General features: G+C 45.3%; 2 protein-coding genes across 7 annotated transcripts; both read right to left on the bottom strand.

Annotated features, from left to right (window-relative positions):
* Positions 1 to 24,346: 24,346 nt before the first annotated feature.
* Positions 24,347 to 83,217, bottom strand: LOC142579503 (fatty acyl-CoA reductase 1-like). Of its 6 annotated transcripts, XM_075689771.1 has the most exons (14): positions 83,063 to 83,217; positions 74,898 to 74,924; positions 52,107 to 52,267; positions 49,992 to 50,105; positions 48,425 to 48,600; positions 47,913 to 47,985; positions 47,118 to 47,224; positions 46,126 to 46,300; positions 45,847 to 45,891; positions 45,607 to 45,725; positions 35,130 to 35,369; positions 33,988 to 34,117; positions 31,753 to 31,880; positions 24,347 to 24,527 (listed from the first exon to the last, which is right to left on the bottom strand). In XM_075689771.1, exons 2-14 carry the CDS (start codon positions 74,911 to 74,913, stop codon positions 24,377 to 24,379), a joined length of 1,635 nt encoding a protein of 544 aa, XP_075545886.1. In that variant the 5' UTR covers positions 74,914 to 74,924; positions 83,063 to 83,217; the 3' UTR covers positions 24,347 to 24,376. The 6 variants fall into 6 exon arrangements, with proteins under 6 accessions (XP_075545886.1, XP_075545889.1, XP_075545890.1 ...); XM_075689774.1 differs by lacking the exon at positions 74,898 to 74,924; XM_075689775.1 differs by lacking the exon at positions 74,898 to 74,924 and having other exon boundaries at positions 52,107 to 52,264.
* LOC142578277 (fatty acyl-CoA reductase 1-like) lies at positions 82,354 to 137,381 on the bottom strand. Its single transcript, XM_075687678.1, has 8 exons — positions 137,247 to 137,381; positions 123,762 to 123,875; positions 115,678 to 115,853; positions 114,400 to 114,472; positions 113,661 to 113,767; positions 96,205 to 96,270; positions 93,755 to 93,884; positions 82,354 to 82,440 (listed from the first exon to the last, which is right to left on the bottom strand). The coding sequence occupies exons 1-8, from the start codon at positions 137,379 to 137,381 to the stop codon at positions 82,354 to 82,356; spliced, it is 888 nt and encodes a 295-aa protein (XP_075543793.1).
* Positions 137,382 to 144,179: the final 6,798 nt, after the last annotated feature.

Genomic DNA, 144,179 nt, shown 5'->3' with positions numbered 1-144,179 from the left:
CTGCAGGCGCTATAAAATATTTGTGATGCGCCGGCATCGTTCTCGCGCATTTCAAGTCTAGTAGGCTTCAAATTACCACATGTCTACGCTAGCCTTCCTGCATGAAGCTGATGGCGCTGCTCAGCACAGCGATCACTGCGGTTGGTGAACCAGCACGATACATATGTAAGCTGTGCGCTTCGGCATTGCCTTTTTGGCCTGCATACAGCCATAATATATGAGAGGGATCGCATAAAAAGAATGCTATGCCTATTTTTGAGGACAAAATTTCCGTAATACGTCTAAGTGAGTCGTAGAGAACGGAACGAACACAACGGAAAAAAAAAATTCGGTTATCATCATCTTTCAAGAGCAAGAGAAAACGGGCTAACGCCGCAATAGGACCTCGCATAGTCACGCCGCACAACGTTTATATATATATAACCGCTGATGCCATATGCTTGGACCATGCGGTATATAGAACAAAGGATATGTAATCCAGCACCTATCACTGCTTAGGACGCTCGCGCAGTTCGTAAACAGTCACTTTGCTGGACAAGTCTAATTCAGACTGTAAGGTATGCTGCTATTACTTGCCAAAACTGTTTTATTCAGGGGCAAAAATCTCATCCATCGAACCAAGTAGCCACGCAATGTAACCTGCAGCGAACAGTTTGAACGCTTGTCAAAGTATAACATCACAGCTCCTATCGTAGCAGAACGGTACCCACGCTGTTGCGATCGTCGCGTATGTTTCATGGCTCCTAAACCGCAGCTTAGAATTAGAGGATAATACTGCAATAAGGTCACATTAATGACTAGAACATTCAGAAATACACAATTGATCTCCGAGGCTGATTGTAGGCTCAAATATGCGCGCACACATCGCGCGGCGTGTTCCGTCCACCTCAACGCCAGCAGAAATTCCGGCCATAACGCCTTAAACCACTTCAGCACGTCTTACAGAACCGTTTACCACGTAGAAGACGCACGTCATACTAAACAGAGCGCACGACCGCGAAAACAAACGCCAGAACTGACCGCCGAGCGTATACCTGCCATGCAAAAGACCGCTTTCACCCAAGCCAGTATGGCGCTGCTCATAGGCGGCGCCACTGAGCTCACAACATGGCGGCGCCTACGAAAAAACGGTCTATAGAATTTTCTAGGAATGGCCACCAGCGCGGCGTGCAATTTTTCAATGGAGGACGAGACAGTACAGCACTTTCTGTGCCACTTCTACAGTCAATGCTGTGCTCCGTCAGCTACTATTACGCTCTTCGACGGCAGACCACTCTCGGCGCAAAATATTCTGGGAACTTGGCCTAAGCATTATTCGATGCACAAGGCCACAAAAGACCAACTGTGCTTCTTGAAAGTAGCTGCACCACTATGTGCACTGCCGGGTTCACTCTCGCTACCTCTTTATTATTTTCTTATCTGCATTTGTCCTTATCTGTCTGTTTTTCTTTTAATGTATAGCTTTAGGATTGTCAAAGTAAAAAAAAATGGCAATGTGAACTTTGGCAAGCTGGTCATGTGGGAGAGGTAGACAAGGGACGAGACTGCTTAGAAAAGCATATATATATATATATATATATATATATATATATATATATATATATATATATGACATGTGGTGTTTAGTGGCGCAAGGACCAGGTATGGCCACAGAGCGCCATGAAAGTAGTGATGTGCCAATGGTTTGTGAATGAGATCGATAGGTGAATTGCGATAGGTAGATGTTACTTGGCTGTAAAAGGGCCTAAAGCTCAGTCGGTGGAAAATGCGTAGAATGTAGAAGTGGTAAAACATTGGCAATGAACAATGGTGTATGCTATGATCATAAAAGCTCTATCACTAAAGAATGATCTACTAAGCATGGGGACACTAGTGGCACTTGTACCTCACCAGTGAGCCCTTGAAAACAAGGGCTGGGAGGTTCGTGCTTTACAAAAACGTTATCGAAGCAGCAACTTCTAATGGGACGATGTCAAGCGGATAGGCTTTCGACCTATAAGGATATCTTTATTGAAATTTAATTCCTTAACAAAGAGTGCAAACTAATAAGCATTTAGGCTTTCTTTATTCTTAAAACTTCTGTTAATATAAGGTTGCTGTCTTTTACAACTTGCTAATTTACAAAGTAAGCTATGGAAAATAAATTGTTGTGTTAAATGTGCAAACGCACACGCCAACAAAAGTCCTAGTCCATTTCCCAGTATTCACATAATGAAGATGTAGCACGTCTATACGGTCAAGTTGTAGTGACATGAAGAACAAGGCAGTTCCAAAAGAGTGTGTCACGAATCTAACTCATTATAAGGAGAGCTTGCTTAAAAAAAAAAAAAAAACCCGCCGTGGTTGCTCAGTGGCTGTGGTGTTGGGCTGCTGAACACGAGGTCGCGGGATCGAATCCCGGCCACGGCGGCCGCATTTCGATGGGGGCGAAATGCGAAAACACCCGTGTGCTTAGATTTAGGTGCACGTTAAAGAACCCCAGGTGGTCCAAATTTCCGGAGTCCTCCACTACGGCATGCCTCATAATCAGAAAGTGGTTTTGGCACGTAAAACCCCAAATATTATATTATTAAAAATAAAATAACACTCAAAGCACAACGATGGCTGCGCGCAAAGTAGTGCTTCCTCTGAATCTGATCTACAGATCAAAGCATCGGTTCATTAGATTGGAATGCTCGCACATTGCAGCCAAACTCAGGCACTCATATGTGATCGAGAATGTACGCCAGTATTCGGGTCACGCGCGCAATCTTATTAGATAATCCTCTTTCGCTGTTGAATCCGTGACAACATTATAGATACTTGAAGTACGTGCAGGCGCGTCTTGAGCCAAGCGATAACCTTGGTACAGTGGTTAGACGCCAAAGAAAGCTCACCCAAATAATAAAGAAATAGTGTACAGTTGCTTTAAATATTAGCTGAAATATAGTGTTCGGGTTAAAAAGATCCCTCAAGACTGCACAGCGGCGCCGACATACCAAAAATTCAAGAGCTACACACTTTCCGACTACTGGTATTTATCAAACCAGCATTTCGTGGTTAAATGTAGCCCTGTAGTCCAAGGGCCATTTCCACCACGCGCAATAGTGTCAGAGCCCATATTTGACGTGACTGTACGTATGTCAGCATTACTTGTCACAATATTACAGTATTTTCTTCTTTAAGTGTTAACATTATACAGCCAAATGAAACACAGCAAAACCTTCATCCTAATACCTCAGTACTTTTCGTTATATCGTACATGTCCGCGCTGCTCCATATGTTACAAAGTACTGAAAATGTATCCAATGCTTTCCTCCATGCAGCTGTTTTAAAGCGAAAGCTTTACTCGCCGCCAACTTGCGATTTCGCCGTGGCGGTGCTCCGAGGAAGCACATGACGTCACAACGCGCGCCTCTCCGCGGATATTTCTATCGCTCTCTCGCCCCCTAGTCACTACTGCGCATGCGCCAATAGTAGCACCGAGCCACAGGTATTCCGCCGCTGCGCATCTCCGCGCCTCTCCGCCGCCGCCGTTTGGTATCACGTCACACCGCGTTCTTCGTCGTTGCGCTCGCCTCCGCTCGCTCGCCAGCTGCGTCGCATGCCTGATAACATGTTGAAGGATTGAAAAGGAGAGCTCGCGTGCGCCGCAACCATAGCTGAGGTGGCAGCATGGACGGCGACAATTCTGATAAGCAGGAGGAGGCCTGGAATCGACATCGGAAAGAGATGAAGAGGAAATGAATCGGCCAGGAAACAAACGAACAGCGCGCCGAACGACTGGCTCAACGCCGCAACATAGCTAGACAACCAGACTAACATGTACTTGCAATCAAGATTAACCAAGGCTAACCATGCTATACCTTAGCTTTCGCTACGTATATCCTGGCATAGCCGAGCTAAGCCACTGCTAATTTTTTATTCCTGATGATGCCAAGAAACCGGGCCCGATGGTAACAACGCCCAGAAATCTAAACGGGAGCGAGCACAATGTTCTCGCGCACCTTGTGTGATGTACTTCAACTGGGCGCGAAACTATTTTCTCTGTCTCTCATCTCTCTCTTTTCATCCCGATACCCCTTCCCCAGTGTAGGGTAGCAAACCGGACGTGCGTCTGGTTAACCTCCCTGTATTTGTGGTCTTATGTTTCTCTTTCTCTCTCTCTCTGCAATGCTGATGTGCTTCTTGTATGATGTACGAGAAACGGTTGTAAAAGCAGAAGCGCATGGTTGGGAACATGAGTTTAAGCTCATGAACTTGATTAGCGCCAACCTGTCCAAACTTTCGCACTTGCTTTATAAGAAGCCTACTTCACCATCAATATGCCGGCTGCGTTTAACTGCACCAAACAAAACTATTAAACCAATACAAATATTGGTGACCTAATTTTATCATTTGAGTGTTCAGATTGGTAATCTCTAGATGCGGAGTAAGTTGAGAAGTTGTGTGCGTAATTAACTAAGTCACGTTAATCAAATTGTCAGTAATTGATCTTAGGTGGCTAGAGAAAATGAGTAATTTGGAGCCTGTCCAAAATATTATCTAGCCGAGCGAAGAAATCTTGATTAAACAGGCAATTGTAGGAGGCCGTCAGGGCATGCGGATCTCACAGTACAGAGAGCCGGATGGTAAGGAAGATCATGGCACTGACGACTGTGCTGCAAACATGTAGACATTTACTTACTTTACTCTAGATTCCTGGCGAAGCCGGGATTCCAGGAAACCAGTGGACTCATGAGGCTACGCAGGAGAAGTTATTTGATACTCCCGTACAAGGCTGTAACTGCGAAGAAAAGTACAGGTACATTGACCAAGTACCGAAGATAGCGCCAACACAACGAAAGGCTGCGCCTAAATGTCTGCTGCCGATATAACTAGACCCCATTCCTCACGAATACGGACGAACGGCCAAAGTCTGCCTGCGTAGAGTGAGAATGGGCATGGCTCTTACGCAAGCGAGATTAGCGCTCTTCCGCACAAGAAGAAGAAAAAATTCTGTGAACGTTCGCGCAGACTGTTACGGACTGCCGTTTAAGACGCATCAGCCAAGCACGAACCGACAGTTCCCACCTCGTATGGGAGTGCTCGCGGCTTACGGGGAAATCGCCAGAAAAGCATTCAAAAGCTTCCGGGATTGATACTGTCTGCAAATCTGCAGCAGTGGATAAGGCCAAGCTAGGAACCAAAGCACGAGAACGAATTTTCAACTCCTTCACAGACTATCTCCAAGGAACACAGCTGCTCATGTGCATTTAGCTACACCCCCTCCGTGTAACTTCATCCGCACCCCTTACTATCTGGGTGGTAACTACGGAAAAGGAAAATTGTGCTGGTGTATAAGAAATAAAACGGTTTAACGACCACCACTTAAGGCAGTGGAGTACATTCTTGTTGCTTGCCCTCAGTGTGACTGCCTTGTTGGTTGTTTCATACGAAAGTACATGTTTTTTATAGAATCAAGCTTTTCAAAAGGTCGCATCATGGTGAAAAAAATTGGTTAAAACACGTTGGCGGGCTGGTTGGTTAGAATGCATCATAGTGTGTATAAGCGCCACTGAACCTACACCTACACATACACCTACACCAGTCATACACCAGACCTACACCCACACCAGACATAACGCCCTGTCGTGGGTCAGTCTCGCTGCAGCCGACCTTGTTCATCCATCGCACGCTTGAAAGCAGCACAATAACAGTGCGCAATCGCGCTGTCACTTAGTATATTTTCATATTTCGCGGGCTTTCTTTGGAACGCGGAAGAAAGGAGCACGTGAGATATATCGTGTTGGAAACAATTTATTGAGAGGTTTCTCAAGGTGCTCTACAACTTTGCGTATCACACTTCGGGTCTGCAGAAAATACTTAAAAATTGAAGAATTAAACATAACTAATTCGTTAGTTAAGGGGAAAATAAAATATTGCCTGAGTAACTCTAGGCCAGTGCCAACACTATGCATTCGATTCGACTCGCGTCCGGAGTGCCTTTCATTTTTAAAACTTTGATTCAAGTTATGTGGGATAACCTTTATATCTTCCATGATACACTTTGTTGTTACGTTTTTCTTTTGTCAGCCAATTTAGCATTGCGACACCACGTACCCGAGCACATGGGGGTTGGACCCTCCCGCGTCTAACCGTGCGCGGCTTAGCCGTGTCCGGGGAAAAGGGGATCCTGCGGATTGAGCCGATGCTGAGTGTCAGGACCTTTAAGGCCTCTCGGCGGAGGCAACACATCCCTTAAATTTGGCCTCGGCTTCACGTAGACGGCACCCCCGGATTGACCCACCCGGGGTAAATCGGTAGTTGCCTCTTCCTGTCCCCTTCCCCAATATTCGTCTTTCTCTCCCACTTTTACATCTTTCCTGTCTTCTCTTCACTTCTTATTACTTGCGTATTTCCTGGCGGCAAGGGTTAACCGTGTGTAATATATCCTGCCTTGGGTATATATCTATATATATATACATATATATATATATATGTATATATATATATATATATATACACATTAGGTTATAGCGGCGATGCATGGCGGGCGTGTGCAGGTATTCTTCCAACCTTGTAGCGTCCCCTTGTTGGGCTCGGTGGTGGGTGGCCACCATCGCCGCCGAATTTTCCTGTTCTATATGGCAAATAACTTTCCTCCGCTACCTGATCGCTCCCTGAAGAGGGGGCACACCGATGAAACATTCACTTTCTTCATGCAGCCAAAACAATCTTTTCCAAAGCACCACGTTGTACATAGTCAACACGATAAGAAAACAGTCAGAATGATCTCACCAGTCGTTGTAGCGAAATCTCTCACTGAAGTAATTGGCCCAGGCTATAAGGTAACGAAGATGGGAAGTGGCGACCTTCTTCTCGAACTCCGCGACAAAGTGCAGTATGACAAACTGCCGAAAGTTGTAGCATTTGGGGAAATTCCCGTCTCAGTGGGCCCACATAGATCAATGAACACAGTGCATGGGGTCGTCTCAGAAGATGACCTCCTCGAACTGAGCGAAAGAGAACTGCTTGAAGAATGGCAAGACCAGAACGTAGTCAATAGTCAAAGTTCAAAGAATAACATTGAGGCGAGATGACAAGCAAATAGCTACCAAACACATAATCATTACTTTCGGAATCTGCAATATACCTGAAAGAACAGAAACCGGCTACTGTAAGCTTCGCGTCAGACCGTATATCCCAAATCCACGTCGATGCTTCAAGTGTCAGCGCTTTGGGCATGAGTCGCAGAACTGCAGAGGACGTGCTACTTGTGCCAAGTGTAGTTCTTCTGAACACGGTTCTGACATCTGTACATCAACAAACCACTGTGCCAACTGTGAAGGAGACCACCCCGCCTACTCGCGATCGCGCCCTACTTGGAAAAAAGAGAAACAAATCATAGAACTGAAAGTAAAGCTCAACCTATCATTTCCAGAGGCACGTAAGCGTTTCTCACTCCAAAATCAGTCCAGTCCTTCCTACACCGATGTGGCGCGCCGGGGGGCAGCGCTACATCTTCAGGCGGCCGCGCAAGTCACACGGAGTGTGACGGCGGTTACGCCATCAGCCCCCCCCCCCCCCCTACCACGAAGGGCCAGCAGACCTCCGAGCCTGCCGGTCCCAGGGCCACTACTCGTGCAGACAGGCCCGAAAAACCCCCGCGCGTGCCCGCTGAGCGGGCGTCATGCAGCGCCTCTTACGAGGCGATGGATGTAAAAAAAACTTCTCCGGCGTCTCAGACGCCGAAGGAACGGCGTTGCTCCCTGGAGCGCGCCAACAAAAAAGAAATACCCCGCATCAAGGGGCCTGGAAAGCCCCCTTGAGCCAACCTAAGTGTTTTCTCTTGACGCACAGCTCACAAACACAAACAATATGAATATACAAATATTACACTGGAACGTGAGAGGTCTGATCCACAACCTCGATGATATCAAAGAACTCTTACACAAATACAATCCAAAGGTGCTGTGTGTTCAGCAGACACATCTTAAATCTACGCAAACAAACTTTCTTAGGCAATACGCTATTTTCCGGAAGGGCCGAGATGATGCTGTTGCATCGTCCGGCGGGGTAGCAATAATAGTAGACAGAGGCGTTGCTTGTCGGCAACTGCAACTCCGGACCCCTCTTGAGGCAGTTGCTATCCAAGCAGTACTATTCAATAAACTAGTTACTATGGCGTCCTTATACATCCCCCCCCCCCCAAGTTATCAACTCTCTAGCACAACATTTCAAAGCTTTATTGATGAGCTGCATTACCCTTACATAGTCGTCGGTGATCTAAACGCGCATAGCCCACTGTGGGGAGACTCTCGCTGTGATGCGAGAGGACGGCTTGTAGAAAACATCCTGTTCTCTTCAAGTTCCTGGTTGCTGAACAAGAAAAAGCCAACATTTTACAGCTCTACACGCAAAACATTTTCTTCGATAGATCTAAGCATAGCGTCTAGTACAATTGTGCCATATCTGGAGTGGGATGTCATTAATAACCCTTATGGAAGTGATCACTTCCCCATCGTTCTAAACCTTAAAAAAGAAAGTGAGTGTCATGCACATCTTCCTCGATGGAAAGTTGACTCAGCCGACTGTACAAAGTTTCGCGAACTAACACAGCTGCCCTGGAATGATATCTCTGAATTTGGCTTAGACGACGCAGTAGCATACATAACAGCGTTCATTATTGAGGCTGCATCAGTACGCATTCCCCAAACAAATTGGTCGCCCTCGAAACGACGTATTCCATGGTGGAATGAGGAGTGTATGAAAGCCAGGAAAAAGCAAAACAAGGCTTGGAATGTCCTCCGTAACTCCCCAACCACAGAGAATCTGATTAATTTCAAGGCGATCAAGTCGCAAGGTAGAAGAACGCGCCGCCGCGCTAAACGCGAAAGTTGGAAAAGCTGCATAAGCAGCATCAATTCATATACAGACGAACGAAAAGCCTGGAACAGGGTGAACAAAATAAAAGCCCGCGAAACTCATCCCTTACCTTTATTAAATACACAAGGAGACACTCTTGAGGATCAGGCAGATTGTCTAGGATCACATTTTGAGCACATTTCCAGTACATCTCATTACACAGACACATTTCTAAAATGCCAGCGACTTGCAGAACAGATGAAACTGGGTCGGAACAGCTCATCCAATGAAGCATACAATCGTCCATTTGGAATGGCTGAGTTCCAAGCCTCACTGAGCTGTTGCAACAAGTCCGCCCCAGGAAGTGACAGAATAATGTACGAGATGATCAGACACCTACACCCTGAAACCCAAGAAACACTACTGTCACTCTTCAATTCTATGTTCTCCGCAGGCTACATTCCGTTTGTCTGGAAAGACGCTATCGTAATCCCTATTCTCAAAGAGGGCAAGGACCCTTCCTCACCCAACAGTTATAGGCCTATAGCTCTGACAAGTTGTATATGCAAATTATTTGAGAAAATGATGAACCGTCGCCTGATCCATTTTCTTGAAAGCAACAAGATACTCGATCCCTTACAGTGCGGTTTTAGAGAGGGTAGATCCACAACAGATCACCTTGTCCGCATCGATACAAATATCCGGGATGCTTTTGTCCACGAAGAGTTTTTCCTGTCCGTATTTTTAGATATGGAGAAGGCATACGACACAACCTGGCGCTTTGGAATCCTCCGTGATCTGTCTGAAATGGGGGTTCGAGGCAACTTCCTATGCGTCATTCAGAGTTACCTCTCCGATCACACGTTGCGTGTTAAAGTTGGTAACGTTCTGTCTCGTCCATTTACGCAAGAGGCTGGTGTTCCACAAGGAGGTGTGCTGAGCTGCACTCTTTTTATTGTCAAAATGAACTCGATCCAGACTGCCATACCACGTAGTATGTTTTATTCTGTATACGTAGATGACATCCAGATAGGTTTTAAATCATGTAATCTAAGTATCTGTGAGCGACATGTACAGCTTTGCATAAATAAACTGTCTAAGTGGGCGGACGAAAATGGTTTTAAGCTAAATCCGAAAAAAAGTACGTGCGTCCTGTTATCTAATAAGAAAGGTATACTGGCGGAACCCGCAATCAATCTCAATGAAGAACGGTTATCTGTGAGCTGTGAACACAAATTTTTAGGGATCCTTCTAGGCAGTAAGCCAACTTTTGTCCCACACCTGAAGTATCTTAAGGCAAAGTGCCTCAAGACTTTGAATCTGCTGAAGCTGTTGTCACGCAGAGCTTGGGGAAGCGACAGGAGATGGCTAATAAAGTTGTACAAAAGTCTAATATTAACACGCCTTGACTATGGTGCCATAGTCTATAATTCTGCTGGACCTAGTACTGTAAACATTTTAGATCCTGTCCACCACTTAGGCATCCACCTTGCAACAGGCGCCTTTAGAACTAGTCCTGTGCAAAGCCTTTACGTCGAATCTAATGAATGGTCCCTATACTACCAAAGGACATATCTAAGTCTTTCGTATGCCTTGAAGGTAAAATCAGCAGTGGATAATCCATGTCATTCAATTATTCACGACACCTCCACGGCCAGGCTGTTCCGTAACCGCCCAGGTGTCCGGCCTCCTGTCCCTCCGGTTGGAAGCACTCTCAGAAAAAACAGGGGTCTCTCTTTTAGAGAATGTCTTAATGGCGCCCTCTCGGCTTCCACCGCCTTGGGAGTGGCAAACTATACTATGTGACATCTCTTTCTTAGAATTATCGAAACAAGCACCTGAGGCTCACATACAATCACATTTTATTGAACTTAAAGAGAAGTATTCCTGTGACGAATATTACACAGATGCTTCGAAGTCTCCTGCTGGTGTTGCTTACGCAGCTCTCGGACCCTCATTTTCAACATCTGGGCTGCTAAACCCACACACCAGAATCTTTACGGCAAAAGCATACGGTATACTTCCGGCTATTAAACACATAAGGCGCAGAAATGTCGCTAAGGCTGTTGTCTTTACAGACTCATTAAGTCTCGTGAGAGCCCTGATTAGCTTACGAAAGCATAAGAATCCCGTTTTGAATGAGCTGTATAGCTTGTTGTGCTCCGCATATATGTGCAACCAAACGATTATCCCCTGCTGGGTACCTGGTCATAAAAGTATAAAAGGCAACGTAGCTGCTGACGAAAACGCTACGTCAGTGAGTTTTAGCGACACAGATGGAAATATCCCCATTCCTGCCACAGACCTAAAGCCCTTTCTGCGCCGTAAATTGGGGAAACATTGGCAAGCATAGTGGGATACACAAACATTGAATAAGTTACACATCATAAAACCAAAACTGCGGCATTGGATAAGTGAGAAAACAGCACGGTACAAAGAAGTACTTCTTTGCCGATTAAGAATAGGACACACTTACAGAACTCACTCCTACCTCTTGACTGGCGGGGATTCTCCTACTTGTAGGAGGTGCGGCGATAGCTTGACAGTGCTCCATGTTCTTATCCAGTGCCCTGCAATAGAAACAGAGAGGAAAAAGTATTTCCCTTCTGCATATCGGGAAAATATACCACTTCACCCTGCATTTTTTCTTAGTGATGAACCGCTTTTTTAACTGCAAATAGTCTTATTTGCAGTTTAACCGACATTCTGAAAATAATTTGGCGAGGAAATTTTAACACGTGATTACCAGCCCTTGTATTCGAGGGCCGTCTTGATGTTCTAGTCTAACTGTTGCTTCGTTTTCGTATGTTATTTTATCAAAACACAACTGCCATCGTCCACGTCCATAACTAATCAGTGTCATTATTTTAATAGCTATATTTACGTCATTTACGGTGAAAGTTTTTAGGCCCTTATACAGCTATGTCACACCTACCATAATAAATTCACTGTCCACGCCATTCAGAATAAATCCTTTAAACTACCATTTGTCATGGCGCTCTTCGGCCATAACTGGCCCTTGCGCCATTAAAAACCACATATCATCAGCCAATTTAGCAGCCCCCCCCCCCCGAATCATGTATCATTCATTTCCCACCACTGATTGTAGTACTTATAAATAATAAAAAAAATGTTTCTCAGTGAGGTTTACGAGTACAATAGAACAACCATCTGCGTGGTTTCTTGCCCTACGCATGCTACAGTTCAACAATAACCAAGTATTCAGGAACACTGGACATAAAATTACTGAACCCAAACAAATGGATTAAGAAGAAAGATTTGACTTGTATTCTGAATTCGAGTGTTCAAATACCTCAAAGAAGAGTTTTTAGAGAGCCGGAAGCAAGACATAAAAAAAAAAGAAATTGCATAAATGACGAAAGAAGACCAATGTTTGACAATGAAATTCAGCTCAGAGATTACATTGTACATTTTGTATATATAAGTGGCGTTATATTCGAACAGTGTCAACAGTGCTTTAGGAGTTTGCCTGCGATAGAGAAGCCACATTTTATTAGTACGATGCGTGTTGGCAATTTCATTATTGTTTATGCCAGGCCGCTTACAAAGCAGCCAACGAAAATTGACAAAATTTTGTTATTTGGCAATTAACGTGGAATGATTAAGCAACTGGGAATGATAGCCGGGCATTATAGACACATCAATCAATCAATCAATCAATCAATCAATCAATCAATCAATCAATCAATCAATAAACATTTATTTCAACATACAACCGATGCTGAGCACCGTGGACAAAAAGCCAGCAAGGCTTGACGAGGTCCACGGCCCCGTTTTGCAGGCAGCAACAAATACAACAAAGGATGACCACACTTAGATACAAGAGAAATTGGAAAAATAGGACTTCCACACTAATAACTGTCAAACATTTTTCATGATAACTATGAACAAGTAAAATAAAAGTAAAGCATATATGATGAGTAATCCTCATAAATACAGCTAGTCATGAATACATCACAAACTACACAAGAAATAATAAAAAAATGCAGCACTATGTACATGTCTAGTACAAGACACAATATACGGAAATATTTCATACAGTAACGTATACAGAAGGATTTGATACGCACAGTAGAAAAAATCATTATACAAGAATTGCACCTTTTCAAAAAACCTTCGAGCGTCTATATACATATTTGCATCTAGATATATGTTTATTCTAGCACAGAAATAAGCATTATTTTATGTTTGCCTTCTTTAAATGGTAGGGTAGTCGAAAACGTACCATTTTATATCAAAGTATAATTTGTTCTAGGCCTTGGTAGTTCCCATATTTCAGAACTCCTTGTACTGAACTCCTTATGTTTTGCTATTAAGTTCGAAAGGTCTTTAAGGGTGTCGTTGTTTTTTCAATACTGGTCATATAATTTCGTATTAATATATTTTTTAAATGTTAGGTATCGACAGCAAATTGAGCTTTTCAACTTGAGTACTAGTATGCGTTAAGGGGCCTCTAGTATACAACATACGGCCTTTTTCTGTATTCTATGCAGTGCGTTGATGTTAGAAAGCGTTGTAGTGCCGCAGACAAGATGACAATAGTTTATATATTGTAATAACAGTGATTTGTACAAAAGAAGTTTAACACTTTCTGGAAGAAAAGCAGGCAACTTACATAGTATTCTAGTCACTCGAGAGAGCTTACCCATTACCATTTCCACGTGAGCATTCCACGACAAATGTTTTCAAATATAACTCTCAGACACTTAATGGAAGGAAGAATAGGCAAAATGGAGTTGTTGACACCTAGGCACATAGCCGTTATGGCGCATAGCCGAGTTGACAGTACAAACCCACACGGTCAATGCAAAGATAAAGCACATTTGCATGCGTGCGGGTACATCAAGGACCTCACGTACTGAGAAGGGAAATTCAGTTACGTGTCCCGAATCTCATCATAGGTAAGCACGTGTTTCAAGCTACGTACCGCTTCATAGAGATTAAGAGTGGACATGCAATCACAGTGTTATGGACAAGACTCGCAAATTGTGACGCGGTCGTATTTCTGGAAAGCTTCTGAAGTCAAGGAACAGAGATTTAGCTCTGCAGGTAAATGCTAAATATTTGCGTAAGCTCCAGCGTGTCTTTCTTCATTTCATAGTTTCTGTACAGAATATTTCACGCATTTCGCCCCCTTTTTTGTTCCGCCAAGGTGTGTCGAGCCCATTAGGTGGGAAAGTGTTTTCTTTAGAGTTTGTTTTGTTTGATTGCTGCTGCTTCTAATTGCTCCAGCCTCTGGCGTTTCTTCTAGGCTGCTTGGCATGCCACCTGATGGTGGAGTCTCGTGCAACTGCAATGAAACTTGTGCACGTATGAACGCTACGCGGCGTACATCTCATATGGTGTCGCTTTTCGCGCGCTAGGACGCGTGTATAGGGCATTGTTCCGCTACCAATTAACAGACGTTGGCGTGGCTCAGTGGTATAGAGTAGCTGACTCTCGCGTAGTGGGTCCAGATTCGATCCCCGCGGAAAGTGGGCATTTTTTTTTTCTGAATCCCGGAGATTGCTGCGACGGACGCCGGTGTCGGTGGCGGACACCATCGCCAACCGAAACGATTTCCGGAGTCCTCCACTACGGCGTGTCTCATAATCAGAAAGTGGTTTTGGCAGGTAAAGCCTCATAATTTAACTTTTTTTGTTGGCTGATTTGCTGCGAGACCGCGGAAACGTACAGTAGCAAGCTATAGGTCTTCGGCGGGCCGGCTTCCCTCTGACGCATTCGCGAGAGCCCTCTACGATCACGTAAACCGACTAATGGTTGGTGACGGGGATAAAAGTAACTACAGGCATTCTTAAAGTGAATAGCTTTCATACTTGACCCACAGCAGCGCTAACACCTGCGAGGACAAAGAAACAAGATTCACAACAAATGCGCTGATGCCCAAGTAAATGTTCTTTCTTTTTCGGGAAATAAGATGAGGATATATAGCGTTCTTTTTTGTTAGCTACACCAACTTTTTAAAGATCACTTGTGACAGATAGTACAATTCTATCCGTCAAACTGAATTACTCTATGAGGTGCTCATTACTACCACTAATAAATCAGGTGCGTAATTGAGCAATGAAAACAATTTCGCTAAATATTTTTTTAACTTATTCATTTGCAGTACATATTGCAATTCACGAATTGTAACTACAGAATTTGCGAGGCATACCGACTTGAAACGAATCCTCGGGATGGCACCGGTGAAACTTTCGGTAAAAATTTATTTTAGTGCCACCTAAAAAATTAAAAGAAGAAACGCTGTTTTATGCATTGAAACTCAAAAGTAACTGGAATACCAATGTATTTCGTCGTACACATTGAAAATGAGAACCTCGGAACTAGCGCCAGTTTCATCACGATAACTCGTTCGGAATGGGTATGCCTTGCGAAGTCATGGGCTACAATTTGCAAATTGCAATATGGGCCGTAAAATAATGCAGTAAAGTGTTCATTAGTGCAACTGTGTTAAATCGTCTATTAAGCGATTTGATTTATTGTAGAAGTAATGCCCACTTCATCGAGTAATTTAGTTCAAGGGTTAGGATAGTGCTCTACGCCATGAGTGAGTTTTAAAAATGGGGTGCAGCTAAAGGGGAAATACTAACAAATAATTAAAAATAATAAAGAACACTTGATATAGACTAATTGCCTGTTTGACAACAACAGAAAGCCATGCATGCAGTCGGGAGCCACAATATCACTGTGACGTAGAATAAACACGTGTGTAAAAAAAGAAGAAGAGAAAGAAAGAGAAATGAACGCAAGGAAAACAACCTATTTTCCCAGAAGGCCGAATACAATCCAACGTGAAATTGTCCCTTTTAGGAACCGCAATTCATTCTCACTCAGGACAACAGACGCTGCCAAGCTGGCGTTTGTTCTGTACATGCTTGCCTTGTTTTTTTCCCTGAATAAAGATTCAGTAGCGAGTCAGGGCCCGTGTTGCGAAGTTTAATTCTTCGTGCTCGCCTATGGCTGCTGCATATGTCAGGTACGAAGTTCTACGAACTCACCCAAGTTTCACCCAACTTTCCCCGACGACACCAAAAGCGCGTGCTATCTTGCAACTATGCTGCGCGAGGGCATAGCTCTTTTAGACGCGTTATCGCGCGAGACCACTGGGTCATTTGAAGGTTTACGATTGGCTTCTACGCTGGCGCTTGTGCTGTGGGAGATAACACACATATGACGAATCGACTTGCGCGTACAGCCATCTATGCGCTACCACTACGTATTTACAGGTTAACGACAGTGTTGTCTAGGGAATTACGCAATAAAAAAAAGCCACCTAAATATTCTCACTGCAGCAAATATATGCCTCTAGGCGCATCATTCCTTCAACCAAGTGAATAACCTTCAAGAAGCGTTCCACTATTCGCCTACATTGACAATCATCGCTGTTGGCTCCTGCACAAAGTTAATGTTTTCTTGTTGTAGATTATATGTAACGAGGTAAGATGCCTCTCAGCCTACAGGCCCCCTCAAAACAACGCACTTACAATCTAATGTCACCTAAAATCGCTCATCGGGCGCATTGGAAACGGCGTTGCTTTGCCGGTACCTGCTGACGAGAAATCACGCGCCTGCTGTTCGGAGAGGCAGCCACCTTTGTTTTTATCATCTTTTATTGCTTGGGGGTAGACACGCCGATGTCGATTGGTCATATTTATTACATAACTACTGCATGGACATCGTTTCGACGTGCTTGATGTTTGAGGTTCTCAGGTGTTGCGTAACGTGCAAAGAGGGCCACATAAATATACATCCTACTAGGTAAGAGCGCTCAGATATGTTGAATGCACATTGGGCAAACGATGACGGATGCGGCATTTTAGAGACGACGAAGTATAAGCTTGGCCTCGGCGGTCGTTGTAAGCCGGCTATGATGATCACTGCAATATGCCGCTGCCCATCCCTCCGCTGCGGCTTGCAGAGTGGGCTCGTTAGTAGAAACTCCTAGTACTGTTCCTAATTATTTGCTTAAAGTCGTCTCTCATTTACAGCTTTGCGACCCGACGACTGGTTGAGAGGGTCAAGGGGGCACATGATGCGAGACCTAATACCATGGATTTAGTGTTTTCTTAGTGTGAGTGACTGTTAGGTCCTTAGCGCTGCTTCGCGATTCCTAATTGCACGCCATGAATTTCGTTTATGGTTTTCGCTTACGGTTTTCGCTAACATTATGGTTCTCATTTCCCGTAGTATGACTAAGACCACAATCTGAACGACTGCGCTTGGATGTATAGTGGGAAGGAGGGTTACATTAAGAGGGATGAGGTTGGTGTGTATAGATTTTTATCTTTTGCTGTTATTAGCAACTATCAAGTTCTCCAATTTTTTTGCAGAGTAGGATGCGTCCAATACTGAGAACTCACTGGTTAATAACATTTACCGATAGTTGCAAAGCGCGATCGTGCTCTTCTATGCGGCTCCCAATGCCCGAAAGGCCCTCGTGTATGCGTATATAGCCTGCTGAATATGTCAGTAGGATAGGATAGGATAGGATAGGATAGGATAGGCTAGGACAGGATAGGCTAGGACAGAATAGGATAGGATAGGATAGGATACGCTTTATTGCTCTAATTTACAGATTCATTCAGCGGTCAGACCGAGTACTTCCATCTTCTTCTTGTCGATGGTGACTCACATCTTGCAGGGTTAGCGCCCCTATTCCAGGGCACCACTGAGCGTGGCTGCTCGTCGGGCATGGTGTACCAGCCCCCGTTGGAGGCATGGGTTGCCGCAGGAGAGCACACTCTCCAACTGCTCTGCACTCGAATTTTCTATATTGTGGAATGTTTTGTTTTTGCTGCATTCTCCCGTGATATGATAACGAGTGGGTTTTGCGCCACACCATGGGCATATGTCCCTGCATTGGTTTGGGAACATTTTTGTTAGTATGTGTAGATTTGGGAAGGTTCCTGTTTGCAGCTTCCGCCAGCAAACTGCCTCTTGTTGATTAAGCATGTTATGGGGCGGGGAGTATTTGACCCTCGTTCCTCTATGATATGAACATGTCAAAGTCTGTTGAATTCGTTTAATGAGAGCGAAGATAAACTAATTTGTTGCACGTAGTACTTGAAGTAATTAGGTATTCAGGAGTCGACTTATCAGCTTTTCATGTTAAGCCTGGGCAAAAAGAAGAGCCACAGTGAGACTGCAATGAGAGAAGTATGGAGCCTCACGGGAACTTCGAGTTGGTCACATTCGTCTGTTCCTGCTGCCGCAGAAAGCGACCCGTTAAAGCTAACGTGCCAATGATGACAAGGCCGCCTTTGACGAAGATAGGTCCTTCTATCGAAGCGCTGGCCAGCCTTTCTGAGGCACCTTATCCCTGTTTATAACCTTTATACCACAGTGTGCTACTCCATCTGTGAACCCCATTCTTAATTTAACATTTAAGGCAGTATTCGTCTGTTCAGGAATGCTTCTGCCGCATTGGTCTGGTAGAAAAAACCAACTGAGATGCATCAATCTTAATGTCACCTGCTCAGACCTTGGAACAAAAGTTTATTTGTGCTAGTTTCGTTCTTTTTTCAGTTGTTAGTGCTTCGGCTTTATTTAACAGTTGTGTTGGCGAATATTTTGCTTATTATGAGGAAACCAAGCGACGATGGCGTATTCTAGGTTATTATCGGCGCGGAACAGAGCCGAAGTCTAAATATTTTTTTTCCATACAATTGACGTGTTGTTATTTACGTTACTTTAAGCTAGAGATCACGTGATAGTGTCAGTTTCAAATCTTTGTCTTGATTAACGCTTGAAATAACGATGCTTGGGAAACATGTCGTAGTAATCAGTTTTTTACTTTTACAGCGAAGTCGTTGAGGGCTGCTTTCCCCACTATCGTGTCCGCATGAAGAAAAAGAAATGCCGAACATAGTGCAATGCTGGGCCGACCCGCGGCGGAAGTGAAGCAGGCGTTAAACACTTCCCATACGTGAGGCGATCGCAAAGATAGTGCAATACAGGGCCCACCCACGGAGGAGGTGCAGTTCGCCAGTAAGGGGCCCACATACACAGCTTCGCTGGTCATCCGAATTCCCAGAGTGGAAGGGCACTGAGTTTTTTTCTAGTAATCGTAATCGCTGCAGATTTTCCGATATTAATTTTTGTTTTCCATTCATATACCACATATGACTGGAATTCAAAGCTTTAATAAGTGTCTCCTAATCTGTAGGTGAGTTATTCAGTCTGTACAGAATGCAGTCGTCGACAAAAACAACATATCAACATATTCATCTAAGCGACAGAACGTATTGATATGTAAAAGAAATAACTGTGACCTGGAGACACTTCCCTGAGGTACTGGTGCAAAAGATGCTAATAAATAGACTGCGTCGGGATTTTCTACAAACTGTAACTGGTTAGATGGATAATATTGAATCCACTGAACAATGAGACTGTCACCTAACTGAGCACGAAGTTCCTTGGTTAACATTTTGTTGTGCACACTGTCAGTTAATCAGAAAATATTTCTTATTACAGATATCTGGTCTATTTGTTAATAGTTGCGAATTGTTAGCGATACGTTGTGCACTAGTTCTGCTAGTTTGGTTGCTGTCGAGCGCACTCTACAAAGCACATGTTGGCATGTAGATGTAATGTTTTTTGAGGTGTGTGGTTATACGTTTTAATTTGATATGCTCTAAGAGCTTGCATATGGTACACGTTAGAGAAACATGCCTATAGGTTGAAACGCGAGACTTCTAATTAATACACGGGAACGACTTTAACTCTCTTCCACTCCGGGAGAATAAAGCGGGGTTTTAATAACTTGCTAGATATTGAGGACCAGTATTGTGACATCCATACCGCTTCACCTTGAACATATTGTATACGTTACCTTGTCCCACATCCGATCTCGTAAAGATTCAGGAGCATGATTCTGTTAAAATATGAATCTGTGACTTATTTTTTTGTACGGTGGAATCAGGTGATCTTTCATATTTGATTACCACTGCCCAACGAAGGCTGTGACAATAGAGCTCGCCAACACTGTTTAGCGTACACGGCCTCCAAGGAGACGTACGATTCCTATTTGGCAGACTTGTTTACAGTGCCACTTCGTTTTGCTATACTGACCATGCATCCCGACCAGTCCCCGACTAACGGGGTAGACATGGCAGTCTCGAACCGAGGGGCGTGTTGGGAGGCGTCCCTGCTCAGCCACGACCTCGCCGATCAACTGTAGGCCGTCCGGCACGCCGACGAAGCCGCCCGTGTCCAAGGACTCGAGGCCGTCACCTAGGCTGGGGTGCTTATTGCCCCACCTCAGCCAAATTACCGGATATTTAGAATAAAGTTTTCCCTCACTCACTCCTAACTGGCGGTATCAAGCTGTGGTGGCGAGGATGCTAAGTGCTTGTTTTGAAAATACAGTATACCGTGTACGTCACCAGACATGTCCGGGTATGACGGAAATACTAGGCTTAACATTCGCGGTATATGACAAACTAGCTCTGCGGAAATACACTGGGTGGGGCAATGGAAGAAAAAAAATTGTCAGCCCCCTGACAACAGCACCAAACTGCACATGAAGGAAACACATTCAGGTTTCTCTGAAAGAAAACTTCGCTTTACCGCTCGCTGTCTTCATCACTTAAAGAATTTTGTGTAGTATTGTCAGCAATGTTAGAGAAAATTTCCCGAGAAAGCAAGAATGCGCTTATTTAGATGATTTTACCATTACTTTATTAGACAATAATTATATTGGCTAGATGGACTTCACCCGCTGCTTTGTGGGTGCTTTGTGGCTTTGAAGGATTGATTAATGTCCCAACTCGATGTTCAACGCAAAGTTCTAAATCATTAATAGACAGCATGCTTTCCAATCCTGATATACGCCCACGTACAGGAGTTATACAAGTAGATGTTGCCGATCATTACCCAATATTTCTTTATTTTGATTTACCCAACAGTCTTCACAAAAAAACATTAGGCAGGACGAAATTCAATCTGTCCGATTTCGTTGAGAAAATAGAGCTCACCGACTTTTCTAACATTCTGTCTTTTTCTGATCCGGAACTAGCGTTATGTTAATTTTTCTTTGCAATTACAATGGTGGTTAAAGCTTCGATGAAAGATGAATTTTCTATCAAGAAATATGATGCACCACATTGCCCGTGGGTATCTATAAGTGTCATAGATTCACTGATCAAGAAGGATAATCTGCATCGAAAAGCGAAACGGCAACCTTTCAACAAGCGACTTAATATGTGTTACGAGACCATTCCTGCCAGTTAGACAGTGCTTCGACACACACACACACACACACACACACACACACACACACACACACACACACACACACACACACACACACGCGCACACACACACACACACACACACACACACACACACACACACACACACACACACACACACACACACACACACACACACACACACACACACACACACACACACACACACACACACACACACACACACACACACACACACACACACACACACACACACACACACACACACACACACACACACAAACACACACACACACGTGTATGTGTGCGTGTCACACGTCACAGTCACTGCCGATGGTAATGTGTTAGCATTGCATCAGTATGGCGGCACAACGTATTGCCACCGCCGAAACGAGATATGTAACACTGGGTGCCATCTAGAGTCAATGCCGTGAAGTCTGCGCATGACTTCCGAGATGGACGGCGCGCCGGTGCGTGCGGACGTTGAGAAAGCGTCTATTTATTTATTTACTTAATTACTTGTTTATTTTAGTAATCCCCTCCCGGTCAAAGGCATTATGGAGGGGAGTGCATGGTTACATCATTTTATTTAGTAACACATGGAATGTCAGCTAACTACAATACTATTAAACAGGGATACGTCTACAAAATGCATTTATAAGATGCAGTTTAGTTGCCGCCGCACGGCAACCGGCCGCCTCTCTCGCGCTTCTTTCTGAACACGCTGCGCCACCCAGTGGCGCTGCCGAGAAGTCCGCGCGTGACTTCTGAGACGAGAAGCGGGGCACGCCGGCGATCACCAACGCTGAGAATCGTTCTCTCGCTTGACCGCACACTCAGTGGCACATTCTCAGTGACTGAAGTTGGCGAGCGGTTCATTGAATAGCAGAACATACCTGGTGCATTTGTGGCACCGGCTACTAATGCGTCGCGCAGCTGTCCTTGAGGAACCTTTGGGACGTGGGCTTGCTTCCGCTCAGCATCGGAGGAATTCAGGTACCTTTTTCGTCATTGTAGAGTGGCAGTTTCATAATGGCACATACCTAGTTGCCCAAGTTGGTGTGAAAGACGTACATTGAACAGCGGCGCACACCTATTGGCCCATACCTAGTGACCAAACTTTGCATCGAAGAGGTTCATAGAGACGAGCATAGACCGATTGGGCAATAACCAGTACTCCAAGTCGGCGTCAAAGAGTTTCTTCGAACAGTGTTACCTACCCAATCCCGCGTCTACAGTGCTCCATGTCGGCGTGAAGGGTCCGTTGAATAACGGCACGTATGTACACGTCACCACATACTCAGTGGCCCAAGTTGGTCCGATGGTTGGTTTCGAACTCTCTTACTTCAGCACAGCAGCCCGCTGCGCTACCCATTCGACCACTGACTACCCAGTGATCAAGGTAGGTGGCAAAATGGTTAGATACAAAGATACAAACACATATACATACTTAGCCCTTGGAAAGTTCGCAAAGTACCCAAATAATAGCAACGCTTTAAGTTATGGGAGGCGCTTGCGTCAGTCTGCCACTTATTTTGTAAACACGAAGAAAATCCGCGTATCTTTGCCGCACGTGTCGTGGGATAGACTGATAGCATAAGCCAGCCGGTGCATATGCGCAGTGTTCAGATTACACCTTGTGTTCATGAGGCTAGTTTCACCACCAAGTGACGCTTGTAAGTTCAGTATGAATATTGTTCCTTCAACAAAAAGATCAGTTGAAACATTGCGCTCGGTGTCGTCTAGCGTTTTCTTTCGGCTGTGTGTATCGTGGCTAACCCAAAGTTTGAATAGGTGCAAACGCGCCCAACTTGCAGCTCTTCTGCTGAGTCGAAATGATATCATTCTACTAGATCTGTCCAGAGAAGTCGATTGCGTATTCAAGAACAAATTAATTCCGAAAGTATCGGGTGCCTTAGGAAGCGGACCACTATCCTGTTGAATTTAAGCTTTTCGGTAAAATTGAAAACATTTTGCTTGTTCTAATTACATTAGACGGCGAAAATACTTTATTTCATTTCCGGTACCACAGGGATGGGTGCTTGGGCCGTTATTGTTCCACACATCATATCACACGGCAATGATAACGCTTCACATTTAGCAAAAAATGCTCCCTTTGACGAAAGTTGATATGAGTTTACCAGATAAGTTTGTCCCAATAAGCTCATAACTCTGGAAATAATAATATTTGGGGTTTTACGTGCCAAAACCACTTTCTGATTATGAGGCACGCCGTAGTGGAGGACTCCGGAAATTTTGACCACCTGGGGTTCTTTAACGTGCACCTATATCTAAGCACACGGGTGTTTTCGCATTTCGCCCCTATCGAAATGCGGCCGCCGTGGCCGGGATTCGATCCCGCGACCTCGTGCTCAGCAGCCCAACACCATAGCCACTGAGCAACCACGGCGGGTCATAACTCTGGAAACAAGCGTAAGTAAACATCCCGACTTCGCAGAAGAAAAAGAAACACTACCAAGCGAACCCTTTCACCAGAAGGATTTAATTTATAATATATTTTGATCGAATTAGTAATGAAACAAAAGCGCTTTGTACATTGCACTTTCATGCAGCTGTTGCGAGAAGGCTGAATTTGTTAGAAGTATTGAGGAGGGGGAAAAAAAAAAGCTCCGAGCAGCTAGATATCGTTTCTTGTAACTTGCGCTCAACATTATTTTGAATTATTTTGATAGCCGTTGTGGGACTCTTCGCTCCCAATTAGACCTACAGATCCCAATGACTGCTAAGGCCCACACCGCCAGGAAGTTTGATCATGAAAAGTTACCTATGGATGCCGGAATTTTTATTAAATTATCGTATTTATGATAATGAACATAGAATTGAGCACCACGGTAAGCCGAAACGATGTTTTACAGAATATATTTTACTAAACTTTGAGAAGTGGGCAAGGCTAAGCTCGTTTGTATTAAGCGGAACTACTACTCTGTTTTCAAAGTCGTTGCGACGATGATCGGTTTAGTTTTTCTAGCTCTGCAGTAGTTTCGCATGCGAAACTCTTGAGATGAGGGACGGAGTCTTCCTTACTTCATGAACTTTAGAGCAGCAGAGGTCATAAGAAGCGCCCGCCACAGAGCCTGGCGTGATACTGTGGGGCTCACTTAGTGACCTGCGAAATCTTTGGTAGAAAGTGCGCGGAAGCGTAACTAAGCTAGCGAATTCACCACCGTATGAAACCGGCGTCGTGCTACTTCGTAACCTTCGTCTTGAAAACATATGTGCTTCGCTTTGCCCACAGTGCCCCGCTGTCCGTGTTTTCTTTAATCTTCTTTTTTTTGTGTGTGTGATGGCGAGAATCACAACAACTGCGGGAACACAATCATGTCGCTGAGTCCCGCGGCAAGGACACGTACTGAGCTGCAGATGTTCCAAGCCTTCGGCGTTACTGCAAGTCGCCACGCAAGAACGGCCAGTGCCAAGTACCAGAACCAGCGCACGGCGTCGAGCCTGCGAAAAAAAAAAGTAAAATTGCATGCATATCGTTCGTATATAAGCTTAAATTTTCTACCCTGACCTGTCATATGTTGTTTCCACAATTATCCTCTTTACGGGTGTGTAGCTGACTGCGTTGTTTCGACAATATTAATAAAGCCTAGCCTCTCCCGTGACAGAAATGAAGCGTGACAGCACGATTCGGCTCAGCAGGCAGATGGTTCGCCGCCAGCATTTTTCCTTTGCGTATTATTGTCCCTCTTACGGTTGTCCCTCTTATTGTCCCTCTTACGCACTGTGTGGTATGCTTCCTCAACTGTGTTATGCTGAAGTCCCTATGGGTAAGGTTTCTGGACAGAGAAACACACACACACACACGCACACACGCACGCACGCACGCACGCGCACGCGCACGCGCACACGCACACGCACGCACACACACACACACACACACACACACACACACACACACACACACACACACACACACACACACACACACACACACACACACACACACACACACACACACACACACACACACACACACACACACACGCACGCACGCACGCACGCACGCACGCGCTCGCACGCACAGGCTACGAGGAACATTAGAGGAGGAAAATATAAGGAATTGAAAAGTGCCAGACCGTGCGATCGATTTAGCTTAACGTGTCTGTGTCTTTTCCCGATTTCCGTCCATATGTCACGTAAGATTTAATATATCGCTACGGAACGCCTCCCTAGATACGAACAAGGCCTAGCTTACTTTTTAATTGGGCTTATCCCACATAATACTAAAGCTCTAAATTTCCCAGTGCACGATGAACAATTGTCACGCGCACTGCAGCTCCTCTGCAAGGTGAAAGAAAATTCAGTTAGTGGCTTATATTAGCAAACCTTGCTCGTACCTTTTCGTATATGGTATTAGCAAAGGAAGGTCCAAATGCTAAAGCCGACAAAGAAATTCTTTACCCCTGTTGTAGGTACACCGCCATTCTAACAATTCGAGAAATACTTCAAAACAATTCTATAAGAAAAATGGAGAGCAGCCGATGGGTAAAAGGATTACCTTCTGGATTTCTAGCAAGAAATACTGCCTATATTATTGGCACACCTGACTTAAGTCTTTCATTCGAAAGTAAATATGCAACAGTAGACAAAACTGACTGTCGCTTTCAAACGTCCCTACGCCATTAGGTCTGATCACTCCGTTATTGGTGTTATGGCACTTCTGCATAAATCTTTGCTCCCACTACTGTTGAAAGCTTGGTCGAAAAACCCCTTCCATGCAGTGCTGCGTTTTACCGGGAATTCCTTACCTGGGTCTCTTCGCTCATGGCCATCCCAAAGTTTCCTATCTGCCATCCAAGGTGAATGATCGTAGCACATCCCCCTCATCGTTTTATTGTATATTGCGGTGCATAATTTCCCTTTGTTAACCCATTTCTACATATTTAAATTATGAGGTTTTACGTGCCAAAACCACTTTCTGATTATGAGGCACGCCGTAGTAGAGGAATCCGGAAATTTCGGCCACCTGGGGTTCTTTAACGTGCACCTAAATCTAAGCACACGGGTGTTTTCGCATTTCGCTCCCATCGAAATGCGGTCGCCGTGGCCGGGATTCGATCCCGCGACTTCGTGCTCAGCAGGCCAACACCATAGCCACTGAGCAACCATGGCGAGTTGTTAATTCATGCCTGATAGAGCGCTGATTGCGCTGCAGTATGTGTAAATAAATAAATAAATAAATAAATAAATAAATAAATAATGAAAGAAGAGCGACAATGTAGCATACCATTCTGTCATGCTTTATTTAAAAGAAATATGTTGTGCCTCTCTTCAATTGGCATATAGACAGACATGCATAATAAAAGATATAAGGTGGAAATTAATTTGTTGAGCATTCACACCTTCTGGCACACTTCTTTTAACGAAGCCTTTGGTATGACTCTCCTTTTTCCTTCCCACGACGCATCGGTCACGCCGCACCACATAGCCAGCAACGAGCACCAGGTGAACGCCTAAGAATTCGCACGTCGGTCCCGCTCCACGGTCGGGCAACCCGCAGCCTACGCCTCTTTATTTCATACCACGTTTCCTTGATGATTGCTTTACAGAGATAGGTATCCCATAGGCACCTTCCCTTTAGAGCGAAACTGTATAGCTCTATCTCCCAATGGGTCTGTCGTCTCCGTAGGTAAACACTCGGGAAGCGCACGCCGCCTGCGCCGATGGGTTCCTTGTAGCACCAGCAGATGGCGCTCGCTTAGGCGCATCAGCGGGAACAGTGGTAAAGCAAACATGTCCATAATAGGCATTAGTAAGAGGCGATTGGAGGATTGGTGGAAGAAAAGTAGGGAAACGCGAAAGACGGAGACGTAGAAAAGCACAGTTTGCAATAGGGGATCAGAAAATTTGGGCGTGGTAGTTGATAGTTTTTTTTTCTTTTTTCATTGTTTAACCTAGGTAGGACATTAGGCAGTATAATAGCAAGAGCTTGGTGGCGCAGCCTACCGCCCCGTTCCAAAGGGGACGCTCATAACATCCATCCATCCATCCATCCTGGATAAGGAGCGAGGAGATGATGATGAATCAACATTAATGGGCCCGAAATAAATCAGCGCTGCATGCAGGCACCAGATGCCGTGGTTTCCTAGTTACGGGACCCATATGTTCCCAGCAGCTCCTGGCCCCTGTCCGTCATTGCGAGCTGAATCGGTAGGGCGGGGCTGGATAACAGGGTCTCCCATCTCTCAAGGGGTTGGGGATTGGGGGTGTTGGTGGGAAGGGGAGGAGGGCGGGGGCCTTGAGTTCTGTGCACTCTGCCAAGACGTGCAGTAGGGTGCCCTTTTTTCTTTTGCAAAAAGGACGGAGCATGTTGTGTTCCGCAGGGTACATGCGGTTCATCAAAACGGTATGCGCAAGCGATCCCGCCTGCGCTCGACGCAGGATCGTCTGTTGTTGCCTGGTGAGTTTGGGGTGCGGTTTTGGCAGTCTGCACCTTTCCTCACGGTGCATTCGGGTAATGTCCCGAAAGCTGGTAACCGGGTGCGGTACTTCTCCCGCTCCGTGCTCGGCCCGGACTGACATTTCTCGGGCATGGTAGTCGACGATGGTGTTGCCTGCTACCTGCGGGTGAGCCGGCACCCACACCAGCTCTATGGCTCTTCTCGGAGGCTTGCGCTTGGATAGAATGGCTCAGGCCGCGGAGGAGATCACCCCCCTGCAGAAGATTCCGTAGGCTGTCTTTGAGTCGGTGACCACGGTGTCTACGAGCGGCTGCGCGAGTGCGAGGGCCACGGCCGCTTGTTGTTATCAACAAGGAACAGAAGCAGGGGTGCCCTTTATCTCCTGTGCAGTTTATAATATACGTGGTGAGGATGGAGAGAGCGCTAGAGGGAAGTAATATCGGGTTTAATCTCTCATGCAGACAGGCGGGTACAGTAGTAGAGCAACAGCTTCCAGGTTTATTTTATGTGGATGACATTGTGTTGCTAGCTAACAAGCAAAGTGATTTGCAACGCCTGGCTAATATCTGTGGACAGGAAGCCAAGAATTTAGGTTTGAAATTTAGTGTTAGAAAATCAGGTGTTATGTTATTCAATGAAAACAGTGAACAGACAGTGGAAATACAGGGCCAGGAAATACCTCGGGTAAGATAATATAAATACCTTGGTATATGCACAAACGAAGGCAACAGATATATGCAAACACAAGAAAAAACGACAACAGTAAAGGGGAACAGAAAGGCAGCCATAATGAAGCGCAGAGCGCTATGGGGACGCAGTAGGTGCGAGGTGCTCCGGGGTGTGTGGAAAGGTGTAATGGTTCCAGGATTTGCTTTTGGAAATGCGGTTGTTTGCTTTAAATCAGGGCTACAATCAGGACTTGGTGCGAAACAAAGGTCAGTGAGTGGGTCGCCTCGCATTAGGCGCTCACGGGAAGACTACAAATGAAGCTATGCAGGGTGATATGGGCTGGACCAGTTTTGAAGTGAGGGAAGCTCACAGTAAAATTGATTATGAAGAACGACTGAGGAATATGGAAGAAAGTAAATGGGCTGGGAGAGTGTTGAGGTATCTGTACAGGAAGAACACTGATTCACAGTGGAGGAAAAGAACTAGGAAGCTTACCAGCAAGTATGAGCCCTGTAGGGTGGGCAACAAAGCAACATAGAGCGTCAAGCGGAAAGTCAGAGAAGCTGAGATAATCTCATGGGTGGAGGCCATGGAAAAGAAACCTGCCATGAGTAACTACTTAAGAGGAAAAACGAAATCAGGAAAGAAACAATTTATGATAACTCAAAAGGAAGCTCATTCCTTTTCAATGCGAAATGAGGATGCCTTAGAACACGCACCTATAAATTGTGATCTAAGAAGGAAGAAGAAGCATGTGCTTGCTGTGGTAAAGCTAGGGAAACGACTGAGTATATTTTATCAGAATTCGAAGATATCTGCCCAGCGGTATATTTAGGCCCCACTTGCCTCCTTGAAGCCCTTGGATTCAGCGAGAGCAGGGGGAAATTAAACATTTCCACAATATAGATTAGTAGGAGGTGATGTTAAGATTGGTGGAAGTAGGGAAATGACAAAAACCAGAGACGTACAAAAGCACAGTTCACAATAGGGGGTCAGAAATTTTGGTTAAGGGAACTCATCATGTGTTTTTTTTCCTTTTTCTATTTTTTCTTTCTTTAACCTAGGTAGGACATTAGGCAGCATAGTAGAAAGAGCTTGGTGGCGCAACCCACCACCCCGTTCCAAAAGGGACGCTCATAACATCCATCCATACATCCATCCATCCGTCCATCCATCCATCCGTGGCAGCGGCGACGCTGGCTGTGCGGAAAAAAACAACAACAAAAGAACCAGACAGCTCGCCTTCACGCATAGCGTTCGCAGCAAGCATTTCCTGGTTAAGATTACGGTTGCATATCTGCAGTTGCCGGAAGTGGCAACTGTAGCATACGAAGGAAGGAGTGACGTAGCTACACTTTCGTATGTAAAAGAACCTGCCTAGCAACTGATTTGTGTTGTGACAGTGCTATTGGAAGGTCACGTGTAGTGAGGACTCCTAAAGAGCAGCGCGCATACGAGACGCGGCGAAAGTGCGGTTAAGTGCACATATCTTCTCTCTCGTGCACTTTTTGTAGGCGCACGAACTATTGGTGCAAACCAAGTCGCAGGTTTCGCAGGCTAATCGTCAAGTAAATTCATGTGGATGCCTCGATGTGGACAACTTCAAGCTAGGTTGGACTGGGTAATCGTTCTAATTGTCGTTTACAGCTTCGCTGTCCAACCACCTTCACAGCGTGCATTGCAGACCAATTTCTTTTCTTTTTTGTCGGCTTAGGCGTCACTGCGACTAGAAATAGCGCAATAGGCAATTATGATGATGATGAGCTGTGACCATTCCCTTCGTTGCGGGCGGGCGAACTGAATAGAAAAATAAAAGTAATAAAAACAAATAAAAATTAAATGCGCTAACGTAGCGCGCACTGGCACGTCACCTATATATGGTTCACAGTACGGTCTATCGAAGCACGAGCGTCCAACACTCCGCTTGGCTTCGTTTAGTCCCTCCCACAGTCACTGCCAGGCCCGCGGTGCCCTCCCCATCTGCACGAAAACGTAGCGCTGTCGGGAGCGCTGCCTCTCCGTGAGGGGTGTTTGCAGATTCGTACGTCGCCTGACGATGTGTCCTACGTCCTCATCTACCCTGCCGCATGCCCTGCACAGTGTTCATTCGACAGTGGTGTCGAAGCGCCCGCGGCAAGTTGGGGTCCTAGGTGCTCCTTCCCGCGCCTCGAACAGGCTGCCACCCGTGCCATTGTCGTATATTGGCTCCGGAAAGATGTCCGGCTTCCAGCCTCTGTATTGCTGCAGCGTTGAATTTGACTCCAGCGTTAGGCGCCTTGCTCCCGTCTCCCGTTGGCGCACCCGTTTGTCCATCGCTCTGGCTCACTTTAGCGCAGTGTCCTCTCACATGGGGTCACCGAAAAAGCTGAATTTCCCGCGTAGGTATTGAAGCCGCTTCATTCAGTGTGTGCAGACGCAGTTTGTACTAATGTAATCTAACAGTTTACGTGAGAGGCGTTCTATAGCCATCAGCCGGCGTCTTCTTGCTACGCTATTGTTACGCTATTCAAAATGTCAAGCGCCATCTGTCGACTTGCAGCAAAGCTCCATCCGCTATGTTGCCGAAAGCACAGTAAAACGAAACTGCCCATTCGACAGCAGAGGTACACACATAACTGCTGCTTTCACCGCTTCTCTGGTTGGTGTTTCTCTGTTGTTATTCGCTGCTATATATGAAGCACGAGGGTTTGTGGCAACGCCAGGAAAAAGCGGCCAATGCAAACGACGTTTTCCATCCACTTTGCATCGTGTCTATTTGTTTGCAGCCACGTCTATGAACGTCATACCAGACTGTTAGCTCTTGAAATAATTAACTCCCGGAACAAATTGTCTCCCTACCCTCGACTTGCCGATCACGTTTGTCCTCCGTCATCACGGGACATACGTGTGCGAATTGACTCACACTCCTTGAAGCCAGAATACAACACGAACGGAGCTACCACAACACACATTACTACCTGCACAGAGCTTTCTAAGCTTCGACAAACCTCACTAGTATCGGAGCTTCGTTTTTTCACTTGAGAACGCGCTTACTTGCGGGCGCAACGAATCTGCAGGGTTGTAACGCAACGCAAGGTTATCTAAGAGAGTTCAGTCGCAAGTCCCAGGACGCATAAGCAATTGTTTAGATTACTTAACTAAGATTTTGAAGTGCTTGTCACCGTGAAAAGAGGCTCGGCAAAGGTTTCGGTTTCAAAGCAGTACGCGTCTTGGGAATGCCGTCTGAGCGGATATCCAAATGTGCAACAACTACTGGGCTTGGCTTCGTTGATTCGCGGGCCGCTGTGAAGTTCGCTCCTCATGAATTGGTGGACAATGAAGGCTACTTTTGCATTTCTAGACTCCTGAATAGCTGCACGGTGACCATTGCGGAGACGCATCTGAGCGCATGAGATACAGGCGCTTTACAACTGAGACTCGGGGAAGATGGTGGACGTGGCCAGTACTAGCACATCGGTATGCATTTTCAAAACCGTATTCACTCAAAAAAAATTTTCTTTCGCATGAGACTTGCCACTGTATCACGCGCTAGAAATCGCTCCGCGACTTAGGCTGCCGGTTACGATGTCATTGTTCGCTGAAAAATCAGTTCTTACCGCCCAAAGTGCTTTCGTGCAGTTGGAAGTTCTGCATCGCCGGTCTTGAAGATGAACTTGCGGATTCCTTGTATGTACTGATCCCAGTAATGGCACCACTCCAACTTCCGAACGTCAATGTTGAACAACTGCAGTGACAGCGGGTTATATATGACTTACAGAATACCTACGCGCCATTATTTTATTTTTATTTGCACAAGAAAGTGCTCATATACGTACAATACCATGCATGGCAGGTGGAACTGACATTTCTGCGACTGTCAGACTTATCACGAAGCATCTTACGTGTAAATCTCATGGCTTCATTGTCACTTGGCTCTATGGTCATGAATAACACACACACACACACACACACACACACACACACACACACACACACACACACACACACACACACCCACACACACACACACACACATATATATATATATATATATATATATATATATGCAACCGTTCCCTGCAGAACACATATGATTAATAACAAACATTCTCTATCAAACCAAGCATGCTGCGTCTATAGTTGCTGTTGATTTTATAATATCTACATTGTTACCTCGTCTAATTTTCTTTTTCTTCTATTGCTACAATATCGCGATTGCGGGCTCTTAAGCTGCCAAACTTTCCATTCTGCCACAGTTAACAAGCAACAACATACAACAATACATGCAACAGAGAATTTTCGCCATCAGTGAATAATCAGGTGCACTAAACAGCGGCATACCGAAGTTAAAAACGGGGCTATGTGCGATCATAGCTAAGAAACCGTAACTCGTTTTTTTTTTATAAAGCAATCGAAGGACTGCTTACATAGACAGTGTCTTGTAGTTCAACCTCTCTGGCCTCAATATTTTCTCGTTTGATCCTCGTGTAAAGGACAAGTTAAGGGAGCGGGACTGTAATGAGCGTGTGCACGAAGGTCACTCTGATCCCATTGCAGAATGTGTGAGCGCCTACCTTTGTTAAGGGAATGCATGCTATTCCCAACATATACTAACGGCGTATTCCTTAGGCTGGATAGCCTAACGCGAGAAATTTTTCAGGCGATGATTGCACGCTCAGGTACTATCTGTGTCCTCAGACCTTCGACTGCTTTAAAACAGGACGAGTCGCGATTTCATAGGCGTGGACGTATATAGGCATTGTCCTAACTTTCGTAAGGATACCATTGCGCATGACCATTACTTGTTGGCCATAATGGTTCGCTGTATGCATTTCGCGTGCTTTCCCGAGTAAGACTTCTTAGAAGACATCACTATGTAGTGTCCGTTCTGCCGGGTAATCCTTTGTTGTCTGTGCTGCGACGGGGTTATGCCGTACCATAAATTCAAAGTTACAACGCTCGTAACCACCCCAAAGTGTAAGTGTTAACTCTCGCGATGGCATTGGGGGGGAGCTAACAAAAACTCGACGATGTAGCTGTTGTGCGAGAAAAGACCACTGCAGATGATCAGCGCACAGCTACTAGACGCGTCGTAAATGCACTATAACCTGTAGGACTTGGTTTATTCTTTAACAAAACAAACTGATGGACAATAGCGTTTCAAGCATTCTAGAAATATTTAAGAGGGACTAGCGTTACTATTTGAATTGTAGCCGATCCAGAGAATTTTTTTTTCAGCCTTTACTACTGTGCTGTCTAAAGACATGATGTAGCCTTTTCAACTGCGGGATCTTGCAGGATCTCCCGCCAAAGGCGTCACAGTGACTACGTCAGGGCACAAGGTCACTACATATTTTCATTCCCGGACGCAGTAGCCGTATTACGATGGGTGCTGAATTCAAAAACTCTCGTGTACTAGGTGTGCATTAAAGAATCCATGGGAGTCGAACTTTATCGAGAGGCCAAACTCTACAGCGTCTCTTCATTTCCCGTGAGCTGCTTTGTGCCGTGAAACCCGATAATTTGATTTGAAGATTGGCCTTGCAGAACCATGTTATGTATTGCGAAATATCAGCATGCTGAGCGAGCTCGTCTGCTTTCACTTTTTGTATACTGTAAATCAACAAATGGCGTTCGTGTAAGCAAGGTTGCTAAGTTAACCTGAAAGTTCCTGAACAGAAGGCACAGACTCTTCCTCGATTGCTTTTCGTATGTCGCTCGCTGTGTTTTTCACTGACTGTGTTTTATTCTTTTTCTTTTTATTACATGTAGAAGCATGGCCGTACCAACCACTGCTCGCCATCGTGATGATGGTGTTTTTGAGCTAAAGCTATGCGGAACGGCCAACACACCTGCTTGTCCGTAGGGGAGAGGTCGTTGATCAGCCCCACGACGTTGTTTGATCGAAACAGCCAGCTGTTTGTGGTGTGGAACTGCAGGGATTTCATGGCGTTTATGGCCTTGTCACAACGAGCAGCAAAACTAGATGGAGAATCAGCAAAAGGAGAAATGCATTGCAGTTATTTATTCAAGCGCTTTTTTGAATACGGAGGTTTTGTTACCAGCCACGTTTAATTTTTTTTAATGTCCAATAACCTCCACTGGCATGCACAAACGCTCACAAACACTTTGTTTTTCTTTCTTCTGGTGGCCGGAAAGACATTCAAATGACTCTTTGTTTCCGCTTAGAAATTTGTTCCCTTTAAAACGATAATTTGGTATATATAGCAGTATCGGTGCATTGCCACTCTGAAACTTTATTCCTTTTTATTGCGTATTGGCAAATTGGTAAATTACGTTCCTGCTTTGATGTTGCCCTTATTCATTCTCCAAATTAGATACTGCTTGGTGAATCCACAGTCAGCCAAAACATGAAAAGTAAGCAGCGTGGTGTGCGATGATTCGCAAGCACGTAAAAGTGTAACGTCGCCTTGAAGAAGACAAGTCCACTTGTCGAAACGTTGGCTCCTGCATTCACCTTGTTCACGTTTTGCTCATCACCATATCTTGGTATGTTAAGAAATCAAGAAACACGTGTATCTGCTGATCAAGACGTGGTCCTTGGAAGTTGTAACCCAGCCCGAAGCACTCCAATAATTGTATCGATGACAGATATATTGCGTAGGTAGGGATATTGGCCCCATGGGTATTTATTTGGCAGAGTTTCACTTATGACCCATCGTTCCCTAAGTGGATAAAGCTACGTTCGCAAAATGGGGCGGGTTGCTAATTCACTTGATAGATGATCACGACGTAGCTGACGTGCTACTAATCGCGCTGTTACAATCTCGTGTGTGGCCTTATACGGTTGGCCTGAGGTACGTTATGTTCGCCCGCCGACTGAATAAGTGAACTGTCCCGTCGTACGAATCCAGCTTTAATAGCTTTGATTTTAGGCGGGAGTACTCGCAGACAAAACAGTTTACAGACATACGCATTAAATGCAGGCATTTGTATAAGCAGTTCAGGCGCTTTAAAAGACTGAAGAACCAACCTGGGTTGCCGTCCAGTTATCCGCAAGGCCACGTCTCCTAGGAACGCAGGCACCAAACAAAGGCCGTACAGAGTGAGACGATGCAAGGCTGCGCTACTGGTCACCATGAAGCTGGGGAAGCCACAGCTGCTCGACAGAGGGTTACGCATCATCGTTCTCCGTAATTCCTTGATCACCTCGCCCCACGTATGTGGTTGTAATGCACCGCTAGTACAGTTGTACACTCTCAGGTATGTTGGCCTGCGAAACGAAGAAAAAGAAAAGTTTGTGCAGGAGCACTTAAGAAAATGTTCAGTTCCAGTGTGAGTCTATCATGAGTGGGAGTGGATCCCAATTAAATAGGAAGCACAAAATCTGCCGCAATAGATTTAAGGCTGACATACATCACGTGACGTAAACAACGTGAACCATGTGATCAGTAATACTACCGTGGTCTCATTTGTAATACTGTAGTCGCACCACAGGCACCCGCTCTTTACGCATAGAATTGCCACCCACGTACAAGTCGCTTTGCCTAATAATTTGGTCATATATTATGTAATGAGTAGCACATGTGTATGAACATTACGGTGACATGGTCAACCACGGCCTCCGAGTTTTGCACGCGCTGGCAGGTATTGCTCCAGCCGTTTCATTCGCACTGAGAAAACATTAATTTCAGCAGTGGGCGTGGCCGGCTCCTTCGTCGCACCGTGGTGCTCGCACACGACGGATTTTCCCGCGTCCAGGAGGCCTTCGCGCGCTCCGGCACTGTTGATGCGTCTCGGATGAGGCGAGAAAAACAGGATTTTTTCACTGGCTTCTATACGATCCCTTACTGACTAGGAAATGACAGCTGAAGGTTGTGGGGATCTCACCCGTGCTCGTGGGACAAAGGAACGACGACACAGTAGCGCAGACAATCACAAGAGAATTTATTGCACCTTTCGTAGACTAATGCCTGATACCCGAGTTGCTATCCACAACACATGCCGATGGGCGCGCGACAAATGGAGGAAGTCCGACTCACTGGATAACGAGCGAGTGTGTTCGCCCCATACTGGAAAACCAACGCCTGGTCATTCGCGCGTACGGTCACGCGAACGGTGGCACCTTCGAACGATCGTGTTCGTCCATTCCGGCGTAAGCCTCGTGAGAGGGTCTCGCAGAAGCATGGTTCGGCGCACGCGCGGAACGTCCCCGCCCCTTGCGGACCCCGAACCCAAGAGGAGGAGACTACTCCCTGTCACACCCGACCAACCCTGCCGTGTATGGATGGATGTTATCAGCGTCTCCTTTGAAACGAGGCGGTTGATTGCGCCACGAAGCTCTTGCTATTATACTGCCTAATGTCATACCTAGGTTAAAAAAGAAAAAAAAAGCACTATGAACTCCCACAACAAAATTTTCTGACCCCCTATTGCGAACTTTGCTTTTGTAAGTCTGCGTTTTTTGTCGTTTCGCTACTTTTCTTCCACCAATCTTCCAATCGCCTCTTACTAATCTCTATTGTGGACATATTTACTATACCGCAAGAGGGTGGTATCCTTGATGTCGACATAACAGACCGTTACCCTATCTTTGTTTTCCTCAACTCAGAGCTGCAGTCACCCACTATTGCATACTTCAGCTACGTAGTAAACAAAGATGCCTTTTTGGAATCTGTGACTAAAACTGACTGGTCTGCTGTCCTTGAAAATAATGATCTGCAAAAAGCCTTTTCCCAGTTCTCCGCAATTTTGTTATCATTAATCGATTCGCATACCGTCAAGAAAAAACGCAAGAAAATCCTCCCCCTTCCTCAAAACACTTGGTTAAATGCTAGCATACTAGCCAATATGCGGAAACGTGACAACCCATATAAAAACCTAAAAGGCAAACTTTTAATGTCGCCCTCTCTGCACGAGACAACAAATTTTGCAACGCGCTCAACAGCAAAATAAAGAATGCTAGGAAGAACTACTACGAGCCCAAACTTGGTCAGTCTGGGAGCAACTCAAAACAAAAGTGGCAAGTTTTAAATTCCTTTTTGCGCAGAAATGAACAGCTCTCATTTATCGATACCGTCACAAACGATCACATTATATATGATCAACCATTTCAGATAGCAAGAGCGTTCAGTGATGCTTTTTTTTCCGGACAAACCAGTTATCAGTAGCCATCCTTTGTCACTGAATGGTGTACTGCATTCATTTTTTTCTTTACCCTACAACACCACATGAGGTTCTTGATGTCATTCGCAACCTGAAAATAACCAGTGCCGGTCTTGATAATATTCATCCTAGTAACATAAAACTAGTTGCTCATGTCATATGTGATGTTTTATGCATTATTATCAATTTAATATTCAGGACCGGCATTTTGCCATCTGAGCTGAAACTAGCAAAGGTAATTCCAGTTTGTAAGAGAGGCGATCGTTCGTTACTAACAAATTACCGCCCAATATGTATACTGCCATTCTTAATTAAAGTGATGGAAAAGTTGACTGTTACTCGATTAACTAATTGCTTGTCTAAATTTAATATTCTTTCCGATTCTCAGTATGGTTTTCGTCCTGGCTATTCGACCGACCTTGCTCTTATCTCCCTAACGGATCGCATAAAGGAAGCTATTGATAAGGGGTATTTTGCTGGTTCAGTTTTTATTGATCTTACGAAACCTTTTGACACTATTAACCATCACATTTTGTTTTTAAAGTTGAAAGCTCTAGGCATAACTGGGGCCAGCACTAACGTTACTACGAACCTATCTGTAGGATAGACATAACATAGTTAAAATTTCTAATGTTTTTTCCGAAGCTAAGGTTACTAACCTAGGGGTACCACAGGGTTCTATTCTCGGACCTTTATTATTTTTAATTTACAATAATGATCTGCCTGACTGTCTAACATCCTTACACTATGTATTGTACGCCGACGACACAACCATTAACTACGATAAAAATATTTCGTCCTTGGTTACTAAACTCAATAATGACTTGGCTATGGTTACAAACTGGTGTATAAATAACAATCTTGTTATTAATCCTTCTAAAACCAAGTTTAATTTGTTTAATTCTCCTCAGAAACCATCTTGTTCAGTTCCATTGCTGATTCTTGGTTCCCATTTAATCCCTTCTAGCACTCATTGCTCATTCTTAGGGGTAGAACTAGACTCTAACTTCAAGTTTCATTATCATGTGTCGAAAATTAAAAAGAAAATTGCTTACAGCATTCGGTTACTGATTAGAGCCCATCAATTCTTTAACTGTTCTACACTTGTCTCGCTATATTACGCTGTTATACGCTCACATATTAACTACTCGTTAATATGTTTAGGAAATACATATAATACTCACCTCAGTTCACTTCAAACTTTGCAAAACCAAGCAATTAGAACAGTCACCTCCAGTCCCTATAATACTAGCCCTCTCCCATTGCTACGCTCTAACATTCGGTCTGTTATAGAAACTGTCTTGTATAATCTGGGTGTATTTATTTTTAAGTTATTAAATAATGAAGGTCATGCATGTATAATTCCTAAAACGTGCCTGATAAATACTAATGTCACTAGATTTGCTTTACACAAAAATCTCATTTTACCTCAGTTGCGCACCAACTATGGCAAACAATCAGTTCATTTTGCAGCTTTTTCATTTCGGAATTCCATAGCACTTTGCGTCAAAACTTCGCGTTCAACATCCATATTTAAAAAATGTCTTAAGAATTTTCTTCTAACAGAAAATAATTAACATTAACTTATTTCTTTTCTTTTTTTCTATTTTTTCTTCACCCTTATTACTTCAAAAATTCCGCTGTTCTGATACATTTCGTTTTTATTAACAGTCAGTTGTATTTCGAAGTTTTTTGTTGTTGTTTCTATTGTTTCATTTATGGTCATGTATATTTTAAATTTTTGTTGTTGTTTGTACTGCATGTTTAGGTAAAATGTTTTGCCCGTCACTGTTAAATTCGTTTAGTTCACTTAGTTTTGCTGCATTTGCTCCTTGAAATTGTATAATTTCCTTTGTTAGATTTATTGTAACTCCTAATCTTGTTTTGCATTCTCCAGTACTTACTTTCGTCCATGTTTGCTTATATATGATTTTAATGTAGTTCTATTTGTTGCTTTAGAAAACCCATATTTACAAATAACAGGAGGTCCGGATACAGTCTTTGAATATGGGACCTCTTTCTGTATATTATTCTTTTTTATAACCTGTAATCTATAATGAATAAAATCAATTTCAATTCCAATTCCACTGCTTTCGCTGAACCCAATGGCTTCAAGGAGGCCAGTGGTGCCTAAATCAACCGCTGAACAGACGTCTTCACATGCTACTAAAACATGCTTCATCGTTTCCCTAGCTTTACCGCAGCAAGCACATGCTTCTTCTTTCCCCTTATATCTCGCTTTGTAGGTGCGTGTTCTAAGGCATTCTGATCTCACTACGAAATGTTATAAGCTTCCCTTTGAGTTATCATAAATGGTTCCTTTCCTGATTTCGTTTCTTCCTCTTAAGTAGTTACTCATGGCAGGTTTCTTTTCCATTGCCGCCACTCATGAGATTATTTAAGCCTCTCTAACTTTCCGCTTGACGTTCTTTGTTCCTGTGTTGCCAATCCTACAGGCCGCATACTTGCTGATAAGCTTCCCAGTTGTTTTCCTCCACTGTGAATCAATGTTTTTTCCTGCACAGATACCTCAATACTCTCCCAGCCCATTTACTTTCTTCCATATTCCTCAGTCGTTCTTCATGATCAATTTTACGATGAGCCTCCCTCACTTCAAAACTAGGCCAGCCCATATCACCCTGCATAGCTTCATTTGTAGTCTTGCCATGAGCGCCTAATGCGAGGCGTCCCGCTCACCGTTGGTTCCCATCGAGTCTTGGTTGTACCCCTCATTTAAAGCAAAGAACCGCATTTACAAAAGTAAGTCCTGGAAATATTGCACCTTTCCACGTACCCCGGAGCACCTCTTATATACCTATTGTATCCCCACAGCGCTCTGTGCTTCATTATGGCTGCATTTCTCTCCCCTTTCACTGTTTTTGTTTTTTCCTGTGTTTCCATATATCTATTGCCTTCGTTTATCTATATACCAAGGGATTTATATTCTTTAACCCGAGGTATTTCCTGGCCCTGTATTGCCACTGTCTGTTCACTGTTTGCATTGAATACCATAACACCTGATTTTATAACACTGAAGATCAAACCTAGATTCTCGCCTTCCTGGCCAGACGTTGCAAATCACTTTGCTTGTTATCTAGCAACACAATGTCGTCCGCATAAAATAAACCTGGAAGCTGCTGCTCTACTACTGCACCCCGTTAGGTGGTGCTCGCAGCGCCACACTCGCGCCATATGTCGTAATGCGCTGCAACCAAACCGACCGCCACCGGCACCAAGCCACGCGGAGAAGCCAGATTACAGGAGACGCGAGACATGTGGGGAAAATAACGTATCAGGGGACGCATGAGAGTCGAACATCCCCACAAGGTGTACTAGGGGGCAATGCGCGTGCTAGCGGTTTTTCCATTCTCAAATTCGTTCATTTTTCTGCACACATACTCTCATTACATTCACGTGGGTATGTAGAAGCGGTATATCTCTGCAAGAGTTCGCCATGAGAACGGCAGAAAGTATGAACAACCACCAACTAGCCCCTTTCATGGACTTTTTGTAAAAATAGGTATCTAGTGTTGGCTTTGTTAGCGAACGAACAAACCTAACTAGCAGGACTCAGTAGTACCAATTCAAAGGCAAGTATTCAAAGTGAAGGGTCCCTGGAAACGCGAACACACAATGAATGTTGTGTGTTTGCAGCAAGCAAACACACAGCAAGCAAACACACTTTAAAGCAGCAAGCTTTAAGAAAAGTTTCATTGCCGGCTAAAGAAAATTCATGTGTTTTTGTGTGTGGGTTAGCGTGCCATTGCCTGCTGCGTGCAGTAGGAAGGAGCGAGAAATTGTGCGAGAAGCGCGAAATGAGAAAATATGCAATTGTTCGCTCGTTTGTAAGTGTATTATAATGGCTGCCCAAGCAGTAATTATCGTTATGATAAGTATGATTTAAGTATGTTAATTACACGGAAGAAAATACCCGCATATCTCTCATCCAGGTGTCTGCTTATGGTACTTTTATTTATTTTAAGAACATGCATTTAGTTTATATCTTACAGGCCTTCAGCAAGGCATTGGATAAGGAGAAATAAACGATTACGTCAACGTAGAAGCAGCAGTTATTCAACAAAGGCATGAAAAAAAAGGCATGAACCTAACAAAAGCTTTATTTGCACAACATAATCGTGTGCAAGATCAATGCAGTCACTAGAAAGTACACTTGAAATGAAGAATAAAACAGGAAAAAATACGCACGGTAAGATACTAGCAAATATTACACGAAGGTCATTGCACTACATAGTACGCGCACAATGTGGCAGTTGCCATATCGATTGCTGAATCATCGCAATGCAAAGTGCAAAAAAAGAAAATACAGAACAACAAACAAAGTGAGACAAGCCAACAACAATTAAACTCTGTCATTCACGACAAACTACAAGTCCAGAGAAAGTGAATGGTGTGTGAACCCACGCGATTTGTTTGGAAAAATAATTTACTAAATATGAGAACCAGAAAAATCATTGGATAAGAATATATAAATGTACTGGAAAAAATTAACGCACTAGAGAATGAGTTGGTTGAGACGGCAAAATGTTCGAGGCAAAGCTGAACACTTAGTTGGGATAGATTATGTGAAAGTCTTCCGCAACACTTTAAGAAATAAGCAATGCGCACGTTGAGATCTCGCTCTGTCTGCCTTCTACGGGCCGCCTCCGGGCGCACCAGAGCTCTCGGCTAATAGCGCCATCGAGGCGCGGCCGGGTGCGCCGCAGCATTATATATATATATATATATATATATATATATATATATATATATATATATATATATATATAATACAAATCCTTTGTCCCACATAGCTTGAGCCAAAGTTTTAAAAATGAAAGGCACTCCGGAGTCGCGTTGAACCGAATGTATAATGCTGGCACTGGCCTAGAGTTACCCAGGCTGTTTATTATTTTCCCTTTAATTAAGGTTTAGGTATGTTTAATTATTCAACTTCTTAAGTATTGGCTGCAGACCCCAAATGGGATACGCGAAGTTCTAGAGCACCTTGAGAAACCTCTCAATAAAGTGCTTCCAACACGATATATCTCACGTGGTCCTTTCTTCCGTGTTCCAAAGAATGCCCGGGAGATCCGAAAAAATACCACGGGACGGAGCGATTGCGCACTGTTATTGTGCTTCAGGGCGTTATATCTGGTGCAGGTATCTGGACATGCGGCTTTTGTCGCATGACGGCGCAAATGCGTGCTGCTGGCCGAGCGGTGCCGAAGCGATAAAGCCTCTAAGGAGACGAGAGAGAACGAGAACATAGCTTTATTTTTTATGCTTGAAATTAGCAAGAGCTGGCAGCCTGCCCAGGAGTGTAATGGGGTTGGGTAGGGAGGCGGCGTTAGGGCCGGAATGATTTTCCAGTGACCTTCAATCCAAAATGCGCCCTTTGATTATAATGCGTGTTCGATGAGGTCACCATCTGCTGCAATGCACATTTGGCATCTCATAGGCACATTTTCCGAGGCGTTCTTGATCATGGTATCAGGGATGGAGTTGCAGACTTGTCCTAATTTTTCTTTTAGGTTCTCTGATGTTGTGGTTTGTGTCCGGTTTACTTAAACCTTGACGTAGCCCCAGAGAAAGAAACAGAGGGGAGTTAAATCTAGTGACCGTGCCGGCCAAGCAATGGGCCCGTGCCGTCCAATGCACTGCTGCGGGAATACTTCATGCAGGCCGACAGCTTTGGTGCTGCCGTGCGCGGGAGCACCATCATGCTGGTACCAAATATACTTGATCCTAATCAATGGAACTTCGTAAAGAAAATCCTCAAGCGCCCCATCATGAATGTCGTTGACGTATCTTTCGCCTGTAAGCGTGTTATCGAAAAAACACAGGGCCAATGATAGTGCACCACACCACACATTAACCGACTTCTGATATTGGTGATGCGTCTTCAAAACCCAGTGAGGGTGTTCGTCGCTCCAATATTGAGCGTTGTGGATGTTCACTTGGCCATTACGTGAGAAGGTAGCTTCATCGGTCCACAGTATATTATTGGCAAAGCCTGGGTCCTCTTCCGTCTTTATTATAATCCAGTTTGAAAAGTCCTTTCGATTTTGAAAATCGCGGGGCTCCAACATTTGGTGCAATTGCACATCGTATGAATGAATTTGCCTCTTCTTAAGTGCTATCCGCACTGAAGACTTTGACACTTCAGCTTCAGCACCCACACTACGAACACTTGCATGTGGGCCTGAAGAGAACTTTGACAGAATATCTATCTGCACGTCCTCGCCCTGTATTCAAGATTTATGTCCTTTCTTCGTGAAAGTCCCAGTCTGTCTCAGCGTTTCATATGCACGCACAGTCGTCATTCAGCTCGGACGCGTACATGGATGCCAGCGTTGAAATAGCTCAACTAGGCGCCTTCTATGTCCACTTGACGCACCTAGAGCCAAAACCACATACGCTCTTTCCTCATTGGAGTAAGCCATATCTGCTGCTCATCGTTGGTCACAGCCAAATAGCGTTGCTGTGGAAACACGCAGGGATACGGGCGCCTGAGGAGCACTGGATATATTTCAGTTCGCTGGGATTGGTTCAAACGAGGTACTACGTAGACAAGGTATGATCTACACCCGGGAAACCGGAACAGACTGCGGGTGCACTCTCTGAGGGACTGACGCATCGGTCACGGTGCACAAGTGTGAAGCCAGACGCGGCCACCCGATTCTGCGACCACGAAGCGATGCGCACGTACAGGGGGCGAGATCAAAAAATAACGTCTGGTAGACAGTAAGTGGGAGAAGGAGAGCAGGCGGGGCCAGTGCGAAAATAGTCATCGTCTGAAGAAGACATGCGTAATCTTCCTTGAATATAGCCAAAGTTTTTTTGCCATTACTCTTGTCCCCGTGTAGTTTATTCGCTGTTATTCGAGCCCTAAGGTTTAAAGTTGTAGCAACATCGTTCAATTCGAAAACTACTACAAGGTCTTGTGTACAAAGGCAAAATTGTAGTAGCCGTCATCGCCTTCCGTCGTTCCCACGCTCTTCGCCCTTTCCTTCTTTCAAGCAGAATCGAAATGCTGTTTCGTCTTTTCTTTTTCGTGGCCTTAGACGCTTTATCGCGTCGGCAACGCTCGGTCAGTAGCGTGCATTTGCACCGTCATTCGATAAGAGCCGCATGCCCAAATACCTAACCAGGCATAACGCCCTGTCGCGGGCCAGTCTCGCTGCAGCAGACCTTGTTCATCCATCGCACGCTTGAGAGCAGCCCAATAACAGTGCGCAAGCACCCCGTCGCGTGGTATTTTTTCATGTTTCGCGGGCTTTCTTTGGAACGCGGAAGAAAGGACCACGGGAGGTATATCGCGTTGGAAACAATTTATTGCGAGGTTTCTCAAGGTGCTCTACAACCTTGCGTATTACACTTGGGGTCTGCAGCCACTACTTAAATAGTTGATTAATTAAACATAACTAAGCTGTCAATTAAGGGGAAAATAAAAAAAATATAGCCTGAGTAACTCTAGGCCAGTGCCAACATTATGCATTCGGTTCAACTCGCGTCCGGAGTGCCTTTTATTTTTAAAACTGTGGCTCAAGGTTTATATATATATATATATATATATATATATATATATATTTATATATATATATATATATATATATATATATATATATATATATATATATATATATATATATATATATATATATATATATATATATATATATATATATATATTGCTGGTGACATTGCTCGCGCCGAATGGGACAACCGGATCAATAAAACCTGGCTAAATTCAAAGCGCGAACTATTGGGACACAAGCTAAGGCACAAGAATAAAGAGGACACGGCGCTAATTTGGAAGGTTAGAGATTATATAAACACGACATGGGGGGGTCCTATGTCATCAAGCGTCATCAAATGGCATAAAAGCAAAAGAAAAATGTAGTTCAGTAGTTCGGGTTCGGTGTTTAGCCATGCTTCCATATCAACTCGACCATTTTTCCCTTTTGAGCAAAACCTGTCCACGCACGATCTCGGAGGCTGTGGTCTAGTGCAAGAAACCACGAGCAGTATGGCACAGAATAAATTTTCAGAACGCATTCCTGGTAACGGCGTGCCTTTTCTTTGGCTTTGCAGCTTGAACTCTGACTACATATAACCTATCGCGCGAAGGTAATCTGCCTGATTGTATGATCGCCAGACAGTAGCCTCCGAGATTGCATGACGCGTCTTTCGAGCCACGTAATCTGGTGCTATCTCGGAGGCCACGGCCAGACAATGAAGTCAAGATGCTAAACAGTTTGCTCTTTAACACCCAACCAGTGATTGAGGCAACAAATAGAAGTGGCTTACACTTTCTACGCGCAAAGGTTTGGTGTAGCCCTTACCTAGTAGTGGCGATCTGCCAGGCAACGCATATGAGCGTATCGGCTACAACGTCAACCGGAATGAGGTCTGCGACGCCGTTTTTTCTCAGTAATACCGACGGTAGCAAACCAAATCCTAGCTGAAAAAAGAAAGAAAAGGAGTGAGTATCCGCACGGCACAAAAGTGGTGCCAGAACATGCTTAGTGTTTACACGCAGCATCACAAGTTTGGACCTCATGAAGCATGTAATTCGTACTTACCGACACGATGACATCGGTGCAGCTGTTACAATTGTCAATCCACCCCTTTGAAAAAGAACGATGAACAAAGCGAGTTATCATACTAATTCAGCGGATTGTGTTTGGGATTAACTTGAAGTATAGCTTAGGGAATGTGCTGTAATTACTATTTGCTGCTACAGCTGCATGCCCAACACGTAAATTGCGACAATTTGGTTAAAGCATCCCGGTCGTCCGGCATACCAAGATCCTTGACCACTTGACTAAAAAAAGATATTTCTGCATGTGTTGGCGTCTCACCGGGAAGGGATCTTTCCACGATGCAGTGACAATGGAGGGGCGCACTACAGCAAGAGGCAGCTGTCCGCGCTCGTCCAGCAGTAGTGATTCAGTTACAGGACTTGTCAGAGTGCAATTATTTTGCTGCCCAAATAGAAATTTATTCGCAAGCCTAGTTGTCTTCTCGTCGGCACACCTGCATAAAGAGTGTTATACGCTCGAATGCGCCGTTTATAGTTTAAGGAACCGGCGGAATCCTTAAGTAATACCAAAGATGTGTAATGGAAATTAAATTGAAATTGAAATTGATTTATTCCTAATAGATTACAGGTTATAAAGAACAATACTGTACAGACAGTTACCAAATGATGCAAGCATCGTGTTCGTTGGACCTTTTCTTCTCTAGATAGCCTTATTGATAACTATGTTGACGAAAAGAAAAGTGAAATTACAACCATAATTGATACCTTTACCCAAAAAAAATCGATCCAGAAATATTTGGTCAGTTAATTAATTGAACACTGGGATTTGAAACTTTAACGACTGGGGACTTTAAGCTGCTCTTGGGCTTTTTCTGGTTTGCGACAAGGGCTATGTTCTCGATGTATAACTTTAGGGATAACACTTTCAATGCCTGATGATTGTCTAAGCCATTGACACTGAGCATAAAGCTCGCTCCACTGAGACGGTGCGCTGGAAATAACGCCGCACAAAACTGGAAGTATCCCTCAAGGTTATCGACCGAGAATACATGACGAGGGAGAGGAAATTTAAATACATTGCTGGGTGTGCGGTCTTTATCATATTCCACTTTCTACTACCCACTACCAACGCACGTGACAGTAGGCAAGGCTATAGTATCTGCAATCCAATAAACTAAAAGTACGGCAATATGTGCACTTTTTTCGAGTAACTATACGAATAACTGTCTGAATCAGAAGAACGGTCTGATCCCAAGGGCAGCAATTTAATTAGCCACACTACGAGATAGAAACTATGACCAGATTACTTACTGAGCTGCTTCGATAACCTTGTTTGCTTCTACTGGTGTTTGGTAGACCATCTCGTGAATCTCCCTCTTGCCCCAGTTGCTATATGCTGTTGACACATGAACAAGTGCCTACGAAAGAGTGAGCAAAGAATTCATGCATACATAGGGGGGAGTACAGAAGAGCACCCTTGATACTTGTATTCAGGTCCGTTTTAATGGGCAGATCTGTAGATAAATACGAGAAAGATATTCGCCAAAGATAATACAGAAGGCCAAGTTATGATTAGATGTTTTCGTCCTCAGGAAATAGGGGAGGTTGTGGCCCATTGAGAGACGTCCTCAGAAAGTGAATTGATGTCCTTAAAATGTCTCTGCGAAGAGAATCCACGTTCTATTCTGTTATCTTGCAGCGCTAAGCTCAGCGCCTAGAGAAAGAAAAATACGTGCGTTCAGAAAGACTTATTCTGCACTCTAGACAGTGTGAATGAATTGTTTGTCTTTATTTTCTGAGCAACAATGGTGTAAATTACTGAATCTCAAAGCATTTCACTTAGAAGGCCTTTTTTAAGATTCTTTTATTGAGAGCATTGCCAACGACCACACCCACACTGCCACCAACTACCAATATTATGGTGCTTTCTTCGTATCACCATTTTTCTTTCGGTACATCTTGGCTCAGGTAATAATCTTACGTGCGTGTAATAGCCCAAAAAGTTGAACTGGGACTATGCATTGCATTTTGATGAAAATTTAGTCAAGTTGCATATCTAAAGCTCTCTAATACACAAAAGTCTGTAAAGAATTTGGGGTAACTCACGCAGAGGTTTCGCATTTGTTTACAGATGTCCACCGTACGCCGTGTTCCCAAAACATTCAGCTGGACCGCCTGTCTGAAATATAGAAAAGAGATACTCTAGATGCTCTATACCAGTCTTGACGCTGCGGTCAAAACGATTTGTAGAATACACATTAGAAACGTATAGTCACTTCGTCTCATGAAATCTTAACTTATAGCAGGTAGAGCTGTATTCACGTCATGCGGCATGACATCGAAAATGCTTCATTTTATCTCAACTTATATATAACTGAAAAGCTTAGTTTGATTCGGCAAAAGCAGATAAGCTTCATTTACTTCCACAACGCTTCTCCCCCCATTCAAGAAAAATTCAATGAAGCAGCAAGCTCAAAATGTATATCGCTGCTCCAGGGTGCCTGTATCACTTAGTTACACAAATTATTCCTTACACGAAATTATCTGCAATCGTATAACAGAATATTGGCACTGAGTGGAAGCTCTGTGTTGCAGGTCACAGAGCTCTCTTTACTCACTTCAACGTTTCATTGGGCTTGGCTGTGGCTGCCAAGTGGAAGACGACCGACACTTCATCCACTAGTGTGTGCATGCTAGTTTCACTTAATCCCAGGTCTGGCAGGGCCAGATCACCAGCGACTGCCTTCACTTTCCCGAGAGCATCGGGCACTTCTAGTCTGATTCGCTGAAATATCTAGACAAATAAAAAGAAAGCGAGTGAAATGCATACGTGTCCAGGCGATCGATGACAAAGCATTATTGTACTCGTACTACGGGCCTGCTTCTGGCTTTGAAAAACGAGGGTAGTCACACGCCGAAGCAATATTGTTACCGCGTCGAAAATGCTTTCAATATATCTATTTCTATATTTTCATAGTTTCCTAACGTAATTTTATAGTCACAGTTACGAATATTGTGAGTCAAACCCCTGCATGTGGACCGCAAGCTTATGCTACCAGCGTAATGTCCGATTCAACCTTTACCTAATTTTAGTTTAAAATGGACACTAGAGTCTTACGTACTTACTAAACTTTAGAGATCTTGTGCGTGAAGCTGGTCTAAGGACGTACAGATGTGTAACCTTCCAATTACGTTCTAATATGTAAACACGTTATCTAATACTGCTGCTATGATGCATGTAGTTGCCACAAGTGAATTGTGCAGAGCCGTAACCGTATGCACGCAATTTTCGAGCGACGGCGACAATCGACAGTTTTGGCCGTCGCGGAGAGCGTCACCATGGCTTGTCGCGTTGCCGCGGTTTCTGGTCAGCCAGAAGACTTCGCTTGTGGCCGTGGGGTCCACGCTTCGATCTGATTTAGCACTTGCTACTTCCTCTCCGACGTGACAGCAAAAGACAACGGTAAAATCAGCCTTCTTTTAGTCTCCTTTCACGATTAGTACAGCGATCTTGTGTTGTTTCATCGTTATTCTTTTAGACGAGATGCTTGTTTTGATGTTGCGGGCCCAAGAGGCCAGCGAAAAACCGCCCACGTGTTTTGATTTCTACCTACCAGGTGGCTCCACAACATTTAACGCTGGAGACGTGAAAAGTTTCTTTTTTCTGGCCATGACGGCGTATTCAAACTATAGATATAGAGTGATCTGATTACAACGTTTGCTTTGTGGTGCGTTTGCATTTGTTACGGGCCTACCATTGTATTTGATCAGAAAACAATAGAAACGTCTTCGCGATACTGCGTTCATGTGGTTGCACCACACCACTACACGACCGTGCGTCAGGGTCCTCCCGTCGATTGTCGCTCACTCGCTCGCTAGCTCGCTCGCTCACTCACTCACTCACTCACTCACTCACTCACTCACTCACTCACTCACTCACTCACTCACTCACTCACTCACTCACTCACTCACTCACTCACTCACTCACTCACTCACTCACTCACTCACTCTTTTTTTTCTCATCTTACGTGTCTCATCGGGCTCATGGCCGCGGTGTATTCAGATTCAGCCTGTAGCTTCACATTTTCTCGTTCTGTAGACGTTAGCTGTACTAAGTGAAGAGTAGATTGCTAAAAACACCTTTGCTATTATTTTAAACAAAAACAGTCGGCATTCGGAACTTACTTCAGAACGGAGCATAGCTTCCAGCCTCGCGTCTGGTTCCACGCCATGCTTGCTGCGTATCAAAAGGTAGATCCGCTTAACAGGGCAAGATCGCAGCAATTTCTCGAGCAGAACCTGAAACATAAGAGCACTTGTGAGCCACTGTCGCAGAGCGACATTTGAGTCAGATAACAGCCCTTCCACAGATTGAAATGTCTGGAAATGTCAGAAACATTGAAATTATTTCGTATTTTGTGTACCTTTGAGGGCGCTCAGATTGGCAGCAACTTTCATGACACTCCGCGTAAGGCTCCGTAAGATTTTTTTTACGCAAGAATTATGACTGATGATTTGTAAAGAGACAATAAGGTTGTAGACTAAACAGGCCGCACTAATTGTGAACATAAAGGAATATACATAACTTTGTTGATAATTGAAATTAATTGCCATAAGTCATAATTTGACCTATATTGCACTGCTGAACGCATAGACCTAATTTAGGACTTGAGTAATTCACAATATTTTTAATGCGCACTACCACAGGCAAATATATCGACCATATAACCATCATCATCATCATCATTAGCCTGGATACGCCCACTGCAGGGCAAAGGCCTCTCCCATACTTTTCCAACTGCCCCGGTCATGTTCTAATTATGGCCATGTTGTCCCTGCAAACTTCTTAATCTCATCCGCCCACCTAACTTTCTGCCGCCTCCTGCTACGCTTCCCTTGTAATCCAGTCTGTAACCCTTAATGACCGTCGCTCATCTTCCCTCCTCAGTACATGCCCTGCGCATGCCCGTTTCTTTTCTTAATTTCAATTAAGATGTCATTAACTCGCCGTTTATACCCTCAACCAATCTGTTCATGTAGCGTATAGCTATACCTATATAGCATGACCATATAGCTATACCTTAGATTTGTATTGACCATGCATAGACACCAGTCGCGCGCCTACTCGAAGGAGCACATCAACGACTGGTGCTGTTCTCCCGTTTCTTTCCCTCTTTTCATCCCTCTATTCACGCAGGGTAGCCAACTGGATGTGCGTCTGGCTAACTTCGCTGCCTTTCTTTACAACTAAATAAATAAATAAATTAATTAATAAATAATTGACAAGCGCACTAGTTAGTTCACTTAGTCATAAAATTGAAAGCTCAGTTGCTATGTGAAAGTTCTTCGATGCTTTAACGAACTCGTTGAGCTATCTTTTAGCTGATGGATTGATACTTGCTTCTGCACATGTGGCAGATTGCGCAAGCGCTGCAACATTCCCGCCCTGTGCTTCATGCCAACTTAACATTTGTAAACACACCCAAGCGATAAACTTGCAGCCCTTTTGATGCGCCAGAGCGGTCCGTATTTGACAGCAGACCTTTTAGGACAGCACAGTGTTTAAAGAAGCATGAACATCACCTGGATTTTGATGATCGCTAGCTTCAACGGCGCAACACGAAAGGTTTCAGTAGGAATTGATTTCTCTCATGAGACGAATGCCGGATAATCGACGTTCCCTCGTTGTGTATCAAGGATTTCTTTTTTTTTCAACTATAAATTTCAGGCTCCAAGGACATTATCTGGTTATGAGGAACGCTGCGTGGTGGAGAAGGCGGCGTTCTACATTAATATTGGCCACTTAGGGATGTCTACGCGCAAGCACTTGTACTCCGCTTTCGCAGTTTATGTTAGCAACAATAGGCAGACATAATGTGCAATGGCAAGAATTCAATATGCTTACAGTCAGCACCTTACTGAAATAATAATAATAATAATAATAATAATAATAATAATAATAATAATAATAATAATAATAATAATAATAATAATAATAATAATAATAATAATAATAATAATAATAATAATAATAATAATAAACCCAATCAATAGACTGGAAGATCTGAGACCTCCAGCATAGATATCTGATTACCGATGTCCTGTATCCAAGAATTATTACATCGATTGGAATTCAGTTTTAATTTCAAAACAATCTCTTCTATACCAAGCCTTATTCTGGCTATGACCTCATGGTACTTTTTGACAAAGCCATCTTCGCAGACGATATCAATATTTATATATAATATACTGCAGCTATGAGTGCAACACACCCTTTCACTAGTACGAAAACAGGCGCACCTTTCCGATAAAACTGGTTGCTCCTGTGATAAATACCACTTGATCTTGATAAAAGTGGGCAATCTGCGATACCCCATTGTCTCCGGCTGTCTCCTGCGGCTCCAGGATGTGTTGGGGGCGGCTTTCCCTTCCCACCATGTCTCTTTGACGTCCGCAGTCTGCTGCAGATAAGAAGCAAGTCATTTGCATGTGGAAGGAACTATATAGATAGACTGTTGATTCTCGCACAGAGTCAGATTACTTATTTTCACAGTCATGTGCCGGACGTCATCTAACAACATCAAATGGGCTTTAGACTTCATGCGCCTGCTGGGAACTTGTTTTCTACTCGCGCACTTTTCAATAATACTTCGCATATACTCTCTTTCGCTGCTCGGTAGACAACCAAACAAGAAAGAAAAGAAGCACGAGAACCCTACAATTTAAAAAAAAAACAGTTGTCCTTCTCCTTTTTTTTCTTGATTTACTGCTGCTCAGTAGTCTTTCTGATCGAACTGACCCATATTTTCAGGCGTTCACCGTGCTCGCTACTCAGTCAACGTCGCCGCACTACACACGCACGAATCCTTGCAAAAACTGTAACATTTACAACATCCGCTGCAAAAAACCGGCCTGCAAAGTCAGCTACCTACCCAGTCATCGACGCGCCACCAAGCGGTCGCAAGCGACCGACCGCTGCCTTGCTTGACTGCTTGCTTTCTTGCTTAACATGTTTACTCTGCTATCCTTGCATTGCGCGAACTGTGGCGGGATAGTCTGGATTGCCTCACGCTTACTTATGAATACCGTGCCGCGTCGAGAAAAAATCTGAAGGCGGCGCCGAGACGTTCAGACGAGGAATTCGAAAGAGGAACTGCACGTACCCAAATCAACTTACCACTATTCCGATACCTTGTCTGACTCATCGCAGGATGAAGGTCGTAGTCAACGGCGAGACTATCAGGGACCACCTTCAGTGACGGGCCATTGTTTGGGCTGTTGGTATGTTACTGTGCAGCCTTACATTTACACAAAAGCCGAAAACATCGTGTGCAGTGACCACCGGGAAAACGAGCGAGAAAGAGAGAGAGAAAGAGAGAGAGAGAAAGCTAATTTGTTTCGAGCGCATGCTGTGGTCGCGTTGAGGAGATTTCGTTGTGTTCGTCCTCTGACAGGCTGACGGCGGCTCCAACTTCAACGGTGCGGCGTCAGTGTGACAAAACTGCGTAGGTGAATCGGCTGCTCGAAGGTCGTCGATACGGTGGAAGCTAATCCAGCCACAAAGCAACAGTTGCCTGATTGCTTGCAGCTAGCAGTACACGTGTCTCTCTCGCTCCACTTTTTCCAGAGCAAGGGGACCAGAGTTGAACGCCCCGCCACGCTGAAGGCAGCATATATATATATATATATATATAATATAAACTCACTTGTTAACTCTTCCCTGCAAAAGTGGATGTCCAGTGAAGCTGTTCAAAACCACCGCTACAACTGCTCAGGCGGATATACAATGCTTTATTGCTTTACAGTAGGTAGTAATGAGAGCAATGGTTGCATAGGGCAGCACGCGGCAGCTGGTCGTCTTGCCGTTTTTTTTTCCTTTGCCGCTCCTCGTATTCACGCTGCTCCGCGGGAGTCCTAACTATGCGTTGCCTACCAACAACGGTGCTTCAGCAACAATGCAGTCAGTTGCTAGGCTGGTTGTTCTATTTATTTATTTATTTATTTATCTATCTATATTTATTTATTCATTTATTTGTTTATTTATTTATTTATTTATTTATTTATTTATTTATTTATTTATTTATTATACCTAAAAGGCCCCAGAGATGGGGTATTACATGAGGGATGGGCTTAGTTTAACAAAACAGGGATTCGAGAGCAGCCTTGAAGTGATGAGCGTCGGAGTGGTGCGCGACGTCGACAGACAGACCGTTCCAGTCCCTGGCGGTTTTCACAAAAAATGATCGTAGATGAGAGGTAGTCTGCGCCGGATGAGGATACACGGCTTTGCTGTGGTTAATGCGGCTGGACTGAAGATGAGCTGGTAATATAGCTGAAATGTGGAGTGGTGAATGATAGAATTTATGAAAGAGACACAGTCTAGAAATAAGACGCCGTGATTCTAGATTAGTAAGACCGGCACGGGTTTTTAGTTCAGACACGCTTGCATGATAAGAATATTCAGAGTTAATAGACCGGGCTGGACGGTTTTGAATTGATTCCAGTGTATTAGATAGGTTACGTTGATCAGGATCCCAGATAGAGCATGCATATTCTAACTTAGGCGGACATTTGTAACATAAGCTAACAATTTTACTGATGGGGAAGCAAGTCTTAGGTTCCGACGGAAAAACCGAGGGGTCGATTCGCGGCATTGGATAAGTTAATGACATGATGTGACCAAGTTAGGGTAGTTGAAAAGGTTATACTGAGGTATTTATGTGAGTCTACGGATGAGATTTCGGCGCCGCATATGGTGTATTTTCCTGATTGGTGATCCTGTCTGCGATGGAAAGAACCTAGCGACATTTTCTTAGTATTTAAAGACATCAACCAGTCGTTACACCATAATTCAATGCGTTTTAGGTCATTTTGAAGCAAATCTATATCTGAAGTGTTAGTAATGCGTCGATAAACTACACCATCGTCTGCGAACAATCGAATGTCAGAAGAGATCTCAATAGGAAGATCATTAATGTGAATTAGAAAGAGTAGTAGTCCGAGAACTGTGCCTTGTGGTACGCCCGAAAGGACAGAAGATCGTTTAGATGACTGCGTGTTAGCAAATACAAACTGCTGTCGGTTAGTGAGAAAGCTACGTATCCAGTCTAGTACAAATGAATTAATGTTGAGACGGGAAAGCTTTAGGAGTAGCCGTTGATGTGGAACTTTGTTCTAAGGGAATCTAATCTAGGTCTAAGAAAATCGCATCTACAGGTACGTTCAAGTCGAGGCTAGAGCTTAGATCATGAAGAAATAAAGCTAGTTGGGTGTCACATGAAAGACCTTTACGGAAGCCATGTTCGGCAGGGTGAAATAAGTTATTGGATACTAAATAGTTTATGATCTGAGAGTAAATAACATGCTCCAGTAGGTTGCAACAAACACTGGTGAGTGAAATTTATCGAAGACTAGTGACGTCACTCCACGCGTCGTCCTTGCGCAGCAGCAAACTTTTGCCAGGAAACGTATGCGGGGAGCGCTACGTGCTTCGCATTGTTATTAGGAGCGCCGTATTGTCAATTATGCGCGGTTCGGATGCTTCCTTTGTGCTTGTTCTTTATTGAATCGAATGCTGTGCTCGATATTGTATGCCGGATATCAAAGAATCTATGCACCTTTTGCTTCAATCGCTGACGTTTCTTTTTTTTTTTGTCGCTGATGGTACTTTTTTTTTTCCGTGAGGACGCGCTGCCGAAAATCCCGATCAACTAGGGACCAAGAGCTTCGCAGTGAAAGTGCATCGTAGATGCCGCACTTTGGGCAAAGGTGTCCAAGCGCGGCAGCGTGGCGTTTTCCTCCCATTTCTTGTTTCGCAAACGTTTCTCGTTTTCTCACTATTCCGAGTGCACTTATTAATTTACCGACAGAGAAAACTTGTTGAAAACTCTTCGCTACAGTGTATTGACACGATTGCTCATGATTGCGCAAACTCACTTCGATCGCTGATCGTTGATCATAGTGAGCCGTTGTGAAGTGCAGACCTCATATGCTATGCCAGCAAAGGGTGACGAAGGCACTGGTAAAAACTGTTTTTATAAACAACAAGCCTGAACAAACTGTTTTAGCCTGTGCTGGTGCACGTTATCGTGTGCTGCGATTGGCTTCGGGGATCCCGACCGACTGTGGTCGTGTGTGGGTATTCTCTACTTCTCGCTCTACATTTTAATAATATTTCAACTGCTTAACTTCTACTCCGTTCCGTAGTGTAGTGTAACAAACTCAATTTTCCGTTCTAGTTATAAGCGTCCCATTTTTCCCCTGTGCATCTTCCATCAATATTTTTACGCACACCATGACCAGGATGCAATAGCGATTTTCTCCGTTCCGCCGCAGTAGCTGACCACGAACAACACTCTTCAGCCTACACGACCTCTGAAGAAGCACACTGTCGCACGCGAAGTGATGGATTACGTCACTTTGCGTACGACACTTGCTGCGTAGACACTTGCTGTGCTTATGTCTTTGTACCGTCTTACAGTATTTCACAGGTTAGCAAGGATGCAAACAAAAAAAATAAGAAATCGCGTTTTTCACCCGAGGAAAGCGTTCTGTGTAATGGCGCATTGTAGAGCGCACTAGTGGCGCTCTTTTGTCTCTTCAAAGGGTAAAAATTCGGCAGAGATCTGTCTGGTTGGGAACAACTGAAATAAAGACTGAAGAAGCTCCAACAAAATTTATTTTAAGAAATCACACATTCGACGCGAACGCGGGTGGGCTCGATTACATATACAGCACCTCGCAGCCCAGTTCCTCACTAACTGAGCGGGCCAAGAACCCTACCTAAAGATGTGGGTCGACGGTTCTCTTAAAGCACCGATGCATTACATTTGAACCAGAAGAAAAGCAGATAGAAAATAGAGACTATTAGAAGCTCATTGCATGTGTTTGACGACAAGGGTGGAGTCAGTCGCGCGCAAGAGGTTTTGTTTTAGCAAGGTTATGGCCAACGCTACGTACACAACAGCACCAAGCCAGACAAGCTACGACTGCGAACACTTATACCTGATTCGCACTTTGCCAGGAGTCATGCAGAGTGGACTTGCCTCACCTCATTTGGAGCGGCGTAGCTTTTTCACAAGGATTGGATTGGATTGGAGCAAACTTTATTACATACGTTGCCTGCAGTTGGGCGCTCGCGCGCCCCGACGAGGGTCTACGTCATCTACGAAGCCGCCGTTACTCGGCGCGGGTACCCGCTCGCCGTTGCCGGCTCGCTGGGTCCCTGCCTTTCGAGCGCCCCGAGGACCTGCTGGACGGCCCAGAGCTGTTCGTCTTTGTCGTAGCTCTTCGCGGCTGCCTCGAGCTGTGGTGGGATCGTTCTTGACCTTGCTTCTTTTGGATGTTTACTCCAGTCCCACAAGATGTGCGTGTAATCTGTCGTCTCCTTCCGGCATACTCAGCACTTATCGGTCGGGTATGTATCTGGGTATATGCGATGCATCAGTCCCGGGCTCCGTAGCGATCCTGTCTGAAGCTGTCTCAGTAGTACCGCCTCTGCTCGACTCAGCCTGGGGTGCGGGGGTGGGAGTGTCCTGCGAGCCAAGCGGTAGGCCTTCGTGATGTAGTTGTAGTCCATCATGCGGTCCTTGGTTCCGAACCACGTCGGATGGTCTGTCGCCGTAGCAATGTTGGTTAGCAGTTACGCCGCTGCGTGTGCGGTCTCATTGTGGTTCTCATTGCGTCCCGACGCGTCGCCCGCGTGCGCCGGGAACCACTTGAGTCTTACTTTTCTGTCTTGCAGTTGGGCCGCTCGCAGTACGCGTTCGGCCTCCCTGCAGATTTGGCCTTTGGCGAAGTTTCACACCGCGTGCTCCGAGTCACTCAGCACCGTGTGGCAGTCTGCGTCGGCGATGGCCAAGTCGATGGCTACCTCCTCCGCTTGTTCCGCTCCGGCGCTTTCCACGTTCGCTGCCGTCCTCGTGGCGCCGGTTGAAGCCTCTATGACGACCGCTGCGAAAACCTTCCGTTAGTATTTGGCCGGGTCCACGTACCGCGCGTGCTCGTCGTTGGCGTGCTGGTCGATGAGAGCCTTGGCCCTCGCCGCTCTTCTTCCCTTGTTGAACTCGGGATTCATATTCTTGGGTATGGGGTAGATTCTGGTCTGGCGTCGGACCTCTTCGGGAACGGGGAGTTTCATCTCTGCCTCGTTCGAGCGTCCTATTCCCAGGTCGTCCAGTGTCTTCTTCCCGGCTTTGGTCGTGGACAGCCGCTGCAGTTGAGAGGTCCGTTACGCTTTGGCTATTTCTTCGAGCGTTGTATCCCGAGTTGTAGAAAGCGGGTCGTGCTCGTGGACTCTAACAGGCCCAGCGCCGTCTTGTACGCCCTTCTGAAGATCACGTTGATTTTGTTACTCTCATGTTGCAGCCATCTGTGGTAGGCTGCAACGCACGTGACGTGGCTCATGATGAAGGATTTGACGAGCCTAATTAGCCTCTCCGCATTCATGCCAGCCTTCCGGGAAGTGACTAGTTTGAGGAGTAGAATCGCGTTGACCCATTTTGCCGTGAGACTGATGATTGTTTCGCGTTTTTTCTGTGTTTGTTGATGACCATGCTTAGAATCCTAATTTTACCGACCTCGGGGATCGCCGGAATTGGTTACGATCCTGATTTTTTCGTGTTCGCGTTATCTATAGTCTTGCCTCTGCCGTTGTTGGTAGGTGGGAGTATGAGAAGCTCCGATATGCTCTGCGGACATCTGAGTCCGGTGCCTTCTAGCTGGTCTTCTATTGCGTCGACGGCGGCTTGCAGCGTGCCCTCGATGTGGGCGCCACTGCCACCGGTCATCCGCAGCGTGATATCGTCCGCGTGAATGGTGTGCCTGGCGTCTTCGATGTCCGCGAGCTTCTCGGCCACTCCGATCATTACCAGGTTGAACAGCATTGGCGAAATGACCAATCCCTGCGGTGTGCCGGTGCTCCGGAGCTTCTTTTCTTGCGTCTGTAGGCCGTCTGCTCTTAGCTCGGTGGTCCTGTCCGTGAGGAAGCCCTTTATGTAGTTGTAGGATCTTTCGCCCATGTTGGGCTTGGAGACTTGGGACAGAATCTCCGAGTGTTTCACCTTATCGAAGGCGCTCTGCAGGTCGAGCCCTAGGATTACCTTGTTGTCGCGGGCGCTGCCGCCATCGTCCATGATTTGGTATCTGAGCAGCAGCATCGCGTCCTGCGTGCTTAGGTGCTGTCTGAAGCCGATCACCGTGGCCGGGTACAGCCCTCGTCGTTCCAGGCAGTCTTGCCACCTGTTGAACAGGATGGCAAGCTATGGCGGCATATCTCGCTCATGCAAGACGTGAGCGATATATGCCGGAGGTTGTCCGTGTCCGGCTACTTCCCCGGCTTGGGGATCAGGATGGTCTTGGCTGTCTTCCACAGCTTTGACAGATCGCCCGCTCTCCAGCTCTTCTTGAAGTATTTTGCGAGGTTCTGAATCGAGCCGTCGTCGAGGTTCTTGAGCGCCTTGTTCGTGACGAGGTCCGGACCGGCTGCCGACCGGCTGTGGAGGTCGTGCAGGGCCGCGCGTGGCTCCTCGACGTCGATGTCACGATCGAGCTTCGCGTTAGGCAGGCAGCCGTATGGCGCATGTTGTTCGGTGGGTGTAGTCGGCAGGTATTTGTCGTTAATGCGCCTGGTGACTTCGTCGGTGCCGTGTACCGACCGCCAGACGTATGAGCCTGGCGAGTCTGTCCCTTTGGTGCGACTTGGTCTTGATTTCGTCGAGCAGGTGCCGCAGCAGATTCCACGTCTTCCCACTGCGCATCTGCCCGTCTGCCGCGCTGCAGATCGCGTTCCACTGTTGCGTGCAGAGCGAGCTGCTGTGCTCCTCGATCGCTCGGTTGAGCTCCGCCACCTTCTTTCTGAGTCTGCGGTTAAGCCGTTGTTTCTTACAGCGATTGAGTATCGACTGTTTGGCTTCGATGAAATGCGCAAGCCGGCTCTCTACTTTGTCGATCTCCGCGCCCTTTTCAATTTATTTGGTCGCGTCGGCTACGCTCTTTGTGATTTCGGCCGTCTACGAGTCTATGTCTTCGATCTCGTCGTCACCGTCTCTCTCCTGACTTCTGACTTGTCGGAAGGCATCCCAATATATCCATCTGTGTGTTTTGATGCTGGTGTCCTTGTGTTCCGGTATGCCGATTTCCACGATGGTGTGGTCGCAGCCGAGGTTGGTCCCCGTGTTTCTCCAGGTGATCGCGCCCCGGATGTCGTTCTTTATGAACGTGAGGTCCGGAGTGGCGTCCCGGGACACTGAGTTGCCGATTCTCGTCGGATGCGTCGGCTCCGTGATGAAGGTGAAGTCGAGTTACGTGGTGTTTTGGTACAGGTAGCGGCCCTTTGCTGTGTACTTGATGTAGCCCCAGGCAGAGTTCATCGCGTTGAAGTCTCCGCACGTGATCAGCGTGTTGCGCCTCGCTGCGGTGCTGACTCTGTGCAGTAATGTCTTGAATCTGTTTTCTCTGCGATGGCTTGCTGTAAACGTTGAGCAGAAATATACCTCCTTTTATCTTCTTGTCCGGGATGATTTCGGTGAATGTGTGCTCGATCTTGATATTGCTTTACAGCTTGTGTTCGAAGAACGTGAGTCCCTTCCTGACCAAGGTGCACAGGCCTTTCCCGTCGGGTGGTCCCTTGTGCACTCTGTAGCCGGGGAGGGATGGTGCGTCGGTTAGCGTTTCTTGTAATAGTGTAACGTTCGGCTTGCGCGCGGCATGTGCGTTGTGCTGTTGGATGACTGCCTTCTTCCTTCCAAGGCGGCGACAGTTCCACTGCCATGCTGTTACACCTGCTGCTGCTGGTGTTGCGTTGGCGGCCATGATTGCATTGGCGTGTACGGGGCTCCCTGGTTGGGCGGATGTTGCGCCAAGAGGGGCGCAAACGTCGGGTAGCTTACCATCGGCTGTAGGGTCCGTTCGATGCAGGCGAATCTGTTCACGTTCTCGGCCTGGTAAGTCTCCATTGTTTGTTCCAATGCTGTCACTGCTGCGATGTTCACGATGATTAGCTGTTCGAGTTTGGTGAATGTCGCTTCGAATTTCGCTTCGAAGTTGTCGATGCGATCGTTTTCTGTTTGCTTGCGCGTGGCCTCGACGGCTCGCTTCTTCGGCACCGGCTATTCTACGGCTGTCTCCTGGGCGTTCGTAGTTGTTTCCTTGGTCTTGCTTGTGCTTGGCGTGGGTCTCTGTAGAGGCTCGTTCTTGCATACCAGCAATTGACAGATCTCGGTGATCTCTCTCATGAGGTTGTTGATGGTCGTTCGCAACGCCGCGTTTTCTTGTCTTAGGGTCTCATTTGCTTCTCGTATCTTGTTCATATCTCTTTTCTTCGTGGCTTCGGTGATTTTCTGCGCGTTCCTTATATTGTTCCCTTTCGCTGCGTCGACCCAGCTCACTCGTTCACGTGATAGTGACCTTTTCCTACTGAGGCTTCTCTTGCAGCAGCTGCTGTCTCTGGATTTAGACGCGCGGTTCTCCGATGGGGTCCTTGACTTTCGCGCAGCTGGCGGCTTGTCGAGTGGCGGGAAATCGCTCTCCGACAGCAGCTGGCGTTCGGCCTGTTGGCGCTCCCATTGTCGCCTGCGCACTATGTAAGGGAACTTGTATTTCACCTTGCACGTTCGGTCTCCGGTCGAGTGTTCGTCCCCGCACAACTTACATTTTGAGGTGCAGCGATGGTCTTCTGTAGGGTTCGTGAGTCCGCAGGCTAGGCAAGTCTTGATTGTGGGTTCATGAGAGCGGCTTGTTGAGCTTGTTGGTACATGGTTATACTAGGAGAATGCCAGCAAACTTGAGAGCAAAAAAAATCGAGAGGTAGGCATAGACAAATAGACAGGAAGGCGGCTTACCAGCCCCCTTCCTGTATCCTTGTCTATGTCTGCCTCTCGATTTTTTTCTACTCTCAAGTTTGCTGGCATTCTCCTAGTATAACCTTGATTGGGGGGGTCGGGCACACGTCCTTGCGGTGTCTTACTCGGCCGCACTACTGGAAAACATCGATCTGTTTCCTGTAGAGGCGGCACGGTATCAGAGTGACTCCGTATCGGACGAAGTTCAGTACCTTGGGTCTCTGGAACACCACGATCGTAGTGGTCGTGCTGCCAATCCTCTTTGTGCCCACTGCTAGCGGATTCCTCTCGTTGACGATGTTCCTATCTAGCTCGTCGGCGCTCGCGTCGATGGGGTTGCCTCTGATGACGCCCTTTACGGTGTCGTGAGGTGCCATGCAATATGCGCTGACCTCGTAGGGTTTGCCTTGAATAGAGATTTCCTGGATTTTGGCGTACCTTGCCGCGTTGTCTTCGTTCGGTGTGCTGACGACCATGATGTTTTGTTGCGTGTTGGGGCAGATGGTGTCCGCGGCTCTTTCATCGCTCGGGATCTTAGCCGCTGCGAGTATCGCCGCAGCGATGGTGGTGGTGCCGGTCTTGACGATGTCCAGTAACCCTCTGGGTCTGACGGCTATCTTGCTTTCTTCCAGTTTCATGGCTGGAATGCATGTTGTCTTGGTAACCGAGGCACTGACGTTCTTGTTGAACTCCGACTTCGTGCTTGTTTGACTCCCGCCGGGTCCGTCGGGCTTGCCGCTGGTGGGGGTCCGCTGGCGCAGCCTCGACATGCGTTCCCCCGCGAGCGTCCGTCCGGCATCGTTGTGCTATTCCTCGGGTGATATCTCTTTTCCTTGAACTTGAACGCACATGGGATTGTCCACGATCATTGTTGTTTGAGCGGGCGCCTCCATCTCTGAGCCGACGAGCGGCCGCCGCCGAGGAGTACGGCAAGCGGCTGTCGGCGCGATGGTGTTGGGCCTAGCGTCCACGGAACACGCCTAGGCCTAGCAATCCTTGGCACGGCGCCAAGTAGTAGTAGTCACGAAATTTGGCAAAGAAAAACGCACCTCCGGGGTCAGCTGGTATCGGTCGATGCCGCTCGCATTCACGCACAGATTGGTGCAGGGATAGCTTTGGTTCGACGTAATTAGCACTGCGTAATTGGCTAGCAATCACGGAGCCGATGTGTGACTGGGGACGAGCGCTTCTTCGTCACCTCTTTTCACAAGGAAGATGCGGCATCCAAGACATGCTGCGCGGAGACATTAGAACCACATGAAACCGAATACATATTAACTCGTAAACATAGAAAACTATCGTAAAATACGGCAGACAAAGTGGCTTGTTTCGAGTGGTGTAGGAAGGGTCCCCAGCCCATGCGAGAGCCACGGAACTGAACATGGACCTAGAAGTACCAGAGTGTACATAAACCGGGATACCAAAGACTGAAGTGAAGGTGTGGCTCAGCCAACAATTTGATTAGATGCCTTTTCCCCTTAATATCCAAGAGCGATCGAGAGTCATCCCCTTCCTTAGAATAATGGTTTTATTCATTCGTCCACTTTAAGAACCAGGTGGTTTCGGCACCCGACTGGCTCCTCCTTCAGTGGAGAGATGACATGAGGCGCAGCAGTGCTTATATGCGTTTATTAGTGTTTTGTCAGGCCTACGAAAACATTGCGCAGCCCTTTGAAATAGAAGGCGGGGTGTGTTTGATGGACGGCGGATGTTTTCCTACATCTTTTGAATCAGATGCATGAATGAGATGCAGATGAACGGAGATGCATTCTTCTGTACCTTGACGTGAACTTCAGTTCATAGGTCTTTCATCCATCATTATAAGACGAGCTTCGTTTGCTCGAAAAAGTTGTACGTAGCGTCTGCAACATTACTTCAACTGTGTGCACCTTTGCACACAATTTATTCCTTTTCCTGACCGCATATATGGCCGACTAGTTGTATCATTCTATTGGTTTCTTCAAACCAGAACATACATATACGCCACCTTAATATTCTGGTTTTCCTTCTTTTTCAAGCTTTTCATTTCAATGTTAGAGTTTGTTAAAGATTGCTCATTATAAGTTATTATAAATTGCTGGTACCCAAGGGTCTTCCTCACAACCTTTAGCTAGTTGTTAGGCGTTCGATATCGGTGTTCTTGTCACCTTTCTTTACTTTCTCCTTTCTTTTTGAAGTAATCCAGGCTTTCTCTCGTGTGTCTTTCACTGTCGTTAAAATTGAGACCATCATCTCCTACCACAATTTTACCAAGTCACTCGAGTTTCTTCAAGATTACGTGCACCTTGAAATCCTTCTATCAGATCCTTGAAACGAGCTCCCGTTCTACGGGTTAAGGTTGGTTTGTTAGTACCAAGTGATATGCATGGCTGGGCAGAAGGCGTCAAAAGTGAAACAAAGTTTTGTCGCAATGATATTGAAGGGATATTAACGACCCAAGAAAGAAAACACAACACGTGCTCCGGAGATGCACTAATGACGGCCGCAAAACAGCAAAAGGACCAGACAAGTTCAAGTCGCGCAAATGAAGGAGATATTTGAGTTATATCTTATGAAAACATTCTTTTTGACGACTCATCTTTGTTGCGGATATCCGCTGAGCTAATTTGTAAAATTGTAAAATGCTCCAACCTGCCGCGAAGAGGATGATGCGTGGTTGAGGATCCGCCGTCTGTTCTCCGCGCTTCCGTCAGGTGGTTTGCTCAGTCAGAGTATCCGGATTCTCTGGCGCTCGCATGCCTCTGATAATCACATATGATTGGCGGCGCTGCAAACTTGCACCGGGGAGACAGCGTCAATAGTGACGCCACATCCTTTAACGGAGGAAAAGTTAAACTGTGCTGAGCTTTCCTTTCATGTATTACGAGCTGCCATAAGAGTGATGGGTGATTAGCGAGCGGCGATTAGTGGTCCATGCCGCTGCATAATGACGAGGCTGAGGTAGTCGTAGACACGGCATGCCAAACCTCATCGACTACATTATCTAATGCGCCATCACCTCCCTGCCTTTCCCCTTTCCTCTCTCTCTCTCTCTCTCCACTCTTATCGATGCCAAGACCACACCAAGGACAAATAGTGCCGTAACGCGTAACGCTTTACAGCTTTCAGCAGCTCAAAGCGTTAATTCGTTGCGGCTACGAATTGGCATGCTGAATCGTATTTTGCCTACAGGTGTTTTCTGCTAACCATTTGTAACAACTGCTCGGCCTCAGTTCCCGCGCTCCTGATCTCGGGTCTACAAAGCCTCCGCCTGCGTGGGTTGTCGGCGACGCTTCCTCAGCAGATCTTTATGGCCTGCGCAGATCATCGACTCAACATGTTTGGCTCCTGGTTAAAAGGCATGGCTGATTACTTCAGCCAGTCAGTTTAGCAGCAGCGGTTGAGGCTACGAATTGGCATAGTGAATCGTATTTTGCCTACAGGTGCGAATCACACTTTCCTTCGTCATTCCCTCGTTTTACGCCGCTTCTGCTGCTGCTTCTGGGATTTGTACAAACTTAGCGATGCCTACCTGTGTTGAACTTTCAAAATGCATAGAAGTCTCAGAAAAAATTATCCAGAACAAAATTGCAGAAGTTGTTGACTGAAGTTGTTTCCCGTGCTGACACGAGGATGGTTCCTCACCCAAACCCATTGCATGATAAGATGAGAAGAGAAATTGACTAACTCCAAATTAGTGTGAATTTCCCTAAAGAAACAGTGTAGAATCTGAACTCTAAACACGAACATTTGTTAGCTGAAAAGAATAATTTGAGTACCGTGAGCCCTGAACTCGAAAAATGAGTTGCTGAGATGGAACAATATTCTCGTAAAAATAATTTAGAAATCAAGCGTGTTCCAGGCACACAGGGTGAAAGTTGCCTGGCAATTCTTCAGAGCATTGGTGACAAAATTCAGTACCCCATTTCTCACGCTGACGTAGACATAGTTTATCGTGCTCCCTCGAGCTCAAATTCGAAAAACTTGACTGCATGTTTCCATTCTCGAACAAAGAAGGCTCAGTTCATGGGCAGGGCACGAAGGACACGGCTGCAGACTAACGACCTTGGTTTTTGAGGAAATGATGTTCGGCCCGTGTATGAAAACTATCACTTGACCTAGCAGAATAAAACGGTTTTCGCAATAGCCCTAAAACGGAAAAAAAGATTGAAAATTGCAATTTTGGGGGACCGATGACTGTTTGATCAAGGCCTGTAAAACATGTGACGACTGCATCTTCCGGACCTTAGCTTCTTCCCAAGCTAATCTCCTCTGAGATCCTTCCATCACAATGCCTTACATAAATTCTAATAATCTTCAGTCTATATCATCTCAGACCTATAATTCTCTCATCCACTTCAATGCGCGCAGTCTCAGCAACCATTTTGATGATTTCTTGGCCTTGTTTTGTTTCCAAATTACAATGCAGAATATCACCATCGTGTGTACTCTTGTCATGGTTATATGGAACAGTACAATCTACAAACGTAGAATTTATCTGGTTCTTGATGTGCCCGATTGCGAGGCAGTTTGGATTGAAATTGATAGTTCTGGACTTCAATTGTAACACACGTAATACCGTGTTCGGCTGTATATACCATTCAACTGGCTCTTCCGTGAACTACTTTTGCTCCACACTCGTTGCGTTGCTTCACACATTAGCCTAAAAAAATAAAAAACGTAGTTATCATGGGTGACATCAATATCACTTATTGGATGACCCATGCTCGGGTTTCAATACTGATAAAAGTATTTTTCTTGGATATGGTCTTGATTCGCTCCTGAGCAATACGAATCGCTGTATTGGCAACATTTCTGGTAGTTTAATTGATCGTGCTTGAACAAATTTACTTACTCCTCCCGAAGCTTTTATCATCCGTATACATTTAACTGGCCACTTCCCCTTCGCGCTTCGTTTTCGACGCGTAGCCATTCCTTCGAATATTTCCTTTTCCAAATGGTCATTTGACAAAAAAGTTCACCGATTGAATAGCTACGAGGTCTGTTAGAAAAGTATCCGACCTTTGGCCGAAGAAAAAAAAGAAACTGGCATAACTGGAGTGTTGGAAACCTAATCGCCTTCAAGGTAGTCTCCTTGGGACTCGACACACTTCCCAAGAGGTGCTGCCATTGTTGGAAGCACTCCGAGAAGGCCTTTTTTCGGAAACGAGTTTAGCTCAGCTGTCGTTGCAGCCATAATGTCCTCTCTTGTCTGAAATAGCGCTCCTTTCAATGACCTCTTGATTTTGGGAAACAGCCAGAAGTCGCAGAGGGCTATATCAGGAGAGTAAAAAGCCTATTGAACTACAGGAGACTGGTTTTTTTGACAAAAAAAGTCTGAATCCAGTGCGAGGAATGTGCAGGAGCATTGCCATGATGGAATTCCTGTTGACCACAACTCCGGTCTCCTGCGCCGCAGAGCATCACGTAGGTGATGGAGGACATCCCTGCAGTACTTTTTGGTGATTGTTTGACCCGGTGGTGCGTACTCGTGGTGTACCACACCAAGGATGTCAAAGAAAGCAGTCAGCATCACTTTGACGTTGCTGCACACTTGGCGGGCCTTCTTTGGTCTTGGTGACGTAGAATGATTCCACTGTGACGACTGGGATTTGGTTTCCGGATTGTACCCGTACACCCAAGACTCGTCACCAGTAATTATGGTGTTCGTGAAGTCGGGGTCAGTGTTTGTGGAATCCAGCATGTCCTGTGAGACTTCCACATGAAGTTGCTTTTGCTCCACCGCGAGCAGCTTCGGCACGAATTTCACCGCAACTCTCTTCATGGCCAAATCCTTGGTCGTAATGGAATGTGCAGAAAAAGTGCTGATGGCCACCTCTTCCGAACTTTCTCGGATAGTCACACGACGGTCCCGCATCACCACAGCGTTCACTTCGGCAATGACCTGGCCATTTCGGCATGTTGATGGCCGACCGGAGTGTGGCTCGCCTCCACCGATGTGCGGCCGTCTTTAAACCGTTTGTACGACCACTTCTTAATCTGTGCGCTGCTCATAGCTTCGTCACCGCGAAGGCCATCTGAATCTTTCGAATGGTTTCCACTTTGCTGTCGCCCAGTTTCTGGCAAAATTTGATGCAGTAGCGCTGCTCCAGTCGCTCCGCCATTTTCCTTGCGATAAAAAACCGACGAGAGCACTGCGCACTACCTCACTCAAACGCTGCGTCCCAGCTACTGACGCTATCGGCAGGTGGGAAAAAATTCGCGCATGCGCACGAAGGTGAAAGGTGGGCTGATGCAAGCACGCTTGTTTCATATCCATCAGGTGTTCGCAAAAAAAATAAGGTCGGATACTTTTCTAACAGACCTCGTACAATAGACTAGTCTCACGTCATTACCTGCAGAGACTCTGAGGCTGCCTACAGTAGATTTTCTTCGCTCATATCTGATGCTGTAAATTTTTCGGCCCATGAATAACTCCCAGTCTTCTTACTGGTTCAGGCAAAACAGACAACCTATACAGAAAATCGCAGAAAAAACTTTTACTCTGCCTTTAAAAGAGTGATGCAAAAATATAACAATACGCTAACCCCACTATTAAGAAAAGCGAAATGGGATTACGATGAACAAGTAATAATTCAAGCTGCTAAGAATACAGGAATGCAGTGGCATATATTTAATTCATCTTTAAATAAAACTAGCTCTGCAACTGGTATTACCGAAATCTATCATGATGGAAACCCCTTTCGCGCTTCTGATACCGTTGCAAATGCCTTCAGCCAATATTTTCCTAGTCTTACAACACAATAGGGGCACTCTTATTTTAGTGAAAAAAATATTTAGGAGCTAAAATAATATATAATAAAAGAAAGGTGCTCCAGCCCGTACCACTAGGTGCTTTACTCTAGTGACAGTCATCATTCTTTGCGATCTTTTTATCTTTTCCCAACCACTCCCACTCAGGTTCGCAACACAATCTTGAACCTTAAAACGACTCGCGCTGGACTTGACAACATACCCGCTAGGCAAATAAGGGACATTATTGATGTGATCGCTCATATCTTCGCTCATATTGTCAATTTAATATTTAAGCAATCCATTTTTCCTTCTGAACTAAATACAAGCAAGATAATACCTATTTAAAAGAAAGGCGATAAAGCAGTAATCAATAATTATAGGCCCATCGCTATAATTCCCTTTTAATAAGGTTGCTAAAAAGTTATTTTCCACATGTGTTACAAACTACTTGAACGAATTTAAGCTACTATCGCCACAATCAGTTTGGATTACGGCAGGGGCTCGCCACTAATCTCACGTTGGCTGCACTTACTGAAAACATCAAAACACAATTTACGACAGTAAGTTCCTTGGATCAGTCTTCATTGACTTCAGTCAAGCTTTGGACTCGATCAATAATTCTATTCTTTTGGACAAACTCGCTTCTTATAGTATAACTGGCCCGTCAAGGGAACTAATTTCTAACTACTTACTTAATGGTACTCAGATTTTATCTATTTAAGACGTGCTTTCTGACACCAAAACAATCAATATAGGGGTCCAACAAGCGTCTATATTAGGCGCTCTTCTATTCTTCATCTACCTATCAGATTGTTTGTCACTACACACCGGTTCCTTACTCTATGCTGATGACACCAGCATTTTCACTTCATATGACTTCATTCCAGCCTTAACTTCCCAGCTGAATAGTGATCTGTAGAGCATTACTATTTGGTGCCATAAAAATAAGCTTGTTAATAATCCATCTAAGACAAAGTTTGTTATTTTCAGTTCTACGTTTAAAATACAGTGTAACTTACTCCCGATGTATGTAAATAACTGCGTAATATGCCTATATAATCAATGCGCATTTCTAGGTCTCGAACTTCACTGTTTTTTAAACTTTAATGCACACATTAATCAAATAAGAAGGAAAACCGCCTACGGCATTCGTGTTCTTCTCAATGCTCGTCAATATTTCGCGCTCCGTACTCTAACTTCTTTCTAATTAGCGTTCATTCGTAGTAATCTGACCTATTGTATCGAGTCACAGAGCCTTGCACATAAGACGTACTTATGCCCGCTAGAATATATCCAAGAACAGTCATTCCTTATTATAACCAACAGCACATATCACGCTCATGCGGCTCCACTATATTCCTTGTTAAATATCCTTCCTATTTCAAATATTATTTTCATTAAGTTATCCTTTGTGGCCTACCGCATCGTGCGTAATCCAAGTCTTCTTTACATTATAGGAAATGAATTTCGACGAACTCTAATAATACACGGTTTTACCGCAGTAATATTATTTTACTACCTACGGCTCACACTAATTACGGACAAAATACCGTAAGCTTCGCTGCCATGAGAGTATGGAATAGCCTACAATTGGAGGCTGAAACCTCCTGCTCATTAATTATTTTCAAACGTTCAATTCGCCTGTTCATGAGTAGTTGAATTATATGACGCTCGCTGCCGTTACTTGCTCCTCCTCTCCAATGCATTTCGTGCATCCTTATGTTCATACAGTTACTTCACGTCGTGTGATTTATTAGTGTTCACTTTCCATTTGATTGCATCTGGGACACTTCGTTATGCCTTCGCTTATTTACTCCCTTTTTTGCATATGTTATTCAGTTTTGATTAGTTGTTCTGTTCGTTACTTCCTATACTTGCCCACTCTCTGTATATGTATGTATTCTTTGCTTGTATTTCGCAACTGATTCTATTTGCTTGTATTGTATGCCTGAATTTTGGAATTGTTTCTGTTAATTTTTATTACTTTTATGCATATTTTAACAATAGGTCGCATTGCAGTGTTCGCACTAGGGGACCTCTTTCTGTATACCTTTCTCCATATGTAACCCCCCCCCCCCCCCGTGTCACTTGCAATAAACTCAAACTCAGTCATCGCCAGACATAGCATGAGACATAGCCTGAGCCATAGTTTGTGGCAGGCTGTGACGAAATATTCGCTAACTCTTTAAGTTCAGTTTAGGACAAGTGTCGAGATTGCGATATTAAAACCGAGAATTTTTAGGCTGTCTGCTCAGTAGAAATCCTAACACTGTTTTAAATATATCAGTCCTTACGAAATGATATGAAACACACAGGGGTTCCAGTTTGCACAGTATCGTAAAAGCCTCCTTCGATATTAACTCAACGCGAACGCTTCTTTTTCTTTATATATTGCAGACAGTTATCCCGAGGGCGGCGCTGATCTTAGCATTTCACCTCGATAAACAAACATCCCCCTGTCTTCACGACGGTCTTACTTCAATTTTGCAAGTTAGCACATTTTCCAAAGTGGATATTAAGAAAATTAATGAACAATTATTTTTATTTAGCTATCTGGGCACTGAAATTCATAACGCAGGTAACTTGCGCCTCTCAGAAGTTCATCTTATAGGGGGACCATCACCGCCTGTCACAGGCAATCTTTTAGAAGCTCTGTTGAAAAAAAAAGAAGAAAAATACAGAAGGGAAATTGAACTTGTGGTATGCCTATTTAACAATAGATGTTGTTCTCATGTCTGCCTGTTTCCACTGTTCAATGTGTTTAGACACTTCAGATCCTTCTGGAATGTTTCTTTAGAGCATTGTCAAGTTTTCTAGTTATTTATATCTCTTACGTTGGCACCGAACTCGAGGGCAGAGATGAAAAGAAGAGGAGACTTCAATGATTCCCCCTGCACCAAATTCATTTACAGTGACAGCAGGTGCTCCCGCGTTTCGCTGCAACGATCCCAACTTTGTTCAAACCCGATGCATTCCTTCGCAACTCCCCCAACTGCATGCAACCGCTTGCAATTTTGTTCGTTCGTAGCTTTATGCAGCGTTAGTTACTTGTGTGCAAACACGGACATCTTTATGCAAACGTGTGTTCACAGCTGTCTGCCTACAACTCTAACAATATTCTTCTTAGTGGCGTCCTTCAAAGAATGCACAACATCTTCATCCAGTAACACTAGTAATGAAGTAGGCTGTTTGGCCTGTTAACAACGTCTGAAATAGCTGGGGATTTGTTTTTCTTGCGTCATCGTCATGGCGACAAATATAACATCGTTGACAGATATTTTACGTTTCGTGCCGCCCCAGATCTTTGGCCTATCCGCCAGTGGGAATACGGGCCAGAGTAGTAAACATCTGCCCCGTCCTTATCTTGGACAACCGCGAAGAGGGGTTTCAACGAGGAACGCTAAGAGTGACGGCTGTGCGTAGCATCGCACGTGTAATGCGAAGGCATGGCATCGTTTCCCACCTGAGGCAAGGTGTTTTTTCATCCACTTTCATTGCCATTAATTTATCATTTCTTTCTTTCAATTAGTAAGTACAAGTAATTTCTCATATGTAGTCATTGGCGTCTCTATTTGTTGGCTTCTCATGATAAGATTAGTAAATATCGGGCCCCTCGGTTAACCCCCTTTCTTCTGGTGCTGTCAGGAAAGGTGCACTGCGCATGACTCCTATACTGGGCTTGAGCAGGTTCACTTTTACAAGCTTTACAGATAGCGCTAGCTTTCTGCGCAAGCCAAGAAGTTTAAGCTCTCGCGCAACGGGGTTGCGGGTAGGTGTGGGAAGAAGAAGGACAGTAGGCTGTCACTGGCTCGTTCGTCGCGGTGAGCTGAGGGAAAGCGTCCACGGAAAGTGAGCGGGTTTCCGGGTGTTGCGGGGGATGGGTGGGAAGGAAGGGGGAACGGTCGCTCGCTCCCTCGGTCATCCGTTCGTTTGGGCTACTCACTTACAATGACAATCATCGTCGATGGTTTCTGCATAATTTATTAAAGCGCAAGCTTTCTTTGGTGAGCACCCCAGCCCTGTCACGCGAAACGTGTAGTGCCTTGTAATTGCACAAAAATGTGTAATTTGCAAAGTTAAGAAGTTAAATCGTTATGATAGTGTAAATATAGATGATTGGTAGCTTTCTTTAAGCAATAAGGAACAATTTAAAGCAAAAACATGAAATAAAAGAGAATAAACCTAGAGACATAGGACTCCTTAGAAATTGCATGGGCAAGCTTATAGTAGAGGCGGGCCAACTGAAATGTCAAAGTGGGCCAACTGAAATTTGGATGTGGGCCAACTTAAATTTGCGGGTGGATCAACTTGAAATTTGCAAGTGGGCAAATTTGAAATTTATGGGTGGGCCAACTTAAATTAGGGAGTGGGTCGACTTGAAATTTGAGGGTGGCCAAATTAAATTTGGGGTTGGGTCAACGTGAAATTTGAACGTGGGCTAACTTACCTTTGGAGACGGACCCACTTGAAATTTAGGGGCGGGGGTAAACTTAAATTTGGGTATGTGCCAAGCTGAAAGCTGTGGGTGGGGCAACCTAAATTTGGGGGTGGACCAGCTTGAAATTTGGGTGTGGGCCTACTTAAGATTTTGGGGTGGCCCAATGTGTACATAACAGACCGCTGCTGCGGACGAGAGCTTGTGTGGATAAGGAAATCGCGCATAACATAGGCTTGCGAGAGCGACAGCGAGTGTGACATGGCATCGCGGCGATGCTCATTCTCCTCACGCAACGCCTCACGCGCTACTGTGGCAGCTGGTGTTCGATTTCGAGCGCTCTGCTGCGTCGAGGCGCACTCGTGCCCGGTGTTACGGCTCAATTGATACAATTGCACTGAAGGGGAGGGCTGCGGCGACAAAATCGAACAGTTGTCTACTAAAGCCTAAGCATGCTTTGCCACCGGAAAATACATGGGTAGACGTGCATGAGCTAGGAAAGGCGAGTATGCAACACTAAGCGAAAACAAAGTCACAGCCGAGCCAAGCAATGCTTACGTTTTACAAGACAATTCTCATAATTTCTGCAGATTTGCATTCGTTTCAAGCCGTAATTTTGTAATCAGCTCATGAGAACGTACAGGCCGCGCTGGAAGGATTTTCATACTAATACCACAAATAAAGAAGCGTGTGTACGCATGTTCACGATGGAACTGACAGCTATTCTAAACGTGTTTACCTGCTTTCGTTAATCCTTACAATTCTGCATAAGTTAGCTTCCGTTAGCTGTGTAATGCATCATAAGGCTAACACGCTGACGCCTTTGTCCTTAAATTGTGCGTGGAAGAATTTGCTCAAGTATTAGCACAAGGTTATTTTATCACTGCCACTCCTCTTATAAGCTTATAAGCCTGCAATGTGAAATACACCACACCTCCTGCATCACAGCATAGAACAGCAAACCGCCGTGCCGGACTCGTTAGAACAAATATACCTACTTACGTAGTCGTACATTACCTCCTAAGCAGACAAACTATTCATAATTAACGACAGTAAGAAACGCAATCTTAGTAATCGTGCCGTTTACGGCATGAAATTTGTCTTCCGCTTGTTTCCAATCCGAAGGAAGAAGCAAGTGATAGTCACGGGATACAACCTAAAACGTCCTACCTAACCTTGCCGAGTCTATATGAATGCATAGCAGACCGCAAAAGTTTAGGCAGTGCGATAGGAAGGAGCGAGTTAAAATTACTCGCAACTCCACCACTCAGGGTCGATTAGAAATGTACAGATCCTAAAAAAAAAATTCCCACTGAACTTTTCTACGACGTACGCACTGGCTGCAACGAAATTTCGCTTCTTTCTTGCTCGTATTTCACGTTCGGATAAATTTTGCAACACACACACGCACGAACGCACGCACACACGCACACACATGCACTAACGCACGCACTAACGCACACGCACACACACACAGTAGAGAGGACAGGCAGAGTGGGGAGGATGGTTACCAGATGCATATTTCCGGCTTTCTACCGAGCAAGAGGAAGGGAAAAAAGGGAATTAGATGAAACGGTGGAGGAAAGAGAGAGAGAGAAAAAAACGGAAAGTAGTATGGCCCAATGAATCACAAAAAGCACAATAATGAGTAAGCGTCTTTGCGAATTTTTTGCGAAAGTTTCTTCGTCGCCGCAGGTCTCACAGGCTGCGATGTGAGTCATCAATGTACGATTTATTATTTATTGTTATACATAAGGAAACATTGGACGATCTCGCAATCTCATCAGGTGTACCCCAAGGAAGTATTCTAGGGCAATGTTTATTTAACCTTTCATAAATGACGTGGTAAACACTCACCTAACAATTCGGTTTATAATGTGTGCGGACAACAAGAGCTTATTCTTCATGTCGACTGATGGAGAAGATTTAGTGCACAAAGCAAACGCTAAGCTCAGTAAATTAAATGCATGGATCAAAGCAAACTGTCTATTAATTAATACTACCGAAACCAAAGCATTGGTTTTTAAATCCAGAAATCGTCAGGTAAACATCGAGAGTGCTTTAAAATTTGACAGTGCTTACCTTGACGTTTCTCCATCAGCCAAAGCGCTGGAAGTTATATTTGAGCAACATTTAACATCAAATATTCACATTCACAGTGTCGCTACTAAACTTGCTCGTGCTGCTGGCATTCTTACCAGATTACGCTCCTTTCTCTTATTTCTCAATATATTTATTGCTCATATACAGCTGCCTTTTTTCTTTCGCATATCACGTACTCTCACCTGGTGTGGGCTCCAACAACTCAAACCAATGCAATGAAACTTTTTTTTTGTTGCAGAAGAAAGCATTACGTTATTAACTAATTCGATATTCGACGCTCACACTGATCCGAGCGTGCGACAGGGAAAGTATGGCTATCATGAGAGCTTAGTTCGTCTCAGGGAAGTTCATATCACATGCAAAGCATGTAACCAAGAAATCCGGCACATTCCCGCCTCACCAACGCAATACGGCGACCAAATGAAGCCTTTCAGGTTGCCATTTCTCCGAAACAGACAGCAAGACGTTTCATTTCTTTAATACGATGAACTTGCATTTTGTTTTTATTTTGACATGATGTAGTTGCCTTGTGTGTGCGTGTTTTTTTTGTGGGCTCCTTATAACATGTACCTTCTTTGCACTAGGTAGTCATTGTGTAAATGCTGCTGTCTTTCAGGTTGCCAATGGGATGTTTTTTTTTTTTCAGTGGGTGCAGAACTTGTCAAGCATACTTTTGTGCTTTCTGTTTATGCTCCTGACAACTGTATATTCAGGCAGTGTTGTCCACTAAACTTTGACTTTGACTTTGATTTTTATATATGCAGTATATAGGAAGGGTGTGGGTATTGGTGAATGCTATACCACCCCAACATAGTCTTTGGAACACTCCTGATGATTACGGAAGGCTTAAGGTAGGATCAAGAGGATGTAGTCGGGTATGTCGCAGGATGGGCCCATTCCAATCAGATAACCTGTACTGGTCTGCAAATACGCAAAGTTTTCTTCCAGCGTCCATCCTTGAAGAAGGTGTTGATAAACAATGAATTTCTCGTAGTGGAGATAATCAAGCAGCCTCAACCACACGTTCAGTGGCGATGCAGCAGCAATGAATCGGTGCCACTACAATGGCGTAGTGCAATATTTGAGCCAATTATTGCAGTGTCTGTAATTTCCAGTATCGATTGTTCATACGTACTAGTATGCAAGGCTGACCGTAAACACTGCAGCGCCGTTCTTCAATTATTGAAAGTGAACTCTTCAGCTGCGGTCGAATTGTTCGGCAGGACCGAGCTTTCGATGTGTATGCGTGTGCTCACTATGCCGCTCATATAAAAGGATCAGGGTAAGCTGATCGAGGGCCACGGATGACAACTCTGCCTTTTCTTTTTTTTTTTTCAGGACGCCAGGTGTAGTCAGGTAGACTTGTGGTTGAATTAGGCACTAATGGGACATCGCAAACCTGGCTGTAAGCTTGCAGTGATATAACAAGGACTCAACTTTGAACTGATGCCGTTGGGAAGAATAAGGAATGCCGCTTGTTTGCGGGCAGAGAGTCTAGATGGTGTCAAGAAACCCGCTGAGATGTCTTATGAATGCACCTTTGCGTTTCCACTGTAAGGTTGTTGGTGAGACAAGTTCTAGCGAACGCGATAAATTGCGATCACACCACATAATCGCTGCTGATGTTCTTGTGGGCCACGAGCCTTAACGAAACTTTGTAAATATCCCTATATAGTGCACGTGTGTGTGTGTGTGTGTGTGTGTGTGTGTGTGTGTGTGTGTGTGTGTGTGTGTGTGTGTGTGTGTGTGTGTGTGTGTGTGTGAGTGTGTGTGTGAGTGTGTGTGAGTGTGTGTGTGTGTGTGCGTGCGTGTGCGTGTGCGTGCGTGTGCGTGTGTGTGTGTTTGTGCGTGTGTGTGTGTTTGTGTGTGTGTGTGTGTGTGTGTGTGTGTGTTTGTGTGTGTGTGTGTGTGTGTGTGTGTGTGTGTGTGTGTGAGTGTGTGTGTTTGTGTGTGTGTTGTTATGTGTTTGTCACTGTACATATTATAATCGTCATCCAGCATCTGGAGTAGCATGTCAGGCGAACAGCCAGGCTAACATCTCCAGCCTGTTACTAGAGTGTGTTTCTCTCTTTCTCTTTCCTATTTACATAAAGTCATAGTTGTGATACAGAACACAATGAACATGAAGGCTTTCTAGAGCGTGTAAAAACCTCACAATACTTACTGAGAACAGGACATGACTCGAAATGTAAAATATGGCAAGGACAACGGGCGACAGCCCTGATAGAAGGCACGAAGCACAATATGCACGAGGTTGGAAAGGAAATTTAACATAATTACTAAGGCATTATTTTTTTTACTATGAACGAAGGTGACCGCTGACTGTAGCATACAATATTTAAGACCCCGTGTTATCAAAGTGGCCCCAATCCAAATGGATACAGATTTCAATATATTAAAATAGACGCAGCTGATTAGCGAAAAATACCAAAGGTGATTATCATGCCAGTAAATAAATATGCAGCAGAATTCTCACCGAAATATTCACGCGGGAAAAAAATAGTCACGTATTTACGTTATCACATATTTGCAATAACAACTTATGTACCAACGGGGAAGCAAAATGCCGCGCAGGGGTCTAGACACTGCACACTATCTACGTATTTGAATGCACGGGAATCGCATAACACTGCCACGACGCTGGAGAAGGGCGTAGAGGAACCGATGCTTTGACTTTATTAATGCGAATAGCATTCTGTGCCTAATTCAGCCGTTTTGTGCCATTCCAACTTCGGTATCATTCCAACTTCGTCATCCTGCTCTCATCATGCCGTCGTCGTCATACCGTTATCGTCAGGCGCCGTGGTTGCTTTGTGGCTTTGGTTTTGCGCTGCTAAGCACGAGATCGCGGGATCAAACACCGGCCACGGCGGTCGCGTTTAGATGGGGGTGAAATGCGAACGCCGAGTACTTGGACACCCGCGTACTTCGATTTAGGTGCACAAGAAAGAACTCCAAAGTGTCAAACTTAATCCGGAGTCCTCCACTGCGGTGTGTCTCATAATAAAATCGTGGTTTCGGCACGTAAAACCCCATCATTTTTTATACCGTTATCATCACGCCATCGTTGTCCGGTTGTAGTTTCACTATGGTCGTCACTTCAGTATCGTCATCCCATTGTCGTCAGGCCGTCGTGGTGATACCACCTTCGTCGATTCATCCTCGTCATTCCTTCTTCGTCATTTTATCGTAACCATGCTGTCGTCATTCATTCGTGATCATGCCGCCATTGTCATGTCATCGTGGTCATTGCGTCGTCAAACAGAAGCTATCATGCATTTTGTTCTCATACCACCCTCGTCATGCCGTCTTGGTCGTGCCACCGCCGTCGTTCCAGCTGTATCCGGTTGTCGACATACCGTCGTTGTCATACCATCATCTTCATACAGTCGTCGTCATCTCGTTGTCCGCATGTCGCCTTCGTCACGTTGTCGTCGATATACCATCGTCATCGTTTAAACAACGACACCTCATTGCCGTTATGTCGTAGTCGTTATGCTCCTTTGTCGTTCGATCGATATCATTCCTTCGTATCGTCACTGCGTCGGCGTCATACAGCCTTCGTCATGCCTCTATGCTCGTGAGCAACCTTGGCATAGCAATGTTGCATATAGCCGAAGCAACGAAAGTCGTGTAATCGCTCCTACACGTGGTAAATAAACATGAGTTTAGAAACATAATCTGTCCTTGCATTGCTCGATTGCTATTCCCATTACCATCGAAGGTCATCGGGAGATAAGGTCTGCCGTAATTATTTTTATTTCGATGAGCTGTGTTAACAAGGCGGATGAGCCAATAATAAGCACTGAACTGAGGTGTTCGTCAGATAGATTAGCCCAATACGTCGGCTTCTCATGTTGATTGTGGAGTAAATTTGCTTAGAAACGTAGGTAGTGCCAAAATAGCCGCGGAAAATAGCTTGTATTATGGCAACTCGTAATTAGAGCGGCGTATTTACAAATATGAAATAGATTTTCTTCTTTGTAGTTGCACTTCAATTTATCGTTTGACGGCCGTTCTAATTGAAGAGAACCTGGGAGTGAATCATCATCGCAGCTAAATGAATCTGTGCGCAATGATGAGAAGTTTTTTTTTTCAAAGCGAATGAAATCTATCGAAAGTGAAGTCGAGAAAAACGCGAAAATTACACACTGAAGCCGCTACTTGTCTATGGCAAACGCATTTTTGTAACACGTTCTTGAAGTTTAAATTGGCTCATTTTGATACACCTGAGTGTTCGAGAGATGTGTATCAATCTGTAGTTTCGAATACAGGCAATTTCGGCTTAGTTTTGTTTCCGCATTTGACTCACTTTGAAAAAAAAAAACTCATTCGTAGTTAATTCTTCCTAGCATCAAGGCCAGAGAATTGCTCGCAAAATTGTGCGTGCAGGTCGCCAGGTATTGTCGTAGCAGATAGGGAAGGAAATTCTGCATTAGTCTGCGTTATTTCAACACCAGCGGAAATGCTCCAACTTTGATTTTGCACCTGCCTATAAAGAAAGGGTAGTTTTGTCATGAAGCCTTTTATGTATATTTTTACAGGTCATTCATGAGTTGTGCTTCTCTGTGCAGCTTCTTACTGAGATTTTTTATGCAGTACTTGAGGTCGAGGCCAAAGGCCATTTTACAAAGCCACTGGTAACTGGACAGTAGTGGCTCTGGGCGATAGTTCTGTGCAAGGTAAAGAAAACTCTTTATTTCTTCCCTTAAGTTAATAATGGTAATAGGTATAGATACTTCTCATAATATTTAGTTAGTTATTAAAAACTGGTAAAGTACCGACAGATTGGATCCTTCCTCGGGTTGTTCCGGTTTTTAAGAAGGGTAGCCCGGTAGAAATGAGTAGTTATCTACTAATTTCCCTTGCTTGTATTTCTTCCAAGGCGTTAGAGCATATTCTGGTGAAATATATAAATATCTTTTTTTTTGACAAATAGAATATCATACAGAATGCACGGCATTGCTTCCGATGCGGCTTGTGTACTAACACGCAGTTCATGGCAACCATCAGTGGATTTGCTTAAGTTCTAGATGTGAATGGGCACGCGGACCTAATATTTTTGGACTTTTCAAAAGCTTTTGACAGGTTATCTAATAATAAACTAATTCTGAAGAGGGAAACAATTAGTACACGTTCCGAAATAATCAACTGGGTTATATCTTACTTGAACAATATAAAAAAATATGTAGATATAGACGGATCGTGCTCTGGAAATTTAGGTGTTTACTTAGGTGAGGGAACAAACGCGAGTTAATGACATCTTAGTTGAAATCAAGAAAAAGAAATGGGCATGGGCAGGACATGTAATGAGGGGGGAAGATAACCGATGGTCATTAAGGGTTACGGACTGGATTCCAAGGGAAGGGAAGCGTAGCAAGGGGCGGCAGAAAGTTAGGTGGGCGGATGACATTAAGAAGTTTGCAGGGACAACATGGCCATAATTAGTACATGACCGGGGTAGTTGGAGAAGTATGGGAGAGGCTGGTGATGATGATGATGACTCCGAAGTACCCCAAGGATTTGTAAGAGGAACGGCCTTGTTTAACATCTATATCGATTATATAGCAGACTCTGTCAAATCAGCTGTTTCAGTTAAACTGTTTGTCGAAGACTCATTTTTAAAACCTTAAATTCTGTTTCTGACCAACTTGAGTCGAACGTGAATCTAAATTACCGGCAGAATGCTATGCTAAGTGGGATACGGTTGTTATTTTGAAAAAAAGAACAGTACATATGTATGTTACTAATAAAAGAAACAAACTGGTGTTTTCGTATAACATAAACGATAACATCATCAGACAAGCAGAGGATTATAAGCATTTAGGGATTACGATTACATCCAGGCCTAAATGGACCGCGTACATTGATAACATATGCTCTTCAGCTCATAAAAAATTAGGCTTCCTAAAACACAAATTAAGAAATGAACTACGAAACAAGGCGCACAAAGCCATAATAAGACCTCTTGAGTACGTGAGTATATTGTGTGGGAACCTCACACAACGGTAGATATAGAACAAAAAATCAGAGATTTGTGGTTCGTTGTATATATTATCGCTATAAACGCCGGGACTCTCCGTCTGCTATGTTGCAGAAAGCAAAGATGGAGTGCATAAAAGAACGCAGAAGGATTGCTAGAATTAGGCTTCTTAGCCACTTGTATTTTTCGAAACTAGGCATTGATCCACGAGAATGCGTCACTAAACAATCATTCGAAAAATCCCGTCATAGGCATCAACACCTTACTCAACCTATTTTTGTTCGCACGAATGTTTCTAAGTATTCATATTTCTATAATACAATCACAGATTAGAATGCACTGCCGCATGATTCTCTCCTCCTTGCCCCTGATAAGTGATTTGGACCGGCAAAATGCGTTGTCCTTGACATCTGTGATGCGTTGTCTTTTACGGTATGCCTGTGATGTTCTAAGGTGTCAACGTTGCGTGTTGCTTCTTTTCTTTTCTCTTTTTTATGCGTGCAATATCTCGTTCAGTTTTCTATTGGTAAGCATTGTCCATTATTGGTGTATTTTTTCAATACGCATGCTTTCCTTCAAGATCGAATATTTTTGTCCTTTTTGTATTTCTGCCTCTCCTGCTTGGACCGTATTCAGTCCGCGGTATGTGATAAATAAATAAAAATAAGAAACGGGACAAAAGTTTTCTGCAGCTCAATTATCTAGCTGCCGTACGTGCGATAAGGCGTGTCTACGTACTCAGATTCCGTCACCTTTAGAAATTTAGGAAACCGGAGGCGGTTGAGCACACGCAATTTCATTGCATTATGAGCTGGAACAACAGGTTTCAGGTCTCGGCACATGGTCTGGTATAACCCCCGTGGGGGCCTGCTCATGAATCATGCATTGCAAAAAATAGTGAAATCTTTGAGAATCCGCCAACTTCAGCAGCGTTTATTTTTTCCCCTACAAGTCCCTTTTTACCTCCGGATATAATTTATCCTACATTAGTTGTAAGAGATATTAGTTTGCTTCACTTCAAGCTGTATGCGCACACAGTCTTTAATTATGGAAAGGTTCCCTTCCCTGTTGTCTTACCATGCATGGTGAGGGCAGAAGTTTGCTGCATGCTGTCGACTGAAGAAAGGAGCTTTCTACGTTATGCCGCAACTCACGTGATTAGTTTCGCGAGCGAGAAGCTGGCGAAAGCTCTCTGGACCTAGAGGCGAGAAAGCTTCGGCGCGTCTTCTGAGGTGTTGGCTCGGACCAGCGAATGGGACCGTCACGCACTCCTCAGTAGATCGTCACATGAGGCTTCTGATTCGTGGGCGCTGCTTCAGACTAGGTGGCGTTATCGTGTGTAACTGCAGAGAAGCTGCTCTACAGGGAGAAGTGCAGTAGCTCAAGATTTTGAAAAGAAGCTCCGCTCGCAGGCGGAGGCGTAGAGAAGGCTTTTCGGTGAAAACGGCCCGCCTACGGTCCGGCCGTCCTTGGATGGATCAGCACGGGCTGCGAGCCGGTCGAGAGGCCTCCGCAGACCGTAGTTTGGAGACCACCGGTCTAGACAATTACAAAGAGGTTGGGTGTGGATGTAATGGATCATACGTAAGCTCGCCCCACTTGGGAAAGTCGGGGCGGGCACGATGTAATAAGGAAAACCTACAAAAAAGTAGGCCCTATGTAATTTCGGCATAGCATTGGTCAAGACGTACCGCACATGGAGCATATAGTCATGCTGGACCAAGAGGGCAACATTTTAGCGTGCCAGCGCTAATAGAGCCCCGCACAGCAGCCGGCTAATGGAAAAAGAAGAAGAACGATAAAGAATTGACTTCGACACATGCATGGAACTCCCGGTTCCTATTTATTGTTTGAGAAAAAGCTGCTCTTAGACCTTCGTAGTGGAGTAAATTATTTTCTCCCTCAATAAGGGAAAGACAGACATTGCATTTATATATCGCTTCTCTACAGAAGTTGTCTCGTTAGGAGGCCCAAGTGCATGAGACAAGAACAGTTCCAACTCGTAGGCACATGCTCAAAGAAGTGTGTGCGCCCTATTGTTAAGTAATCAGTCGTAGCTTCACGGGTAACTTGGCACTGCTTCACTTAATTTCCATTCATTGTCAAGCCTATAGCTCGCGCCAAAAGCGGCCGTACTGTCAAATCTGCTTGATTCACGTACCTTGTTTTTCACCGTTAGACCCGACCGGTGCTCACATACTCCAGTCAGAAGTTCTAGATAAAACATTAAAGGTTGCGGCGAAACACGACTGCGGCGCGTACGTGGCATAAGTACAATTCACACCAGCAGCTCATTGCTTAGTCCAATACGCAAAACCCGTATTTACTCCCTCTTGACGTTTTGACACATCGTTCGTGGCTTCTCACTTCACTTATATGCAGGTTGCATACCAGAGAGATAGCGATGGTCATATGAGGTGCCTTTACATTCCCTACCTGTCACTCTTCTGAATGCCGCAGTCTGGAATGTTTGAGTAGTGTGCAACAAGCCCCTGAATATGTATTGTCAAACTGTTATCTGGGAGCACGGGGCATCATAGAATTCTCGCGCCATGACATCCTGTCCACCCGTTATCCTCATTAAATGAATTCTCAGCATGCGGCAAGCTACCTCGTCTCCATCTATTAGCCCCACAACGTATATGAAGGTTGCGTCTGTACAGGTGTTTTCAAAGCTTACAGCCTTCCAAGTAGGGCAGTGTTTCAATGTTCAGTTAACCTTGCGGCTGAAATTGTTGCTGATGGTGCCCTGCCATTTCTGATCCCAACAATGATCATAAAATAAATGAACGTGAGGGTCGGAGTCAATCGCCTTATACTGGTTGTTCAGCAATCTTGAGCCAAGCTACTGAATGTATATTGTTGGCCCCATATGAATCCAGTCAGACAGTTTTTGTATTATTTTTATTTCAGTCACTGGATGTTATTTATTCGGTCAACGGTGCGAGTCTTAAGTCTACGGGATGATTCCATTGGGGAAAGTGCAGGCCGTTTTGGAAACTTCCGATTCAGCAGTATTTAAAGTACTACCAAATGTGCAGTTATTATTCTTTCTGCATAGGGAAAGCACGTGAAATGTGAAAAAAAAAGAACGAGCATGTGACTACCCGCTTGTGCGCCGCGATCGCAGGGCTCCCAATCATGCCGCGGCTGAATAGCAACAGCGCATTTAAGGCTGGCACCAAGGAAGTGACTGCTGGTGTGTCGACTTCAGGTTTCTTCATTCTTGTTGTCGCTCTCACGAAGGACCACCTCTGCTGCTTTCGGCAGCGCACCCGATACCAATCGATGGCTTAAATTTCGAAGGCAATGCCTGCGTGCATTCGCAGAAGCATCGGAGCAGATTAAAACATCGTTCGTTCATGCGTGGCACCTTTGCGAGCACTGCCAGCGTGGCACGAAAACGTGTGCGGTAATGTATTTTGCGGCGACAGCAGTTAAGCATTCGAAATTCGGTTCACCTTATCCGCCCGTCCGTCCATTCCGTTATGCTGACGACGAACATCGTTGCCATCATCGGCGACGCACAACAGCATTTCTTTCTTTCTTTTTTTTATTTTTGTCATCGTGGAGCCACCTTGTCATCCACAGCTTCGCAATTGCCCCAGCTCGAAGAAAAAGAAAAACTTCTCCACAGCCTCCTAACCGGCATTTGAGCCGATGTAAGTGAAGCAAGGTGCATTTGGGGAGTCGAGCGCGCTAACCACTCAGCTGGCGCTCAACAATAGAGCTTGTCAAGGTGTCGCGCTACGCACAGGCTCGGAGAGCAGTGGCGTCTGAGAATGTATTTCGGAGGCCAGAACGAGCGATAGTGCAGATGATGAGGGTTACATTATATGCGTCGCGGGCTCATTAACTGCTGTGTGAGGGCGTTTACCTACGAAGGGGGACTGGACAAGAGCCCAGCGGTTTAGAGCAGTTTGTTAGAGGGGAGGGATGCGGTAGTATAAAATGTATTATTGTTTACGATGAGCATTCTTAATAAACTTCACACACTTTCAGATAGGTACCTATTGGTATCTATAACCGTTTTCCCGCCTATTTGGGTCACTGGGTAGTCGGTGGTGTAATGGGTAGAGTATCGGGCTGCTGTGCTGAGAAAACCTTGGTTCGAAACCAACCGTCGGGCAAACTTATATCGCTGAGCATCTGACACTATGTATGTGTTACTCCTTAATGGGCCTCTCTGACACCTACTTACTTTGTTCTCTAGACTCGGCCGGGACATTGTAAGAATTCCATTCCACTGCCATTTCCTTCCACTGCTTAACATTCCAGGTCTCGTTACCATGAAACACCAATCCCAAAGAAAACATGAAGCCCATTTTGAACAAAAATCATCTTAGCGAACATTTTTGTTGGCTTTAGCTTCCATAATTACTCTATCGCATAACAAGTGATCTAAGCTGCACGTAAACACCTCATTTATTGAATAAACTGGAGCAGCCGCCGCGGAGGATCTCGTGGGCGCCTTCGTTGCACGTGGTTGGTCCGCCGCTTCGTGACGTTATCTTAGGGACGCCTTGTCGGCTGCAGCCGTACGCTGTTGCTGCGGAAACGAAACATGCATTCCACCTGCGTGGCTGCTGCGACGTACGGGCCACAAATGCCGTACCTATGCTCTTGAACAGAAACTTCTTTGTATGTGTGCCTCTTCAGTGCATGTGCGCCGCAGCTACCGTAAACTGGATCCGTGATGTCGTGCTCCACAGGGCTGAACCCTATCACGGCCGCTGATTAATAATCATGAAAAAAAAAAAAGAAAGACAGCAATGAGGCACAGCGGCAAGTTCGAAAAACAGGTTTCCGCTGCACTTTCTATTTACGGTTCAATTTTTTATGCCACCGCAAGCTTGTTTTGACAAAGCCGCGTTGACTGGCTCTTCGCTTCACCAAGGAACACTAAGCTAGTCTCCACTGATTTTCCTGACTCTCAACTCCGCAATAACACGGCAGTACGTAAAAATATAACAAAAAAGAAAGCAAGAAGAAAAAAAAGCGGTATACAGCCCATACGGTGAGCCAAAAAAGTTTACGCGACACGAGCTGTGCGAAAAATCTGAATCACTGCTAAGCCTGGGTCCATAGCCTCGAATTCGGTGTATCAGCGTGCAGTAATCTTTAAGCTCTGCACAGTGATTAATTGAATCGGAAGCGTCTTGATATTAGGGATCAGAAAAACAACATTGCCGTCAAACCCGTGTCCCGTAAGCTTCTGTTCCAGAATGTAATGTGCGTATACATAAATTTGTTTTTCAGAATTCCTACCTCACCTAGAAGTCGACTTAAAGCAGCTCGCGAACTTTACATTGGCAACATGCGATCGGTGATATCGGTTATTGCATGCACTCTCGCTCATTTGACTGCATGCTGCTTGTACGCAATCACCAAGTGTTTCTTTAAAATATTTTGAGTGTCTGAAGCTATAGCTGAGATGCTCGCTTCATACATTTTTGTATACGTTGGACGTAGTGGGGCTCTTCCCTAAGAAAATTATGAAAGTCCGCCTTCCGAATAACAACTTGAACGGATTCGTGTGCTTACCTTCTCAGACTTAAAGCTCTTGAGGGAGTTCTTTATCGTCGACCTTCAAAAGGTACTTGCGAATGCCTGTCACGTAGTTATACCAATACTGGCACCAATCCAAATTCCGGACGTCAAGGTTGAACAACTGTATGAATAGTGATATCAGTATTGTAACGTTATACGGCTATAATGAATGGAAACATTCAGCTCTTACACATACTAGAACAAATGAGTTCGTGCTTTGAAAAACGGACAGAAACTCCTGCAAGAAATTTTTGTCTTCATGACTGCTGACTTATTGCAGCAGGGAAGCATAGTGTCATTTGTCAGCGAGTGGCCAAAAGCCATATTTTAAAGTTTATCTGTGTGTATTTTTTTTCTGTTCAATATTTGTGTTGCAAGCTGCGCATGCAAAGAAGTATTCGCAAAAAGAAGATTGTTCTAAAGGCCGCCTCCTACCTCAGATGTAAGCTGTCAAATTCATTCCCTCCCGAGATGTTTTCTGCCGGTAAATGGACAGCATGCTATATATTCTCGTCTAAACCGTCGGAATCGTTTCTGGTGAAGCACGGAATTCACGAAATGTCACTGCATCCGTCACATTCAACCTCCGCTAGAGTAAATGCAAATGGCGAGCAGTGAGTGAATTAGAATACACTCTTCAGTTATCTATACTGAAACTACCATGCTGTTTGTTCGACAAAAAAAAATTTGTTGTTATAGCAGAAAGCCTCTAATCTCGGTTAGACGCTTACGCAATGAAGATATATAGAGTAACTAACTTCCGTGCTCTTTTATGGCAGTTCTGGAAAGGCAATTAAATAATAATAATAATAATAATAATAATAATAATAATAATAATAATAATAATAATAATAATAATAATAATAATAATAATAATAATAATAATAATAATAATAATAGAGTTGCTTCAGATATTTAAAGAATTTTCAAAGGTCTTTCGCGCTCATATTCCTAATAAAAATGGTGTCACTGCTCGTATAGAGTGATACTCGTGAGTTCTGTATTATGATGCTTTGTTGCTAGTGTCACGCGGGCACAAGAAATATGAGATTAACTATTTATTGCTTTGAAGTTTATAGACATTCAGGTGGCTCCACACATGCATGCTTATTGCCGTTAAGACTTATTGCCCTTTTAGGCGCATTGTGGTTCTCAAAATTTATTCCGCCGTTGAACGCTTACGCTCGCTTCCAGTTATAGTTCAGGACAACATTAACGTCGCTTCCAATGTTAACAGTTACGATTGCACTCACACACACACACACACACACACACACACACACACACACACACACACACACACACACACACACACACACACACACACACACACACACACACACACACACACACACACACACACACACACACACAGAAAAACATACATTTGTGAAATAAATTGAAGTAATTCTACATATCCCGTACTAAGAATGTCTTATTGTAATTTTTCGAACATTTGCCGAATAAACGCTTTTGGTGATATTAGGATTATCGAACAAACTTATCGCCTTCACTGCAGCCATCGTTTGACGTCATTAAAAGCGTGCGTGTCGCAGCGACTTCAGGTATAATGGCATTAGGAAAATTAATATCATAGACACTTCATGGGATTAGCCCCGCACGCATGGCAGCAGTATCAGAACGCACCCACATCCTGCGCCCTGAATATATATTTATATATAAAAAAGTGAACTTCTTTGTGTGAATGGTCAGAGGACCCGAGCTGACTGCAGGCACAGACTTATCTGTAAATACTAGGGCGCGTGTTCGCATATTTAACGTTCGTAAGTTTTGTTTTCTATTGGTAGACCACCTTATCTAATAACACTTAGTGTTGCGTAAATAAGGGTACATGGTTGTTTCAGCTAAACTACTCGGTGATTCCCACTCAAATTTAGCAGACAGGTAGGATTTGGCAGCGGCATCTGCATAAAACTACGTTTTGCGAGCATCCTTGCCTGTTTTGCTCATAATAATAACAACCGTGTGCGGTGATGGCACTGAAAAAAAAAAGTCGCGTTTGCCGCTGAGGAACAATAACAGTGCAATATAGAATCTAGCAAACTGTAGAAAGGTGGCGCCATCTGCCATCGCTATGGTGAAACGCGCTTTTCGCTATGACGGCGACACACAGCGCCACTGTTTTGTAGCAGGCCGGCACCTCGATTTCGTAATTTTGTAGCATCGCTGCCTCCGGCCGTTCAGGGCAGCGACACGGTGACGTCCTTTGACCAGGCCCGCGCCGCACCGTCGCCATACTGTGGCGGAGCTGCTGCAGTGGTCGTTACACGTGCCAGCATTACTCAGTTCGGCGCTGTTGCGTCGCCTGGCGTTTATACTTTCCACGGCGCCGCGGACGTGTTCGCTGAGTTGGCCTGTCGGGCTCGCGACGTGAGATGAATGTGGGGGATAGCTTCACGGCTAGAAACGCTTCATCGTGACCCGCTGTTGCGCATCGTCGGGTACCAACGCATTGGAAAAGCGGCGCCTGTGTTTTAGATTTCTCTGCGACCAGGAACAGAAAGCGAGCAAGAAAAAAAAACCTTATTCATGTATGCCACGATGTCTTACATTTGTGTCTTCGCGTGAAACAGGGTTCAGCAAATTTACTAAACCCCATAGGCATTTACCGCCCCAGGCATTTAATCAAGTCAACGGGAAACTTGCTCAGCTTTAATGTGTTATTTCGAATAATAGCGTGCACTGAGCATCCAAATGTTACGAAGAAATTCTTGGGGAGTTTTGTCATTGCAGTTCAGCGTTTACTTGCACAGATTATACCAGACGGATGTAACCAGGAGGATGTATGTCGCCATAAAACTGTTACATGTTTTAAACTTGGAGTGATATGTTTTCGTGTTTTGGCACGTGCGCAACTTTAGCGTTTGTTTTGTCAATGCGCTCAAATTTATGTTTATGGCCTCCTGTGGCTTCAGACAGGTGGACGCATTGGTGAGCTGCTTGGAACTGCACGTCAGTAGTTTCCAGGATGTCTTCCTGTAGTTTCAGCGAAGTGACAGCTAGACATTTTGGCAATAAACGTTTCCTTTCTTTTTTTGAGATGTGTCACTCCGCTGCTCTTTTTCACATCGCTGTGCTCATATCTAGGTTTATAACGTAATACAAATCTGTTTTCCAGCAAAGCATTTAGGCGCTATAGTTGGCCAGCACGTCTGAAATATTCACAAGCCGAACACATGAGCGTATACTTTAGGCTATGTCTCCAACGATGTTCAATGTATCTGTGCTTAAAGGTCATGCATTGTGCATTGCTTTTACCTTCCAAATATTTAAAAATATAATTCTGGTGTTTTACATGCCAAAACCAATATCGGATTTTGAGGCAAGCTGTAGTAGGCGAGTCTGGAAAAATTGTTGTTCTACCTGGGTTTCTTTAAAGGGACACAAAAGGGCAAATAATAAGTCGACGTAGACTGTTTAGATACCTATACAGAAACCTCGTAACGCTTATTTCGTGCCAAGAAAATACTTAGTCTACGAGAAAATTGTATCTGAAGGGTTCGAATACCTTTTTCCAAATTCAAATCTTCCGCCACCCGACCGGGGGAGTGGTGACGTTGCATACGCCATCCCCACCCTTTGCTGCAGTCGGTGAGTAAAACGGCGCCCGGCAGACGGCTGCAGCAAGTCAAGACATAGCGGCGGATTCGCCGCTGCAACTGCTTTTCGGCCACGGGGCGGGGCGTAGACCGTTCGGGCATCCCGCGATATCACATGGAAGGTAAGTTCTCCGCTACTTGCAGTTTGTGCCAGTTTCGCGAGGCAGCAAAACCAGCGCAGCGCTACGCGATCAGGAAAGTACTCAAACACGACAGCGGGGGCGGCGCATTGTCGAGCGAAAACGGAACCTTTCGACGGCCCGCGTCTTGTCAACGGTAACTTCCAATGAGTTATTCTTTCTAAAGATGAAATGGAACTGGACAAGTAGCATGTTATTTCATATAATAATAATACAATACAAGGATGTTTTGTTTTTTGCAACGAGTAGTTCGGTACCAGTGACAGATTTTGACTAAGGAGTGCTTTCGTCATCGCGCAAGTGCTTGGATGTCCCGGGGGAGTCTCTAATCATGTCCTGCATTTACCTCGATTTCTCTATTAGGGCTCTGTTCGCGATAATATTGACGCCTTAGAGATTCTAGAGCACTAATCTATCACTTTATAGCTTGACTTAGTATTTGCCTTTAGTGTCCTTTTAACGTACACCTACAGGGAGCGCTATGTATAATGTCAAGATTTTGCCTAGAACTTTGGTTGACAGTAACAAAATCTCAGAAATATTTTGCAGGATATTTACGTGATACACAGGCAATGCAATGCAAAACATCTTATTCTACATATCTGCTCTTGGTCTTGATAATTGCCTTTAAATGTTCTGGATGGGCTTCCATCGCGACCCGCCAGGTATCCTCAGGGGAATTATTCTTCATTATCCCTCTAGCGATGCTTTCAGGAACACCACGCTAGTTTGCTGATGGGTCCGGACCTCTTCTACAAGAACAGCCCCACAAGAGAGTTGATTGTGTTTAAGTAGGGGAAGTTCATCAGGCACTATTCACCTGGAATGAAGACAGGCTCGAGAGCGCTATTCCGCTGCTGTGGTGTCGATTTGCTGTTTGATTCTTTAGCCGCGGCACCGCACTGATACAAAGTCAAGGACTGCTTGCTGAATTCGGACGGGGACCAGGGATGGGAATGAGGCCACAGAATTATCTCTTTAAGGTATGTTTCAGTGTCAATTTTTGCCCTTTGTATGGCTTTCCTGCCCCCCTCCCCTAAATAAAATAAAATAACATAACGATAGAAATGCGCCTCGTCCACCTCAAGCGACGACAGACGCCAGATGCGAGTTCTGATAAACTATCCAATTTGCTGATTCGCAAGCTTTCACGTCGGATCAAGCACACGAGAGTACTGAGTGTTCTGCGGGACCTCCACCGTGAAAATTTTCTGATCGGTGAAACCAGTTGCCAAGTGTTCCTTCCCCCTTCGGGGCCCCTGCCAACAGCAGCCTGGATTTTTCCCATCGACCTTTGCGCCTCACGCGACGCACCGAGCCTCCAGACTGTGAGCTTTGCAGTGTAAATTAAATGGCCATGTGCTGTGTGACTGCCCTCGGTACGTGGAAGCGCGACAAAAGTTGGCGCTTCGACAGCCCACCGTTGTCGGAGGACGTTATTTTAACGATTCGCCAGACTTTAGTTAAATCGACTTTTAAGGCCATCCAGCCCTTACTTGACTTCTTAAAAGCTACGGGCCTGGACTGTAGGCTTCGAGCAGACCAAATTGCTTGCTATATATGCTTTACATCCTCCTTCTCTCGTCATTGTCGCCCATCATGCGCCTCTTTCTTCCCTCTTCCTCTTTCCCTAGCGCACAGTAGCTAGAAGAAGTAGCGTGCCTCAGGCCAACCTCTCTCCATTTAGTATCATTAACCCTTTCTCTAGATGTCTCTCTGCACCTCCGCCAGTACATATATTCCCTAGAACTTGTAGGGGAACATCTTCGAAGTTCCTTCGCATGGCTCTATTCCAGGTTGTTACCGATAGACTCCGCTCCAAGGCCAGTCCTTTGATGACCTCGGTGGCTGGCGTTCGATTCTCTTTTCACAATTTCCTTAAAGTGAACAGTGGCCACAAAGCAAGCATTAGCACGTCAGAGTCAGTCCTTAGGTCTGCACTACTTAAAACTCAGTGGACAATCTAGGAGGAATTTTTAAAACAATTTTGGTGACCTCGAAACCAAGGTGTCCTGCGTCGCTCGGTGATGAGATTGCGTGTCAATGTAGTCTATGGTGTGCCATAAAACTCGGTCGAGGTGTAAAAGAAAAATACCAGAATTGTTTGAAGAAATGACGTGGAGAAACATTTAAAAAATCAAAGGTACAAAAAAAACGTTTGAAATGTGATGCTTTACTTATGGTACACCGCGTAAATCTTCACGTGCGCTTTAATTTCTCGTACACCTAGACTCCCTAAACACCAGAGTTTTTGAATTTAGAACACATTGAAATTTATCTGCTGCGCCTGCGATGGAAACCTCCCCGGTGAAGTTGCGTCTCACTCATAAAGTCTGTCTCTGCTAATGCAGCACTGTTTTCGTCCACGAGCTCCTTATCATTATTATTTTTCACATACACGATTTGAATCTCGATAACTACAGCACCTCCCGTTATTGGCTAAGCTGCCGTATTTATTCACCTATTTTCCTCGTATAGCCTTTGACAGGTGTGCTGTACATTCCGTATCTATAGCTTTACGGTCGCTATGAGCTGGGTGCGACAAGCTCCATCAGTCTCTTCGAAGGGCTACACCTACACCCGAAGTATACATCACATGCGTAAACCTTGTTTAGGACGCACGTTTGTGAGCGCAAACGAAATCACAGGAAAAGCGACTAGTTATATTTGCCGGGCTCTAAACTTATTTTGGCACATGCTTTACTGTAAACGTTCGACATATATTCTTAAGGTGAGATGTAAACACTAAAATTCACGTGGCATGCAAAGTGCAAAAATAACTAACTTTTACGCTATCATTGTGCGCTGAATCTAAATTGTCGCTGTCCATAGCGGTGCGCTTTTGAGCGTTCAGACACTATGTGATGGCGCAACTGGGCGTGTCATCACACTGCACTGAGAAGCAAGGTATCGAGGCATCCTAGTTGCGCCGTATACAATCTACATCTGTCTTATTGCCTTTCGCTACAGACAACGCGCTTTTAGGCTTTATTGTAAACAATACAAACAATCATTGCTCGAAAACGTGGTATTAAAGGAAAAAATGCGCCCTGTGAGCCAAGTTCAAGCGTAAGTCATCCAGCGGTTTAGCTGAAACAGTTATGTACACCTCGCCCTCATATTTGTGCAACGCAGAGTATACGTCCGACGTCGCGATTGGGTGACAGCTGCTCTTACGAACAGTTCTAGCGTAATGACAGTTCTGTGAACTCGGGTCTCGGTCGTGAGAGCTGTACGTGGCTGCAGGTGCCAGTGGTCAAACAAGGCATAAGTTCACAGGAAGACCAATGCTTGAAGCGATGAGAGGAATAGAACAACGAGGGTTGCGGCAATCCAGGTTTCGACAAGGGGACTTGCCCTTGTCGAAACACTGGCTTCAGCGACATTCCTTGTTCTACCACTGTTCATCACTATACAAGTGCCGGCGGTGCGATTTTGCTTTCTGCACCCACTCTGTCAGTAGCCGAAATTACCCGTCAAGGGGGTATTCGTTAATGTTTTCGAGCAAAATAAGCTATAGACATAAAACACCGGAGAGCGCACCTGCTCGTCTGTTGGAGGCAGATCGTTGATTAGTCCCACGACATTGTCTGATCGAAACAGCCAGCTGTTGGTGGTGTAAAAGCTCGTGGCGTCCATGCCGTTAACAGCCTTGAGATACCGGTCAACTAGACTGTAAAGAAGAAGAATTAAATCGGCTGCTTTACTGTACCCCAAATTTACTTGCTCATTTCGTAGACCCTTTTGTCAGTCACGACATCTAGTTTCGCGTTTATTCGCTTGTTGCAAATTTGGTGCACATTAGTACTTCTTACGCTCAAAAACTGCTCTCCACGCTACACTTCACTGTTTGCCGACATGGTAGCCTGACGACGCGTCGCAGATAAAAACAAACAAACAACGTAGGTATGTGAGTGGTTTTACAAGCGTAAGGTTCACTAAACCTTCTTGGTCTGATAAGAGTCATATATTTTTTTTTCTAAATATAGTTGCTTTGATGTACGCCAATTTACGGGTGCACCCGGCATCTAAAATCGTCATGACTGAACAACGTTCTCTATGTTAGCGAAGTTAGTGATGACATATTCTTAGTTGAAATAAAGAATGCCTGAAGAATTCAGTCTTATCCAAAAAGAAAATGCGATCAGTGATACTTGTAACTGATACTAAATTATGCATTACGAAGATATTACTGCGACCTACTGCTACAAGATGTGGAGTTTTGCTGCAAAAGATGCCACTATGCTAAAATTGCATATAAAAATCAAAATACGACAGTTACCAGAACATCTGCTTACAAGCGTTTTCGCAGTGATTTGTCTGTGAAAGGAACCTAATATCTTTATCAAGTAACGATTATGTTGACTTGTCATTATTTTTGTCGTTTTTCACTGGCTGTCAAGACGCCACGCCTACATTATCGCCGGTATCGGTCACTTGTGCGATGGGTGATGAGAAAAGAATAGACTCGGTCGAAAAGAATCCCAACATAATACGGTTTCTCATTTTTTCCCAGCCGACACGTGCAGCTTTAGGACCCCCGAAAAAAAATGGCAAACTGCAGTTTTCTACGTTACCACCATTCTGAGCAAGTAACTTCGTGGTGGTAGGCACGTATCCTGGGCCTCACTCATCGTCAACAAAGAAACGCACACGAGCTTTATTGACTTTACTGGAGCCAATGGGCCTGTGCTTGATACTGTGCGCGTGAGCTCGTTCTCTTTCCCCAGGGATGGGTAGCCAACCGAAAGTCCGTCCGATAGACCTCGCTGCCTTTTCTGTTCTCTTATCTCAGTGCCTGGTAGCTAGGACTTTGAAAAAAAAAGTTTGTTGCCGCCTTGCATTCTTCGAAAAGTTTCACGGTTTAAGTTACCTGGTAAGCTGAGACACATACTTCACCCCTTGCTTATAGAGGCTGAGGAGGCAGTAGGTGACAGAGCAGCCGCAAAGCTTTAAACAATCTCTGCAAGAACAACTATAAAGGGGTCACTACAAGTACAGATTGAAAGCTTTCCTCAGCCCTACCACTCCCTTGTCCACGCTTTCCCCTCTTTTCCCTCCACGAAGTTATGCCATCGGTAGGCCTGTGTATCACCACTGAAGTACGCCGACCACTATAAAGAGAGAGAGAGGGGGGGAGGGAAGTATTAATGTTAATGAGATAAAGCTGGAGAGGTCGGCGTGATTGGCGTAACTCTTTTCTGCTACTCCACGTTGCGGAACCACTAGGGAGGTTCAAGAAATGCCTACGTGATGGGGCCGGTCCCTCGCAGATCTAGTGGGCGAATCATCTGCGAAAGTAGAACGTGCGGCGCGCCGGCTACTGACAAACACATCGAAACGAGGAGAAAGGACACCCTGCAGGCTGCCGCCGGATCGAGCCCTGCAAAAGCTTCTGCAGCACTCGCTCCCAAAGAGCGTCATTTCTCAAGTGCGGTAGAGCCCGAGGTCCGTCGCAACAAGTTCACGCAAGACTGCGAAATAAACGCAAGGGGAGGGTCAAACTGGACGCAACGGGATACGCGCCCTCTACCCCACCGCACCTGCTTGTGCTTGCTTGCACGGCTTGCGCATTGCGCCCTCCAATTATGCATCGCAGACGACGACTTTGATGAGGCGCCGGAACACCCGCTTCCAGAAGAGTTGTGTCCTCACAGGAACCGGATGACGCCAGCTTGTATGCAGGACTATTCTATGTACAGTCCATTTACTTTACATTTCGAATTTAGTCTGCTCTAACAAATAATGCACCAAGAACACGTTCAAGTTTCAGGGGATGTCTAAATATCACTAGTTAAGCCACACAACATGCTTGCAGAACCAACCTAGCTTTTCTTCCAGTCAACCGCAAGACCACGTCTCCAAGCAACGCAGGCACGTAACGCAAAAGCCACAGGCTCAGACGATACAACACTTTGCTGCCGGTCGCAATGGGGAAGCGACGCGGGTTCGGCAAAGGGCGTTGCGTAGCGTTACTTTTCACTTGCGCATACAGCTCACCCCACGTTAGTGGATTTACCGCACTGCTCGTACAGTTGTATACCTTCAGCTGCGTTGGCCTGCGAAAAAGAAATTGTTATCGATGTCAACTCCAAGTTGTAGAGAAAGAGAAAGCACACAGAAAGATACACGTTACTTGGCACTGTACGTGTCAATTGCGAAAATAATACGAACGCAACAGTATGAGTAAAAGAATTGCGATGCTGTACAGAATATGTGGCACCATTTGGTGCGAGGACATACCGCGGTGCCATCATACGGGAGTGCGCCTCTGACGTGGTATGAGGGATGACCCAACGCGATCCTCATATTTTGGCTCCTGGTGCTGAAACTATTCACCGCGCAGGCACCCTGCTGGAAAGTTCTTCAAGTGTCTTCGAAACAACGGAATTTGGTAATTGCGATATTATTGGCCCTGCGCTGACTGCCTGCAGACACTGGTCACTTTGCACACGCCTTATTTTTATAAAATAAGAATTCGCGCCCGCTGCGTGCGGTCATCGTTCGCACATGCAGTTGGTTTTTCGTGTGAAGCAACCAATGAAATATATTTGTGCACCATAAAGCAGCTGCCACTGGCTATCCTCTCAGTGCAGTCTCGCATGGATTCTCACAGAGTGGTCGCAGATGCGCGTGAAGGTTATTATGCAATATCTCTATTTCGCCGCGAGCAGTACCACTTCTTTGCGTAGTTCCTTTTTGTAGCCGGAAGTCAGTCAAAAACTTTATTGAGGTCCTGAGGAGGTTTAAGCCGTTGGAGATCGCACGCGGGGAGCTCCTTGGGCCGAAACCGTAGGCGACGCCCAAGTCGGGACGGGAACGTGGTGACGCTCCGCCAGTTCTTGGGCCCTCTGGAAGGCCTTGAGTTGGAGTTTGAGGTCCGGGCTTTTGAGGGCTGCTTCCCATTCGGGCTCAGTGGAGAGAGGGCCCTCTGGTAACGCGGTACATTGCCAAAGCATGTGCGAGAGTGGGCAATAGAGTTTTGCGCAGTCTGGGCAATTTGCCGGGATTTCTGAGTTGTAGTGGCTTAGTAGGCCTCGTGACGGATACGAGTCCGTTTGCAGCATTCGAAACGCGGCCGCCTGCGCGCGTTCGAGTTTGGCGTGCGGGAGCGGGTATTTCATTCTACCTTTTCGATAGTGTGATGTGATATCTTGGTAAGTTAGTAGCGGGTCATTAAATTGAATTTCCAGCCCCTCGGAGGCCGTGGGACCGTCGCGGCGGGCAAGTTCTCGCGCACGGATGTGGGCCGTTTCATTGAGATTGGGTTTTTGCGTGTGAATGCCTTTCCCCATGTGAGCGGGGAACCAGGAGAGGCATCGTTCGCAATCTTTTCAGCTCGCTAGTAGTATATGCGCTACCTCTTTCGATACGTTGCCGCTTTCGTAAGCACGAATTGCAGCACGCGAATCCGTGAGGACATGGGTAAATGTCGGGTCTGCCATGGCGATGGCTATGGCTATCTGTTCTGCCGGAACAGACTTGTTTTTTTGAAGATCGCCTGAGAAGTACAACGCATTTCAGTCCGTTCAAGAAGATTGAATGAACACGCAGACATTACTTGCATGGCCAACTTACGCGACCATCTAAATTATTAAAATAGTGCGCGAATAAACGTTGTAATTTATTCCCTTGTTCCAACTGCGAAAGTGAAAGCGAGAGGTGGTGAAGCCTCATTTGCCTAGAGGAAATCTTGAGACTAGCGCCATCTTTCAAGATATCGGTCTTCAAAATGGTCTTAATTATGAATTTGCCTTGCAGTTAGTATTTATTCCCGACTCTTAGAGGGAGACTCTTGTGGAACTGTTAAATGGAACGCCAATATATTTCGTGCCACATTATGGAGTCGCTCACGTGATTATCGGTGCTTGTCTTAAAATTTCTGCTGGGAAGCGTAACTACACGTCTGCTGAATTTCATCATTTAAACGTCTAACAAGAGGAACAAATAAGAACGTTAATTAGTGATTTTTTGTTCAATTATAGCCACCTTGGCATTGCGATTGTCCGTGGAAATATGGTACGCCTCTTCAGATAGCCCACCTGAACAGGCCAAATTGTGCTCTCAAGGCAATATTTAAATATTTCTTTATTCTAATAAGTAAATAAATAAATAAATAAATAAATAAATAAATATTGCAAGTGCGCCTGAATTTATGCTTGCTATACATCTACACGCCTGAAAAACAAGAAAAGCGGGATAATAAAGAGCGGACAGGAAAAAGCGGTATTCCGTCCGCTTTTTTCTACTTACAAGCAGCGCACTCATTCTTTTTCGTCTAGAACACAGTATACTTCAATATAACGAACGCATTTGCATTGTGCCGGGCTTCGCATATGAGCATTTGACACTCGGGGAATAAATTCGTCACAAATTAGTCACTCGGGGAATGAACACATCGCCACAACTTGCTTAATGCGAATAGCATTCTTAGCCTACTTCGGCGAACGTGATGGCTCTCCACAAGCCTATTTACGCCGACGTAATGGGAAAAATATTCTTTAATATCTATCTGGTGCTCGGCAGAACCGAACCTTCGACACGCAAATTCCTCAAGTGCGTCAGCACGGCACTTTATCGCTGCTTTACAAATGCCCGTTGGCTAGGAGGAATTAATTATCAGTGTTCACACTCGCCGGCGCACCACGCACTTCGGAAGGCGTGCAAGAGGAAGGGGACTTCGCGCTGACTTTGCGGGCTCACCGCTAGATGGCGGAGCGTGTGCAGAGGAAGCATGAGGGAGGAGCCGGCTTCAGTACCGGTTCACTTCGATCCATGATGTCATGATACCCGACAGCAAGAGAGAGAGAGAGAGAGAGAGATAGAAATAGAAGACAGGAAGGGCAGGGAGGTTGACCAGACGCACGTCCGGTTTGCTACCTTGCACTGGGGGAAGGGGGTATGGTGATGAAGAGTGAGAGAGAGCGCGCAGTTTCGCATACAGTGGAAGGTTCGCCCCGAGTCTACACATGGTTCCCAAGACCTGTCGACTTCAGACATTTCAAGAGCGCTTTCATGGCTTTATGTGTCATCGAAGCGTACGGTCAGGGTCTAAGAATCTTCAATACGGAAAATCGTATTGAGTCCAGCTGGTTCAGTGCTGCCCGGAGGACTTCGCGCTCGACGTTGTATTGGGGACAGATACATCGGATATGTCCAATCGTTTCTGTGGTTCCACAAGAGCCGCACATGGGCGTATCCCCCATTCCAATGAGGAACGAGTAGGGCTTCGTAAATGCCATCCCGAGCCAGAGGCGGCACAATACTGTCGCCTCAGAGCGGGAAATTTTTGATGGCACTTGTAGCTTTAAGGATGGATCCAGCCTATGAAGATGACACTTCAGGAGGTTGGGAGAAGACCAGTATTTGTGTGTCATAGCTTTACCCACAATATGAAGCTTTCTTGCAGCGTCGGTTCTTGATAAGGGGATTGGAACATCCAGCTTGGCAGACCGGACTGCTTTGTCGGTGAGGTGATTGCTAGGAATGCCGGTATGTCCAGGTCGCCACTGGAATATAATTGCATGTCCTCTAGCGATAGCTTGATAGTGATCTTCTCTTATTTCAGATGTCAGCTGCTCATGAATCCTATGGTATAGGGCAAAATGCAGACTCTGAAGTGCTGCCTTAGAGTCGCAATAAAATGACTGATTTCCGAGGTGTCTCTTGCAGGAGATATTTGACAGCAGCACGCAGCGCAGCAATCTCTACCGCTGTGGATGTTGCCGTGAGGGACAGTTTGAACTTGATTGTGGTTTTCGTAGCCAGAATGACAACGGCACCGGAAGAGCTGGTAGGTGAGACCAAACCATCAGTATAGATTTGTATTCAGTCCCCGTATGTCGCATTTATTAATAGCAGCGTCATCTGTTTCAGAGCTATTGTTGGGTGATTGGCGTTCTTCTTTGCACCCGGATTACTTAGGCGCTCCTGAGGCTGTTGGAGACACCACAAGGGCAATGAAGGCCTTGCTGCTGGTATGTATCCTAACGGAAGCCAATCTGTATGGGTGAATATAACTTCAGAAAACGTTGCACGCGGTCTCTGCGATGGCGAGAACGCCAAGTGATGATCAGGGACGCGGGAAAGGTGATATATATGCGTCCTGAGACAATCTACAGCAACGTATGCTTGGATGGAATAATCTTTGGCGAGCACGATTGTTGCAGCTGTTGATGCACAGCGAGGAAGTCCTAAACACGTGCGCCGTGCTTGACCCTGTAAGCTCTCCAATGAGCGAATATTTGACTTGCACGTACTGGACAAAACTGAAAGGCTGTAGTGTAAATAGCCTAGGAATAGAGCTCTGTACAACTAAAGCATAGAGCGTGAAGATGTGCCCCATGTTTTCCCGCACATGAGTCTCAGTACCTGAGCAGTCGACAACAGCTTCTTCTTCAGGTACGTGCAATGAGGGCTCCATGAAAGATTTCGATCGGTTATTACAACCAAGAATCGATGGGTCTTTCTATAGGTGATAGTGTGTCCACTAATGGAGACTGGGTATGGTGTCATAGGTTTACGTGTGAACCCAATCAATGCACATTTCTCGGTCAATACAGTTAAGCCTTGCGTCTAAAGGTATGCTGATGACAAAGTTGCTGCCCGCTGCAATCGCGGGCGAACCTGAAGGCGAGTTACCACAGACGTCGAAAGGCAGATGTCATCTTGGTTATCGAGAGGTAAATTGCTTCAGGTAAAACTTCAGCTGGTCCAATGAGTGTCACATTGAACAAAGTTGGACTGAATGCTCCTCCTTGAGGCACTCCGCAGTAAGGGTGATATTCAGCTGTGGGGCCATCTTCTGTTTGTACAAAAGAAAGCACGACCGGCGAGTTATATAGTCGGATAACCAGCGAAGCTTGCGGCCGCCAATTGCAATAGTCTCCAGGGAGTTGATGACAGCGTGTTGTGCAACGTCGTCATATGCGTCTTTCATGCCTAGAAAGAGTGTAACTGATATACGCTTACTGCTTTCCTCCTGTTGCACAAACGTTGTCAGGTAAATGATGCTATCAATTGCGGAACGACGCCAACGAAAGCCTGCCATGGAAGCTGGGTAGATATTGTAACGGTCGAGATACCATTCTAGACGTACAAGGATCATCCTATCCATCGCCTTTCCCATGAAGCTGGCCAGAGCGATAGGGCAATATGCCGCCAAATCGAACGGAGATTTCCCCGCCTTTAGTAAAGGTACCAGCCGACTTAACTTGCATTGCCGGGGAAGTGTACCTCTATGCCATGAGTTGTTCAAACTGCTCAGAAACGCTTTCTTGCCTCTTGTACAAAGTGTCCCAGTGCAGCATAGGGGACGCCGTCAGGGCCTCGAGAGGATGATCGTTTCGAAATAGCCAGGGCAGCTTCGAGTTCTCCCACGGTAAAGGACACCTCCATTTCTGGTACCCGTGCAGCAGGGCGATCACTCACAAATGTTGACAGGTTCGCCAGTGACTCTCACACAGAATTCCGCCGCCACACCAGGCTCAGTTTGGTCAAGATGGAGTGAGAATTTTTTCTTTCCTTCTGTAAACCATACACCGTTACTAATTCCTTCTCATCTCCTCTTAGTGATGTCACCTCCGGCGTCCCCAAGGGTAGTCTTTTGGTCCTTGGTTATTTTTAGTTTACATTAATGATCTTCTAGCGGGTACCTTCTTTAACGATTGCGTAATCGACCATAAAATCTCTTCTTCAGCTGATCATCCTGCTCTCCAACAGGACGTGGAGTTCGTAACTAATTGGTGCTCACTCTGGCAAATGTCTCTTAATACAGATAAATGTAAGCTGATGACCTTCACCCACAAGAAATCAGCTTCGGCATCTCACTACGATCTTAACTGCTGCCAAGTAGCACACACAACGTCTTACACGTGCCTTGGCGTGCATCTTCCACCCAACTTTCTTAGACAACTCACTCAGATAAAATCACAGCACAGGCATCACGCACCCTCGGCTACCTTAAACGAAAGCTTCACAACGCTCCTATTTCGACCAAATCACTTACATATCTAACATTCGTCTGTCCTCAACTTGAATACGCGTCATCAATTTGGTCGCCTCATCCAACCTATCTAAGCAACGCTCTTGAACGTGTTCAAAATCCTGCCGCGCGTTTCATCGCCGAAGAATACAGCCGTCATTCCAGTGTTACTACTACTAAATCTTCTCTGTGCTTATCCATTTTCGAGCCACGTAGAAAGATTGCTCTAATCTGCTTATTTCCAAAAATAACACAGAGTCAGCACCAGCCCGTCCTCTCTCTCTTCCAACCGTTACGAACGTCTCGCTGCTTGCACAACAGCCACTCCTTCAAACGTATCTTTGGGCACACAAACGCCTTCAATTCATCAGCGTTACCACTAGCAATATTGTCCACATGCATGACGCTGTTAATTTTCTTCATGATGTAAACGCGATTTTTTTCTTGACTAGTTGTTTTCATGGTTATATTGCGCTCAGTTTTACAAACACGATATTAAGGAAGGACAGGACGTGGACGGACATAGCGCAAACTACCAACTGTTTGATACTGTTAAAGAAGGCGGTTATATACAAGGACATATGGTGCGGAGGGGGGGTACATATAAAAAGATATGACAAGGTGACGACATGTGATTATAGTTTGGGTCAGGCATACATCGTTCACATGCACCCGCTGTTTTCATTAAGTTTCTCTTAATTATGTACATGCTTCTCGGTAACTTCTCTATTTGGCATTGCCAAGAGATGTACCCTTACTTTGTGTAGGTCGCCATTAATTCCTATAGTGTATATCGCGTTCCGCTAACTATTATGTAACGTCACCTTGTTTTATGTACCTTAGTATACATCTCATATACTCGTTATCTCTTTCCATTCTTTTTAATGCTTCCACTTATGAAGATATACATTGTGTAATCCGCCCCCACCACAATACTCGTGCTGGAGCCTGTGAGGTTATTGAATAAGAATAAATAAATAAATAAATAAATAAATAAATAAATAAAGTGGGCACGCTCCCGAGTAAGCCGCGGTGATAGTGATGTCACCGCTTTTGTCACGACGGACTTGGAAATGGAAATTTCGGTCAAAGTAACATGACGTCACAAAGCAGACTACACAAGCATGCTATCTAAGAGGCAGTGGCAATGCACGTACGGCTCATACATGACCTGTTTGGGGGGTGCCAATACAGTGTGTCGCTGCATCGCTTGAATGCTAATCGCATTAACGGTGGCAGTCATGACGACGTGGGTTCTGCGGGAACTTTTTCGATATCTAGTTTATTGTGCATTCACGCATTCACCCTTTGTGTATTCACACTATTAAAATATTTATGTACAGCGAATATTAGAACGCAGCTCTTAGATGGTCGTTCCTGCGTCGAGCGTCGGCGTTTTCGGCGTAACTGAGCGAACGAAGCGCAACGGATGAAAGAGCGAACGTGGAGCCCAGCGGGAGACGGAAAAAAGCGGCGAGAGCGATGAGAGCGCGAGGACGAAAGCGGAGGAGGAGCGCGCATCGGAAGCAGTAGGACGAAATCGGAGGGTGAGGGCATGACGAAAGTGTGAGAAGAGAAGCGTAATGTCACGCAAGACGAGCAGTGTGGTGACGATGGCTACGAGATAGCGCCAAAGTAGCGCACGTCGTTTGCGAGGTCCGCCTGCGCCGCCTGTTGTGAATCGCGACCACGCGTTACCCACGCACTGCTTCTCGCGATCGACCGAACAGCGAGGCCGTGGCACCACACCTCGATCCGTTTGCAACGTGCCGCTATATTCTGATTTTCCGCGCCAGCCAATATATTGCACAATCATGATCATCAGCACCAGCCTGGTTACGCCCACTGCAGGGTAAAGGCCTCTCCCATACTTCTCCAGCTACCCCGGTCATGTACTAATTGTGGCCATGTCGTCCCTGCAAACTTCTTAATCTCATCCGCCCCCCTAACTTTCCGCCGCCCCCTGCTACGCTTCCCTTCCCTTAGAATCCAGCCCGTAACCCTTAATGACCATCCGTTATCTCCCCTCCTCATTACATGTCCTGCCCATGCCCCCATTCATTTTTCTTGATTTCAACTAAGATGTCATTAACTCGCGTTTGTTCCCTCACCCAATCTGCTCTTTTCTTATCCCTTAACGTTACACTCATCATTCTTCTTTCCATAGCTAATCGCGTCGTCCTCAATTTAAGTAGAACCCTTTTCGTAAGCCTCAGGTTTCTGCCCCGTAAGTGAGTACTGGTAAGACACAGCTATTAAACACTTTTCTCTTGAGGGATAATGGCAACCTGCTGTTCCTAATCTGAGAATGCCTGCCAAACGCACCCCAACCCATTCTTATTCTTCTGATTATTTCCGTATCATGATCCGGATCCGCCGTCTCTACCTGCCCTAAGTAGATCTATTCCCTTACCACTTCCAGTGCCTCACTACCTATCGTAAACTGCTGTTCTCTTCCGAGACTGTTAAATATTACTTTAGTTTCCTGCAGATTAATTTTTAAACCCACTCTTCTGCTTTGCCTCTCCAGGTCAGTGAGCATGCATTGCAGTTGGTCCCCTGAGTTACTAAGCAAGGCAATATCATCAGCGAATTGCAAGTTACTAAGGTATTCTCCATTAACTTTTATCCCCAATTCTTCCCAATGCAGGTCTCTGGATACCTCCTGTAAACACGCTGTGAATAGCATTGGAGAGATCGTATCTCCCTGCCTGACGCCTTTCTTTATTGGGATTTTGTTGCTTTCTTTATGGAGGACTACGGTGGCTGTGGAGCCGCTATAGATATCTCTCAGTAGTTTTACATACGGCTCGTCTACACCCTGATTCCGTAATGCCTCCATGAGTGCTGAGGTTGCGACTGAATCAAACGCTTTCTCGTAATCAATGAAAGCTATACGTTTAGAGCTGCGCTCAAATTTCGCATCAGGGAACACCGTACTCGTCGGTGAATTTTTGTGGGATTGATGGGAATATACCTAATACCTTGCAAAAGCGCGTGATAGTAGACGCACTTAGTCAACGGCTCAAATAAATTCCGACCCGGAGACAGTAGTGTCTGTCTCTCTCGACTTATTAGTATTTTTTTTTTTTGCGAGAGAAACACCTTTACATTAGGACGAGGCGAACCAGTGCCACGTTAATGTCAGTAGGATTCTCAGAAGGCCTTTGTACCCACGAAGCGAAACGTGCTTTGTTGAATTTTCGAAGTGCACGTAAATGAGGAATGGGTTGAGAACACTGGAAGCATTATTGAATATTCTTGGACAAGTACAACGATTCCTCCGCGACTCGCGGCTGCGGCGGAATGCTACGACCACGAAAGCCAAACCTGGGCCGTCCAGCAGGTCTCGGCGGCTCTTGAAAGACAAAGGCCGAGCGAAACCGACGGAACGTTGCCCCACAGGGCGACCGACCGCGGGAGTAACACGCGCTGGAGTTGAGTAGAGACCACCCGCTGAGAAGACGTCAGGGCCCGCGTCACGGCGCCATTTAGTCATGGTGTCGTTCTGCAGGCAACTACATGAAGTTGTCTCTCTCTCTCTCTCTCTGGGTACTGCAATAGCGAAGGTATACGCTTCCGGGCAACTCAATGAATATTATCGTGGGGCTGGAGGCGTAAGAGGGGGGGGGGGGCGTCTACGAGTCCGCACACACACACACACACACGCACACACACACACACACACACACACACACACACACACACACACACACACACACACACACACACACACACACACACACACATATATATATATATATATATATATATATATATATATATGTGTGTGTGTGTGTGTTTGTGTGTGTGTGTGTGTATCTATAAGAGAAGAAAGAAAGGCGACGGGCATGATTTTTATTAGTAATATCATGAGAAATCAATAAACAATGACACCAAGGACAGCATGTGCGAGCTTCGCTTAGTGCGAATATGTGGGTTTGTACTCTACCTGCGGTGAGTTCTTTCTTTCGTGTGCTTTCACTGCTTTTTATTTTCTTTCATTTCTTTTCTTTTATTTCTTTTATTCTTCTAAGAATGGCAAGTAACTTCCCCTATGTGGTCTTTGGTGTTATTGCGCGCTTCTTCTGATATGACTATATATATATATATATATATATATATATACGTGGTGTGTAATCACTTCGACGAAGGCTCAAGGAAGAGCTGTGGAACAGTTACTGTTTAATTCACCAAGAGTTTCGGAAGTGGAACTTCCTTCATCAGGGGCGTCCTGACCTTGCGTGCAGTGGCAACGCGTATACATCTAGAATAAACTCTCACCTTTCAAAGTGAGGGAAGTCACTTCGTCATGCGCATTCAGAACACCGAATATGTAGTGGCGAGAAAGAGCGAAAATTAACAAGTAAGCAGGAATTAAAACAGAGAAGAATAAAACAAAGAAACAGGAAAAGTGTAGAACGGAGTTTTCTTTCTTTGACGGTTCCGAAGCGCCCGCGTAGTCAGTAAAACAGGCCGCGACGTCTGAAAGTCTTCGGCACCCCTGTCAAGTGTGAGTGCCTTCCCTCATTAGGTGAGCTCATCATGAGATGACGCACACGTTTCCGCTTATTAGCGTGGCAAATCACGTGCAGACACACAAAAAAAAGGTGGCGCCCCAGTACGGCCTCTCCTGAGTCTGCCTCCGTAGTGGGCACATTTATCAGCGTTGAGAGAGGTGAAGCCGGCGTAAGAGGGAAAAAAATCAAAAAGCTCGAAGTAATAAATATAGACAGAAAGGAACGGTTGTTGACGGCATTTGTGCCCTCTTCTTGATGCCTGGAATGGTAAGGCATACTTGGAGTGAATGGAGAGTTGCAACGAAGGTCATGCTGCAGGGGCGCAATTCATGCTAACTTTGCCCCGTGAGTAGCCAGGTTAAACGTCTTATGTGGCCTAGTCGTTGGCAGGCAAGCGAGAGTGTGAAAGGCTATCTTCACGACATGTCGAATGTGTACTCTTAGACCGTCCACTGCAATATACCTTGCTATTGGTTGGTCACGACCTATGGCGATTATGGCTGCTGTGTATGCACACTTAGGGAGGCCGATGCACGTCCGTAGAACTTGGGCTTGTAGATGGTGGAGTGTGGGAAAGTTCATTTTACTGTTGTTACCCGGCACGGGCAGGCTGTAGTTAGAAAGCCCATAAATAGCGCATGGTAAAGCTGTAGCGTCGACTGCACTTATGCGCCCCAAGACTTCGCGCCTACAAATTTGAGTACATGGGTTACTGCAGTCAACTTTTCCAGCTATGCATGACATGTGTGTGGTCCAAGACAAGCGGCATTTTATGACTCCAAGGATACAGTATTTCATATGGAAATATTTTTCCATTTATGAGTATCGCTTATGGCGTCATTGTTTTGCGCGCAAATGCGGCGAAGCGGCGCTTTTCTGGCCTTTCTTGCGCTGGTAGGAAGACGTTTGTGTGACCGCCTTTGGCAGCTTCGCTCGTATCTGGGGGAGTGTCACGCCGGGAGTGCAGATGTAGATATTGTTTGCATAGATGAATGCCTGGATGGTCCTTGACAATGATCCAAAAGGCCAACAGTGCTACGTTGAAGAGTGTGGGGCTTAACACTCCGCTTTGAGGCACACTTTTGCTGGTTAGATGGCGGGATCATCGCTTCCTTGGTAAGCACGAAGAAGTACCTATCTTCCAAATGGCTGTGAATCCAGCGCAACGTACGGCCTATCGCTACTCCCATCAGTGAAAGCATCGAGGATTCATTGGTGTGCTACATCATATGCGCGCTTGACAGTAAGAAGTATCGACAGCGATGGTCGTTTTATGTTCTTTTGATGTTGAACATACGTTACTAAGTCGTGCAAGTTATCGATGGAGGGCCATTCGCACTGTAGGATTGCTGGTCCATGCGGATATACCTTATTACGTTCAAAGTACCATACAAGGCACCGTTAACACTATCCTTTCCAATAGTTTCCTAACGTAACTGGCGAGATCGATGGGAATGTATGATGAGAAGTCTAATGCAGATTTACAAGTCGTAAGGAAAGTTACTGGGCGGCTGGCCATCCACTCACAAAGAATCATTCCTTCGCGCCACGATTCGTTGCATTTCTCCAACTGTACACTGCAGACTTCCTTGCCGAGATTTCTAAGTTCCTTGTATGCGACTCCGCCAGACACAGGCGATTACGACTTCGAAGCTCCAAGTCGCGAGCGCAGCTTCTAGCTTCATAGAAAACATGAGAGCCATGCCACACCCCTTGCATGCCGGAATATCACGTGGTATTGATGCAGGCAGTGACGGTAAGCCAGCAATTCTTGCGCAGAATTATTCAGTAACGTCGTCTTTCATGCAGGGCAAGGACTTTAGAAAGGTGACCCTCTTGCGGCGACGACTGAAAGCCACGCAGAGTTCTCCGTATTTGGAATAGAGACGTGCGAGGATCCAAGGACTCACAACGGGATTTCCACTTTTGAGATTGTAGCGTACCGATCGATGCGGTGCTGGATTTTCCCTTTGAATCCGCCCCGCCTCCCTCTGATCGTGATCACATTTGGTGCGCCTGTATATTATTTCTGCTCATGGGCGAACCACTTAAAGTCTTTCCAATTGACCTTCGTATTCTGTACACACAGGAGAGGCAGTACATGTGAGCATAGACTCTTCTAGTATATTTCGAATCTGAGCCGCCAGGAGTGACGGGTAGGTTTCTTGACATTACTCCTCCATAATTGGAGGACGAATGCCAAGGGCGCACTTCAAGGATGAATGAATTCGGGGGTGAACGTCGAGGATGAACTTTGTCGTTAGTTCTGACAATCAGCGTGCCTGTAGTGGTAGCACCAGGCTGCGATACGTATAAGCCAATTCGTCATAAACGCGTTGTCTCCAGCGGCGCGAGTACCCGCGCAGAAGACAAGTGCCATCCCCTTTTACCGCAGCCCCCACAGGGGGAGAGTTCGGCGGGAGGAAGAGGCGCGAAAAAGGGGGAGGGCTGTACTTCTTCCCGAGCGTTACACCACTCAATCACAACATCTGTACCTTGATACGTCACAAAGCTCTCGGGCGACTGCGCGTGCGTCTCAAATAGCTATAATGGCTCGCGTTCGGTGGCGAATGCGTCCCGAAACTCAGTCTGCATCGGCGCCGTTGTAACAGCAGTGAAACCGCGAATCCCTTCAAAACGTGCGAAAGACCCGAATATAGCTATTGGATTAAAAAAAATTCTTGCAGAACATCGCCCTCATTCCTACGCTTTAACTCCAGAGACATCTGAACTTCCTTCATGTTCGAGCCCAATATTATCATCAGCATGTTTATCATCGTCGTCGTCATTTTTGTGTTGTGCTACTAACAGCGAACGATAAGACGCACGCGAAACGCTTGGTAGTTAGTAGAATACTCCAGGAATAATACAGGTAAAACATATGCGCCTTTAAGCGCATCACGCAGCATGAGCCTTACTGCGACGTAACCTTTTGAAGTTAGTTTACGCAGGTCACCTATTTCTTTCTCGGTTCAATTGGCTAACTTCACTATCGTTCTTGACGTGCCAGTGTTATGGATTCTCTATAGGGTTCAGTGAACTTCCATTCAGTATTCCGCACGTTAATACTTTAACTACACCTCGCGTTTTGTTTCTGGAATGTTGTTCAACAACTGAACGGTCGGCCCTGTGCTATACACCGATAAAATAAAAATAAATATTAAGAAACACATCTGGCGTGTTTAATGTAGACACTGTACTATTTTTCTACTTTCATTCACCTGTAATCAGTAGATAATTAGGTGTAGGGCACAATATTGACAATTTTCCTTACAGCTCACTTGTTACAACCAATCTGCCTAATTATTACCCAGCATGATAAAGTTGGCACCGCCTTTCAAAGCGAGGCGCAATGCCTACACGTTCAGCCAGGTGGCTCAATTGTTACCTTGTTGTGGCCATCTGCCAGCCAACGCAAATAAGCGTATTGGCCACGACATCCACAGGAATAAGGTCTGCAACGCAGCCTTTAGAAAGTATCACTGTCGGCAGCAGTCCCAAATATGCCTGCAAAAGTGTATCAAAAGAAAAGTGCCTCTTAGTATTTCACTAACCAATCCGCAAATGGTTTGCTTATTTTTTATATATGACATCGCAAATGTAAGTTTGCAGATAAGAAATGGTAAAGTCTTTAATCTCTACTCACCGACACGACAACACCCGTACAGGCATAATAATTGTCTATCCACCCCTTAAAGAAAGGAAGAAAAGAGAGAAAAAGACACGTGTCTTACAGCGAAGTTGTATATGGCTAGGATCGCGGGGATTCTTTCGCGTCTCATCAACAGGAAACAATCATTATTAATGGGTCGTACCCCGCAAGCAAGCAAAAAATGCAATGATTCATAGCTCCGTATGGCAGAGGTTACAAGCACTCAGAAAAGTTAAGTGAACAGTGCGTACATTCTTTGGAATCACGCAAACAACATACAGAACAGCGTGCGTTTCAATTATGAATAACCTCAAAAAAAAAAAAAAGAAATGACGCGTCGGCACCACATAAACGATGATAAAGCGCTTGTAATTGCAATGCGAAGCACGTAGCGCTCCCCGCATTCGTTTTCCGGTAAATATTACTCTTGCGCAAGCTGCCGCGGCGACGCCATGCTTGCGACGACGGTTGTGACTTCCCTAGCGTTTAGTATATAAAATAACCAACCTACCAACTGATTGCAATGCTGGTGCAGCACCGCTATGGGCCGTGGTGCGCTGTAAAAATTGCCAGATTGCTCTCTTTCCTACCATTACCCTACCATAGCACTACTATGCTCGCGGACAACTTTCAGTGGCTTTAAAGGGAAAGCTACGGGGCGCGTGGCTGCTGCGCATGTGTTAGCGCACCGACTATAGTCCGGCTGCTCTTGACAGTCAAACACCACACACACCTCTTCACAGCCACAGATGGTTGTCCGCGAGTATACCATTACTCTAAAGCCACAAAGCGTTGCATACCACCCCCATAAGCTGTAGCGGTGGTTTTCAACAGCTTCGTTGGACATCCGCTTTCGCATGGCCGGGATGGCGAGGTTTCTTTTTTTTCTTCTGTAAGTTGCCGTGCTCATACCAAGCAAACTCTATGCTCATTCTGAACGCTCGATTTGCTTTATTTGTGCCTGTATAGTGGTCTACGCGCTCCACCGAATCCCTAGTAATGTTACCATGCACGTCGGTTATGGCGATTTCTCTACGATACCCTGCTGATCACCTGTCACAATATGCTTTACTAACAGCCCCCCCCCCCCACCCCCGAAAAAGAAAAACGTGTCATAGCCAATCCACGCAATTCATACATGAAAACCATCGAAGCTGGGTAAGCGATTTCTGGCACTCGGCAGAAGCTTTAGAAGTCCAATTGCGCACTGCCCGTCTTCTAGCCAAGATTTTGCGAACGTTTTAATATACCCTGGCTCCGCTCTTTCAATACACATGTGTCTTTTCGAATGCTTCACTAAATGCTAGCTTAGCAATTTAACATTGTCCTCTATATCCGACGCGTGTTCCTGTATTCTGCACCGGCTCTACTACGTCGGCTCTGATCTTTACAGTGCCCATGTAGCACATCCTCGGCACCGACCACGCCGTCGCACGTAACCAACCACGCCGCGTGAAACCTATTGTGAAATAGTTTACCCATATACAAAGGTCTGCCTTTAGGTGCATGTTAGCCCATATTTAGCGCACAAACTTGAAGTAACGCCGGAAAGCATGGCACACTTGAGGTGGGAAACCACATTGTGATGTCAAATTTCCTGCGAAAGGTTGTAGTGCTTTTTTATATTTTAAGTATCCCAAACATTCAGAAACATATTGCAAAAAAGAATTATGTTCCTACCTTAATTAGTTTGGGAAGTGCAGCGTGTCTTTATATCCTTACCTTGGTATTGTCAAGTCAGTAAGTTTCCTTATGCGTAAATATTATTTTCACAGTTGTTTATTTGTTGATGTCGGTAATGTTAAATAGTGTTCTCATACTTAGTTACGCTATTGTTATGTTTTTAAAAACTCTGAAAACGCTTAAAATGTTCGTTATTTATTTACTTTATTATTGCTTCCCCCAAAACACGATTTTGCCACACATCATGCCAGCCAACAATAATGGCGTTTTCTGAATAAATGTTCTAGAATGAAATTTTGCGCACTCATGACTGCATTAGATGCATAAAATAGACTAGAATAAATAACTCGATGAGACATTCTTTATATTAAGCTAATTTTTACACAAGGGATGCAAAAGCGGATAATTTTCCTGCTTCGTTTAAATTTTCAGTGCTTACTTCCTTAATATGCATAGCATTACATTTATCCTAGTTCATTGCACAGGCCACGCATACAGCTACGTAAATGTGAAAGCTTTCGCCACTTGAGCACTTCAATAGTTACTTATCCCTGTTAGTGTGACCAGCAGTTTTAACGTATTATTTCACAAGAATTAACTCCCAAAAGAGAACTGGAACCCTTTGTTTAGCTTTAGATAGAGGGAAAACAAAAATAAAATATCCGCCATCAGAAACAATAGCTGCTATAATATTGACTACTGATTAAATTTTTTAAATCTATCTGTGGCCTCATACATTACGATCATATGTGTGTGCTTCTTAATTCTGTCCCTGTTTCAAGTATGTGCGCTATAGTACAAGCCAGCACATCCTTAGAGCTTGGCTGTAGAATCTGAAACCATTCAATGTAACGATCTCTCACCGGAAATGGCTCCCTCCACGATGCGGTAACAATCGAGGGCCTGACGATAGCGAGAGGAAAGTGTCTTTGTTCGTCCAGCAGCAGACACTCCGTAACGGCCTTGGTCAAAGCGTAATTGTTGGGCTGTCCAAATTGAAGCTGTCTCAAAGAGCCCGTTACATTGTCACCTAAAGATCTGTACATTGGAAAGCAACACGTATTATGATGCTATGAATATATATATATATATATATATATATATATATATATATATATATATATATATATATATATATATATATATATATATATATATATATATATATAAACTTTCGACATAGAAAACATCCCCCTTTCCAGGTATCGCAGTAGTATACCATTTCAGTTGGATGTTTTGAAGAGGCAAACAATACACGGTACACAAGTCTCAATCGGCTGTGATGTAATTAGTTAAAACGTATTGATGGGCTGGTTGGATTTTCATGGCCCGCTAACGATGCCAAGCAACTTCGAACATGACTCTTTGAAAGCATTTCTCAGCTCATCGTTTGTGTTATTGTGACCTTTCTGCTATCTGAATGTTTGGACACCTGGTGGTTAAAGGGCATGCTCATCTTTAGGGCACCGTGACCATAACTTATTCTTTTTCACTGAATTGACGTGATTTTTACCCCTATTTCGTTGACCTAGCATGAACAAACATTACAACATACTCAACAGGAGGTTTTCTTCGGTCCAATGTGAAACATTTGGGGTCAGAAACACTTACTCAGTAACTTCAATAAGCTTTTGTGCGTCTATGGGTGCTGGGTACACCATTTCCTGCACGTCTCTTCTATTCCAGCTGCTATACGCAGTTGAAACGTGAACAAACGCCTGAAAGAAAAGAGACGATGGTTTTAGGGGCTGTGGAAGAGGCAAGCACAACTGCTAATAGCTCCAGGAGAACCTCATGTGGACGTTGAAAAAATAGAATATCGACGATAAAGATGACAAACTGCTGCAAATGAATGATTTTTGAATATTAGCTTTTCGACCTTGTATTGCAAATCAGTGACGAATGAGGGTTTATGTATGGGTAGTGACGTAAGACATTGGTATTATCCATATGCAGAGACACCTGGTAGAAATTTAGGAAGATAAACAAATCACGGCAGAAATAGCAGGAGTGATAGTCGTCTACTGTTGACTACCATGAGCGTGAACAAGTCGACGACTCGAACTGTAAACTGAACTTAAGCTCTTGTATATCTCGCGCAGCGGCAAGCGCCACCCACCAGTTTAAAAAAAGACAACGGGAATGCAAGGATAAAATGATGTGAATTGAACGAAATGAACGATGAAAGAAGGTACATGTCGTAAGACCGCAACTATATTCTTATTCGTACAGAGAGCGAGAAATCAATGAGATACGAAAGGCAAGGAGGTTAACGGGAAGATATATATCCAGTTTGCTACCCTGCACTGGGGAGGGGGTAAAGGGGAGGGGTAAGCCGGGAGTAACTTACGCAAAGGTTTGGCATTTTTTTACAGATATCCAATATGCACCGTGTTCCTATGACGTTCAGCTGAAGCAGTTGCCTGAAAAATATTCAAGCGTCAGTATTAAGATTCAGAGTTGTGCGGCTTCAACTATCGTTGGAACATTTGCCGAAAAAATTTCGAATCCTAGGCAGCTTAACTTGAGGCAGTTTAGATTTAGTAGAGCTTCAGACAGAATAGCTTTAGAAATATAACAGACCACTGCGCTTTCTCATTGTGCAGAGCGTTACCTCTAATTCATTGAACTCTACTAATGAAATAAGCAGGAGTTAAATTCTAAAACTAATGTCGCAGTTTCGCGAGGAAGGCAAACCAACGATTGCAATACCAAATTAGTGGGCATCTTTACGAAGCAGAAACTTGTAAACATAAAGAAACTTCTAAACTTGGCGTAGACTCTTGTAAACATATGCACTAACTAAATTAGCAAGCATGGTGCCACGTGCACACAAGCAAACACAGACACATCTGACTCGATGACTCCGGAAACTCGCTGTGAAAACGCTGGAGTGAGGAAGCGCGTAAGCAGCAGCGAGCGAATCGACCTTCGTGCTGCGTCTTGCACCAACGCGAACTAAGCTGCGAAAAGTGCGCGGCGGACTCTGTCCCCGTCGCAGATGGCTTTCAAGATAAAGCGGCCAGGGTGGGCGCCTGGGGCTGCCCGGGCCGTCCGTTGCAGGCCCCAACCCTACCCTTCCCCCGGAGCCTTGAGCGCGACAGAAGACTTCGCGCTTCCTGCCTGCTTTCGTCCCTTGCGTGGGCGAGATCGAGCCGCGATCGCCGGCTCACCCTCGCACGCGTTCACTTACACATACAGCATCGGCATACGGTGACGATATTATCGCCCTTGGACTTTATAACGAAGTTCACGCCGATACCGCCGCCGACGGCAGAAATGCGCCTGGAGTGTCTATATAATTGCTTTCGCAATAAAACTCAATAAATGAACAGTTCCACAGGCCCTTTTTCTAAGCATAAAGGCAATTAACATATTATAATTCTGGGGTGTTACGTGCCAAAATCACGATCTGGTTATGAGGCACGCCAATTAAAATAATAATAATAATAATAGTTTACAGACTCAAGACGCGTTCCTTCCACAAGCGTAGCATTCGCCAGTAAGAAGACGTTATCTTGGAAGAAAATTTCATAATTGTAACTGAGCAAAGTTACTGCGACGCAGCAGACGTTGTATAAGACAGACCTCACGTTTTTTGTTGCTCGATGAATATTCCGTTACTTACTTGAGTGAGTCAAAGAATCTGACCGTGGCAGCCAGGTGGAAAACGACAGACGCTTCTTCACATATGGTGGTCATGTCAGCTTCACTTAGTCCCAGGCCTGGCAAAGCTAGGTCCCCTGCTACAACTTTTACTTTACTACGTGCGTCTGGCACTTCCCGCTTGAGGAGTTGAAACACCTTCGCAGAAAAGGAGAAAAACGGATTTACATGGGCTATTACCTGCGTGTGGGTTTGAAAAGAGGATGTGAATTCGCACGAATTATATATTGACGTGTATTCGAAATACAATATTAGCGCTTAAGTAGACAACTTAGTGACTTGACATTGATTTGTTATTCATACAGTTCGTCCCGCTTTTACGACATCCTGTGCGAAGGTATATAAGATATATTTTTGATTTCTTTAAATATAATTGAGTTGTTGCCGCGGCAAGCAAAATGAATAGCTGTAATTGTGTTGCTTTTAACAACTTCGTGTTGTGCACCAGTTAAACCTTCCGGTTAGGCTAGACTATGTTAGGTCAGTAACGTTATTTGAAACGTAAATAAATCTAAAATTCGTATTCGTGACAATGCTATATATCGAGTACATACTGGGAAATCTAAAGCAAAGGTTGCTGCTGGCTTTGCTTGTATATTTGCCGCCTTTGCATATTTACCGCAACGGCGATCCTGCCAATTGTATATCTGTAGTAAACCAGTTTCTTATCCTTAAGAAGATGCCTAGGACGCAAGACCTGGGGGCGTATTTTCTCAAACTAGTCACCGCCCCCTTTCCTCATTTTTCGCTCATGTCGTAGTCGTCTTCAAATAGATACTATGCTCAATCTGCAATAGTTTTGTAACAACTTCTGACTACGCCTAATGAGCCATACTAGCGTTCATATATTAAAGAAATTTGTTTAGTAATACTACGTAGTGTAACAATTGCCGGATAAAGAAACGGTTATAAGTGACAGACCTGTCACGGAAAACTTGAAAACAAACAAACGAGATAGCTTTAGAAAAGTGAACTGCTGATCTAATTGGTCACCCGACATACTAAACGACTTTTGCGCCAAAACCACACACACAAGAAAGGAGACAACACGCGATAACATTCGCTTCACTCTTACCTAGAGCTGCATTATACGTTAAACTTTTTTTCATGTGGCTCTCATGTATGCGAGATAAAGTTTTACCCGTGAAATATCCGGCCTTATTAGCAGAGCATAAATCTGCAAGGTTCAGTTGTTGCAACATCTTTAGTCACGAACAGAAATATTTTTACATGTGCGTCAGAATCAATTCGTTTTTCTGGTTGTCCTCGTTATTTCCTCTTGTTAAGAGCGCTTTCTTTGTGTACCTAGATATAAACCTACATACATAATTCGCACTGCACTGCGAACAATGAGGCATGGCGTACTGGTATGCATGCACTGTACATATATCCCAGAGGCCTAAATGGGCAAATAGAATTAGGATTATTTAGCTTTGGTAGGCTTTAGAAATCTTGCAATGTTTTGTTGTGGTTTTGTTGAGGTATCTCTCGGTAAATGCATTCATGACCGCTTTACACGACCATACGAATGTGCAGGATATGTGGGGCACGGTGAATAATGACGCTTCAATAACGAATCATTTTGTTTATATTCGTCTGAATGTATTTATTTAATTTGTTTAGCACCTGCGTATTTGCCCCTTCGTCCGCAAGCAATGAGGCAGAAGGAAGCTGCAGGAACCACATATTTTGCCTCAACTATTTACGCTTTCTCTCTAAACAGTTTACGTCATACAATTTTTTTTTCAAAACACTCTAAATAATCGCTTGAAAGAAACGGCGTTGCCAATGAGCGTGGTTTCCGCATTCTGCGATATTTCTTTAAAGTTCAGGGTGTTCAACATTATTCCTTGGTTAGCTCTCACATCTACACGTAGGGCACGACGACGAACTGTCGGTGCCACAAATTACAGTTCAAACTGGAATACTGTTCAGCTACCCAACTGGTTCAAGATCCCGAGCGTTGTAGTGATATCCATTGTGAAAGTATGTATTACTGTCGCTTCAGTCTATGAGTATTGCGGTGTTTTCTTGTTTCAGGCGTATCATATGACTGCCTTGGGTGGCTGGAGGTGGCAGTGAGTAACTTTCCTTAGGCTGCATGTACTCCGCCTGAACGGGCCAAAGCAAATGCTTCCTTCGAAGCCTGTGAGGGCCAACCTACCATACATGCTGCGCTGAATTTGATTTCTCAAAAAAGCACATTTGATTTGAATTTGATTTCTCATTATTCAGTCACAGGACACTTTATCTCGACAACTTCTATGTAAATACATGGAAATGAAGATAAGTATTTTTTTAGGCAACCGTACCTTATTGATTTTGATGAGGTCTGTCGCATTTAAAAGGAGTGACTCCGGAAAACTAATTCTTTATTTAGGCTACTAATTTTTTCATGAATGTTCGTTGAATTCGCTAAAGTACAGAAAACTTTAGTGCCAAGTTTACAACACTATAACTCAGCAGTGATAAGCGGTATGGCGATCCTGTAAACTGCACCTAATAATACTGCTAAAACGGGTGAAATCGGTGTAGCTTACGCTACTCAGTTATACCGACATTTCATGCCGATAACTTTTGCATGACCTTCGTAAACATTGTAATAATTACACGTAAGCTGTGAACTCGTAGATCGCATTTGTCAGCTTGAGATGTTGGATGCCATGCTCGAGCCGTCTGGGTTGCGCGTGGACGCGTACTGCTGCAAACTACCATGCCGGTTACCACTTTGCGACTGGATTCGTATCTCCGCGTTGATGCGGTGCTAATAAGATGCGCAGTGTTCGGCTTCAACTCCGCGTTTAAAACGGAAACTGCGTGCGCTTCGTCTTGAATACAGCGTGAAACACATAGTAGCCGCCTTTAAGTTACGAAAATAAAATATCAAAAAACCCTTGGGGACACCCTGAAATGAGACAACATCATGCTGCTCACGAAATATTATCCAAGCGTCAGAGCTGTTTTGTTGGCGGTGGCAACGATTGCCTGGTTCATGCGCTGGAATACAGCGGCCGATACGACAAGGACAAGACGCCGATGCCAACAATCGGTCAACAAGTAAATTGACCCTGCTGCCTAAAGACACATTTCTCGCCCTACGACCGCAACGACGCATCCGACGACTGCGAGCCATCATAGTTTGATGCAACATCCCACCGACAACGCCGACAAAACAGAATTGGGCAGGAGCCACCGACGATGATCGCCAATGTAAGCGAATGGCCGAACGATTGAAGATAGCCATTCGCTTTATTTGAGTAACTATGCGTTTCTAGGCGCATATTCGTTGCAGTCAGGATGTTTGTGTAGTGCCCCAGACTCTGACGTGACAGAACGTGCCGGCAATCTCATTTCTGACACGAAAGCATCAAATGGTCCATTGAGCGCTCACAGGCCAGGTGCTGCGTGTAAATAGAGAGCATCGCCGCGGTGGCACGCCACCCTCGCTCTCCTAAGCATGTGTTATCCGCGCCTTCCTTTGTGTGCGAAAGCTCTCACCTGCGTTGTTACTTCGCCTCGGTAATTGCTATAAGGAATTTAATCTAAAAATAAAAACAGAATAAACTCGAAAGGAAACACTTTGGTGGTAGTGAGCTTCGAACCTACGACCCAACGCTAAGAAGCGTAGTGTCCTGCTCCCCGGGCTAAACCAGCGCCTCCTAGATAGCAGGCCTGTGCCCTCTGCTTTATGACATCATGCTACTTGGACCGAAATTTCTATTGCCAAGCTCGGCGTGACGAAAGCGGTGACGTCAAAATCACCGCGGCTTACTCGGTATCCCATGGTATTGCCATCCGATTTTCACTGTGGTGGCAGAAATGCATAGACCCGTCCCTTCTCCTCATTTTTGTATTCTCATCGGATTTGTATTTCATTCTAACTAGTAAAGCCTGCTCAGAAGTTACGTCTTGTCCTCGACTCTCAATTTCTATGCATGGTTTCATGCTGTCATATTCTATGGTAGTAGGCTGCATGCCTGCATAAATTGAACTGACGCAATTCTAGAGCAAGAATTTGGAGATGTTGCTTCTAACAAATAAATTCATCACTAGGTTTTGTTTTTGTCAGGTGGACAATTTTAACACTTAGTTGTAGACCAAAGGAAAATGTTAGCCAGTATTATTAAAATTATGCTTCACAAATGACGAAAATCCCCCTTTTATCTTTTGAGATAAGGCAGAAAGAAAAATGCAAGCATGATATCCCAGTTGCGCCTGAACTTTCCCGCAGGAGCTCGCCAGGGCATAATGGATTTTTAGAAAGCTTGGATGCATATATAGTGAACTATCTTTTGTTACGTAAGGCTACAGTCTATATTGCATTTCGGATAAAGCAAAGGTCTACCTAGGAAGCTTTAAGAAATTATCTGGTATCGAAACAGGTCAGAAAGAGAGAGAGAAGGAATGAACGTTTAAAGATCTCAATCAGTGACAAAGAGTGCTTCTTAGTTCACCCAAAACGGGTGTCCTTCTCAGTTAAGGTAGTCATTGGCCTTTCCTGCTTCCCTGGGCCGGTTCACCAGCTTTTGCTGGTTTTACAAGTCCGAGGCCGTGAGCATGGCCTCCCGCGACTCTTCACGGTCATTTTCTGTGTGACTGTATTCAGTTCTTCTTAATGCGCCTTTATTTTCTTGATTGTTAGGTTCTGCAGAATTAAGACACCCGATATTGCAATGTGGCGAAGTGTTTACGGTACCCTGCCGGACCAGAAAAGGTATGGGAATTGAGTTGGGTGCATTCCATTCACTATAATGCCGTGTACATAGGAATTTGTTCGCCAAATGCGAGAAGAAAATTTGAATTTCATGACGCCACATTTACCTACCTGCTCTGAGATATCAACAAATATCCAGAAAAGAAAGTTTGGTCTTCTTCTCCTCAAGTGTTATTTGCAAACATTATCCCATAGAATGAAGAAAAACAGTTTTGAGAGAGTACCTTACCATTGTTATCTAGTTTCAAGTAGCTTTATGACTGCTTTATTTTATCGCACCATTGCGTACGGCTAGACTCCCACACGTTTCACACGTAGCTTTTGCCACGGCGAACCCGGAACACGTAATTGACGACGTGACATCCATATTTCTAAAAATTAAGCTTCTAGAAGTATGCAGACGCTACACCGTCCCCCCTCCCTAATAGAATAAAGGAGCGCAGATTTCATGGTTGGCAGACGACAATTCCGAAACCTACCGAGGATGTCCGAGTGAATGAAAAATGGGGTTATTTGCTACAGAATGTCAGTATCTTGCCATAAGTTTTGAAAGCATGTACAGTTAAAACTCAATCTAACGAAACCCGATTTTACGAAGTTCCCGATCTAACAAATAAACTTACGTTCTCCGGCAGGTACCCATAGGGTTCTATGTTATCATTAACCCAAATTAACGAAACAAACTTGGCCGAATTCGATTTAACGAAGTTTTTCCTGAAATAAATTAGTGAAAAAAGCAGTGATTTATTTCTCAATTTTACGCAGATGGCTTCTTGTTGGCGCATGCGCTCTAAAGCTATCGCGTTAAAACATAGGCACCATAGTCACATCCCTAGTTTTGTTTCGAAGATGTTGCACGCCGCGCCTATGCACGGAACAGCCGACTCAGCACTGCGTCGGCAGGGGTGGCGGTGGTTGCTTTCGTTATTTCATGGTTTAGGCGACAGATGGATGGATTAGCGGCAAATACAATGCCGTGGTAGCTTTTGTGCGTCGCTACGTTACAATTTTAGATTTCGAAGGGCCGAAAAATTCCTTTCTCGATTTGACGAACTTCCCAATTTAACGAAATAATTCGAGCGTTGTAATCATTTCGTTAAATCGAGTTCCAACTTTATTTGTATGCCTTCTTGTCTGCTTTTATTTTTCCTTTTTATGACAAGAAAGCTTAAGATATTTTTCCAGTCTTTCTAAAATTTCCGGAAAAAGGACTGCTGTCAAAATTTCTCGAAATTTTGTATTTGCAGCCTTCATTTTGTACCGTGCACCGCACGCAATAAGAGGAAAGGGGTTTATTAATAGACAACTTTGGTCATTGGATCGGCATGGGAAGCTGGAGACATATACCCACTCAGAGTGCCTGAATTAGGCAAATAACGCCAATCTCAATAAATACGGTTGATTCAGTGTAGGTTGAAGTGTCTCGTAAGAGTTCCTGACAAGCAGGGTCACTTTATTCATTCGGTATGGCATGAGTAACGATTTGAGATCTGTGCGCCTGGCCCAAAGGGCATTGTGGGCGCTTTGATTGGCGCACACTCACGCCCCCGCTTCAAAACACCAAGCGGCGCCTTCACGTTTTGCGCAATAGTGGCATGCGTGGCACCAGCGCCAGTCAGCTGCAAAACAAATGTCCACAGCTTTTGTTGACATCATTAAAGCCGCATCCATCAGATGCCTGTGCGCTCATTCGACATAAAGTAACCCTGCTGGATCACAACAAAACATCCCCTGTCAATTGCCTTTCGGAGCAAACTCAAGTCAGATATGTGACTAGCTGTCGTGAAATAGCCCGCGAGCGAGCTCTCACGCCTTAGAAAGCCGTAAGAAAGAAAGAGAAGACGCCATGCTGAATTGGAACGTCGCAATACGCTGCCGAAAGACCTGACGTCACCATGACTATTAAGGACGAAACGCTACAACGGAGGCGTGAGGCCTATCGTCAACATGTTTCACAGCAGTGTTAGACGGCGGGTGTAGACACAAATGAAAAAAATATATATATTGAGGACACATTCGGATTTGCCTGCAGTGTGCGTGACCGCATATGGTCATGCAGATTATAGCCGACTTTGGCGACGATCCCTGATGGTTTCTGCACAACTTTGTTATAACATAGTGGTTTCAAATATTTCTAGCTCAGGACGCGTAAACACGTGATAGTTATAAGTGATTTTTCTTTCATTCCGAGTATACAAGGATGTATGCCGTCGACGTTGGCCATTCGTAATTGCCCACAAGGGCAATCAGTACGAATACAGAAAATTTTTTGCAAGCGAACTGCAACTGCGTACCTTCAGACATAAAGTAGTTTTATGAACGCAGGATACCGTTTCTATGCCTTTTGGAGCGACAACAACACACATCACTTGCATGAGTGAATTTCGGCAAATTATTGGCATCGAATGTCATTAAAAAAGGTAAAAAGATAGGGGTGGCTCACCCTGTTTCTACGTGAATTTCGATGTTTTCATATTTACGTTTTATTTTGATATGCATAGCTTTACTTTGCTTTTCACCTTCTGATACCATTATTAAGTGCTTGCGTTATGCGAGTTACGTTATCAGTCGATATAGCACTAAAACATACGAAATATCTTGCTGCATATACAAAAGCGAAATAAGCAGGTATTACCACGTAGCTGCATATCCTTTCAATCCATGAAATAGCTGAATTTTACTTAAGGGCTGAGCAGGTTAGACGAAAACATGATGGACGCTTAAGCTTCACCTTCAAGAGTGGAACGCGGCAGCACACAAAGATCCCTGACTGCTTCTCACGCTTCCCGGCAACTGCAGCTTATGTAGCCGTAATGTTTACCGGGAAACGCCGGCGGCGAACGCTATGCAAAAAAGCGAGCTTTCTGCTAAAAACACGGCTTCTTACGTGGGTCGATCCCGGAAGTAGTACACAGACGCGCCCCCTCCCTCCCCCGCAAAAATTACATTGTTCTTAGGTTTCTGTTATTGTTTTGCACTTCTAATATTTAAGTCTGAGAAGATTTAACATAAAAGGCATAACGTTGTCGGTGGTTTGTCTCATGACATTGGTCTGTGGGCTGCCATTCTCAAAATTCTGAGGAATACTTTTGCCAAGAATATAAGACAAGGTATCAGCAACTTTAGTGGTAGAATGGTGTGGCAATATAATCCGAATATACCGCATGTCATATAACAAAATGCGACATATACGTATACCTGAATATATACAGAAATTTTCGTTCACGGGCAGCTCCGCCGGCGCCAACACCCACCCAGAATTTTCTGTGACACGTGGCCTTTAACGCTATCCCGTTTAAAAAATGTTCTTTAGGAATCCAGTGAGATCTTACCTCACACTTGAACAATTCGTCAAGCCTCTCCTCCGGTTCCACACCACGCTTACTCCGCATAAGCAGATATATCCGCTTCACAGGGCAAGAGCGCAGCAATTTTTCAAGCAAAACCTGGAATGTAGAGATACTTCTTAGGGTAATCAATACTGAATAATGACGCTTTTTTATTTTGTGACGAAATTACTGTTAGAATCAATTTTAGTTCAACGTTAAATCAACTTCAGTTCGATAAAGGCCTGGGGAAGCGCTGCTTGCGAGTGTCCTTCGGAGCGCATTGAGATATATTCTGTCCTGTGTGCTTCTCGCTGTTGTCCGATGTCGTTTTCGCGCTAGTTAATGACGTCTCAAGTGTGTGACATATTCTGGCATATTCTATCACAAGAGTTCTTTAATAGTTTTTGTCGAAAAAATTGACTTTACCATAATGATGGATTAACGAAAGTGCATCACCATGTTACGGACAGCGCGTGACAACGGTATACCGCGTTATTGCAATCTACCTACGAGCGTGGCCGATCCCTCCTTCGATCGACGGTGCACCATTGCGCATGCGCAAAGGATGATTGATATTGCAGTGACGGCAACTGTAAGCAGAGAGACTGTGGCGAGCCAGCGCATGGGCAGCAAGCGTGTGCGCGCGAGACGTGCACTGCGCCGAGGTGCAAGATCTGTGTACTTGGACGATTGCGTTGAACATCTTGTAGTGGTTATTTTGAAGTTTACATAGTAAAGGCTGTTTCGTTGTTGCTAGGCGTTCGCTACTGGTGCTTCCGGCAAGTGAAGCATTGCTCTGGGACGCCGAACGGAACGAGGACGCTTGAGTTGAAGCGACTGATAGTGTGTTCCAATTGTGGCCAGCATCGGAAAGAGATTACGTAGACAGCTTAGGAGACAGCCGAGAGAGCTTCGAGACCATGTAATGGAACGTGTTTCTAGCCGTCTGGAAGACGTACGGAAGACGCTTCTTTGACGTGACGCCACCTAGCGGTGTCGAGAAATAGTTGAAAAAAGAGCACACAATTCCTGCATTTTAAGTCTTTCTGCCTGCAAACCCATGAACAACACGATGTAGCTCACATTAAGGGCGTAGGATAGCGCATCTACGATTTCTTGTGTGCGGACAGCCTTCCTGTCGGCTTTCCAAGCGTGCTGCTCAGCCGCCATCGTGTTTAGACAGGAAAGTAGGCTGTATCGTTATTGACTTCGACGCTGTCTTTGCGAAGCTGTCAGTTTTGACGTCCTCATGAGAATCGGAACGGGGCTTAAGATGGCCGCCGTCCACTTAGCCGTCTACTTTTCCGTCTACGGCTAGTATTGAAACACAGTCTTAGTCTCTTGGTTGTTGTCGCGAGTAGTCCTCACCAAGAAAAGACTCAAGCAGTTAACGTAGAAATGAAGTGTTATGTAATATTTCAACTTCCAGAAAAAGAACAACTGCGCAACGTTAGGCACACTAGACGAAAATATTTCCACAAACTTAGCAAAAAGGACAATTCGCCTTACGTACTGGACAGTTAACCTTAAGAGCCGTGGGGCGCACGGTCTACCCACGTACCACGATGGCTGGAAGCAGACTCCTCCTCGGTCGTGAGTTCCGTCAACTTATCAAGTCTTGGCGACGCGTGAACCAAGGTGTGCGAAGCATCACGTGACCAGTTCACCACGTTCACCACGTCACACTTGTTGCGTCATGCAATGCTGGCCGCTTATCAATTTTTGTATCAAGCAATCGACAAGATCTCGGCAATTCGTTCTCTCCCCCTCCGAGAAGGAGAGTGTTGAAGCTGATTTTGGTTCCCTTGCCCTGGAGACCGAACGCCACCTGCTCGGTTGCCAGATATGCTACAGTCCACCACCGTTTTGTACAACGTGCGCGGCTCCAACTGGATAAACAGAGTGCTTGATTCTTCCATCGATTGATGCTGCCATGCAAGATTCTGTGCCAAGTACACTATCTTGGCTTCTAACGTTACTTTTCCCTGCTTTGCAACACGATCTGTTGCAGTCGCTGGCCGATGGATGGCCGGTCGCAGTGTTCTTGTCTCCCCTGGAACGTAGTTAGAACAAGCGAACTTTCGAACATGGTCACGACGCGTTCTTGATGGTACTGTCACCGTCGCTTTCTTCGCTGGCAAGACTAGCACTCTCACCTTGCCCTTCACCTTCAGAGGTGCGGTGAAGGATGCCATTGTCGTTGGCGCACGCAAAAAAATGCATAGTTTCGGAGTCCACATTCATCTGATGTAAGCTCACTTGATTGTGATTGTTGTTTGAAAGAATCTTCACACCGTCTTCCTGCAGCGTTTCAGCTGCACGTGGCCAGCCGACGGTAACCCTGAAACCATCGCAGCTGCTTGCGCCAAAGCCTTGACACCAGAGTGCTCGCGCCTCTTCATGTCCTGCACCTTCGCTGAATTTGTTATGCTCCTCAAGGGCGTCGTCCTTGCGAAGAGCACCAGGCCATTGTGACACCTCGCACGCATTTCGGAATTCCGTGCCGTTTCTTTCAATATACTTGTTCTGCGCAGCGAGCTACTTGTCCAGTCACGCGGCCGCCTGCCCCATCTCGTAGCCCACGTAGCTGCTATTCACAAATGCAGTCCTGGTCCAGGTGCTGTTCTCGCTGGTGAAGAACGCACCGGCAGCTTTTCACGTTGGGCGCCATTTGGACGGAAAACCTTGAATTAAGAAAACTGCATTACTGGTCTCATCAAATCAGAAATCTTATGACGTTCGTTTTTTTGTTCTAGAGATGATGCAAGCATTTCTCATAACGAAACGTTCCTGTAAAGCACGGCGATTCGATTTACCCTTATGTGAGGACCCCGGTGAACTCTCAACGTTTAAAGTGAAAACTCGGAACAGTGCCTCAATATTTATTTTTAATTATCTCCACAAGCTTGCAGAGACGTGTTATCTTCAGGCTCCTAAGAACCAGGTAAACCGGTATCTCCGCTGGTGCTACATGACAGCGTATGCTGCGTTGACAATAGCATCCTTCCTAAATAACACCATTGCACAAAAGCTGCACATGGGCTGCACGTGGGCTGCACCACTACACGGCATGAAAACGAATGTTTCAGTGCAAGTGTTCGTAGCAAGATGGCGCGACGCCATATAATTTACCTACAGTGTACATTGAAAACTATTAATTGCCGATGGAAAAAAAATGGAATGCTGTTGGGTTAACATTTGTGTGTACAACATATTTTCGATGTTTTCCGGTACAATTTACACACTACCAAACAAGTACAAGAGCTTCAGAGGCGCGTTCAAATCCTAAGGTTAGCAGCCTCATGGAGCACTCCAATCATCGGGGGCGGAGCGCTGGTTAAGTGTGTCACATTCCTGTAAGAGTCATTGATAACTCAATGTTATAGGTTCAATATGGTCTGAAATATTCTGAACTTTCCTAATAAAACAACAAAAACAAAAGAAAATCGGTGGCGCACTTTTATTAGAGTAGGCTATCGGCTTTTAGAAAAGGCGGGTCATGTACCAGCGCTCGCCTTTCCGCTATACACGGGGGGTAAACGCCTAATATTCCAGTCAGACGAGCGAGCGCACTGTCTATTTGAGCGAGTTCGACGATAGTGATATTAATAATAATATTTGGGGTTTTACATGCCAAAACCACTTTCTGATTATGAGGCACGCCGTAGTGGAGGACTCCGGAAATTTTGACCAGCTGGGATTCTTTAACGTGCACCTAAATCTAAGCACACGGGTGTTTTCGTATTTCGCCGATAGTGATATTCGCAAGCTGCCTTACGGAAAGGCTTAGTAATAGTTGCTGTGAAGTGCACATGCGAGCGTGTGCGCACGATAAACTGAATTCCCTGCGCTGAAGCATGTGTAGTGTCGATAGCAGTGCTTAACGACAAATAAAAAATAATAAGGAGTTGACATTAATTATAAGGCCACAATAATTTCCTTATCCTAAATGTTATGAGCGTCCTCGTGACCTCAGTGTAATGAAAGTATCCTTGAAACATTAATTTTCGGCTGCAGTCAAATCATCCGGCACGGAGTCCGCCATTTTGACCGTCTGTATTTTCGATACGTTTCTTGCTTGTATTGTCTTAAAACGAATAGACGTGTTAACGAGATCATAGTCTTTCTATTTTTCGTTGGAAATATTCTTGTAAGTAAGCATATTTTCACGATGAAACAGGGACCGTTTCTAAAATTCAGAAGATTGAGAATCATATTAACCATATCAAGGCTTCAGAAATATTAGAAGGGTGCTGATTTGGGCAAATTGGTTACAATTCATGATCAATGTTATTTGCGCACCACTTGGAACGAGGACTTGGGGACGACAGACACAAGCGCAATGTTGTCAATAAATCGTCACTGTCAACAATCCCAAATGGGACTTTCGTCATTCCAATTTTCACAAGCATCAAAGAAATTGTGTAGACAGCTAAGTAGGCAGCTTTGAGTCTAAGTAATGGAACGCGTATAGAGACGTCTTGAAGTGGTCTCCGCGACGTGACGTCACCTAATGGCGAGAATAAAAAACTAAGAGAAGCATAGATTACATTTGTATGCTCCTAACGTCTTGACATGTTTTGGCGGGACGCGGCTTTGGCCCCCGCGTTCTCATCGGAAACTCGTGCCCTAGGGTTCAGACGTAGATATCTTTGGTGAGTGGGGGGGAGGTGAGAGCTCTCGATGTCTTCAGGATATTGAGAGCGTAGATCATTCCTGAAGATTTCTGCAGGCCGCCCAACAGTCCGTAAGACTCATTTCGTGCAAATGGACGAGGCCAGAAGAATGGCCTCTTTCGCCGAGTCCGTGTCTTCTTTGGCCACCGATGCCGCCATCAGCCGAAATCCTTTGTAGTTCGCGACTCTGATCGAGTACGCCCTCCTTCTCGCGTACTTGGCCGCTTCCGCAAACCTTGTGTCCGGCTACTTTCTAGAGCCCTAGATCTTGCCTATCTTCTTTCATGGGTATGTTCGAACTGCGTGCTTCTTGGGATCGACGCGTCTATGAAGGTTTCCCTCAGGTGCAGCGGGATCCTCCTCTCTCCGCCTTTCTGCAGGCATTCCGCTTAGCCCAGCCTTCGTAGGATAGCGCTGCCCGCATGGGTCAGCTTGCGCCTCTTGATCTGGTTGGGTCTGTATGCTTCGACCAACTCCTCCAGGGTGTTCTGATGCCCAGTCGGAGCAGTCTTTAGGCAGATGTTTGGTCGGATAGTCCGAGAGCGAGCCTGTATACGTCTTAGATATGTAAAGCTGCTTCTCCGCTTTCTTTAGTGCCACGTAAGGCGTGCCATATATCATTCGACTTATCACGAGTGCTTAAACTAGTGTTGTCATGTCCTGCTCTTTAAGGCTCTGTTTTTGACTCGCCATTCTTCTCACCAGGTGGGCGAGCTGGGTGGTGGCGTCCTGGAGCTTAGGGAGGGTCGCCGAGCCTGCTTCGTCCTTGTAATGGTCTCTCAGACGTTCTATATGCAGAAGAAGAAGAGCCCGCGCTGCCAGATCGCTGACCACGCGCAGTCATGGGGAACTATGTCTCCCCGCTTTCACTAGATGGCAGCATATACAACATCTCCCCAACAGAGCAAGCGAAGTTCGTTGCAGCAGGCGGCTTCACGCACCTCCCACATTTAGTATACATGTGGGAAGTGTTTTGGAAACACGAATAGGCGTATGCTACACCATAACTGATACAAACACCTCCTGCATTGGTTTTAGCTGGGGAATAGCGAACTAGCTGGGTCCCGTTCCTGCGTACAGCACCAGTGTCGGTGTTAACCCAGTAGGACCGAGGCTCATCGGCTGGGGTTAGTATGATCGCTTTGCACTTAAGATCTGCCAACCAAACTCCGTCGCCGTAGAATAGCTCTAACTCCGTGACGTCTGTCGAAGTCTTCCCTTTGACGTTTTCGCTACTGTTCCTCGAACTTCCGAAGGCTCTCTTGATCCGGCAGTTGGGGTGTCAGCTTGGTGGAACTAACAGGAAGCTTTCTTCTTAGCCGACGACCCATCAGTAGTTCCGCAAGGCTATACCCATTCTTCAAAGGAGTCGACATGTATGCTAGAAGCGCAGCCTCAGCAAGTCTATTGCTCTGAGGATAGGGAGGGCTAGAGGTAATATGCTTGAAGGTGTAGTCCTGAGCGAAGAGTGAAAACTCAGTCGACGAAAACTGCGGGCCGTTGTCGGAAACAACTTCCTCAGGAATCCCGTGGCATGCAAAAAATGACTTGCAGTGGTTGACTACAGCTGCGGACGTAAGCTTCTCGAGTCGAGCCAGTTCAGGGTATCTAGAATAATAATCTGTTGCTATCAACCACCACTGGCTCTTATAGTGAAACAAGTCCATTGCAATGCGTTGCCGGGGTCTTTCTGGAAATTCGGAACTTTTTAGTGGCATTTTCCTGTTACTTGTTGTTTAGACGCATTGCTGACATTGCTTCACCAGGGACGTGAAATCAGAATCAGAATAAGTTTTATTTAAGATAAAAATGGGGATAATTACATGATAAATATATACAGAAGGAGGTTCCGTAGTTAGAAACTGAATTGGGACCTCCTGTGCATGACGAACGGAATTAATAAAACAACAACGGCAACATGTAAAATTTACGATAAGAAAGGTTTTAGGAGACACGGCATAAATGAACAGAAAAGCAGCAGATGAATGTGTTAAGCAATAACACGGCTTTGGATTAGTCGACAAAAGGTGAAGCTACAAAAATAGCTTAAGAAGAAAGAAAAAGTAAAGAAAATCCGAGAGACATATAGAGAAACAAAGTGAAAGTTAAAAATACAACACATAGTACACTCAAATGGGGAAATTCGGAGGAAGCTAAGAGAAAATACTTAAGTTCTGTACGAAATCAGTGCGCATTGAACGATTTTAAAGGTAATAGTAATGTGTTCCACAGAGATAAAAGTCAAAAGTGTAGCTCCTATAGTGGGCCACGAGACAATCTCTGGCTCGAGCAAGTGTCTTTGTTATGCCGAAGTGTCCTTCACGTGAGAGTCGAAGGACTTCGTTTTGGCAAGAGGCAGGGACGACAACTCGAGCAGCGCGTAGAAGAGTAAATCGTTCTCCATAAGGAGCTGGTGTCGATGGTCGCAGAAGGGCTTTAGGTCCACTGGGAAAGCTTGCCGGGAGAGCCACTCTTTCTTCTTGCTCAATCGGCGAAGTTGTGCACAAACAGGGTCTGTTTGTTGGGATGCCTTTAACCATTGAAAGCAGTGCTCCTTTATGGGAAAATAAGCTTTCAAAGAGCATACGAAAGCTTCCACGTTTTCTTCGAGCTCTGTGTCTTCTATCTTTTGGAGAGGCGCTCTGTAAGGGTGTCTGGTGCTAGAAGGTATTTGCCTAGAACGTATGCAATCTCGTACTGGTACTGCATCATTCTTACCCTTAGCCTCTGTAATCTGGGTGTCAGGTCACCAAGGCTCTTCGAAGTGAAGATGGTAACCAACGGTTTATGGTCCGTAACCAGCTTGAACGGCTTGCCGACAAGATAATCGCCGCACTTATCACATGCCCAGACTAAGGCAAGAGCCTCTTACTCGATTTGAGCGTAACCCTTCTTGGTCTCTGAGAGTAATCGTAAAGCATAAGCGATAACAGAAAACTTGCCATTCGTTTGCTTCTGCCGGATTAATGCACCAAGTCCGAAGGATGATGCATCTGCAGTGACGATCGTTTTTCTCGATGGATCGTAAACTCCAAGGACAGAGCCAGACGAGAGCACCGACTTCTATCTGTTGAACGCCTGCTGTTGTGGAGCATCCCAAGCAAACTCTTGCTTCTGTGACAGCAAAATAGTAAGTGGTTGCAGGACTCCAGACCGATTGGGAATGAATCTGGCGAGGTATTTTGCCATTTCGAGAATTCTCTGCAGCTCGGTCCTGTTTCTTGGTGCGCCCATTTTCATAATGGCTTCAACTTTCTTTTCGTCGGGACGTACTCCGTCTTGGTCTAGCTAGTGTCCAAGGAACGTGAGGCACTGGACATTAAACAAGCATTTGGTTTCATTCAATGTCAGTCCAGCGTTGACGAGTAGCTGCAGCACATTTCTAAATGTCTTTGTGCTCATGCTCATTCGAACCCCAGATAAGGATGTCGTCCATGTAACAGACAACCTTACTGACACCTTGTGAAATGCATGACATCTATTTCTGGAAGTGTTCAGGAGCAGACGCAAATCCAAGCGGTAACCGGTTGAAATAGAAGCGTCCAAAAGGTTAGATGAACGTGGTGAGCTCTTTAGAACCTTCAAAAAGTGGAATTTGCAAAATCCAGAGTTAGCTTCCAGTTTGGAGAACACTTTAACTCCGTGAAGAAGCCTGAGAATGTGCTCTACGGAAGGGATAGGATGCCATTCTCTCAGAACGTGGCGATTCAGTTCTGTGAAGTCCACTCAGATTCTCATGTCTCCAGAAGGTTTTGGGACGACTACCATTGGCGCACACCACTCCGTCGGCTCGTCAACAGGTGATATGACGCCGAGTTTCTGTATTCTTTGTAGTTCCAACTTTGTCCTTTCGTATAAACGAATTGGGATGCGCCTCGGAGAGCTGAGCCCGAAAGGTTTCACTCCTGCTTGCAGCTGAACTCGGTGTTCCTTCTGCAGCTTGCCGAGTCCCTGGAACAATGCTGGAAATTCTTCTTTTGGATTCACTTTCTCAGCAATGGCGTTTACAAATGTCAACATCCGGAGTTCTTTGATCACTGGCTTGCCTAGCAACGGAGTGCGGACCTAATCTAAGACGTAGACATCCTGAGTAGTAGTACGGTCGCGGTAAATGAGCTCGAGTTGTGCCACTCCTGCGGCTGCAAGAAGCTTTCCGTCTGCACCATGTAGCTGGCGAGGAGCAGCTGAGAGATAAGGTCTGCCCTTCAACATCGGAATACTTGCTTCGGGAGGACTGTTTCGTCGGCGCCGGTGTCAATATTGAAATCTACTGGCTGACCTTGGACCAAGAGTGTTGCCTCCCACGTTCCAGCATCCGACGTCTTGATTACTCCGATGAATCCTGCTTCTAAATTGATTAGTTGCATTTCGACACAATCGAGGCGCCGCGACATGCATACGGAAGCGTAATTCATGCAGACTTCCGAGTGCGCTGGGCGCAGAGTATGAGGGTGATGCTCTTGACCACGCCAGCGGCATGGTTTCTGCATGCTCTTCTTACCGGAGGATGAATATGGATTGCTTGCCCCATGTGAATGGCTGCCGCTTTTGTCCTGTTCCGAACCGCCCCAAGCGGATTGGGAAGCGGACGCAACTTTGTTCACACATGGCACTTCCTGGCGGAGCTCGACTTGTTGGTGACGGACGCTCTCGATCTGGTGGACGGACTCAAGAGCCTTCTGAAGAGTGAGGTCTGCATCGAGCTGTAGCCTGGCGGATAGCTGTTCATCTTTTATCCCAACTACGAGGTGGTCGCGCACGAACTCATTTCGAAGAACGCCGAACTCGCACTCTTTCGAAAGTGTGTGAAGCGCAGTAACGAAATCTTCAGCCTACTCACCGTCTTGCTGCACTCTGGTGTTAAATCTGGCTCGTTCTAAGATTACGTTGCGTCGCGGGATAAAGTATTTGTCGAACTGCTCCACGACTGCGTCGAATTTCTTATGAATTTCTCTTGCTTTCTCTTCAGAGAGAGCAAAAGTGGCGTAGATTTCCTCGGCTCGCTCGCCCATGATGTAGAGCAGCGCGCCTACTTGATGCTTCTCGGGCTGAGCGCACAACCCTCAAGAGGTTCGGAAATGTTCAAATCTTTGTTTCTACTTCGGCCACTCGTTCGGCGACGAAAAGTTGAAGGCTTCCGGCGGTTGAATTACGAATGACGCCATGGCCTCGAACGTTAAGGGGTCGCGTTGCATGAGTACCGAGATGTGCGTATAGGGAGCAGCTCACCAGCGTTTCGTCGCTGGCATCATCCTTTGCACGGAGGAGGACTAGGAGCCGATGTCCGCTGGTAGAACCTGTTCTTCTGACACCATGTTGTAGCCAGGAAGGAAGTGCGAGACGGCCAGACGAGGAGTCACATAGGCACACGTTTAATGGTCTCTAAGACGCCTTCTACATGTAGAAGAAGAGCACGCGCTGCCAGATCGCCGACCACGCGCAGACACGGGGAACTATGTCTCCCCGTTTTCACTAGATGGCAGCATGTAGAACACATTTCGGTTCATCGCCTACTTTAGAGTGCCTTGCTGGTGTTCTTCATGACGTACTCGTACATTCTTGTGTCGTAGTCTATGTCGCGGAGGTTCCTCGACACCGCTTCGTGAGAGACGCTGTCGAAAGCTCCCTTTACGCCACTAAATTTGCCGGTCTGACTTTGCCCATCCGAGAATTAGTTACAGTGACGTTTCACTTCGTGAACTCAGGTGACGTATAGGTGCTATAGCACACACGAAGCTATCGGCCCTCGGTGCGACTAGACTGGCCACATCGCAAATATCTTTCAAGATAGAGCTCGCGCGTCCGTGCCATAAACACCAGCCGCTGGTGTCGAACAACCCTCCCTACCCCCCCTCCCTTCCGATGGAGAGACGGCGCACTTCCTCCCCGGCTTTCCTACGTTGCGCGCGCGTGATTTCGCCGCCATCACCAGCTCATCCTCGCACGCTTTTACTTGCACATACAGCATACGGTCCGCGGGGACGATGTTATCACGAGACAGACCCGGTACGTTCATGCTGCACAAAGAACCCGTAGCAACTGCCAGTACCAGAGGAGGTCAACCCAGCGCGCCTCCGCTACCTTCCTCCTCCGCAACGCTTCGCCTTTTCTCCTTCCCCGCTTCGCTCAACGCTACATTCCTCTAGGTGGCGTTGCCTTGCCACACACTTTAAAGCCCCTCTATCTTTCAAAAGTATTGTTATTCTTAGGTCTTTCCGCCACCCGGCTCTCTCCGGCGTTTCCTCCTCGCCACCTCCTGTCGCCCCAGCCTCTACCACTCCCCCCTTGGCCAATTCATCTCACGTGGAAGCACGCATTGCGCTTATGTATGTTTTTTTTCTTTACAGCGGGCTCCGTTGCCATTTTGGGACCAGTGCGACGAAAGTGCTGGACGAGGAAACTGATTGATCCAGTGCGTTAGCGGACCAGATCAAACGTGTTAGGGATGAGAACTTCATTGTGATGGTGCGATGCTGCGCTTTCGGTTGCCGCAAACTACAAGGCGAGGGCAAAATGCTTTTTTGTTCACCATTTGGCTAGCGCAACGCGCAAAGAAAAGTGCGTGTGCATAGCATTGGGTGGCCTCACTTCAAGGAGATTGCAAAAAACGCATGACTTTGGGAAGTGCCACGGTTATTCATTGCCTTTTTTTGTGAACCTAATTTACGCCTGCTTCTTTAAATATGTGCTTGCGTATGTGTCCCTGTTCTGCGCGGTTTTTAGCATGTCTAACTTGACTTTTTTCGAATGTACTCGTTTTTTTTTCATGGGAGTTTTCTCTTGCTGTAAAAGTGCTCGTACTTGCGGCTGGCCTGAGACATGAAAGCGACTTTATTCAGGCCATGGTTGTCAGCTCCAGCAGACGTTAGCACATTCTCGACGCTCTTGCGAAGCTCACTAAGGCTTGCGAATAGTGTCGTTTAGCTTCAGTGTACGCCCATACGTATTGATTTGGTTTGTGGTGTTGAACATTTTTTAACGTCCATAAGCGACTAAGGCTATCAGGGAGGTCGTAGTGCATGGCCCTGGATAACTTACTTTAGGCCACCTGTGGTCACCTATTGCATTTCGCCTTTATCCCGGCTGTCACCGGACTTGTCCTCGGAATCGGAGGATTCAGCAGCGCCTACTCGCACATTCTGTGTGCGTGATTACCATAGCAGAGAAAGGGTGCAGAAGGCCAGAGGTCCCCTGATAAGGATTAGCATTTTTACGGCCTCACATTAAAATTTTTATGCCACCGAAAATATAAATGCGCATCGCATGCACCAAATGCACTGTAAGTTGCCTTGCATCTCTTGCGACAAATAATTTCGCGGTTTCTCATTATGGAGTACGGTAGGAGTTGCCGTCCTTGAGCACGTTTGTTAAACCCATTTGAGGATTGTTCGGTCGTACAGCCTTCTTGTTCTCTCTGTCTCCAATGGTTTCAATATAGTGTTCGAGTTATAGAGACACTGGCTCCCTGCTAAAACGTAAAACGCAAGACGCGTGCATTATACAGATATAAAACTAGCATTTCAGCAAAAGCTTTACTGATGCTAATAGGGGGTGGGAGGGTATAATTACTTCGCGAACCTCTGTCCAGTTTTTTCATGTAGTTCATTCCTGCAATCAGGTTCCAAGCTTTTGCACTACATATATATACATAAAAAAACCGATTTCATGAGCTGCGGAAACTACCGATGCGTTGTTTGGAAGGAAGGAAGGAAGGAAGGAAGGAAGAGAAAAACAGAAGGCAGGGAGGTAAGCCAGGAGAACGTCCCGTTGGCTACCCTACACGGGGGAATGGGAAAGGGGAAAGCAAAGATGAAAGGGAGAGAGAGGAGGGAAGGTACGTTGTTTGCATTATCAATATCGTCTTCGTGTGAAAACATTGCTCATGGCCGCCAGAATCCGTGCATCAGCTACACGCATCTGTACAAGGCGCCGAGCAGAAGCAGCCCAGTTGTAAGTCGCTGCTGACCCAAGACAGCTGGAATATTTCACGAGCGGGCTAAACAAAGGCATTATTTAGCTACGTAAATGAACCTACGAAACCACGTTCACATAATTTCACGTGGCCAAATCTTGAAACTCTGGTAGTTACGCGCGTGTTTGACCGCACCGCGTGCATGCGTCGTGCTTCAGCAACACGAACTCTCAACGTGCGGATGCCTTACGCCTTAAGTAACCGTCCTTTTCTATATATATTTTTTGCGCAAAACATGGCATTATTAAGGCCACTTACTGACTGACGCAGCAAAACCTCGCCTCAAAGACAGCTTCGTAGGGCGCGAACGAAGTTTTCTCCAGATTTCCTCCGGTAGCGAGTTAGCCGCTGTCTGCTACGCCAGGTCCGGCATAGGCAGCGCCACCATCGAGGTCGAGCCGCGCAGGAGAGTTGAACGGAGGAGGAGGGAAACGGTTCCTGCTACATTAAGCATTGATAGGTTTTAGCGCGTTTAGCGCGTTCGTTTGTCCTTTCCCCGGCGCACGGTTCTCGACTCCACCTCCAGGAGCCTTGCTCCTCCGCCACTCGCTTCCTCGTGGCTTCATACTTTTCATCGATTTCAGTGGCGGGCCACTTACGCTTGCGTGTAAAAAAAAGGTTGACTGCTCCTGTGGTGCGTAGCGGCTGGTTTGATTATTAGAAACACGTTAGCACGGCTGCATAGATTGGGCGGTGGCATGTAGGTCTCGATGATCACTGGATGAGTCAGAATTGAGGATTTGGGCAAAGAAAATGTGCATCTCACAAACTCTGCAGATTTATCGCACCGATGTGAATGACATGCTTTATATAGCACAGCATCTCAAGAAAGACACTCACCTTCCCAATGAAACCGGTGCCTCCAGTGATGAATATAGCACGATCCTCGTAGAACCGGGCAATTTCCGATTCCTCATTGTGTTTGGGTTCAGCAGCAGGTGATGGAATCTTATGCAACCGGGCTTTATTCGTCATCATAGCACTTTCTTCCCGGGAGGCTGCGGGGCACAATAATCAAGCATTTTTTTACCTAATTGCAACAAATATAAGCGTCATTTCTTTCACTGGCTCATGCATAAAATTCTCGCACTGAACAAGCCTGACCAGCGCACTATATATAGGACCAATGCGAATGATTAAACCACACGCAACGTATTTCCAAATTATTCTCGGCAAGCCGGAGAGTAGCGTTGGCGTGTTCAGGTCGTAGGCGTGTTATTACGATAGTACTGGCCCCGTAGCTGAAATGCCTACCTCACAAAGGATCACTGTTAAAGGCGAAGATAGCGAGCCATACGTACAGGAGGACTGCATTGAAGGTGTACGACGATATTCCAAGCATGCACAAAGTTTTCCCCATGATGGAAAGACAGCGCGAGAGCCAGCACATGAAAGAGCGGACAGGACAAGTCGCTTTTGTGTGCACTCTTCCGTGTCTCGTTTTTATCGCGCTGTGTCTCCGAACCAACAGGAGCAAGTTCATACGCTTTCAAAGTTCGCGTCTGCATGTTTGTGAATAGAATAGACGTTTTCATTGCCCATATGTGTAAAATTTCTATGATATTGACTGAATGAAATGATGCCAGTTGCTGAAAGCCATCGCCATAATTCACCTGGAATTCGCGCCTTCTGATATTTCGCTTCCTTTCACCCTCCAACCAAAATCCATGGTCACCCAAGCATTTCTTATGAGTTTTGAATGCGACCTCGCGGGCAAGCGAGCGGGTTGAGGCACTTGGCGCGTTTTGATTTGGCCTTGCCGAGCTGCAGAATGAACGCGCTCATGTTATACGCTCATGATGTGGCACCATCTTTTCCCCATTGGCTTCGCCGTGACGTGCCCAAAGACCCACATGCACTAGGCCATACCATCAGTCAGCCAGATGTCTGCGACATGTCGTGTGCGATGACGCACGCACTAGAAACACATTCGGTCAGCCATAACCGTGGAGCAGCTGTGCCGTCGGGGAAGCGTTCTAGTCTCCACCCCTCAGGCCCGGGTTCAATTTTTTCCCAGACCGAAATTTGCCAAATGTTACTTTCAAAGGCATCAATTTACTTTGCTTACAGTAGCCTCCTTGAGGAATTTGACGTCAATCCGTGTATTTTTGGCGTCGTTTTACTCTTTGCGCCGTCGGTCATTTAAAAAACCATCTTTCCGTCGCGCCGACTACATACGACGGATTTTCGCTCAATGGGGTACATAATTCTTTCGCATTACTAATGAAAACCACGTTCCAAAGAAAGGAAGAAAGAAAGACCGAACAGCAGACTACCATTAGCTCATGACTTATTTAACCCCTCCCCCCCCCCCCCCCCCCCTGTTTACACATGCAAACGTTGCTGTTCTTCTCCTTCGTTGAAACGCAAGTAAAAAAGAAAGATATACAAGAGATTTCATCCACTCGCACATCACTAGCCTTGGCATGGGAATGTGGTATGAAAATAACAGCCAGCGATGCTATATCCTAACAGGCCAAAACTGTCACCGACTTGACAGCAGGCCGACTAGAAATAACCATCGCAGCTAGACAGCGCGTTGATCAGTTGAAGAACAAACACTGAAGCGGTTTTGTTTATTTTGATCGCGTGGAAAAAAAAATCCGCCTCCTTTCCACCCTGTCAGGTGGAAAGGTGCATGTATAGCGTAGCTGTTGCGGAAGTTAGAAAAACACAGCCGACATTAGACAAACACCACGAGCACAAGCGATGTACACTTATGCCCGCACGTACGTGTGCGGAAGTGTAGCATACATCCTCATTCTTTTAGGCCTTCCGCCATGCGCAAGTGCCTTATTGAAGTAATTGAGCTTTTCAAAGTAAATTGCTTCAGAGAATTTGTTACGTACGACTTTCAAGCTGCAGACACGATAGCTTCCCATTGTAATTCAAATCTACGAGAAAACGTAATTGTGTTACGCGGAAACTGAAAGACAAAGCCCTCTTCCAGCTGACATTTGAGGTCTGTCTGAGTGGCCGCGGCCGCTATGTGACGGTGCTGTTTTTGGATGAGCACGAGCCCACGTAAAATCCCGACGAACTAGAGGCTAATATCTTCACTGCAAAAAAAAGATGTGTTGAATTGCAATTTTAAGTGAGATAAGAGGTAAATTTTATTACCGCTTCTACGTAGGCTTTGAGCGGCACTATGCCCGTCTCTTGCTCGGTAAAAACACGTATCTTACCCGCTTCGTCACTAGCGCTAGGCGTAATATTAGCAAACAAATCAATCCCCATTTTATGATAACCGAAGTGCGAAGGAGAAGTACAATTCGCTTTCGCAGACTCAGGAGGCCACAAGTATACGGTGGAAGTCCAAAAACGAGCATTAAAGGGAATCTCTACCGCTCAGAACATCTCTTCTGATTATGGCGGAGTGAAAATATTGTCGGTCTGACTGGTGGGAACGAGCGTGCTTGGATGACATAAGCGAGAAATTATATATTTAATTTGGTTCTGAATGTTGGTGCAAAAATGACAGCTGATGTTTCTAGAAGGCGAAACTGTTAAGAAAATGAAATTATGCGGTTTTACGTGCCAAAACCACTTTATCATTATGAGTCATGCCGTAGTGGAAGACTCCGGAAATTTTGACCACCTGGGGTTCTTTAACGTGCACCTAAATCTATGTACACGGGTGTTTTCGCATTTCGTCCCCATCGAAATGCGGCCGCTGTGGCCGGGATCCGATCCCGCGACCACGTGCTTAGCAGCCCAACACCATAGCCACTAAGCAACCACGGCGGTTAAGGCGAAACTGTGTCAACTGTTTTGTGTACCATCACGTTACAAAAATCTTGCGCAGGGAAAGGTACTTTAGTCCGATACATTATTGTTTTGCCTGAAATTGCATTTTATGCTCTCCTGCTAACACTGATTTGCGTCAGAGAATATCTTTTTTTTTCTTGTATACAGTTGAAGTGTGCTGAAAAGTGCCGTTGCCTTTGTGCAGACGAACGAAGTTGTGCATCAAAGCGTACCCAGTAATTAGGGGTATTTCGTTCAGTTTCCTTTTTGTGCCACCACGTGGCGATCAACCTGCAAGAATTCAAGATTGCAGCCATGACATATGTCATGACGCACAACAAAAGAAATTAGGATGAAAAGAAGCGCACCCTCACACAGTCCCTTTGCCTAGGCACTTGGAAACAAGTGCTCTTATGTATCAGCGTTATCTCGATGACGGCCAGCTAATTGCTCGACTAGCAATCAATCGACGATACTGCTAGGCATATGGGCAGATAGCTAGTCCACGTTTGTGATGAAATATGTCTGCTCGAGATAACTGCTCCGCCAAAGTTTTTGTTCAACAACATTTTTTTTTCAGTTTTTTTCTTGCCTATGTTGTATCAGTGTGGCTACGGGCTGGCATATACGCCAACGTTATGTTAGGCCCAGCTCCAATTCCATCTATTGAAACACACGTAAAACATAGAAATGCTTTAGGAGTACAGCTTGAGCGATTCGAATGAAACTTGTTGCGTTTAAAACAAAGTTAGTGACTGCAAGAAGCAGATACGTTATTTAAGGCATAGAAATTATTTACAAGAATTGCCAAAAATTGGCAAGTTTGGAGACGTAGAGGTACGAAATTTAGAAATTCGTAACTCAGCATCAAAAACAGATGTTGCATTTCTGTAAATTTTATCTGTTAACGCATCTGAAGCGGACAACTTCGATGTAGGAATTTTCAACATTTGTGAATTTGTTACAATGCTTGAAAGGGTCCTGCAAAAATGAATTTCTTAAGTTACTTCTATATTTAGGCGTGGTGCATATTATGACATTTTTTACACCTTGATCTATTTATCATTAAGTGTAGTTTACAGAATCGTGACATAATTTGTATTGCTGAGGAAGAGTTTTAAGCTTAGTTTATTTTTGAAACTTTGCAGTGTTTGTAATTTTTCTAATTTGACAAACTCAATATTCCGGCAAACTAGATTGGTTTGCCGGAATCACTACATTTTAACTTTTTCTTTCAAATTCAAGAAACCTCGTGAAATTAAGTGCAGTGGTAGCTGATAAAAAGTTACAGGGATGTTTCACTTCGGGCACGCGGTTTACGCGCAAGCGTATGGGTGCTATCCCCCTTTGTGCATTGCGCGTAGAATGTTTTAAAAACGCTTTGATTGCGTGCGCGTGCGGCGGTTTATTTTTCGAGGCTCATATTTAATTTATTATGTATTATGTCCGTTTTTCAATTTTAATACATCGTAAAGTGCCGTTAGGAAAGATGGTAAGGCACTGTAAGCAAATGCAGAGCTCTTATTATTTAAAGCAATGTTGTAATGGTCCTATTCACACTGTTAATTTTCTCCTTTTTCTCCTACCTCCTTCTCTGGAGCCTCCTGGGCACGCCAAGCCCGCGCCTTCATTCGGACTTGTTCAGCTCGTGCCCGGCGTTTGGCAACGGCTTCAGGGTTGATCGACTCGCGCTCGGCCTGCCGCCACGTGCGCCACTGTTCTGTCCTTCTCGCTCAGCACTCGGCCTCTCTGTCACGAGACGAACCCGGTACTCCCATAGCGCCCACAGAACCCGTATCAAATGCCAGTTGAGGTCAACCCAGCGCGCCTCCACCTACCGTCCTCCTCGGCGACGCTTCGTCTCCTTTCTGCTTCACCGCTTCGCTCAACGCCGCCTACACTTGCCTCTAGGTGGCGTTGCTTTGTCGCGCGCTCTCAGACCACCCTGGATAATTTGAAAGTAGCGACACTCTCAACCCCGCTGCGCTTTCCTCCTCGGCTCTCTTCGCGCGCCAGCTGCACGCGCTGCGCACGTCACACTCCTTCTCCTTGGCGCCCGGTAATTCCATAGCGCACACACAACCCGTGCCAACTGCCAGAGGAGGTTAACGACGCTTCACCTCTTTTTCTCCTTCCCCGCTCCGCTAAAGGGCGCTTGGACTTTCCTCTGGGTGTCGCTGCTTTGCCGCGCACTCAGCGGCGCTCCTCCGTACTTCTTCGAGGCGCGCGATTCTCTTGTCCACCTCCAGACACCTTCCTCCTCCGGCGCTCGCTTCCCTTGTGGCGACACAAACACTATCGCCGATTTCCCAAACGGGGCATGTATGCTAGCGTGTAAGTACGATTGCTGATTTCCCATCTATTTAAATAGGGGCGCCCGAGCTGAAGCTTCCCCTTAAGTTCTAGTTAGAACAAGGGGATGGTGTATAGGAGGAAGGAAACCGAGAAAGCAGGGATGCTAATTAGAGGAGCACCTGGTTGGCGAAAAATCACTAACTGCTTGCTCCTATAACTATATGACGGTTAGAGCAAATAGATTAAAAGATGGTATAGCCATGTGCCCCAGAAAATTTCTAAGTGCTACGCTAGAATGTGCATTACAGGCGTCCTCTTCTCTAATTCCTCTTGCTATACGGCTTAATTATTATCAACACATACCCTGACAATCTAAAAAACGCGCAGCCTTTGTGCGAACTTACATAATCCTAGCAAAACTTCCAGCATGGATGTTTCTCACGAGCAGCTGCAATAGTAAATTTAATTGCATGCAATTTAAAAGCCAGTTTAAATCTTTGCTCGCGTATAATTTTGCCAACTATGTACGCTTCAAAGATTATATAAAGCAGAAATTACTCGACAGAAGTTAAGCTTTGCACGCACATCTGACACAACGTGCGATATTCCTACATGACGTCGGTGCTTAATTGAGCTCCCCGAGAACCCTGGAAAAACCTACGACGTGCCTCGTATTACGTATGAAAATAAGAAAAAAAGCAGCATTCACTTATTTTCTGCAGTGCTAGCTGATAATTAATCCAGAAAATGCTGAGTTGGTGCTGCGGCTACGCAACTATCAGTTTCTTGCACGGTGCTGGTGTCATCAGCATCCACCATTTGCACTGCTATCGATTGAACTCGTGATTTAACTGAAAATTAAAGAAAATTTAAAGTATCGGTCAACAAGCTTTTGACTGAAAAAGAAAGGAACGTGGCCACGAAGCGAGGAAAGTGGAAACGTGGCAAGTGCGAACTAGAGGCTTAAATTCCCACGTCTATTGAAATACGGACCACGAATCCGTCAATATTGAATGGTTTATCAGCAGTACAAGCAAGTGGGGCTTGCATTTTGTATCCGCAACTTCATAATGTGATTACATAAAAATTATTCGGCGTTGTGTTAATTTAGTTGCCAAGTGGGTGTTTAGTTTTCACGAATAATTTATATTGTTGTGTTTGTGCAGCTGTAAAATTATTAAATTGGCTGGTGGGCTCATGAAACGGTCGAATGGCAGCTTTTAACTGCAGCAGCTTTCTCCTTTCTACTAAAATATAGTGAAATAAAATGGTTCATCGAATGGTGTTACATTTCCACCTCACGTCTCTTCTAGCATGCTCCTCCTTATTGACGCCAAATGTACACTCGGTGCGGGGTTCGTTCCTTTCAGGACACCACGAAACAACGTGTATGAAACCCTTGTATAATAATTTTTAACAACTGGCTGAGAAAAGTTTATAATCCCCTTTAAGCTGGCACTTTCGGCAGGGGCTGCTGACCCCCCTTAAAACGTTTGTGCACAAGAAGCACAAAACAAGCACGATGAGGACACACTGTATGCCTAATTTTAGGGAGTTTTATGGCATGAATACTTATTGCTGAATGCCGCAGTGAAGTCAGTATTTCATTTCGAGCTTCGTTGTCACTAAAAACCTTGTATCCTTCAAGCATTATTGAAGGATGTCATCGAAAAAGCGTATTTGTTTAATGTTTTTCTTGAACACGTGCCTTTTATGGAATACGTACGCACT

Source organism: Dermacentor variabilis, chromosome 4, assembly GCF_050947875.1.
Source record: "Dermacentor variabilis isolate Ectoservices chromosome 4, ASM5094787v1, whole genome shotgun sequence".
Classification (NCBI taxonomy): domain Eukaryota; kingdom Metazoa; phylum Arthropoda; class Arachnida; order Ixodida; family Ixodidae; genus Dermacentor; species Dermacentor variabilis.
This window is presented reverse-complemented; position numbering and strand designations above follow the sequence as displayed.

What these genes read in the sequence shown, in the direction of transcription:
- LOC142579503 (XM_075689770.1), bottom strand. Translation starts at nt 53,011, where the DNA reads ATGAGTCAGACAAGGTATCGGAATAGTG. An exon ending in GACAAGGTATCGGAATAGTG is followed by an intron (nt 52,268 to 52,983) that starts GTAAGTTGATTT and finishes TCTTATCTGCAG; the next exon opens with CAGACTGCGGACGTCAAAGA. An exon ending in GCACCGATGTCATCGTGTCG is followed by an intron (nt 45,726 to 45,846) that starts GTAAGTACGAAT and finishes TTCTTTTTTCAG; the next exon opens with CTAGGATTTGGTTTGCTACC.
- LOC142578277 (XM_075687678.1), bottom strand. Translation starts at nt 137,381, where the DNA reads ATGACGAATAAAGCCCGGTTGCATAAGATTCCATCACCTGCTGCTGAA. An exon ending in GCACCGGTTTCATTGGGAAG is followed by an intron (nt 123,876 to 137,246) that starts GTGAGTGTCTTT and finishes TCTACATTCCAG; the next exon opens with GTTTTGCTTGAAAAATTGCT. An exon ending in TGCCTCCAACAGACGAGCAG is followed by an intron (nt 82,441 to 93,754) that starts GTGCGCTCTCCG and finishes GTAATTGTCTAG; the next exon opens with ACCGGTGGTCTCCAAACTAC.